This window comes from Chiloscyllium plagiosum, unplaced genomic scaffold (genome assembly GCF_037043375.1).
Source record: "Chiloscyllium plagiosum isolate Xiang-an unplaced genomic scaffold, Cpla_swu_hap1 HiC_scaffold_8, whole genome shotgun sequence".
Taxonomy (NCBI): Eukaryota; Metazoa; Chordata; class Chondrichthyes; order Orectolobiformes; family Hemiscylliidae; genus Chiloscyllium; species Chiloscyllium plagiosum.
In genome coordinates, this window is record NW_028270146.1 from 59,027,170 (window position 1) to 59,135,480 (window position 108,311).

A 108,311-nucleotide genomic window follows, 5' to 3' on the forward strand; every position below is an offset into this window, starting at 1 on the left:
TGTGAATAATTCGATACCTCCAGCTATGAGAATACCATCAGTTGAATTGGGCATCAGTAATATATAGTTGTAGTCATTATCCTTCCGAAAGCAGTGTTTGAAATTCTCCAAAATATTCTATACTATTATGGGCTCTCTACTGTGGTCATGGCTATACTTTTATGCAACATGTCCACTTATCAATACAGTTGCTTTTGGATTATAAGGGAATAATCATTGTTTCTTTTGATTTGTTCACAGGATGTGGTTATCGCTGTCTAGGCCAGCCTTTATTGCCTATCTCAAATTGTTAAAAATTGGCCACATTCTAGGTCTGGAGACACATATAGGCCAAATCAAGCAAAAATGGCTGATTTCCTTCCCTAAAGGGCATTTGTGAACAAATGGGTTTTTATGACCAGATTAGAGTGGTGCTGGAAAAAGGCAGCATCCAAGGAGCAGTAAAATCGACGTTTTGGGCCAAAACCCTTCATCAGGAAGGGCTGCAGTGATGAAGAGCTGATTGCTGATGAAGGGTTTTTGCCTCAAACATCAATTTTCCTGGTCCTCTGATGCTCCTGACCTACTGTGCTTTTCCAGCACCACTCTAAACTTAACTCTAATCTCCAGTGTCTGCAGTGCCACAATTGACTGTGATTGCATGCTCATTAGATCAGCTCTTTATTCCAGATTTTTGCTGAAATCAAACTTCATTCTCTTTTCTGATGTGATTCAAACTCATGTTCCCAATAGCATTGGCTCTGCATTGCCACCCAACTGCTTCCCATTCCCTATCATCTCCAACTCTTTCACAGTCCTCTGTTTAGAGTTTGAGAGTATAATTTGGCAGTTGGTTTATGTAGTTTAAATGAAATGGAGAAATTCTTTGCACATATTTTCTTTTGCAATTTTCACCCTGCCTAACTGCACAGTTTGGTTTCTTTTTGGTTGAACATTTGGTGGCACAGTGGCTCAGTGGTTAGCATGGCTGCCTCACAGCGCCAGGGACCTAGGTTCGATTCCAGCCTCAGGTGACTGTCTGTGTGGAGTTTGCACATTCTCCCCGCGTCTGCGTGGGTTTCCTCCAGGTGCTCTGGTTTCCTCTCACCATCCAAAGATGTGCAGGTCCCGTGAATTGACCATACTAAATTGCCGGTAGTGTTACGTGCATTAGTCAGGGGTAAATATAGCGGAATGGGTCTGGGTGGGTTACTCTTCGGAGGGTCGGTGTGGACTTGTTGGGCCAAAGGGCCTGTTTTTGTACTGTAGGGAATCTAATCTAATTTTCCCTTCAGTTTTGTGGTACTGAGGCAAAACAGGGGGTGGGGACAAAATGCTAAACCAAAGTGGATATGAAGAGGAGTGATCAAAAAGTTGATCAGTGGTGGGTTTTATGAAGTGTTTGTGGGACATGATTGTCCAGTGGTTATTATCACTAAACTATTAATCCTGAGTCCCAGGTAATATTCTGGGTACCCAGGTTTGAATTACATCATGGCAGATAGTGAAATTTCAGTTCAATAGAACACTGGAATTAGAAGTCTAATAATGCCCACGAATCCATTGTCAATTTGTCAGGAAAAACCTATCTGGTTCAATAATGTCCTTTTAGGGAAAGAAACTGACACTTTACCTGGTGGCACATGTGACTCCAGAACCATAACAATGTGATTGACTCTGACTCTAAGCTACCCTCTGGGCAATGAATGCTGGCCTCGCCAGTGAGGCACACATCCCATGAATGATTTTTTTTAAAGGAGTAAAAGCATGACTTTGAGGAATAAATTCCAATGTGAGTGTTCTGAGCAACTGAAAGAATAGCCACAGATGATAGGTTGTATGAAGTTATTTTCAATGTTGGCAGCTAGTATATAAAGATTTGGCATTGGTTGGCAAAGGATACAGATGTGAGGAGTGGTATGCCCATAAAGGCATTTAAATGCAAAATAAGAATTTTTAACCTGGAACTGGGAACAAATGTCAGCAAGAACGGATGAGAAATGCACAGCAGTGTTTTGGATAGGCTGGAGTTTAAAAGATGAAAGGCTACCCATGAATACATAAGAATAGTGGAGTTTGGAGTTGATCAGAGCATGAATGATGAGCTATATTATGGCAGTGGAAGTAGTTTTTATGATAGAGTTCACTGAATAATGAGCATTATTTTCCACTCCCAAATTATAACCACAATCTCCAATTCAATGGCTATCTTGAGCATCACTCTGGAGATCAAATTCTTAATTAATGTGCCTCAGGATTGAATTCTGACCATTTTAGTGATTGCCACCTTACTGCCATATTAGCAAGAAATAGCAATGGTGAGTGAGAAGCAACCTTTTGCCTTCTTGCTCTCAGCATATCTGGAACAATGCTTTGTAACCAAGCTTCAGGGGAATATTAGCATAAGTTACAGGCACCTTGGAGGTGTTGGGGGTCTCAAGATTTTATTTAGTAATGAGGTTCAGACCGCTGAAAACAGATTGTAAACGTTTTCATATCTGTGACAAATAGTCTGTTGTTTGGAGGGTACTATATTAAATTCTTTATTACAGCTAAGGATGAGTACTTCTATCTGATACATTGGAAGTTGTTGTTTCAAGCCAACCTGAGTTGCGGAAAAAAATAATAGGCTATTTTTGTACCAGCCTTTAAAGATAAACTTTATACATTCTACAGAAGCATATATGTGAGTCCATGCATAACAAATAGATGAAGCTTTACATGGTTTCCTACTTTTATGTAAAATTCATCACTGTTTTATTGCACTGGCTTTTCTATATCTAAAGTGTATTAATACCAGTTATGCTGATAAAGCCCTCAGCCTCTATGGTCCTAAATATTCTATATATCCTACATAAAAGTTTGAATTTTTAAGCGTTTCCCAGTAGATTAGGATGACAATACTGCACAAAAATGTTGCTGATAACAAAATCCACAAATGAAGCAAGAATATTCACTGCTGACATTGAAGAATGCTCTTGTGCTATGATGTGCATACCTTAAACTGCTTTCAATCATCATCTACCTCAACCAGATATGATCTATTAGTCCCAGGATTGAAGACAATCTGAAGCAGCAGTAATAGAAATAAGATGTGTTATCTTTGGCTCATATACAATTCAGTGAACATTATCTGTATGTAGTCTTACCTTTAAAATAAAAAAACTTGCATTATTGTGTCATCCAACTTTGTGTAATTGGTATATTTACACCTAAGAAATGAGTGTAACATCATTGCAGCTTGTGATTTCTGAACATTTTTGATATTTAAGTACACAACCTAGCATTCTGGGAGTATGTTATTGAAGATTTGTCTGCAGAATGTACAAGTCTCGATCCTTCCACATATAGATGAAAAGAACTTAACATTTTCTGGGGGAATCGCACCTTGCTCCAGTCAGCAAGCATAATTGCTAGTAAAACTGTTCAAATTTGGGAGAATTTGTTAATAAAAAATCTTAATGACATCAACGACAAAGATTAAGCATTCCAGTCTCAGTCATTAGACTGACAACAAAATCTATTCCTTTTGGGAGATCAGGAAAATTAGAATACTGCAGTCTGACTGATGAAGAAGAATTTATGAAGTAACAGCCAGAAAAAGTCTGTAAAAGGTTAACACTCACTATTTGCTTAACTTTGGCAATTCTTAATGATTTTTTCTACTGTTGAGATACTTACATTGTGGACAGAATTTACAATTAAATCAAGAAAGAGCACAACTACTCTACCGGTACAGTCACCCAGTAACCAACATCAACTAAGGCAGGTCTTGCAACTCAGCTAATTTAATCCTAAAAAAGAGCTGGAAGAAACTTGTCTATGTCAAAAGCTCCAGATGAAATTAAAAAGCTGCAAAATGACCATAAAATGCCCACCCATCGGCTTTACTTTATTTTAACATCACACTGCACAGTTTTCTAATATTGTATACTTGCAACTAGATAAAGAAGCTATTAATATTACTAGAGGTAATGAGACCTCCCAAACTGAATGCATCAAGTCATCTTAAAAAGCCAGATGAAATATAGTCAACACTCATTGAGCTTCACTCATAATTGATCATGTTCAGAATTCATGTATTTAAGAAAAGCAATCATTGCTCAATCCATTACTAGTTGGAGAGACAAGATATGTGATTGCAGTTTCATGGTGGCAGAGCTGGCAGTCAGAACAACTGGGCTTGTGATTGAATCCAATGGAAGACTTGCATCAAGATACCTTGGACCAGTCCAAAAGGTAGCATCATGGGGGAGTACTCTTACAAAGCAAATGCATGTAAACAGTAATGCTAAGCCCTTGGAATTTGTCTACCTCTATCTGTAATTTCGCCACCATTGTTACAATGGAAAAAGGAGACAAATCTCGAAAGCATATAAACTTTTAATGTTATATGCAAGACTTGTGATGCCAGAAAATGTTAGAAGCACCTATAAAGAATGTAAAGACCAGAATGAAGGGTCAGACAGTACAAACAGCCACTTTCAAAAGCCAAATGGATACAGTGATCTAACCTGCCATAAGTGTACAAAACACAGTCACGATAACCCCTAAAAATTATTTAGGCAAGCGGTATAATCGTGATGAGAATGGTCAGGCCATTGACACAAAAAGTGAACCAACATTCAGTGCAGTAAGCATCAAAGTATGGTACTAATAAAAGTGTTTACACTTGTTATGATCAGTCCCTGGGCAAAGTTATTATGGTTCCAGATGGGATACCTAAAATTATCAAGCTTTTTTTCCTTTCTTTTTCTTTCACCTCACACTCTTTAATAGCTGCTCAGCCCCCTTGGTTGGTTACGAAAAGGTTAATGGAAAAGAATAACCATCCCCCCACACACCGCCACCATCAATGCTACCCATGCGCATGCGCACACACACCATGGGAGCTTCCTCCCTGACAAAAATTAATTCATGTTTTAAAAGGGAGCCAATTCAACCAGACATTCTTGAGATAACAAAACAGTGAGTTTATTAATTACAAAACGCATACATACAAATTAAAAATAAGAATTCGGTCAAAAAAAGTTAAAAGATACACAGGTCAGTCTCTGGGTCGTTTGAAGAAGCTTGGATAGTTGAGCAGTCAATTTGAGATTCTTGGCTTTGAATTAACTTTCAGGGTTGCTGACCTTCTTCTGTTTTCTTTTAAACAGTGAGACAATGCTTTACTTACAATGCAGGGTGACAGAATCTACTGGATGGTTCTTTGACTGTGATTGTCACAGCACACTAGGTCAATCATAGGTTATTACATGAGACTGTTACCACATACGACCAGCATTGAAACTCATTTTTAACCATGGTCCCTGTCTATTCTTGAAAAGGGAAAAATAAGCAAGTTGTTCACCTAGTCTATTAGATTCCCTACAGTATAGAAACAGGCCCTTCAGCCCAACCAGTCCACACTGACTCTCCAAAGAGTAACCCACTTCCCTCTGACTAATGCACCTAACACTATGGGTAATTTAGCATAGCCAATTCACCTGGCCTGCACATCTTTGGACTGTGGGAGGAAACCAACGCAGACACAGGCAGAATATGCAAACTGCACACAGACAGTTGCCCGAAGCTGGAATCGAACCTGGGTCCGTGGTGCTGTGAGGCTGCAGTGCTAACTGCTGAGCCATCATGCCACCCCACAGTGTTTTGTCCTATCATATGCACAGCTTAAGATTCTCACAGTGGTTTGCAGTTCGGTTTTTTTAAAAATTAGATTTATCCTTTGGAATTTTCCTTAATACCTTCAGCTGTGACATTCCAGAGTTCTTCCTCAGACAGCCACTGAGCTTAACGCCCATAGTCACCTTTTGGCTGTATCTCCACTTGTACATAAAAAACAAAGTTGGAATGAAAACGTAGATATGTCTGAGCTGATCTGGATTTATGATCCATGATCATGACACACTGCTCAGATTCTATGCCAACAGATAGAGGGACAGCACAATTTGTATGAACAAAAAACAAAGGTTCTTCTACTTTGCATACTGAAATATACGTACCATAGAATTACCAATGATAATTTGACCAGCCAGTACTTAACTCTCCTACAGTGGATCTGAGATTCCACATCTGGGATTCATTACACTCAAGGTCAGCACAAAAATGTATCCTAGTTACCCTGAATAGTTGCATTCTGGATACCAGAAGTCCAGCGTCTGACATTCTACTGACATGCAAGGATCTGTCTTTGGTCGGAATCCATGGTATTGTCAAGACCATGATGAGCACCAGAGTCCAGAAGGCCCACAATTGGAGAACCAATGCTTACAATGGAAAAGATCCACTGATGCTGCAAAGCAGATCAACAGCCAACAGGTGACACAATACTGTTCAAACTAAAAAATGTATATCAATTCTGGACTTTAAGTTTTATTGCAAGCAACACATAATTGCTATTTGGCAGATAAGTGCAGACGAATTATAACTTACTGATACTGTTATGGGTATGTCACTGCTTGATCAAAAAAAGGGAAAGGTGAATGATGCCCATGGCCGGCACACAGATTGCAAATTAGCCAAGCTGAAAATTGGACAGAAAGTTGAGTATAATATCAAAATGTCAACACCTTGAACCCAGCAGAAATTGTCAGCATATGTTCAGAACCAAGACCATATCAGGTATGAACACAAAAATGACATAACAATGCAGAAACTCAGATACTAAATAACAGTACTGCCACAACGAGAAACACTGACCCATCCTCTTATGTATCCCTATTCATCAGTCTTCAGACATGCAGCAGTCTTCAGCAAAAATTACCAGAAGTAAGGTTGTACAAAAAAAACAAACCATGATACATTTCGGAAACATATAAATTTATTGCTCTAATTATTTTATTTTATTGTCATGTAAATAGTTTGAATTTGTACTGGTAAACATTTGTTTTGGGAAGAAAATGGATGTTGTGTTAGGCCATGCAGGTAGCTTGAGGGATTGCCATTATCGTTATAAAATGTAGAACTATCAATTTTTTACGTCCTGATTTTAATACCCGGGACTTTTACCAACTGAAATAGCTTCAGAAAGAATAAAGCACTTACTTAACAATAGCTGCAGTGCTCACCTGGCAACAGATTAGGCAGAAGTCCCATATCCTTCCAAAAGTAAAGCTATCTAAAATCAAAACCTGATTTCTCACAATTGCAGCAAATCACTTCTATACCACTTTTGACAACAGTAATTTGTCTATGTTAGATAATAATGCTGCCGCTATGATAGTTGAGAGTGTGGTGCTGGGAAAGCACAGCAGGTCAGGCAGCAACCGAGGAGCAGGGAATCGACGTTTCCGGCATAAGCCCTTCATCAGGAATGAGGCTTGTGGGCTGGGCGGTGGGGAGAGAACTGAGAGATAAATGGGAGGTGTGGTGTGTTTGGGGGAAAGGTAGCTGAGAATTCGATAGGGAGAAGGTGATGGGTTGGAGAGGAGGGTGGAGTGGATAGATGGGAAGGTGATGGACAGGTCAGGAGAGTGGTGCCGAGTTGGAGGTTTGATATTGGGATAATGTGGAGGGAGGGGAACTGAGGAAACTGGTGAAATCCACATTGATCCTGTGTGGTTGCAGGGTCCCAAGGTGGAAGATGAGGCGTTCTTCCTCCAGGCGTCGGGTGGTAAGGGTTTGGCGGTGGAGGAGGCCCAGGACCTGCATGTCCTTGGCAGAGTGGGAGAGGGAGTTGAAATGTTCAGCCATGTGGAGATGGGGTTGGTTGGTGCTGGTGTCTCAGAGATGTTTTCTGAAACGATCTGCAAGTAGGCATCCTGTCTCCCCAATTTAGAGGAGACCACATCAGGTTTTACGGATACAGTTAGGTGACATTGGTAGAGGGCGCAGGTTTTGCACTTGCACCTGATTTTTCCCTCCCTCCCCTTCCTGGACCTCTCCATCTCCATCTCCGTCGACCGACTAACCACGGACATCTACTACAAGCCCATCGACTCTCACAGCTACCTAGACTACACCTCCTCCCACCCTACCTCCTGTAAAAACACCATCCCTTATTTCCAATTCCTCTGCCTCCACCTCATCTGTTCCCAGATTGACCAATTCCACCTTAGAAAATCCCAGATGGCCTCCTTCTTCCAAAATCGCAATTTCCCTTCCCACATGGTTGACAATGCCTTCTAACACATCTCTTCCATTTCCCGCACCACTGCCCTTGAGCTCCATCCCTCCCAATGCAACAAGGACAGAACCCCCTTCCACCCCACCAACTTCTGCATATATCGCATCATCCTCTGTCACTTCCGCCACCTACAAACAGACCCCACCACCAGATATATTTTTTGCTCCCCACCTCTATCAGCGTTCCAGAGAGACCATTCCCTCCTCAACTCCCTTGTCAGATCCAGGCTTCCCCACAACTAGCGCCCCCCAACTACCCCACCAGCTCACACCCCACTCCCGGCATCTTTCCCCGCCACTGCAGGATGTGCAAAACCTGCGCCCATACCATCCAAGGTGCCAAAGGATCCTCCCACATCTGACAGAAATTTACCGGTACCTCTACCAATGTCATCTCTGTATCCATTGCACCTGATGTGATCTCCTCTACTTCAGGGAAACAGAATGCCTTCTTGCAAATCATTTCAGCGAACATCTCTGAGACACCTGCACGAACTAACCCCACCGCCCCGTGGCTGAACACTTCAACTCCCCCGTCCCACTCCGCCAAGGACATGCAGGTCTTGGGCCTCCTCCATCGCCAAACCATTACCACCCGATGCCTGGAGGAAGAACGCCTCATCTTCCAACTTGGGACCCTGCAACCAAGCTGGATCAATGTGGATTTCAACAGTTTCCTCATTTCCCTTCCCCCAAAATTATATCAGTCCCAAACCTCCAACCTGGTACCGCCCTCCTGACCTGTCCATCACCTTTCCCATCTATCTGCTCCACCCTCCTCTCCAACCTATCACCTTCTCCCTCACCTTCAACTATCTATTGCATCCTCAGCTATCTTCCTCACAATACCTACACCCTCCCCCACCCCCACCCAACTTATCTCTCAGACCCCCACACATTCCTGATGCAGGGCTTATGCCCGAAATATCGATTCTCCTGCTCCTCGGATGCTGCCTGACCTGCTGTGCTTTTTCAGTTCCACACTCTCGACTCTGATCTCCAGCATCTGCAGTCCTCACGTCCTCCTCTGCCTCTATGATAGGATCACTTAGGTAGTTATTTATACCTTTCAGAGTAGAGCCCTTTGCTGGCTTACAAAACATTAACAGGGAAAATGCAGGAGATTGACAATAGTGTAAGTCAAAGTGCTAGAACCGGTGCAGATACAATGAGTTGCAAATCCTCATTCTGTGTAAAAATGATTCTATGTGTGGAAAACTAATGAGCCAGTGATTGGTACCTAAGACAAGTTGAATTTTCAAATGGGTCTCTAGTGAGAGAGATTGGGCTTGAATTTTAAAAATTGAGAAGCTCCATGAAATGACAACTTTGAAAAGTGTCATGAAAGGACAGTAACTCAGATGGGCTTTCAAGAGCAAGCAACACTTAAAAAGGCGTCTGCTTTTCATACAGTTCTTCATTTACAATAAACTTGTAGTTTCAAAGAGAGCAGCCATAAATGCAAGTTACTTGTTTGCACTGTAGTACATCTAATGCAGATATACAGCCTGATTCCTGATGCTGTGCAGGAACCAATATCTGGTCCTAAACCAGGGACAGCATCCAACATTCAAAAATGCCGAGTAATCGTCTGGAATTCTTTGGTGAGCCCCCTTGTGGTAATTTAACATGACCAATTTTAGGATCATATAACCTGGATTTTGATAGCAGCAATGATGGCAAAAACTGTTAGCTTTCACTTGTTGTTACCCCATTGAAACTGACAGCAACTTCTGTTGTCCGCACATGCTGTTGGTGAGTTAATACCTGCCCAGTGAAAGTGGTGAAGCAAGTGGACAATACTTGAGCCGATCTGCCACATCAGTAGATGACTTAGAAGCAATAACACTACCAGTCCACAAAACAGGGACAGCTATATGAATTATTTCCTCCCCATTCATCCTCTCTTTTTGGCAGATACGATCCTACTACAGCCGAACCTCGATTATCCGAACGTGATGGGCGGGCACTATTTTGTTCGGATAATCGATTATTCGGTTAATTGATTAAATGCCTTTTCTCTGGGGCTTGGAGTTTTCTATTAAGTCTGTTCCCTGTTCAGATCAGGCAGCAGCAACTGCGCGTGAGTCTCCCCGTGCCCCCCAACCCCATCCAACACTGCTCCCTGCCCGACCATCAACTCCATCCATTACCACCCCCGCCTGCCCCCAACCACATCCAATACTGCACCCGCCTGCCCCCAACCCCATCCAACACCGTCCCCTGACTGCCCCCAACCCCATCCAATACTGCCCCCCGCCTGCCCCCAACCCCATCCAACACCGTCCCCTGACTGCCCCCAACCCCATCCAATACTGCCCCCACCTGCCACCAACCCCATCCAACACCATCACCCGCCTGCCCCCCAACCCCATCCAACACTGCCCCCTGCCCGATCCCCCAACCCCATCCATTACCACCCCCGCCTGCCCCCAACCACATCCAATACTGCTCCCACCTGCCCCCAACCCCATCCAACACCGTCCCCTGACTGCCCCCAACCCCATCCAATACTGCCCCCCGCCTGCCTCCAACTCCATCCAACATCGCCCCCGTCTGCGCTCAACTCCATCCAATACTCCCCCCGCCCGCCCCCCCAACCCCATCCATTACCATCCCCGCCTGCTCCCCCAGACCCATCCAACACTGCCCCCGCCTGCCCCAACCCAGTCTAAAACTGACCCCGCTTGCCCCCAACCCAATCCAACACCGCCCCCACCTGCCCCCAACCCCATCCAACACCGCCCCCGCCTGCCACCCAACCCCATCCAACACCACCCCCCGCCTGCCCCCCAACCCCATCCAACACCACCCCCCACCTGCCCCCAACCCCATCCAACACCGCCCCCCGCCTGCCCCCCAACCCCATCGAACACCACCCCGCCTGCCCCAACCCCATCCAATACCGCCCCAGCCTGCCCCCAAACCCATTGAACATGTCGCCCTGCCTGCCCCCAACCCCATCCAACACTGCCTCCCGCCTGCCCCCAACCCCATCCATTACCACCCCCGCCTGCTCCCCAACCCATCCAACACCACCCCCCGCCTGCCCCAAATCCCATCCAACTCCGCCCCCCGCCTGCCCCCAAACCCATCCACATGTCCTCCGCCCTCTTTAACCCCATCCGATACGTCCCCCGCCCTTCCCAACCCCATCCATTACCATCCATGCCCTCCCCAACCCCATCCAACACCGCGCCCCCGCCTGCTCCCAAAACCTCGCCCCTGCCTGCCCCAACCCCATCCAACACCGTCCCCCCGCCCACACTCCCTAGCCTAGCCCCGCCCACTCCCATCCCCCCATCCATCCCCACCTCCACCCCAGCACGCCCCCACCCTCTCTCCGGGGCAGCCGGACTGGACAACGACAACAAGCCTGCTGCTGTTGCTACTGCCTTTTGGGGGGTGAGTCTCCAAATAGTGTGCGTGCACGGGCACACACACTTTTTATTGCAACTTTTTGACAGGTTCCACCTTTGCCCTGTATAGGACAATGTTGGAAAGATTATCTGGGGAAGGAGGGTTTAGGGTGTCAAACGCTTATGTCGAACTCCAGGGAAAGTGTGGGGAGGGGGAGAGAAGGGTGGGAGGTGAGTCTTTTAGAGACGATGCCAGGACTTCTCAGCAGCACTTTTATCTCTGTAAACAAAAGACACGATCAGTGTTGGACACACGTCTTTGATGTAATGTTTCTATAGGGACCTCGAGATCTCTTCAGATAATCTGATTTTTGGATAATTGGTATTCGAATAATCGAGGTTCCTCTGTAATATGCCATCTTTGACGAAGTGTTTCCTTTAGTTCTATTAGTATGGTATGTAATGCAATGTAAAATGTTTTATTGCAGCGTCCTATTACATTAGCATTAGTTTGAAGCTCACCACTCCTGGAGCTTTTTAGTAGCTGCAAAATCAGCAGTAGCTGACCAATTAGAACAAAGAATAAAGAATAATACAGCATAGGGTCAGGCCCATCAGCCCTCCAAGCCTGCATCAATATATTCTGCCCTTCCAGACTAAAACTATCTTTACTCACAGGATCTGTATCCTTCCATTCCCTTCCTATTCATATAATCGTCCAGGTGTTTCTTGAATGCTGCAGTTGTGTCTGCTTCCATCACCTCCACTGGCAACACATTCCAGACACTCATCACCCTTTATGTGGAAAATCCTGCCTCACACATCTCTTTTAAACTTCCCCCCTCACACCTTGAACCTGCTCCCCCCTGTAATTGATCTCTCCACATTGGGAAAAATCCTCATACTTTCCATTCTATCCATGCCTTTCACAATCTTCTTAACTCCTATTCTTAACTCCCTTCAACCTCCTGCGTTCCAGTGAAAACAAACCCAGTCCATCCAAGCTTCCTTCAGAGTTACAATCCCCCATACCAGGCAACATCCTGGTAAACTTTTCTGTACCCTTTCCAAAGCATCCACATCCTTCTCTTAGTGTGTTGACTAGAATTGTACATAATATTCCAACTGTGGCCTAATTTAAGTTCTATAAAACTGCAGCATAACCTGTTTATCGTTCTATTCAATGCCCCTTCCAATGAAGGCAAGCATGCCACAAGCCCTTTTTAATACCTTGTCTACTATTGGCATATATAATGGCACTGTACTGCTGTTTCAATGTTCAAGTGCAAATTCAGAACTGAGAGCTGACTGTTTTGAAGCTGTTCTTGATGATAAAGTAAGGACAAATTGACTATATTAAAAAGAAATTATATTTGTGCAATGTACAGTGGACTGAGATACAAGCATCAGGGTGGTAATGCTCACAGTGTTACTGTGATTAAGGCAAAAAATTCTAGAAGTACTCACCAGATTGGGCAACATCTGTGGAGAGAGAAACAGTGAACAGCTTGCATTGCACTGGCCAACTGCCCTGAGAATCTAGCTACCTTAACAGCATGGATTTCCCCTTTCCTGACAACAGCTATTACCAGATCAGGGGTCCTCTTAATGTCCAACAAAGTACTTCCAAAATTATGGCATACACATGGCATTAATATCAAATCTGGAATTTATGAATTTAAAAATACATCCAGTATTTTAAAAAAGTTATAATAGTTGTTTGAGAAAGACAACGGAACGAGGACATGCCACAACCCAAAGGACTAGCCACACTACCATACATCAGGAGCATTTCAGAACTGACAGCCAGATTACTGCAACCACTAGGACTTATAACAGCACACAAACCAACAGCCATCCTCAGACAACAACTCACCAGAACGAAGGACCCGATACCCAGCATGAGCAAAACTAATGTAGTGTACAAAATCCCATGCAAGGACTGCACAAAACACTATATAGGACAAACAGGAAGACAGCTAACGATCCACATCCATGAACATCAACTAGCCACGAAACGCCACGACCAGCTATCCTTAGTAGCCACACATGCAGATGACAAGCAACATGAATTCGACTGGGACAACACTACCATTATAGGACAAGCCAAACAAAGAACAGCCAGGGAATTCCTAGAAGCATGGCACTCATCCACAAACTCCATCAACAAACACATCGACCTGGACCCAATATACCGGCCACTACAGCGGACAGCTGAAACTGACAATCGGAAGCGGCAGGGACAGGCCACTATAAATGCCGGAGGAAACACCACAGAAGCGCTTCACAGGAGGCTCCCAAGCACTGAGGATGTCACCTAGACAGGGGACGAAACGTTTGCAACAAAAATTCCCAGCTCGGCGAACAGAACCACAACAACGAGCACCCGAGCTACAAATCTTCTCACAGACTTTGAGTTGTTTGACAACACAGAAGTTGAATATTATTGAAAAAGACACATTTTGATTCAGTTTTTTTGTTTTGTACTCATCATGGCATTTAACAACATTTAATACTACTTGAGTGTTGCCATGGACAATGCATCAGTTAACATGATGACTGATAGTTAACTGCCAAACTTTAAAGTTAGACCATTTCTGATTTTCCAAGGCATTGCCCTGAGGAATGAGCCACGGAATACCTGTTGCCGATTTTGTTAAGTTGAAATGGAGCAATGTGTGTTCATGTTCTTTCTGTCTGTAAAGAACAGGGCCTTGTATGTTAATATATGTAGTTTCCAGTGCACAGTGTGCCAAACTGCAGGACCGACTGCCAATCTTAAATTGGTTGTCAGCCTAATTCAGTGTTCTGATGAATGTCAGATGAAAAGCTTCAACAAAATGTGGCTTCTAGCAATACTCAAAACTCACAATGAGGAATTTGATTTTTTTAGGATTAGTGACACTATTTACCAGTAATTATGAACTTAGCATGCTATTAAAAATCCAATTATACCTCATTCAACTTTTCTAGGGGCTTTTACAGCATAACTAGTTGTATAAAATGACATGATTTCGACTTGCTTACAGCTTGAGGGTCATCAGGGTGTCTCATGATGAAATGTGTTACTAAGTTATGGCAAATGCTTACAATTCCACCATCATTTCTCCCTGAGCTACTGTTTCAAGTTAATGATTATCAAAACTACAAAACTTTGGGCGTATGACAGATTTTAAGTAATTACAGAGGCAGAAGGGAAAAGAGAGGAAAGAACAAAAGGGAAAAGAATAGAGCAGTCAGAGTGGGAACTTAAATGACATGCTCACGATTACAGACTGAACAGAAGTGCTGTGCTTTGCTGTGCAGCCATGTAATTTGCATTTTGTCTCCCCAAATTAGAAGAAAATGAATCCGGGAGCAGAGATTGATATACTCAATTGAAATGTATTTGTAAATTTTACCTAAAAGGGATGTTTAGACCTGAACAGTCAGGATAAGGAGGTAAAGGGGTAGCTTGTATGTGAAGATGCTGTGGTAAAGAGTGTGACTGTTAAGGAAGATTGAGTAGATCAGTGCTTTTGTACATCATTCCATTTGGCTTAAAACAGAAATCGTAAAAGATCAGCTGAAGTGTACATGTTAAGGTGTAATTAAAATTGTGATGAATTAACAGATGACTATCTATTGGAAGAACAGTGATAACGTTGCTGGACTGGAAATCCAGAACTCTGGACGAATGCTCTGAAGACATGAGTTCACATGTCAACATGTCAGCTGGGGAAATGTAAATGCAATAAATCTGGAATAAGTAATTAATCTCATTAATGATGATCATGCAAGAACTAAACAGTTCCAAAAACTAAACGAATAGCACATTAGTTGAAACTCTAGGGCTTTCAATAAAAGTGAATCAATACCATATCAGATTTTAAATTAGCTCAGGTCTGGAGGTTCATTAGAGATTCCATGATACTATATATAGAAAAGTGGAAAATTCACCCAGTGCCTTGGTCAGCAGTCCTCCCTCAGCCAGAAGTATTTTGAGTTGTCACTGAAGGGAGATGATGTATCACTCTCATTTCTCAAGTAGACAGTGGCGAATCCGGTTCCACTCCAGAGGCTTGAGCCTACAATTCTAAGCTGACGCTACAGCACAACATTAAAGGAGTACTGAACAGTCAATGTTACAATCATTTGAATGGGGTGTTAAACCAATATCCTGTATGTGCTGTCAGATGAATGTAAAAATTCCTAGATGGCAATATTTTGAAGAAGAAAGGTAAATTGTCTCTGCCATCTTCACTAATATATGACTTTTGTTCAGTTTTGGGCACTGGGAATAACAGAATCTGGAGACAATGATGGGAAAATAAAGATTTTGTAGGAGAGCAGGCATGATCTTATTAAGTGCTGGAAGAGGCTGAATGGATCACTTGGTCTATTCCTGCTTCATTTATTTATAATCTTAACCAATATCACTGCAATAGATTATCTGGTCATTCTGAGATGTTTTTAGGAGCCTGCTGTACACAAAAAGAGTGCCATATTTCATACATTATGTTGCAGGAATTTCCAGGTATGTCGCCAGTCAACTATCCTCTGGCCCTAATCCATAGAGAGTAACCAAATGGAAATTAGATTACATTACATTACAGTGTGGAAACAGGCCCTTCGGCCCAACAAGTCCACACCGCCCCGCCAAAGCGCAACCCACCCATACCCCTACATTAACCGCTTACCTAACACTACAGGCAATTTAGCATGGCCAATTCACCTGACCTGCACATCTTTGGACTGTGGGAGGAAACCGGAGCACCCGGAGGAAACCCACGCAGACACAGGGAGAACGTGCAAACTCCACACAGTCAGTTGTGGAGTCTCTGGCGCTGTGAGGCAGCAGTGCTAACCACTGTGCCACCGTGCCGCCCACAAATCTTTAGAGTATTTGAACTGGCCTTTATTGCGTGCTACAGCAAGAGTCCCTGAATGTCAGACCGTGACATGCTGGAGACCTCAAGCAAAGGATTAGAGTCTGTTATACTCTCAGGTTCACTTACAAGAAATTAGCATATCCCAATTAAAAGGCATAAAACTATCTGAATGCAACTAATACTATCAATTAGGGTTACATTGTGTATACAACTAATCCATCACAACATGGGTATACCTATTTAGTTGTAATATAAGACTGGTGTGAAGGCACATACATACTATCAAATCTAATCTTACTACTAGTTACAAGTTGTTCTTCATGTGACGATTTATGTCTAGCTTGTGTATATCATTTATCTTGTCCTGTATGATGTCCCTGGTGTTTTAATGACCTCTTTCAAGGTTATCACTTCTTTCCTATCTCTTAGGCAACTTGACATCAGAGTTAATAGTAGGATACAATCAATCCCTTATTATTTCAATTGGCAACTTGTAGTTTTGTGTCCTTGTGTGTTTATTCACAGCTAGCAACTCGCAGCTCGCTACTGTGTGCCCTTTACTATAACACTGCAAGATTTTTTTATTATTTTACAACAAATACAAAACAATGCAATTCAAAACAGTACAAAAATAGTACAAAACTAAACCCAAATAATAAAAAAAATCCTCAAATCACCCTCCTATACGAATGTATAAACATATATAGGGAAGTATAAAATTAAAATAAAAACCTAAACTCGCTATTTAACTAACTAAATAAATACCTAACAACAAACAAATAAATAGTAATAACTCAATCCTGCCAAACAAAACACTCATACATTCACAGTTCCTCCTCCCTGGATATTGGACTCATGAAACACAATTGTTGCGGCTTTTTAAAAGCCCTTGTTAGTGTGGCAGATAAATCTGTGTCCAGGTATTTCAAAAAGGGTTGCCATGTCTTGTAAAAATTCTGTTTTGTGGTGTACCATATTTGTGAGAAAATCCAGGGGAATATGCTCCATAACAATCTTCCGCCAACCCGACAGGCCTGGGGGGTTTTCTGATATTCAACCTAACAAGATATTCTTCCTTGCACAGAATGTAAGAATATTGAAAAGTTTTTCCTTATGCGAGTCTGCAGGAAATGCAATGGGTAGGCCCAAAAGGAGCTAATAGGGTCTTTCTCCACCCCTACACCTAAAGTCCTCTCCATTGCACCCACCACAGCGCTCCAATATGTTTGAAGCCTGTCACAAGACCAAAGACAATGGGTAAGAGTACCCGGACAGACCTTGCACTTGGAACATGCTGAAGATACCCCTGGTTTAAATTTTGACAAACGGTCTGGGGCTAAGTGGACCCTGTGGAGAATCTTCAACTGTAAAGCATGGGTCCTATTGCAAATTGATATCTTCCTTGCATTCTCCCAAATATCCACAATGCCTCTGAAGAAACTTTAATACCCAGCTCTCTTTCCCACATCTTGCAGAGTCGATCAGATTCATCTGAGGTGGCACCCCCCAATTAGTGATATAGAGTACTGACAGAGAGTGTAGTCTTAGCCCTTAGTACCCCTCTTTCGATGTCAGATTTGTAGGGATCAGTCAAAAGTGTGGTCTTTTTTTGAATAAAATCCCTAACTTGAAAAAAACGAAAGAGGTCTCTATTAGGTAACTCGTACTTCCATACTAACTGATCGAAGGACATCATTACATCTCCCTCAAATAAATCACCCATGCAAGATATACCCCTAGCTGCCCAACGTTTAAATCCTGAATCTATCATACCTGTTTGAAAATTCGGCATAACCACTAAAGGTGTAAACAAAGATGTTTTGCCAATATTCCCTTCCCTCTGACAAATTGCCCTCCATGCTTTAACAGTATTGATGACTGTTGCGATATGGCAATATTCCCTAACTGTCCTCACTTTGTCCAAAAACAGCAAACTGGTAAGGGGGCAGCTTGCCTGGGAGACTTCGATATCTAGCCATATTGAAAGAGGGTCCCCACAAACCCAATCACTTACGTAGGTCAAAAGCGAGCTTAATTGGTAATTTTTAATGTCCGGAAGGTCTACTCCCCCCAATCTTGAGGCAACTGCAGTTTGGCTAATTTAATGAGGGGCCGTTTACAGTGCCAGATAAAGGAGCTGAACCTACTGTTCAGTCTCCTGAGTGTTTGTTTATTGAATATCATGGGGAGTATCCGTATAGGGTATAGCAAACAAGGGAGAATATTCATCTTAATAAGCGCTATCCGACTCAACCATGAGACTGGAAGTGCCTCTCATCTTTGGAGATCTTGTTTAATTTTTTTGAAATAATTGAGTAAAATTGGCTTTGAACAGCCAATCCAGAACTGGAGTAATGAATATGCCCAAATACACAAAACCCCCCTGTGACCATCTAAATGGGAATCTATAGTCACTCTCAAGAGCCAACTCTTTCGTAAGACCACCCATAGGCATAGCCTCTGATTTAGCAAAATTAATCTTATACCCTGAAAAAGCGCCAAACGCGTGAATGCATTGTATCAGGCAAGGCACTGAGACTGCTGGATTTGTTAAGAAAATTAGAACATCATCTGCATACAGCGCGATCTTATGTAATTTTGACCCCACTTCTGGAGCTGATATATTGAGATCCCCACGAATGGCCTCTGCCAACGGTTCAATCACCAACGTAAAAAGTAATGGTGAAAGGGGACAGCCCTGCCGGCTGCCCCTAGAAATATTAAAATTGCTTGACCGTACCCCGTTGGTAATGACTGCAGCGAGAGGTACACTGTAGAGAATCTTTATCCATCTTATGAAAACTCCACCCAGACCAAACCGGTCTAGAGTATAGAAAAGGTACGGCCACTCAACTCGGTCAAATGCCTTCTCTGCATCTAAAGAAATCACCAATCCCTGTATTGACTGCTGTTGGCATGCTTACGTTAAGCAGCCTCCTAACGTTATTGGAGGATCTGCGACCCTTTATGAAGCCCGTCTGATCCTCTTTAATACTAGAGGGTAACACAGTCTCCAGCCTTAACGCAAGAGCCTTAGAGAGGATCTTAAAGTCCACATTTAAGAGCGAGATGGGCCTGTATGAAGCACAGTCTTCTGGATCCTTCATTTTTTAAGGATAAGTGAAATATTGGCCTCTCTCAGAGATGGTGGGAGACAAACATGACTGTATGAATCATTAAACATATTCAGCATCGGGCCTGACAGTATACTTATAAATTCCTTATAGAATTCACTGGGAAGTCCATCAGGACCGGGCGTCTTTCCACTCTGAAGCTGCCTCACAGCTTCCTGCACTTCTTGCTCTGATACTGGGGCATTGAGAAAGGACTGCTGTTCAGGAGTCACACCCGGGAGCTTCAGATCTCTAAAAAAGGATTCCATTTTGGCCTGCCCCTCCTCACAATTCTCAGACTGATATAATTTAGAGTAGAATCTCTGGAACGCCACATTAACCTTTTTAGAATCACATGTTAGGTTCCCAGGCCCTTCCCTAATCACTGTAATGGTTTGTGGGGCACTTCCCTTTCTGGCAAGGTATGCTAAGTATTTGCCTGGCTTGTCACCATGCTCGTATAACCTTTGCTTTGCAAAAGCCAGCTCCTTCTTTGCCGTCTGCGTGAGCACGGAATTTAGTGCAGACCGCAGTGCCGTAATCCTGTGTAGTTTGACCAACGAGGGTCTGTCAAAATAGGCCTTCTCGGCTGCCTTCAACCGTGCTTCAAGGAGACGTTGCTGCTCACCCTTCTGCCGCTTCCTGCTGGTGGAATATGAAATAACGAACCCTCTGGCATAAGCTTTGGCAGTTTCCCAGAGAACAGATGAGCTATCAACCGAGCCTATGTTGATGTCTAAGAATGCCCGAAATTCCCTAGAGAAATACTCCACAAACTTGCTGTCCATGAGAATAAAGGGGTCCATTCGCCAGTACCTTGAATCCACTGTAACGTCCTTAATTTTAACCATGAGGTACACTGGAACATGATCAGAGATGGCAATATTCTCAATCGTACAGGATGCCACCAGATCCAGGGTTACCGCAGGGGTAAGAAAAAAATCAATCCTCGTGTGACATCTGTGCGGATTGGAGAAAAATGTGAAATCCCTACCTGTAGGGTGGAGACACCTCCAGACATCCATCAACCCTAATTCCCCACACAGACCCAATAGCTGTTTAGTTTGTGCAGAGGGTATCGAGGGACCTTTAGGCAACCTATCTACTGCGGGGTCCATGAGGCAGTTAAAATCTCCCCCTATAATGATGTGTCGAGACTTGAGACTTATCAGTTTAGAAAAAGCATCTACCAAGAATTTAAGAGGATGAGCTGGGGGACAATAAACATTTAAAATGCCATATTCTTCCACATTTATCAAGGCTTTAAGAATTACAAACCTCCCGTATGTGTCTTTAACACATTCCAACAATTTAAATGAGAGATTTTTCCTTACCAATATAGTCACTCCCCTACTTCTGGTATTAAATGATGAAAAATAAACTCGGTCAAAGCCATTCTGCTGTAATTTCAGATGCTCCTTGTCATCCAAATGTGTCTCCTGTAACAAAATTATATCCACCCTCTCCTTTCTAAGACTCAAGAGTACCTTCTTCCTCTTAATTGTTGAGTGACTTCCCTTGATATTCCAGGTACACCATTTAATCAAATCATTAGCCATATTGTTCTGCAATTACATTTAAATTCCAGAGAGGAGGAACCCGAACCACAAATTGCTGAGCCTTAGTGTCGCATGGTCCACCAAATATAGATTAGATTAGATTAGATTACAGTGTGGAAACAGGCCCTTCGGCCCAACAAGTCCACACCGACCCACCGAAGCGCAACCCACCCATACCCCTACATTTACCCCTTACCTAACACTACGGGCAATTTAGGATGGCCAATTCACCTGACCCTGCACATCTTTGGATGGTGGGAGGAAACCAGAGCACCCGGAGGAAACCCACGCAGACACGGGGAGAACATGCAAACTCCACACAGTCAGTCGCCTGAGGCGGGAATTGAACCCGGGTCTCTGGCGCTGTGAGGCAGCAGTGCTAACCACTGTGCCACCGTGCCGCCAAAAACTACATAAACTAAAACCACTACATTTAACAAACATACGAAATTATTAAAAATAAAAAACAACAAAAACCAGAAAACAAACCAACATATAAAGCGGCAATAGCGCTGAGTAGGGGAACTCACCCCCTGCCCGGAGGGGGCAACTACCCGTCCTGAACTGCCCATAAATAGTCATCTAACCATCTCAACCACCTTCACTTCTCCCAGCTAGAGCTGTATCGCAAGCACAATCTAAAAAGAATAAACACCCCATAGAATATCAATATGAATTTAAAAAATTCTTTCATTAAAAAAAGGGGAATAAATACCCCACCCATCCTTTGGTATGTCCTAACTTAGAAATTTAAAATGTACATCTTAACCACTGCCAGACATAGTTTGAACCAAATTATTATCAATAGAGGAAAAAAAAGGGGAAAAACAAAGCTCAAACCGGATTTCCTCCATTTCTTTTACAGAATGATAAACGCATACCCAAGCAACAATATTTATACATACTACAATTGTTTAAATTAGGTTAGTTTGTCCACAAAGTCTCTTGCCTTCTCTGATGTGTCGAAGAGATGCATGGATCCATCTAAGGTGATCCGAAGCACAGCCGGATATTTCAGGGAGTACTGAATCCCAAGTTCCTTCAATCTTCTCTTGACACCATCATACAATTTTCGTTTCTGGATCACCGCTGCTGAAAAGTCCTGAAAAAACTTGATCTTAGACCCCTCATAAATTAGGGCCTTTTGGATCCTTCCCCTGGAGTCTGGAAGCCTCCATGACTCTCTCCTTATCCCGGTAATGATGGAACCGCACCAGGAAAGGATGAGGGCGTTGACCCAGACACGACCTCCGTGCTGCGACCCAGTGAGCCCTCTCTATCTTCAATCATCTCATGCCAGTCTCCAAGTCAAGGAATTTCGGAAGCCAATCTTCAACAAATTCCGCAGGCTGCTCACCTTCCTTACCCTCAGGCAGACCGATAATCCGAATGTTTTTTCTCCTGCCCCTGTTTTCAAGATCATCCACTTGGTCATGCAAATTACAAACCTGTGTCCTCAGGGCTTGGATCTCTTCCTTGAATGAACTGGCAAGAGCTTCCACCACTATGGCCCTGTGCTCCACCTCATCCGTCCTCTTCTCTAGGTCTCCCAGCTGCTGCTCATGCTTTTACAGCATGAGAGAGACTGGCGCCAGCTTCTCTTCAATCTGTTTCCCCAACATTTCACAGGATTTCAAGAGCTGGTTCACCAGGTCCTGGAGAGTAATCGGCTCCGAGGCTGCTGCAGGCTGAGCTGCAGGCCCGGCCTCAGATGCTCCTCCTCCCTTTTTAGGCATTTCTGGACAGCTGAAAATACAGGTAAGTCAATTTTTAAATGTTTCTTGGGGCTCCACAATCTTTCCAACACCCCAAGAAATCCTGATGACCTGGGTTGGGTGGGTTAAAGGACCGTCCTGCTCCTGCTGCGATGCGAAGCTCTGCAGTGTGATCTTCTCAGATCGCCGCCATCTTAGATCCCATCTTAGATGCCATCTTAGATGCAAGATTCTTTTTAACCCTTTAACATTACAACAGTGATTATACTTACTCCATTGGTTGGGTAGCATTTTGGTTATCTGAGAATATAAATGCAGTTTTGACTTTATTTTTTCCCATTTGCAATTTGCTTTATAGTGTTTGAAAAGGAAGTAAGCATTTGCCATAGAAACACGACAATAAGAATGGATTAGAGGTTTTTGTATGCATTGTAGTCAAATGGAACCCAAACAGGAAAATTATTAACAAGAGATTGGTTTATGGTTACTTGGAACTCTGCCAAGACCTACAGGAGTTGTGAGCTTACATATAGAACAGAACCCTTCGAGCCAGGCTTTGTTAGTGAACGTGAGTTATTTGATGAACCCCGAATCAAGAGTTTATGACTAGATACAGCATTTATATGTTAATAATTATAGAGTACTTCTATTTATTACCAGTGAAATAACCCATTCTTAGAACCTGGCAATTAGAATTAAGTCAATTTTTACTTTTATGGGTATAAAATAGGAATTCAGTTCTATTGATTCCCAGTTGAAGCAATTATTCAATTGTGTAAATCAAATTTTACTTTCTAAGACCATTTCCTCTGACTATTATGAGTGTGTTTGCAATCAACAGTGTTTAAGCCATACAGATCAGATTAGAAGTGCTGTTCTTTAACGGTAGGAAAGAATTTAATAGCTCACTTAATCTATTAGTTGCACAGTAAGTAAGTGTTAATGTTCAAATGAGCTGTGGTATAAGATTGGCTGAGTATTTGATGCACACAGCACTTCTATATCTCAAATGGACAATGACAGCCATCACCATGAGAAGTGACATTCAGCAAATTATCACAAACTTGCAACATGCTGTGATTTGCAGCAAAGTTTAACTGAGGTTAAGAGAGCTATGGGAAACTTTAATGCTTCTTGGATCAATTTTTCTCCCTTTTACCCTTGAGATGTTGGTGAATTCCTTTATTCTAGGTTTGATAAATAGAGGCATAGAGTACAAAGGCAAGGAAGTGAAGATGAACATTTATGAAACTCTGTCTCAATCATTACTTGATAATTATGCCCCATTTTGAGCACTGTACTTACAGAAGGATGTGAAAACTGTAGAAAGGGTTGTTAAGATGGTTCCACATTTTGTAATGTTTATGGACTAAAGTTTGAAAGATTATGGATGGCAGAATTGTCTTTCTTTGTAAGATAAGAGATCATTGAAATTGTTTTTAACAAAGCATTTCTTGGAAGGAAGCCATGTGGTTCCAGGTATTGCTAAACTTGTCTGCCTGAATTTACCACTGATTTGATGGCTGTTCTATTTGAGCATATTTTGCAGGCCTGGAGGTGGTTTTGGATGTTTCGTTGGGGAAGCTTGCTGAAAGAAAATAGTTGCTCAGCTCATGTCTCCTATTTATGAATGACTTGTGACACAAATCAACGTGAAACCCAATTGGGCTTTTGAAGAAAAACAGAAAGATTACTTGATTCCCTATTTCCTGAGCAACCTGTGACTGCCAAATTCCCAGAGACAACTGCCTATATTTGGTAATACACATCTAGCAATACCAGAACATCAGTCTGACAGCAGTCTGAACACTACAAACACTATCCTTTGTTTCCATCAAGAACTAAGACTTATTGGCTAAATATTTTTCAGCTTAATGTAAATCTCTGCAGGGAGAATCTATTTTCTTCTTCTATCATATTGCCAATGGGCTTGTGTTGCAGCGTTGGGGTTATTTTGAGAAATAAGTATTTATATTGTGATATTATAAACTATATTTGGCACCTTTTGGAATAAGTTTTATTTTACAATAAATTAAGGATTTTGTATGTATTAAAGAAACCCAATTGATCTTTTTATTCTAAGTCGATAGAGGAAATATATGTTTGGTTACATAGTGAACTGAGTAGAACAATTAAATTTATGTTGTGGCCCAAGAAGTAGTGGGAGAAAGACAGTGCTCTGTTCCCATCACAGTTTTAACAAGGTAGAAAAAAGATTCACAAGTTCTAGGATGAGGGACTTTAATTGTGTGAAAAGTTTGGAGAATCTGGGGATGTTGAATGGATTATTGAGTGGAGATTTGATAGACATGTTCAAATTAATGCAATTAATTGACAAAGTAGAGAGAGAAAAACATTCCCATCTGCAGATGGGTCAAGAGCCAAAGGATACCGATTTGGAAAAGAATCAACAATGACGTGAAGACATTTTGTTTAATGCAGAAGGTGGTTACCATTGAAATGCAAAGCCAGAGAGTGCAGTGGGCAGAGATTCAGTCCTGGCTTTCAAAAGGGAACTGGATAAGCACCAGAAAAAAAGTAATTTCCAGGGCTACAAGGAGAGGGCGGGCAAGTAAGCCAATTAACTTATTCTTCCAGTTAGCTAGCCCAAGGTGTCTAGTATTTTGTCCTACCATCTGATCTTCAGGAGCTTTTGAATATAGCAAAAATTAAAGTGGTTGAGCTTTTTGACATGCCTCTGTTTCAAAGTACGGGTCTTGCATGTATAGAGCAGAGTACAACCATTACTCTTTAGGATTTCAGGTTCATAAATAGACTTTTCTTCATTCCCAAACTGATATTTTAAGTATGTTGAAAGCTGTCCTTGCTTTAACAGTTCTTCTATTCATCTTATTATTAATATAGGCAGCTTGAGAGAGCATGCTTCTGAGCTCACTGAATTTTGTCCACTGCTGACAAGTTTTGATTATGCACTGAAACCTTCAGCTTGTGATATACTTTCCCGGAGCAGGCTCGTACATTTCTTCATTTGTCTTCATGCTGGTCATAATATTGTACATTAGGAAACAAATCAATGCAACATTGAAAGTGTAGCTCTGAACCAAAGCTGTGCACAGTCATCAGCTAAACAGCAAATTGCAACATACCTCCTTGAAGACTTTGGTCATTGCCTAGAGTCATTTCAGTTTGAGCAGCTTTCAGTCCATCAGCTGATTCTGATGCCATGATCAGTATTGTTGAATGCATCAAAGTGCATGGCAAAGAAAAACATGCTAAAAAGGGTTGGCACTGGCAGGCCAATATACTGGGGTAATATAAAGAAGATGGTCATTATTCCAGGGGTCAGTGTCGTCCATGGCTTTTGTTACACAAACATCCTGCTTATCTCTCTACCTAGTGATGACATAATTGATTAGATACCAATATATAATGGGGAGTGCATCCAAAATATTACGTTGTGATTATGGAGGTGGAAAACTATGTTGGTGATAAAGGGCACACATTCAGCATACATTTCAGCAACTGGAGACCATTATTGTTACAAGTGCCAACTCCTTTCTTTTTTTCCATAGATCATTCATCTTTGAGTTCATCAGAGTTGGATCTTGTTGGAATGTGCACCGTGAGGAGAGTTGTTTTTCTATTGCTGTAAGGGATGTTTAAACACCATCAGACCCTTGGAAAGCAAGTTAAATCACTGACAAAATAGTGGACAACAACAAAGCTTACACAGTGTTGCAGGCAAGAGGGAAAGCTAAGTTATTTTTATGGTCCTCCTCTTCTGTTATAAGCAGGCGTGCATTTTAACACATGCACGTACACATACACTCACTCAAACATACACTCATACATACATAGAAAACACAAAAGAAATGAAGGGTAATAAATTTCAATTTAAAAATAACAATAAAATATTACTTCATGTGAATCAGGGTTTAGTAAGCCAATATTCAGTGAAGATTCTTGCAGTGGGCTGTTCTCATTAAACCTTGAATGTAAGTGGACACTGCTGTAAGCATAGCAATATAATTCCTGTAGTCAGAAAATTAGTTCACTTGTCAGGCAACACAAGATTCTTCCTAGAAATCAGTTTTCAAGAGCAAGCTTATGACTAGAAGCAGCCTTTAGCTGAGGCTTGAAGCTGTTGGTTGTTTCCTGTTCCAATGGTTCAGAGCACTATAATTAAAGCTATTTGAAAGCTAGAAGTTTCAATCATGTGACAGATGCCTGGATCAGGCAGTTCAACCTAACAAAGCAGTTTTGAGGTCACTGGTTGTTTGTTTAAAAGAGATTGCTGTGGGTTTGGTTTTTGCACAACTTCACACATAACAAGGTTTGAAGACTGTCCCTTTATTAATTATTAGTTCAAGTGCAGAGATGGAAAGTCTGTGCCTTCACTGTCTCACTGCATTTGCAGTGGCCCTGCAGGTGAAGAACAGGAACTGCTAGAAGAGTGATGGATTTGTCTGCTGGAAGTTTCTGAAAATGTCTATACTTCAGCTCGCATGTACATTCTATGGTTAGTAGCAGCCATTATAAGTCTAGGATGACAATTTTAAAGATAAATAAAAGAGTATGGTTTTTTAAATAAACAACTTGAGTTCTCTTTCATGTTTTGCAGGTGTGAGACCAGCTTTGTAATGTTCTTCATTTTCATAGCCACTCCAAAGTGATTTTTAACCTGGTCCAATTTCTTTGTGCTGTCCCTCCTCAACTAGACAAGTCCAGCTGATGTTAACAATTTGGCATTGTAGCTAGCCTACTCTTTACTAACATGAGTAGCTCTTCTCAGTTCGGTCAGCTGTGATAGTATCCATAAAGGTGTTTACGTCCCATTTGCCAATATTGACCTGTGTCTTGTTGACTTTCTTTTCTGAGATTGACTTATGACCATATTGCAATCCACGTCAGCTGTGGCCTACTGGCTGGGGAAGTGAAGGAAATAATGTTAGCAGACCTTTTCTAGCTGCTTCATCATTCAAGGGAGATTAGCAATATAGTCCTGAAAAGGGCTGCTTGATCATTAAGGAGTGGTCAATTTCCACTTCTGCTTCTCTCCAGTGAATACTGATCCCATGCTCTGAGCCACTTGTGTGCAGTTTTACAACTCCAGCTTCTAGTGAATCCATATCTGCTGCTACACCACACTCCCATCACAACAGGACTTGTGACTGATAGATGATAGATAGTGGATGAATGAGTCTTGTATGTGAAATGGATTATGGTGATGGAGTGTTGCATCATCATAAGCCAAACTCTCTTGTCCTTACATACTTTATCTGATAGCAGGATGAATCTAGATAGCTGAAGGACAGAGTGGGTGACCAGGATGTCATCTATGTCTCGTCGAGCTCTAGGTGTTCCATGGCTCACCTTCAAGACCATGGGTCCTTAGATTGGTCCCACCCATGAAATCCACTGAAACTAGTCTTCACATGCCAGGGTTGCATATCCTTAAAGTTGCCATGGATGGGAGATGTGACAGTTACCTTCACCTAGTTTGCCCTGCCCATCAAAGTAGTTTATCAGGGAATTGTGCATTCTAACAACTATTGGAGCCACAGAGAGGAGTTGAGGGAAAGTGAGGGCCAATGCAGGGTCAGCCCACCTGAAAGAGTGTAGCAAGTCCACCTGTGAGAGGTACTACTGCTCCCTTTTACAGCTCACAAGCAGATAGTCATCATTTAGCACTTACATGGAGCAAATGTTACATGCAACAATTAGCCCAACTCTGAATATTTTTCATATGGACACAACATGATCAGTCCGAAAAGGAGTTGTGAATGGAAGTGTCCACTGTTGAATCATCAGCGAGCAGCCCCACATCTGAAGTAATGATGGAGGGAAGATCATTAATAAGGCAGCCAGTGATGATTGAGCTTTGGTCACCTCCCTGGGGAAATCCTGGAGTGATATCTGGAACTAAAATATTTGGCTTTTAACAACCACAATCATATTTTCTTTGTGCTACAGCTTTGACTCCAACCAATACATAATTTTCCCTGATCCCCACTGACTTCAATTTTGCGGGTGCCACACTTGGTCTAAAGCTGCCTTGATATTAAGAGCAGTCACTCTCGTACCTTCACTTTGAGTTCAGCTGTTTTTAAGGAAAACAGCTGACATTGCAGATGTGCATTGCAAATAGTAACATATGGTTTGAAGAAACCAAACATCCTGCATCACGTCCACCAGGTGGAGGTATTTTAATGTTTTTAGTGTTTAATTTGGAGCAGAGGTACTTTGAGATTCATTGTGGTGGAATTATTAAAGACTTATATCTGTTGCTAGAGCAAGGTAAAGTTAGTACTGCAGTAAAGTGATCAAATTAGACATGATCATAATTGGTCTGTAGTTTTTTGCCACCATAGCATAGACTGTTATAACTTACTTCCAGTTTACAATATTTCAAGACAGAAATTTTAATGTATTGAGCAACCTGCATTGCAAACATAAGATTGGTATCATGAAGTATTACTTTTAATGTTATAATAATTATTTACAGAATAATTTTAAATTGAATCAATCTAGTTAAATCAATATTGTTTATAGTAATTGATGATTGACAATGTCAGTTTTCTTCACATGCTTAAACTTTTTTTAAATTCACTAGTGGGATGTGGATATCACTGACTGGTCAGCATTTATTGCCCATCCCTAGTTGTCCTTGAGATGGTGTTGGTGAGCATCTTTTTGACTACTGCAATCTATGTGCTGTAGATTGACCCACAACGCCCTTAGGAAGAGAATTCTACAAATCTGACCCATTGAAAATGAAGAAAAGACAATATATTTCCAAGTCAGGATAGTCAGGGACTTGGTGGGGAATTTTCAGGTGGTGATGTTCCCAGTATCTGCTGCCCTTGCCCTTCTAGATGGAAGTGATCATGGGTTTAGAAGACGCTGTCTAAGGATTTTTGATCAATTTCTGCAGGGCATCTTGTAGAGGGGGTGGATGCTTGTGGAAGTAGTATCAATTAAGGGCTGCTTTGTCCTGGATGATGTCGAGCTTCTTGACTGGTGTTGGAGCTGCACCCACACAGGGAAGTAGAGAGTATACTTGACTTGTGCTTTCTGAATAAACTTTGTAAAGTTTAAAGATGAGTTATTTACTGTTGGATTCCTAACCTCTGACCTGCTGCTGTGGCCAAAGTATTAATATGACTAAAACAAATCAAAGAATTGCAGAGACTGAAGATCTGGAACACACAAAAACAGAAATTACTGGAAAAGCTCAGCAGACCTGGCAGTGTCTGCGAAGAGAAAAACAATGTCAATGTTTCAAGTCCAGTGATCCTTCTCCAGAATAGTACAATTCTAATATTTCTGTTAGAGAAATAAACCAATCAGCCCAATGAGATACTTTATGCTTCACACCACCTAATATTCTTTGTCTAACTCTTGCCATGTGAGTAAATATCTTAGCATTTATCAAAGTAAAATCTGCAGAATGTAAGTCAAGTCCATGCTTATCAGTTGCATACAAGAAGGGATAATATTTAACACTATAAAATATTTAAACATTTTCCCAAATACATTTCTTTCATTTATTCCTTTGAAGTGAATAACTGTGAATGCTGACAGCAGTAAACTGGGAAATGGTTCGAGACTAAAGATCTAAAGCTCCTAACTTAAGACTTGCAGGTTATGTAGATACTGAATGATTAAATTCATGTTTCCTGCATTTCCAATTATAGTTGCAAGTTAATTTTCTCTCCTTCGTTAACATCCATTCCATCTGAATAGTAGTAAAACCAGTGCAAACTACCACACTCAAACAGAAGCCACCACTATTCTTAACAAATAAAACATTATTTTAGGCAGTAGCGTGAAATGACAAACCCACTTTACTCTGCTCAGTTTTTCAAACTCAGGTGATATGTTAAATGGGCTGTTTATTTTTAATTGTTCAATTATGGGTAATCCAAGATGGAAGACAGGAAAAAATTGTGGCTGCTCCTCTTTTGAGGTATTTCAGCGTGGGAGCTGATTTCCTTGAATTCAGGAGCAGTAATTGCTGTTTTATAAGCTGTTGCATTGTTTTGGAACTTTTGGAAAAAAGATCAAAATAACGGCACTTTAAAAAATGAGGAAGAGAGACAAAGGCAGAGACCACATGGTCAGTGTGACAGAGAGAGAAGGAAACCTACATTGGTCTGGCACAGCAGTGAATCTGCACAACTACTGCCTAAAGAGGGAAAGTATACTTAAGAGGGAAAGTTTAGTTAAGAAGGAAATCAGGAGGGCAAAACGGGGACATGAGATAGCTTTGGCAAATAGAATTAAGAAGAATCCAAAGGGTTTTTACAAATATATTAAGGACAAAAGGGTAACGAGGGAGAGAATAGGGGCCCTCAAAGATCAGCAAGGCGGCCTTTGTGTGGAGCCTCAGAAAATGGGGGAGATACTAAATGAATATTTTGCATCAGTATTTACTGTGGAAGATATGGACTGTAGGGAAATAGATGGTGACATCTTGCAAAATGTCCAGATTACAGAGGAGGAAGTGCTGGATGTCTTGAAACGGTTAAAAGTGGATAAATCCCCAGGACCTGATCAGGTGTACCCGGGAAGCTAGAGAAGTGATTGCTGGGCCTCTTGCTGAGATACTTATATCATCGATAGTCATAGGTGAGGTGCCGGAAGACTGGAGGTTGGCAAACATGGTGCCACTGTTTAAGAAGGGCGGTTAAGACAAGCCAGGGAACTATAAACCGGTGAGTCTGACCTCGGTGGTGGGCAAGTTGTTGGAGGGAATCCTGAGGGACAGGATGTACATGTATTTGGAAAGGCAAGGACTGATTCGGGATAGTCAACATGGCTTTGTGCGTGGGAAATTGTGTCTCACAAACTTGATTGAGTTTTTTGAAGAAGTAACAAAGAAGATTGATGAGGGCAGAGCAGTAGATGTGATCTATATGGACTTCAGTAAGGCGTTCGACAAGGTTCCCCATAGAGACTGATTAGCAAGGTTAGATCTCATGGAATACAGGGAGAACTAGCCATTTGGATACAGAACTGGCTCAAAGGTAGAAGACAGAGGGTGGTGGTGGAGGGTTGTTTTTTCAGACTGGAGGCCTGTGACCAGTGGAGTGCCACAAGGATCGGTGCTGGGCCCTCTACTTTTTGTCATTTACATAAATGATTTGGATGCGAGCATAAGAGGCAAGTTGCAGATGACACCAAAATTGGAGGTGTAGTGGACAGCGAAGAAGGTTACCTCAGATTACAACAGGATCTGGACCAGATCGGCCAATGGGCTGAGAAGTGGCAGATGGAGTTTAATTCAGATAAATGCGAGGTGCTGCATTTTGGGAAAGCAAATCTTAGCAGGACTTATACGCTTAATGGTAAGGTCCTAGGGAGTGTTGCTGAACAAAGAGATCTTGGAGTGCAGGTTCATAGCTCCTTGAAAGTGGAGTCGCAGGTAGATAGGATAGTGAAGAAGGCATTTGGTATGCTTTCCTTTATTGGTCAGAGTATTGAGTACAGGAGTTGGGGGGTCATGTTGCAGCTGTACAGGACATTGATTAGGCCACTGTTGGAATATTGTGTGCAGTTCTGGACTCCTTCCTATCGGAAAGATGTTGTGAAACTTGAAAGGGTTCAGAAAAGATTTACAAGGATGTTGCCAGGGTTGGCGGATCTGAGCTACAGGGAGAGGCTGAACAGGCTGGGGCTGTTTTCCCTGGACCATCGGAGACTGAGGGGTGACCTTATAGAGATTTACAAAATTATGAGGGGCATGGATAGGATAAATAGGCAAAGTCTTTTCCCTGGGGGCGGGGAGTCCAGAACTAGAGGGCATAGGTTTAGGGTGAAAGGGGAAAGATATAAAAGAGACCTAAGGGGAAACATTTTCACGCAGAGGGTGGTACGTGTATGGAATGAGCTGCCAGAGGATGTGGTGGAGGCTGGTACAAGTGCAGCATTTAAGAGGCATTTGGATGGGGATATGAATAGGAAGGGTTTGGAGGGATATGGGCCGGGTGCTGGCAGGTGGGACTAGATTGGGTTGGGATATCTGGTCGACATGGACTGGTTGGACCGAAGGTCTGTTTCCATGCTGTACATCTCTATGACTCTATGACTCTATTTCAAGTATTTATGGACTCTTGAGTGCATACAAACTCATAGTCAATCTATTTAGCCAGGATAAAGTGAGGTCTGCAGATGCTGGAGATCAGAGCTGGAAATGTGTTGCTGGAAAAGCGCAGCAGGTCAGGCAGCATCCAGGGAACAGGAGAATCGACGTTTCGGGCATAAGCCCTTCTTCAGGAATGAGGAAAGTTTATCCACCAGGCTAAGATAAAAGGTAGGGAGGAGGGACTTGGGGGAGGGGCGTCGGAAATGTGATAGGTGGAAAGAGGTCAAGGTGTAGGTGATAGGTCAGACTGGAGTGGGGGCGGAGAGGTCGGGAAGAAGATTGCAGGTTAGGAAGGCGGTGCTGAATCCGATGGATTTGACTGAGACAGGGTGGGGGGAGGGGAAATGAGGAAACTGGTGAAATCCGAGTTCATCCCTTGTGGTTGGAGGGTTCCTAGGCGGAAGATGAGGCGTTCTTCCTCCAACCGTCGTTTTGTTGTGGTCTGACGATGGAGGAGTCCAAAGACCTGCATATCCTTGGTGGAGTGGGAGGGGGAATTGAAATGTTGAGCCACAGGGTGGTTGGGTTGGTTGGTCCGGGTGTCCCAGAGGTGTTCTCTGAAACGCTCCGCAAGTAGCCGGCCTGTCTCCCCAATATAGAGGAGGCCACATCGGGTGCAGAGGATGCAATAGATGATGTGTGTGGAAGTGCAGGTGAATTTGTGGCAGATATGGAAGTTTCCTTTGGGGCCTTGGAGGGAGGTTAGGGGGGGAGGTGTGGGCGCAAGTCTTGCACCTCCTGCGGTTGCAGGGGAAGGTGCCGGGAGTGGAGGTTGGGTTGGTGGGGGGTGTGGATCTGACGAGGGAGTCACGGAGGGAGTGGTCTTTACGGAATGCTGATAGGGGAGGGGAGGGAAATATATCCCTGGTGGTGTGGTCCGTTTGGAGGTGGCGGAAATGACGGCGGATGATACGATGTATCTGGAGGTTGGTGGGGTGGTAGGTGAGGACCAGTGGGGTTCTGCCTGGTGGCGGTTGGAGGGGCGGGGCTCAAGGGCAGAGGAGCGGGAAGTGGAAGAGATGCGGTGGAGGGCATCGTCGACCACATCGGGGGGGAAATTGCGGTCCTTGAAGAAGGAGGCCATCTGGGTTGTGCGTTTTTGGAATTGGTCCTCCTGGGAGCAGATGCGACAGAGTCGAAGGAATTGGGAGAATGGGATGGCATTTTTACAGGGGACAGGATGGGAGGAGGTGTAGTCCAGGTAGCTGTGGGAGTCGGTCGGTTTGTAGTAGATGTCCGTGTTGATTCGGTCGCCTGAGATAGAAATAGAAAGGTCGAGGAAGGGGAGGGAGGAATCTGAGACTGTCCAGGTGAATTTGAGGTCGGGGTGGAAGGTGTTGGTGAAGTGGATGAACTGTTCAACCTTCTCATGGGAGCACGAGGCGGCGCCGATACAGTCATCGATGTAGCGGAGGAAAAGGCGGGGGGTGGGGCCAGTGTAGTTGCGGAAGATGGATTGTTCCACATATCCTAGGAAGAGGCAGGCACAGCTGGGGCCCATGCGGGTGCCCATGGCTACTCCTTTCGTTTGGAGGAAGTGGGAGGATTGGAAAGAGAAGTTGTTCAGGGTGAGGACCAGTTCAGTCAGTCGAAGGAGGGTGTCAGTGGAAGGGTACTGGTCGGTACGGCGGGAAAGAAAGAAGCGGAGGGCTTTGAGTCCTTTGTGAAGGGGGATGGAGGTATACAGGGACTGGATGTCCATGGTGAAAATAAGGCGTTGGGGACCTGGGAAGTGAAAATCATGGAGCAGGTGGAGGGCATGGGTGGTGTCCCGAACATAGGTGGGGAGTTCTTGGACTAAGGGGGACAGGACGGTGTCAAGGTATGCGGAGATGAGTTCGGTGGGGCAGGAGCAGGCGGAGACAATGGGTCGGCCGGGGCAGTCAGGTTTGTGGATTTTGGCCAGGAGGTAGAAGCGGGCGGTGCGGGGTTGTGGGACTATGAGGTTGGAGGCGGTGGATGGGAGATCCCCTGAGGTGATGAAGTTATGGATGGTCTGGGAGATGATGGTTTGGTGGTGGGGGGTGGGGTCATGGTCAAGGGGGCAGTAGGAGGAGGTATCTGCGAGCTGGCGTTTGGCCTCAGCGGTGTAGAGGTCGGTGCGCCAAACTACTACCGCGCCTCCCTTGTCTGCTGGTTTGATAGTGAGGTTGGGGTTGCAACGGAGTGAGTGGAGGGCTGCGCGTTCCGAGGGTGAGAGGTTGGAGTGGGTGAGAGGGGTGGGGGAGTTCAGGTGGCGGTTAATATCGCGGCGGCAGTTGGCTATGAAGAGGTCGAGGGCAGGTAGGAGGCCAGCACGGGGTGTCCAGGTGGATGGGGTGTGTTGGAGGCGGGAGAAGGGGTCGTCAGAGGGTGGGCCAGGATACCCTGCATCTGCTGTGGCCAGCAAGTGAGACTTAAACTGAGTTTCCAGTCCCGATGTAAGGACTCTACCACAGTGCCACAAGTCTCTGTCTTCACAAGTTTTGTCAAAATACATTCTAAAAAAGGATTACACTGAGGTAACTTATTGGAAACACTCAGCAAGTTCGCTTATTTCTAGCATTTTCGGCTTTGATTTCAGGCTTCCAGAATCCGCTGTATTTTGCTTTTTATAGTTAGATAAATTTGGCTTTAGGTAGGGAAAATAATTCGAAATTATTCAACCATGATGTGTAAGAGGGATTAAGACACTGTTGCTTATGTCAGAATCCTATGCATCTCATACCCAAAAGAATGGAATATTGGCTAGAATTATAGAATTATTATGAATTACAAGCTTATAAAGAGATTACTGTATTGAGAAAACAAGTTAATTCAATGGTGACACAAATGTTTGCAATCGGAAATCTAAGAAAATGTTTAACTCTCCACCCAGCCCAACCTCCCAAAAAAATGAAACAAATTGAACTTGAAAATGGTCATCGTTGGAACCAAGTAAATCAAATTGCATGCAAATATTGACGCTAGACCTTTCTCTGACTCGATTAAACAAATGAAAAAGTTGGAGGTGAAGTGTTGCGTGACAGAGCAGTTATAGTATGGAATCATAATGCTGCTGCTCTTTCCCACGGGCTGTAGGTTTTATACTCCACTTGGCTGTCAATGCTAATTGCCTGATTTACAGAATACAGTAACATTGCTGCTCAGCGGCAGCCAAGGGAATAGCGCTGACGCTTATCATGCGAAGTTAAAAATCACACAACACCAGGTTATAGTCCAACAGGTTTAATTGAAAGCGCTAGCTTTCGAAGCGCTGCTCCTTCACCGGTTACCTGCCAAACTGCGATCTTTCATAATGTCATTCAGATAACCTCAAATTCAAACCACCCTCTAATAAAATTCCGAAAAAAAACGTTCAATTACAAAACTTCGCCATCTTGCAGTTGTTCGGTTAAAAAAAAGTTTCATTGACAACAATCACATTTCGAGTCAGAATTAAAACAGATATATGTGGCTCAGTAAATGAATCTAACCCTCCCTGGGTCAAGTGGGGGGTGGTGGAGGACGTGTCAACAGAAAACGGTTGGGTCGAGACCGTGACCAGGCGATTAAACCTGTATTAAGAATTAACCAATTGGTTGCAAAACAAAATCTTTCCAGCAAGTTTCAGCAGCTCGCCGGCCATGAAAAGGTGAGTGTAAACAGGCAGCTAGAAATCAGTAGCGTTTCAACACTCAAGAGGGTCAGCGCTAGGCAGTCAGGAGGAAGCCCCGGAGGCACACACGTTGCAGGTACATGATGGGAAGGGGGCTATCTGAGCTGAGAGTCAGGGTCTGGAGGTTGTACGTCTGACCGCAGCGAGGAGCAATAGGTCGGCACAGCCATCGAGCGGCGCTACTACCCACAGAGCAGCAGCAGCAGGTTCCGGAAGGGAGCAGGGGACACCGGGGAGAAGCACAGAGACTGAGAGTTGCAGTCATTGGAGGCTATTAACCTGATGAAGAGGCTCCCCATTGTAGACTAATGGAGAAAGTGAAGTCACATGGTGTGCAGGGTGTTCTAGCTAGGTGGATAAAGAACTGGTTGAGCAACAGGAGACAGAGAGTAGTAGTTGCAGGGAGTTTCTCGAAATGGAGAAAGGTTACCAGTGGTGTTCCACAGGGGTCAGTGTTGGGGCCACTGTTGTTTGTAATATACATAAATGATCTAGAAGAGGGCACTGTTGGTATGATCAGCAAGTTTGCAGATGACACGAAGATTGGTGGAGTAGCAGAAAGCATAAGGGACTGTCAGAGAATACAGGAGGATATAGATAGACTGGAGAGTTGGGCGGAAAAGTGGCAGATGGATTTCAATTCAGACAAATGTGAGGTGATGCATTTAGGCAAGAGTGAATTATACAATGAACGGAAGAGCCAAGGGAAAAGTTGATGGGCAGAGAGATCTGGGAGTGCAGGTCCATTGTACCCTGAAGGTTGCTGCACAGGTGGATAGAGTGGTCAAGAAGGCATATAGTATGCTTGCCTTCATTAGAAGGGGTATTGAGTATAAGAGCTGGCAAGTCATATTAAAATTGTACAAACATTGGTTCGCCCGCATTTAGAATACTATGTACTGTTCTGATCGCCATATTACCAAAAGGATGTGGACACTTTGGAGAGGGTGCAGAGAAGGTTTATGAGGATGTTGCCTGGTATGGAAGGTGCTAGCTATGAAGAGAGGTTGAGTAGGTTAGGATTATTTTCACTAGAAAAAAGGAGATTGAGGGGGGACCCGATTGAGGTTTACAAAATAATGAAGGGTATAGACAGGGTGGATAGAGACAAGCTTTTTTCCAGGGTGAAGGATTCAAAAACGAGTGGTCACGCTTTCAAGGTGAGAGGTGGAAAGTTTAAGGGGGATACATGTGGCAAGTACTTCACACAGAGGATGATAGGTGTTTGGAACACGTTGCCAGCAGAGGTGGTAGAGACAGGCAAGGTAGATTCATTTAAGATGTGTCTGGACAGATGCATGAGTAGGTGGGGAGCAGAGGGATACAGATGCTTAGGAATTGACCGACTGGTTTAGATAGTACATTTGGATTGGCTCAGGCTTGGAGGGCCGAACGGCCTGTTCCTGGGCTGTAAATTTTCTTTGTTCTTTGTTCTTGTTCTAATCTAGTCCCACCTGCCAGCACCCCGCCCATATCCCTCCAAACCCTTCCTATTCATATACCCATCCAAATGCCTCTTAAATGTTGCAATTGTACCAGCCTCCACCACTTCCTCTGGCAGCTCATTCCATACATGTACCACCCTCTGTGTGAAAAAGTTGCCCCGTAGGTTTCTTTTATATCTTTCCCCTCTCAGGATGCCGCCTAATGTTCTGGGGACTTGGGTTTGAATCCCATGTGAAGTAAAAGCTGGAATCTTTTTGACAGGGAGATTTTCCATCCTTACCTGGACTGGCCTACTCCTAACTGCAGAATCACATCATTATGACTGACTCATAGCTGCTCTCTGAAATGGCCTAGCAAGTCACTCAATTGGAACAAACTGCTACAAAGTCTAAAGAAATGAATTAAACCAGACAGACCACTTGCATTGACCTAAATGTCAGAAATGATAGCAGCAAAGCCAGTCATATGATCTCTACAATATACTCCAAATGGACATCTAGGGGTTTGTGCCAAAATTGGGAGAGCTGTTTAGTTATAGAACATAGAAAAGCACAGCACATAACAGGCCCTTTGGCCTATGATGTTGTGTCGAGGTTTAATCCTAATGTAAAATATAGTACCTACGCACCCCTCAACTCAGTGCTAACCATGTGCATGTCCAGTAGTCGCTTAAATGTTCCCAATGATTCTGCTTCCACCACCACAGCTGGCAACGCATTCCATGTGTTCACAACTCTCTGCATAAAGAACCTACCTCTGACATCTCCTTTATACCTTCCTCCTAATATCTTCAGACTATGATTCCTCGAACGAATCAATCCTGCCCTGGGGAAAAGTCTCTGGCTATTGACTCTATCTATGCCACTCATTATTTTGTATACCTGTTATGAAACAGCCTAATATTCTGCAAGGGATGATTGCATGAGTAAAAGTATGTCTCAGATACCATCATCATCCCACTGGCAGTACAGATCCACCAGAGGTAACAGCATAGTGGTACAGTCAGAAGGGAGTCGCCCTGGTAGTCCTCAACATTGACACTGATTTGGTGGGGTGGGTAACACCAGCAGTTAGAACAAGTGTCAGAATAGTCTTGGGGAATGGACCCTCATGAGCAGTCCCAGTATTGATAGCCAATGTACCAGAAAATATTATTGGCATGGACTTATTAAAAGGTACCACCTTGCAAACCCCACTAGGCAAATTCTCTTTTAGTATACGCGCTGTGACCATTACCGTTGGCAAGGCAAAATGGAAACTCCTCATTATCCCTCCACCCACACGGGTGGTTTCAATGGAACAGAATCGTATTCCGAGAGGAAATTGGGGATACTACATCGGGCTGTTAGCTGCAGGCATTGTGACACATACAGTATCTGTGTGCAATAGACCAATATGGCCTGTGAAGAAGTCTGATGCAAGTTGGCGAATGACAGTTGATTATCACCAACTCAACAAATACTCTCCTTCACTGTCAGTGGTTGTGCCTGATGTGGTCACTATTATAGAAAGTTTGGCATGGGGCCAGATGCCTGGTTTGCCATTATTAATCTAGCACATGCCTTCTTTTTGATACTGATAGCCCCAGAATCACAAGCGCAGTTTGCTTTTGCATGGGAGGGTCACCAATTACCTCCTGTTGGCTACCACAAGGATACAAACAAAGCCCAACCTTATGCCATGGGCTAGGAGCAAAGGACTTTGATATGTGTCCACTGCAACCAGACATTCATATAGCACATTATATTGATGACATCTTAATCCAGAGACCATGGTGGCAGAAGCTCTAGTCACACTGGTGCAAAGGCTGAGAAGTGAACCCAAAGAAGTTACAGGGACCAGCACAATCAGTGCAGTTTTTGGGCATTCAGTGGACAAAAGGGAATAGAGTTATCCATGAAAAGAAATGGCTGTCCCAAGTAGCAAGACTAAGGCACACAAATTTATAGGTCTGCTCAGATATTGGTGCAGATATATACCTCACTTGACCATGTTACTAAGACCTCTGTATAACATCACTCAAAAGAAAGCACCGTTTGAATGGGGCAATGAAAAGCATGAAGCATTTATGGCTGCTAAAGAGGCTGTAGCATTAGCACTGCCCCTGGCTCCCCAAATACCTGGCATCCCCTTTGAATTACAAGTATTAGTAGTGCAAGATGTAGCCACATGGAGCTTAAGGCAGAGACAGAAGGGGAAAGCAATACCTTTGGGTTTCTGGTCCAGAAAGCTGACTGAGGCAGCTACACGTGGAGCAGGAGAGTCAATGTTTCGAGCATATGCTCTTCATCAGGACATGTGGTGCTGGAAAAGCACAACAGGCCAGGATGTTGCCTGATCTGTTGTGCCTGATCTGCTGTGTTTTTCCAGCATCAAAGTCTTCGACTCTGATCTCCAGCATCTACAGTCCTCAGCTTCTCCTGAGGCAGCTACATGTTACACACCATTTGAAAAGCAAATTCTGGCCTACTACTGGTCTTTAGCAGAGACTGAAGGGCAGTTGGGCAAGGACAAAGTGTTCCTCATACCTGAATTACCCATTCTGACATGGGCGTTATATGACATAGTGACCTACAAGGTCAGTACAGCCTAACAAAGCTCCATTGTAAAATGGAAATGGTACATAACTGATCAAGCCAAGAAGGGAAAGGAAGGGGTTGCCAAACTCCATGTGCAAATAGCTGAATACCCATCTGGTGAACAAACTCAAAGTTCTGACCTGGCCATGCCTGCATCTCCAATTCAATTGGGCCTTCCATTCAAACACTGCCTGTGGATACTCGTTACTGTGCTTGGTTCACTGATGGATCAGCCATCTGGAAGACTGGTTCAAGGTGGTGGTGAGCAGCTATACATAATCTCTCCACACAGGTGATTATCCATAGTGAAGGAGATGGAAGAATGAGCCAGTATGCGGAATTGGCAGTTGTGGTCCTAGCGCAGGAAGAAGAGAGTCAGTGTCTGCACATTTGTACTGACTCATGGGTGATGGCCAATGAGATGGCTGTATGGATGCAAACCTGGTAGTCACATGACTGGAAGTTTTCTGGAAAGCCCCTGTGGGGAACCGAACTGTGGAAACAAATATGGGTAAAGGAACAGCACATAAAAATTGCTGTAAACCAGTGGATGCCCATATGAAGGATGGTTCTGAATCTGCTGATCACAACAATACTGTAGACAGAATAGTAAAAGTCCGAACAGTTGAAGATGCATCCCAAGAGTATCACATTGGAAAATGGGCTCCTGGAAAGTGAGGATGTTTAAGGTATCATGGCATTCACATCACTCGTCACATCTTGCCAATCAAAGACCCATTTCTGCATGGTCTCTGGTTTCTGCCAGTCAGCCAATCTTTGCCCATGAAAAATATTACCCCAGAGACATCAACTTTTATCTTCAGCAATAACCTTTCATTAGTAGTAATTTTCTCAAGTGGCACCTTATCAAATGCCTTCTGGAAATCCAAATATAATATGCCTACAAACTCCCCTTCATCAATGATGCTTGGTTGCCTTCAAACAAAATTCCAATAAATTGGATCAACATGATTTCTTTTTGTCAAAACAACACTGACTCTTCTGGATAACTTTGAAGCGCTAGCTATAGTCTCTTTATTTATTGATTTTAATAACTTCTCCAGAACAGACCTCAAGATAATTGTTCTATAGTTTCTTTTTTATACTTTTCTCATTTTTTGAATAGAATGGTTATACTTGCTACTCTCCAGTCTGATGGAATCTTTCTTGGATCTAGGTATTTTGGAAAATTAACACTGTTGCATCGAATATCCCATTAACAACCTCTTTCAAGTCCTTTAAATAAAGTCCACCTAAACTGGGAATCTTGATAGCTTGCAGCTCCATCAGTTTACCTAGTACCACTTCCCTCATGATTGTAATTTTGCTAAGTTCCTCTCTACTTTCGTCCTCCTGATTTCCAGCTGCTACTGGAATATCTCTTGTATCCTCTAAACAAAGCAAAATATATGTTTATTTCATCTGCCATTTCCATTTTCTATTCATTTATGGGATGTGGGCTTCACTAGCTGAGCCAGCAATTATTGCCCAACTCTAGTTGTATCTCATTGAGATGAACTGATTTATTGAACTGCAGTAGTCTATTTGGCATAGCTCCATTCACTCAGGAACACTGAAAGAAAGGCAGTATATTTCCAAATCAGAATGTGTGGCTTGGAGCAGAACTTTCACGTGGTAGTTTTCCCATGTATCTGCTGCATTTGTACTTCTTGATGGTGGCTTTTTTTTGCTCAAAGGAAATGTTGCTGTGTTAGGATTATTGCAATTATGTAGAATTTACATTATGTAATAACACAATGCAAAAAATGACTGAAGACAAATGTCAACCAGATAAGAATAAGGCCTCTTGTAAGCTCTTTTATAATGTCACTGATCTTCAAACAACACTTCATTTATAGGTTGCAATTGAATCAATACTTAATAAACTCCCTTTCAAATAATAGATGTTGAGTCATTACTTTTGTTTTGTCTTACTTATTCCTGGCTACATGGTGATTCAGTGGTTAGCACTGCTGAATCACAGCGCCAGGGATCCAGGTTTGATTACATCCTTGGGCAACTGTCTCCCTGTGTCTGCGTGGGTTTCTTCTGAGGGCTCTGGTTTCCTCCCACAGTCCAAAGATGTGCAGGTTAGGTCGATTGACTATGTTAAATTGCCCATAGTGTCCAGGGACATGTAAGTTAGGTGGATTAGCCATGGGTAATGCAGATCTACAAGGATAGGATAAGGGGGAGGTTTGGAAGAGATGCTATTCGGAGGGTTGGTGTGTACTCAATGGGCCAAATGGCCTGCTTGCACACTGTAGGGATTCTAAGAACTGAAATTACCAGCATGGTCAAGCCTCAGAACAGTACTGACTTGCAGATCTGTTTTTACCTGGTCAGCTTATTTTTATATTTTGGAATATTAGAATCCACTCAACAGGGAACTTGCAAACTAGCTCCTAATGATAGTTGACAGTCTACAACATCAAATGCTCTGGTGAAAATGAATTGTTTAACCAGCAGCATAAAGTTCAGTTCTTCTCCTGTTTCATTCCCCATCACTGCCACAAAATATATTCAATCTGTCAGAATTTTACCCACTCACTTAACCTATTTGTATCTCTGCATTTTCCTTACCTGTTCTTCACAACATACGTTTCTCCCTTTCCCTAGTGTCATCTGTGAATTCCTTCTCCTGTTATGTTCCCCACCACTGCGTTAAAATTCATGAAGAATTTAGTAGCAGTTTAGTAACGACATAAACATAAGAGTAGACTTTGTAAGAATTTAATGTTTTCCCAAAATTCAACTCTCTTGTACTATCATTCTGTATCAAAAAGATGTTTAATTCTCTTGATAATGTAGTGAGTACATGCAGCAGCTTGGGTGTCTGTGAGCTTTACAAATCAACACTATTTGTGCTACTTTAACTGAGCTGGACCATGGTAGTACATGTGTTAGTGGTATAGTGAGTGGACAAAAATAGACCAAGTTTGGACTTCTGATGATATCCAATTATATGTGTTTGGATTTTAATTGCGAAAAAGAAGCACATTGTTAAAAGTAGTGTCTTCTGTCACTCTCAACAGTCTAGATTTTGCAGTAAAATAAATATTGAGGCTGGAATCAAGCCCAGGTCCCTGGCACTGTGAGCCAGCAGTGCTAACCACTGAGCCACCCGTGCTGCCTCAGTAAATGCACCAGAGTGTTCTTGTGATACAGTAGTGGTGTTCCGACCTCTGGCCTAAAAGACCTGGGTTTAAGTCCCACTGTTCAAAAGGTTTGTCATAACACATCTGAACAGGTTGATTACAAATATCGATATGGACCACATAGTTAGTAACTTGTCAAGAATTGAGAGGACATGCCTAGCAGGGGATGATTGAGTGAGACTGCAGATATTTTTTCTTTAAGACGGGGAAGAGACAATGAACAGCTCATTGTTATCTACAGACTTATGATGAAGGTTGAGTTGTCATTCAAGTGCAAAAAGAGGGTCATTGATGTTGTGCTCAATTGTGATTATGATCGTTTCTCCATCTAAGGGACCTGCGGTTGTGGCTGTGTTTGAGATGACACCACCTACTCTGAAATGACTGGAGCAGCCCAAGGAACAATATGTGTAGCAATACAGATCGCTGCAACCGAAAATGGGGGATAGGATGGGCCCAAAGGGGCCATCTCTGAACTGGTATTACAGAGGATCAGCTTCCTGAATATATCAGATCAGCAGTGGCTCTAACAGTTACGCCTGTCACGACAGATAAGAGTTCTGACTGAGTTGTATGCATTCCTTGACGATTATCTTAGGTCACAAGGTATAAGGGGACATCTTATGTCTGTAGCTGTCAAGATGACAGTGACCTTAGCCTTTCTGATATCTGCTGCATTTTTGGAGTCAGCAGCACTTCCCACTTGGCAGCTGGTACACATTTTAAGAGGGCATCAGATTTTGTTGCCTTCAATGCAGGTACAACCAGTCAGGTACAAGGAAGTTTTTGGGTTTGTCTGAAATGCTTATTCCCTCAGATGCAGGATATGATCAACTTCACCCATCAGGAACTTCTTGTCACAGCTTAAGGTAAGGAGGTAGGACATTATGATGAAATGCCAGTTTCTCAAAACAAGTGTCATGACACATACTTGGTAATAAACATGGCCCTTTTCATTCTTTTCAAGTGGAAAGTGCATTTTAACCAAGCTTGATAATCTGCAGCCAGGTGAATCCCACAGTGATGCTGCCACTGCCTCTCTGTCCTCAGGTGAGAACTCCTCAGTGATTCCTCCTGTGGCTGGAGCAGATATGGAAGAGGCAGGCTGCTCAAATGAGTACCCCAGTGCCCAATGTACCCCTTTTCAAGTATGTAATGTGCATCAGTGTGCTGTGCAGCTTTATTTGTGCAGGGACAGTCTTAGTCACAGGGGCATGAGGTAAATATGTGCCTCAGTCGGAGAAGGGAAGGCAATGTCTTCAGAAGATTGAGCCCCTTGAGTAATAGCCCCGTAAACCTGGACCATATTTGGTTCTGAGAATCCTGCCAAATAACTGGGCTTACAAAATTATTCTCCCAAATGTACGTTGCTTTGATTGAGCCCTTTGCTTGAATGAGAGCTGTCACTGGGCACATATCTTCTCCTAAATATTGCATACTTTCAAGGTATCCATCTCAGAGGATGCAGTGCCTTAAGATCCTTATAGTTTGCAGCCTAAATTGGTATATTACTAACTGTAGTATAAGGGTTTATAAAGGTTAATGTGTGAGGGTGTGCACCTCTCATAATGATAATATCACAGGTCACATGACTGACAGATTGGAAGGGAGAATGATCATAGTTTCTGCAAAGTAAGACTTCGTCATGTATGTATTTAGTATATAATAAACTTGTTTTTTGAATATGTTAATGTCTCACTAACCATTCTGAAAATAGGCAGAAGTGGGTACTGCAGATGCTAGAGTAGAGTCAAGATTAGAGTGGTGCTGGAAAAGCACAGCAGGTCAGGCAGCATCCAAGGAGCAGGAAAATTGATGTTTCGGGCGAAAGCCCTTCATCAGGAAGGGCTTTTGAAAATAGACTAACCAACATGCAATGTGATGGCAGCAGCAATAAATCCAAAGCACTGGAAATTCAACTTTAAGCATGAGTAACAGTCAGACCTGAAAAAGTGGCGCCCAAAGTATCAAACTCAATAGCAGACAATTGGGGAACTCCAAAGCTGCTCCGTAGCCAAAGTGGAGGTAATGAGGTTTGGAAAATTAGCTTTCAAAGTCATTCAAGGCTGTGCCATAGCAGTAAGAGTGATCTGTGAAGAAAATCCTGATCCAGCAATCACAGACTTGAAATCAGAGAACCAAGCAAAGTCTGTAGATCTGGTGAGAAGCTCTTAAAAAGAGTTTTAAAAGGGTGGATTCTAATGGCATAATAGGCAGACATCACTTGAAAAACCCAGAATGCAGGCAAGGGCAGCTTAAACTAAAATCCCTGCAGTCAAGATCCTAACTCAAAGCAACAATGGCAAAGAAGCAAAGAAAAATCAAATGAAAAGCTATTCCAAATATGTGATATTCCAGGAAAGGGAGGGAAGGAATAGAGTCATACAGCATGGAACAGACCCTTTGGTCCAACTCAAACCAGACATCCCAGTCTGACATGATCCCATTTGCCAGCATTTGGCTCATATCCCTGTAAACCATTCCTAGTCATATACCCATCCAGATGCCTTTTTAATGGTGTAATTGTACAAACCTCTACCACTTCCTCAGGCAGCTTGTTCCATACATCCGCCACCCTCTGTGTGATAAAGCTACCCCTCGGGTCCTTTTTAAATCTTTCCCCTCTCACCTTAAACCTATGTCCTCTAGTTCTGGACTCCCCCACCCTAGGAAAAAATACCTTGGCTAATCATCCTATCCAAGACCCTCTTCGTTTTATAAACCTCTATGAGGTCACCCCTTCAGTCACCGATTCTCCAGGGAAAAGTGCCGTAGCCTATGCAGCCTTCCCCATAGCTCAAACCCTTCAGACCTGGCAACATCCGTATTATTGAAATAAATTAAAACAAAGCAATCTTCAAGAGTTTTTCTTGATTTAAAAAATAAATACCAAGTCCAGATGGTAGTTACCCCAGGGAGATAAAGTGATCGCAGCAGGATGAGCAGTTTGGGAAAGTTTCAAATACTGGAAGGAACGTTTAAAACTTCAGGCAGAGCAATGAAAAGTTTAGAAAAATGAAAGCTAAACTTATATTACATGAGAAGTCTGGACACTCGGAAGGACCAAGTCAAATTCAAAACTGGTGGAAACAAACTTTGAGGTACCAGGTTACTTCAGATTCAACAATAATTCTGAAGCTGAACAGGGTAACACAGCACTTTATTCCACTGGAACAGTAGTGATAATGTTATTGCAAGTCAGAGCATTAATGAGACCTCGGATAAACTTGAAGAGGTTTTAAATGCATTTGATAACTATTTCAGCCTGACGAACATAGGATTCTGGAAAGGGCCAAAGTCAATGACAGTTTCCAGAAACAAATGGATGCTTTTAATAAATTATCTTTACATACAGATTGAAGCATGCAAGAAGGGAGAACTAACAGTGGAATAAATATAAAACAGCACTGTGTTGCTGATGAATCTTTGTCAGATGTGTCTTTACTAGACAAATGTGAGGTGATGCATTTAGGCAAGTCTAATTCTAGAGCGAATTATACAATGAATGGAAGAGCCTTGAGAAAACTTGATGGGCAGAGAGATCTGAGAGTTCAGGTCCATTGTACCCTGAAGGTTGCTGCACAGGTGGATAGAGTGGTCAAGAAGGCATATAGTATGCTTGCCTTCATTGGATGGGGTATTGAGTACAAGAGCTGGCAAATCATGTTAATATTGTACAAGACATTGGTTCGGCCGCATTTAGAATACTGTGTACTGTTCTGGGCGCCACATTACCAAAAGGACGTGGATGCTTTGGAGAGGGTGCTTATGGGCGGCACGGTGGCACAGTGGTTAGCACTGCTGCCTTGCAGCGCCAGAGACCCGGGTTCAATTCCCGCCTCAGGCGACTGACTGTGTGGAGTTTGCACGTTCTCCCTGTGTCTGCGTGGGTTTCCTCCGGGTGCTCCGGTTTCCTCCCACAATCCAAAGATGTGCAGGTCAGGTAAATTGGCCTTGCTAAATTGCCCGTAGTGTTAGGTAAGGGGCAAATGTAGGGGTATGGGTGGGTTGCGCTTCGGCGGGTCGGTGTGGACTTGTTGGGCCGAAGGGCATGTTTCCACACTGTAATGTAATGTAATGTAAAGTAATGTAAATAAGGTTTGCAAGGATGTTGCCTGGTATGGAAGGTGCTAGCTATGAAGAGAGGTTGAGTAGGTTAGGTTTTTTTCACTAGAAAAAAAGGAGATTGAGGGGGGACCTGATTGAGGTTTGCAAAATCATGAAGGGTATAGACAGGGTGGATAGAGACAAGCTTTTTCCCAGGGTGAGGAATTCAATAACGAGAGGTGGAAAGTTTAAGGGGGATGCACGCGGCAAGTACTTCACACAGAGGGTGGTGCATGTTTGGAACGTGTTGCCAGCAGAGGTGGTAGAGGCAGGCACGGTAGATTCATTGAAGATGCGTCTGGACAGATGCATGAGTAGGTGGGGAGCAGAGGGATACAAATGCTTAGGAATTGACCGACAGGTTTAGACAGTACATTTGGATCGGCTCAGGCTTGAAGGGCCTGCTAGTGTCTTAAAGGGATAATGGCCCAGTTAAAGAGTATTTAACAGGTACTTAATCTGTTCAAGTCCAGGAGATGGTTAGTAAGGGCTGATTAATATTATAATGTTTCATGGAGACTTGATGGATATGGTATTGTTCTGTATGCTACCCTTATTCAGAGGTAAACACTGCTTGTAGCAAGGGCTGATAAGGTGTGAAAATGCAGTAAAATATAGCGAGCTGGTGATTGAGTTAATAAAGATAACCTTTAATACAATATCTCATAACACAATATCTCACAAGGGGAATACTGAAAGGTAAGTAAAACCTTGGTGCAGGAAGCTTCCGGTGGCCATAAAGTCCATTAAATGCAGGAATGTAAAAAAAACAGAAAACTAAGTACAAAGGAACAGGAAAGCGAAAGGTGCTACAAACCCAACAACTCCATGGAAACAAACCAAACCATAGGCATGAACAGTGTCCAGTAAACATTATAGAAAGCTTTCTGTGCAGAAAAAAAATGGTCATTCTGTCAAGGTGTACTGAAGTAAAACCTCTATCCCCTCATGGTCAATATAATGCTGTTCTTGCCCTGCTCTGAGGGTGCAGCTGTCACTGCAAAATGGCAGATTTCACTGAAGACAATGTTACTGAAGTGAAGACATCTCAAACATTTGTTTTCATTAGGATTGCCTTCCAGCTACTTGATCTGCCTATGTGATCTGTGTTCGTTCTCCATGCTGTATTCCAAGCAGATTGTCAACTATTTCCACCAACTTATCATGTTACTGTGAAATGTTTTGGCTTGGTTCAGTTCAACAGAAAAACTATAATTCCTGATCAAAGAAGTCATCAAACACTAAGATTCGTTCGGTCTTAGTTCTCATCAAACTGCGCCGTGACTGTCTGGTATTATCCATCCAATATGCCAAGGAATCATTGCTGGAACTATTGCTGGAATTGTTCCATGTTGTTGGATTCTTCATAAATTGTTTACTTATCCTGAAGTGTTTATTATTATCCGCATTATCATTTATGAAGAGCATTGGTGAAATAAAGTCATTCCATGGATTATCTAAATTAAAAAAGGAGAATTAAACAAAACATAAATAGTTCATAATTCTATTTAAATGGAACAAGATGTGCTTTTGAACCTTTGAATAATGGGCTGTAGATTTTCTGCTCCATTGTCCATATCTAGTGTTTAATTCCTGGTATAATAAAATTAAAATTGGGGCACAGATACACTAGGCCAGATTTACAATGTAGGTTTGGGAGACTGACAAATGGCCTATTTGAGCAGGAGGGAAGCTCAGTGTCGCTGGAGACCTACCTGCTTGGTGCCAACAACAAAGGCAGACAGAAGCCATGTTGGCAGTTGCCTAAACCTTGCCAATTAGTGTGGGCAGTTCCTCAAAGTAGAACATGCTGGAAAGCAGCCATGGACAAGAGGGTAAGAACAGCCCTAATGTTAGCTTCATTGGACGCACAGAATAAATTTAAAAATGAATGTCAAGCAGTCTACGGAAGGGCACAGCTGAGCATATGCAAACCACAGCCAAGTTTGTGTCTTTTTTACCACCATGCTCCCTCTGGAATTACGAGTGAATTATAACTCTGCCAAAAAGGTCAAGCATTTTTGATCCCTTTGTAATCTATGATAAAGGATAGAATTGATGAATGACTCTAAAGGCCTGGATTAGTGGAGAACAAACAGCCCAGATTTGTCAAGAGTATATCATACTTGACTAAGTTCCTTGCACATTTTTGAGGACATTACAGGGGTGTGAAAGGAATATAGTGGATGTGTTGCATGAATTCTCAGAAGGCATTTGATAAGCTGCCTCATAAGAAACTTGATCCAAATAGCATAGGGCATGCTGTTAAAGAAAGTGTTGGCACTTAAATAGAGAAGTAGACATGCAGTGAAAAGCCAAGAGCATAAGGAAATTTTTTTTAATTTTCAAGATGCAAATGCTGGCATGTCCCAAAATCCCTTTCTTGGAATCACCCATTTACTAGTCATATAAATGATCTGGGCACAAGGGAGACGTTTGCTGATATCTTGACAACAGGGCACAGAGAGACAACAGAATAGCGTGAATAAGTAGTTCAGGAGGAGTAAATTGGGAAAGCAAATCTTCCCTACATGTTAAAATTTTCAACCAGGATTTTGCAAACAGGACTAACTCCATACACTTCAAAAATGGCAGAAATACCCAGGTGTAGAAGCACATTTCTGAGAGCTCCAATTTTTGCCAGGGGGGAAATGGAGGTGGGATATAAACTGTTACATGAAGGATACTCAGCAGAGTCTTTTGAAAATAGTGCTGAGTTTAGATAGACCCTATGTTGGCTGTTGCAGGGCCTTAACCAACAGTGCGAGAGTTTCAAATTATAGGGTAATTATAAACATTCTTGAAGGGCAGATAAAATTGATTAATTGTTGAGATCTGAAGTTAATTAAATCCACAGACCTTTGCAAATGAAAGATAAACAGGCTGTAGTGAAAGTGAAAATAAAAGTCTGCTGTATTGCTTTGATTGGCAGGTCAGGTGGTGTACTAGCAGTTTCAGTCGTTGTTAGTTGACATCACCTTAAGGACACTTTATGAATTCTTGGTTGATTTCCAAAAGGTACAACTACCTCAGCAGGGGATTCCAATTTGCTTACGGCATTAGATCATTTAGGATTAGGAGTCTTTGCAGAGTTATGAACATAAGGTTTTGTTTTGCTTTTATAAAATAACCTTCTTCGGGCAGTAATTTTCTTTCCTTTATTGGTCAGAGTATTGAGTACAGGAGTTGAGAGGTCATGTTGCGGCTGTACAGGACATTGGTTAGGCCACTGTTGGAATATTGTGTACAATTCTGGTCTCCTTCCTATCGGAAAGATGTTGTGAAACTTGAAAGGGTTCAGAAAAGATCTACAAGTATGTTGCCAGGGTTGGAGGATCTGAGCTACAGGGAGAGGCTGAACAGGCTGGGGCTGTTTTCCCTGGAGCATCGGAGGCTGAGGGGTGACATAATAGAGATTTACAAAATTATGAGGGGCATGGATAGGGTAAATAGGCAAAGTCTTTTCCCTGGGGTCGGGGAGTCCAGAACTAGAGGGCATAGGTTTAGGATGAGATGGGAAAATTATAAAAGAGACCTAAGGGGCAACTTTTTCACGCAGAGGGTGGTATGTGTATGGAATGAGCTGCCAGAGGATGTGGTGGAGGCTGGTACAATTGCAACATTTAAGAGGCATTTGGATGGGCATATGAATAGGAAGGGTTTGGAGGGATATGGGCCAGGTGCTGTCAGGTGGGACTAGATTGGGTTGGGATATCTGATCAGCATGGACGGGTTGGACTGAAGGGTCTGTTTCCATGCTGTACATCTCTATGACTCTATTAGTTGAGATTTTCTTTTTTTTAAAGATTTGAATTGCATTTCGCAAATGAGATATTTTTGCTATCAAGTCTGTATAATGATAGCTATATTATATTTTTAAAACTGAATTTAATTTCACCTCGGCATAGCTCATGAAGGCTGACCAAGGTGGATACTGGGTGTGTTTGCATGATGACATAAAGGGCAATGGGGTAGGGGGAGGGTGAATGGCATGAGTTGGCATAAAGAGGAGGGTCCATGCTGGTATATGGGGATTTGAGTTTGAATGAGTTAGCATGGAGGACCAGGAGGGGTTGATGAGGATGTAAGTAGTGTGGTCTTCAGGGCCTAGAATCTTATAACTTAACAAAGAAATGAGTTTGCACATTCTCCCCGTGTCTGCGTGGGTTTCCTCCAGGTACTCTGGTTTCCTCCCACAGTCCAAAGATGTGCAGGTCAGGTGAATTGGTCATGCGAAATTGCCCATAGTGTTAGGTGCATTAGTCAGAGGGAAGTGGGTCTGGGTGGCTTACTCTTCGTAAGGTTGGTGTGGACTGGTTGGGCCGAAGGGCCTGTTTCCACACTGTAGGGAATCTAATCTGATCTAATCTAATTTCATGAAACAGGCCTTCTAACCAGATCATCTTGACATTCAACCATTCCTACGCTCTACTTCAGGGCTTGAAGTCTGCTTCTATCTTGCACTTGCAACTTTAGAACCGAAGTTGAAAAAAAATGAATAAAGGCAAATGGGATTCCATATGTTTTACTTTGAAGCAATGAATATACTTTAAAATCAAATTGATGCCAAATTTAGAAAAGTAAGTGGTTAGGTAGCATTTAGGTGCTGATGTTACTGCACTAGTGATCCAGATATCTGAACTAAAGCTCTTTTGAGAGGAGTTCAAATCCCACCTTGTCAGGTGACTTTAAATTCAATTCATAATTAATACGTCTGGAATTCAAAAGCGTAGTCTTAGTAATGATGACCTTGAACTTACTGGATGATTGTGGAACAAAACATCTAGTTTAATAATGCCTGATTTACCCTGTCTGGTTGACATGTGATTCCAGATGCATCTTATTATGGTTCACTGTCAAATGCCAAGCAAGCCATTCAGTTGTATCAAATCACCATAGAAAAATCAAAAAGGAATAAAATGGAACACACCAAGGATGTAGGTGCCAGAAATGACGAAGACATAACAAGTTCAGTCAACCCTTTCAACAAAGAAATATCTGTTGACCTGTATCAAAATAGGGGCAGATGTCCTACGGGCTAGTCAAGCAACATATTCACACTCACTAATTCATACCTTAGATTAGATTAGATTACTTACAGTGTGGAAATAGGCCCTTCGGCCCAACAAGTCCACACCAATCCGCCGAAGCGCAACGCACCCATACCCCTACATTTAACCCTTCACCTAACACTACGGGCAATTTAGAATGGCCAATTTGCCTGACCTGCCCATCTTTGGATTGTGGGAGGAAACCAGAGCACCTGGAGGAAACCCACGCAGACACGGGGAGAATGTGCAAACTCCACACAGTCTGTCGCCTGAGGCGGGAATTGAATCCGGGTCTCTGGCGCTGTGAGACAGCAGTTGCATCATTCCTGGTTATGTCCTGTCCCACTGGCAAGATGGGTCCAGAACAGGTTGGGAGTGAGTAGCACTGCCTGTACTCAAAATTGACTGGATCAGGTTAAATATCAGCAAGTTTACTGCACCCTCTCAGCTAATGAATCATTAGTCCTCCATGTTGAACACCACTTGGAGGAAGCAACTAGAGTAGCAAAGACGTTGAATGTACTTTTGATGAAGAGTCACCAGACTTGAAATATTAACTCTGCTTTCTCTCCACAGATGCTATCAGATCTGCTGAGTTTCACCAGCAATTTCTGTTTTAGTTTTAGATCTCCAACATCTGCAGTTCTTTGTTTTAGTTCAATGAATGTAATTAGTGGGTGATTTTATGTTCAAGAGTGAGTCCATAGCTCCAATGCTGATCAAGCTGTTGATTCCTCTGGTGATGCATCCTCATCCATCTACCTGCTAGCTGCATCTATCCATGCTAATATTGGTAGGAATAACTGTCACACACTCCTTGTTGAGACCAAATCCCATCCTCATACTGAGCATTTTCTCTATCATGTTCGAAGGCATTCAACTGGGAATTTATGAGGCTCTGTGAACTACCATCAGCAAATGAATTGTATTCAGCCACAATCTATAATCTCACAGTCCAGTATATCCCTCACTCTACCATTGCTGTCAAAGCAGGAGATCAACTCTGGATCTTTGAAGATTGTAGGAGAACACATCAGGAGCAGTACTGAAAACCAAAAATGGTGGAAATCACAGCAGGTCAGACAGCATCTGATGAAGAGTCATCTGGGCTCGAACGTTAGCTTGCTTTCTCTCCATGGATGCTGCCTGACCTGTTGTGATCTCCAGCATCTTTTGTTTTCAGTAATGATTCCAGTATCTGCAGTAATTTGTTCCGACATCAGGAGCAGTACTGGGCTTAGCTAAAAGTGAAGTGGCAACCTGATGAAGCTACAATTATTACTCATTTAGCATTATTATTAAAACAACAGATGGAACATAGAACAGACAGAGCAAGACAACCCACAACCAAAGGATCTTTATATCTGTGTGTGATACACACATACACAGATATGCTAATATATATATGTATAAAAGATCAAACCCCTCAGGTGTCCTGCCATGATGGTGAGCAATTAAATGAGGTGGACAAGGACCCACAAATCCCCCTTATCTCAATGATAGGGGAGTCAGCATGGCAGTAGGAAAAACACGGCGGAAACATCTGCAACCATTTTCAATCAGAAAGGTCAGGTGGATAATCTATCTAAACCTTCACCTGAGGTGCCCAGCGTCACAGTCCATCACCACATGCAGTTAAACTGAACAACGTTCAGAACTATGGAAAGTGAACAGAAAAGTAAACTGATTCCATGAATGAGAGGTCATCCTCAAAGGTAGTGGATCTTCTGATTAGAATAGAAAATATTCAGGGGCAAACCAATTAAAAATTTTAAACCCTTATCATTGTTAATATGTTAAAGAGAAAAATATTAATTTCATGGTTGCACAAACCATCACAATGAAATACATTCAGGATTATCCTTTGTAAAATGTTGAAAGACTATACTCCACGGAGGGGAACATTGAACATGGAATGGTTTATTATTAGTTGTAACTGAGCAGCATTTATAAGTAGATTGGATCAGTATTTGAAAATGAAAAGTATAAAATGATACAAAGAACAAGCCAAACTAGGATTAGAATAGATAATTTAATTGAAGAATTAGCCCACAAACACACACAATGGGGTTAATGGCTAAGTTCTAGCCAGTAACTTCTATGGGCAGAATCTGAAAGGGGTCTGAGTGCCTGGAATATGAGAAGATTTGTGGCAAAATCAAATGAGTAATCAGTAAGGCCAATTTTGAAGTTAGGAGTATTTGGCTTCCATCTGTTATATATTTAGATTTATTACTACATACCTCTAGACCAGATGGGACTTGATCCCAGACTCCTAATCTAGAGATAGGGACACTACCACTACACCATAAGGGCCCTCACCTCATCTTTTATGCTCTTGGTATTCCAAGTCCCTCACTAGATAGTGACGAATTGCTAATTAAGGAGGATTATTGTTTGTTAAGCACCTTGTTAGTGGACCAATCTGGGAGTTGTGATGCCTATAGGGTTCACAGGAAGAACAATCAGGAAGGGGATTTAAAGGTTTGGGAGATCACCAACACATTGAGATGGAAGCAGAAAGCCATAGGGGCAGTGTAGGTATTCAATGAGGTTAGTTACAGTGAGAAAACTCTCTAGGCCTTACAGCAGGAGGTCCTCCAAAATCCTTGGTGCAACTTAGACTTTGCAAAAAAAGAATTTAAGGTTCAGCCCTATCAGTCTAATTCTTCAACACATGATATGAAGCAAAGAACACTTGCTTGAATGATTTTCATTCTGTGTCAATTCTTTCTCTGTAATACGACTACATATTTCTACTTTGATCTAATGGTCTCAGCCCAGCATTTACCACTGCCATCCTGCATAATAATTAGGTTGATTACCCAGCAACTTTCAAAGGAAATAATCCTATTTAAAGAGTTAATCCAGGTAGTTACAGGCCAGTGAGCCTGATGTCTGTAGTGGGAAAGCTATTGCAGGAGATACCGAGAGACAGGATTTATTCACATTTGGAAGTGAATGGACTTGTTCGTGATAGGGGTCATGGTCATGTCTCACCAACTTGATTGAGTTTTTCGAGGAGATGATTAGATTACATTACAGTGTGGAAACAGGCCCTTCGGCCCAACAAGTCCACACCGACCCGCTGAAGCGCAACCCACCCATACCCCTACATTTACCCCTTACCTAACACTACGGGCAATTTAGCATGGCCAATTCACCTGACCTGCACATCTTTGGACTATGGGAGGAAACCGGAGCACCTGGAGGAAACCCACGCAGACACGGGGAGAATGTGCAAACTCCACACAGTCAGTCGCCTGAGGCGGGAATTGAACCCGGGTCTCAGGCGCTGTGAGGCAGCAGTGCTAACCACTGTGCCACCGTGCTGCCCACAATGAGAATGACTGATGAGGGAAGGGCATTGGATGTCGTCTACATGGACTTTAAATAAGATAATGGATAAGGTACCTCATGGCAGGCTGGTACAAAAGATAGTCTCATGAGATCCAGGATGAGCTGGCTAGATGGATATAAAATATTAATGGTGATAGAAGACAGAGAATAGCAGTGGAAGGGAACTTTCTGGAATGGAGATAAGTAATTAGTGGTATCCGGACGGATCAGTGCTGGGGCCTTTGTTGTTGTAATGTATATAAATGGTCTGGAGGAAAACGTAGGTGGTCTGATTAGTGAGTTTGTCGATGACATCAAAATTGGCAGAGTTGCAGGTAGTGAGGAGGATCGTCAAAGGATACAGTGGGATTTAGATAGATTACAGATTTGGGCAGAGAAATGACAGCAGGAGTTTAATCCTGACAAATGCAAGGTGATAAACTTTGGAAAATCAAATTCAGGTATGAATTATACAATAAATGGCAAAACCCTTAGGAGTATTGGGATACAGAGGGATCTGTTGTACAGATCCACAGATCCCTGAAAGTGGCAACGCAAGTAGATTAGGTGGTCAAGAAGGCCTACAGCATACTTACCTTCGTGGGCCAGGGCACCGAATATAAAAGTTAGCAAGTTATGATACAGCTGTATAAAACATTAGTTAGGCCATATTTAGAATATTGCATGCAGTTGTGGTCACCACACTACCAGAAGGATGTGGATGCTTTGGAGAAGGTGCAGAGAAAGTTGCCTGCTCTCGAGGGTTTTGGTAATGAGGAGAGCTTGGATAGACTCAAATTGTTTTTAATGGAAAGATGGTGGCTCGGCGGGACCGGATAGACATCCACAAAATTAAGGCACAGATATGGTGGATAGTCTGAGGCTTCTTACCATGGTGGAAAGGTCAACTTCAAGAGGGCACAGGTTCAAGGTGAAAGGGGAAAGGTTTAGCGGAGAAGTGCAAGGAACATTTTTCACACAGAGGTTCAAGGGTGTCTGGGGTGCACTGCCAATGGAGATAGTGGAAGCAATGTTCGCAACTTTTAAGGCATATCTTGATGCACACATGAACGGGAGGTAAACAGAGGAATAAAAACTGTGAATGGGCAATAGATAGTGGATCTAAATAAGGAGTAGGAATCGGCGCAGGCTTAGTGGGCCAATGGGCCTGTTTCTGTCCTGTAGTGCATTGTATTGGTATTAAGACAGGCCACAAAGTAATTTTGAGGAATGAAAAATGAAAACTAAACAATAATGGCCTAATTTCTCACCAATGTGAACCAAAGAATTACAGAAGGACAGCAGGATTAGAGGCCATGCAGCTACAGATTTTGAAATCTCGGATCTAGGATGATGACCTGCTCACACCAAAGACAACAACATTTCCTCGAAGTGAACCTGAACTTGAAAAATTGTTCAAATTTGATCACATTTTAAATTATGTGGTTTTCAAAAGTCTTGTGCTTCTGTAGGAAGAATTAAATTTACTTCAATATTTGTTTTGACTGCTATATTTGTCAAAAGATTATATGTGTGAGGAGATGTGCTTTGTATTCATGGACATGCAAACCCTTTTTATGTACAGATAAATTAGCCCCCCCAAAAATGACCCACAGTTTGGAAGTAGGAAAATGGTCTAATATTAATAGAAAATATTATTCAAAATACATTTCTGTAAACACAAATTATTTGGAATCATGACTTGAAAAATGTCAAGCTCTTCAAAATGGAAAGTTAGGCCTGATGACAGTTAGGCCCAGAATTCTTCTTTTTAATAATTCATCAGCATCTTTGCAGTTAATCCAAAGAATAACTTAATTACCATCATCTTTACTGAATGTATCATCATATGCTATTGCAATATAGCATTGATCTTGATGACTGTTATTTTGTGCTGCTTCCCTTGCTTTTTTAGCTCCGACATCCTTTATTTTCTTGTTACTATTGCCAGTCTCCAGGGCAAGATTCCTCTTCAGTTCTGTCTGTTCCTGCAGGTGAATTGCCTGTAAAGAAACAAGTAAAACCATGATCAGTAATTTCATTCGATTGTGAAAAAAATATACAATAAAACTTTATGTTGGAAGCTGAATACAAATCTTAGGCAAAAAAATAAGATTACAAAGTGAATCAAAACTTAAAGGTTATGTTACATAGGAATCTCTTCTGGTGTAGAAGTGACTTGTACAAGAAGGATGGATTGCACCTGAATTGGAAGAGGACTAATATGCAGGCAGGGAGATTTGCTAGAGATGCTCGGGAGATTTAAGCTATTAAGGTGGCCCGGGGGAGGGGATTACCCAGGGAGATAGTGAGGATAGAGATCAATCTGAGACTGGTACATTTGGAAAAAGGAGCAGGTCAAGCAGTCAGGACAGGCAGGAACAAAGCAGAGAACAAGGTCAGACTGATACATTAAAATGCATTTACTTCAATGCAAGAGGCCTGACAGGTAAGGCAGATGAATGCAGGGCATGGTTAGGAACATGGACTGGGATATCATAGCAATTATAGAAACGTGGCTCAGGGATGGACAGGACTGGCAGCTTAATGTTCCAGGATACAAAACTATAGGAAGGATTGGGGGGAGGGACGTTTTTGATAAGGTTTAGCATTCCTGCTGTACTTAAGAAGGATATTCCTGGGAACACATCCAGGGAAGTTATTTGGGTAGAACTGAGAAATAAGAAAGGGATGATCATCTTATTGGGATTGTATTATAAACCCCCTAATAGTCAGTGGGAAATTGAGAAACAAATTTGTAAGGAGATCTCAGCTATCTGTAAGAATAATAGGGTAGTTATTGTAGAGGATTTTAACTTTCCAAACAGACTGGGGCTGCCATAGTGTTAAGGATTTAGATGGAGAGGAATTTGTTAAGTGTGTACAAGAAAAGTTTCTGATTCAATATGTGGATGTACCTACTAGAGAAGGTACAAAACTTGACCTACTCTTGGGAAATAAGGCAGGGCAGGTGACTGAGGTGTCGAGGGGAGCATTTTGGGGCCAGCGACCATAATTCTATTAGTTTTAAAATAGTGATGGAAAAGGATAGTCCAGATCTAAAAGTTGAAGTTCTATATTGGAGTAAGGCTAACTTTGACGGTATTAGGCAATAACTTTCAAAAGCTGACTGGGGGGCATGGGAAATCTTCAAAACTGAGATAATGTGAGTCCAAACACAGTATATTCCTGTTAGGGTGAAAGGAAAGGCTGGTAGGTATAGGGACGCTGGATGACTAAAGAAATTGAGGTTTTGGTGAAGAAAAAGAAGGAAGCATATGCCAAGTATAGACAGGATAGATCGAGTGAATCCTCAGAAGAGTATAAGGGCTGTAGAAGTATATTTAAGAGTGAACACAGGAAGGCACAAAGGGGACAGGAGATAGCTTTGGCAAATAGGGTTAAGGGAATCCAAATGGACTTTATGAAGACATTAAGAACATTAAGGACAAAAGGGTAACTAGGGAGAGAATAGGGACCCTTAAAGATCAGCGAGGTAGCCTATGTGTGGAACTGCAGGAGATGGGGGAGATACTAAACAAGTATTTTGCATCAGTGTTTACTGGGGAGAAGGACATGGAAGATATAGAATGTGGATAAATAGATGGTAGGGTCTTGAAAAATGTCCATATTACAGAATAGGATGTGCTGGATGTCTTGAAACACATAAAAATGGATAAATCTCCAGGATCTGATCAGGTGTACCCTAGACCTCTGTAAGAAGCTAGGGAAGTGATTACTGGGCTCCTTGCTGAGATATTTGGATCATTGTTAGTCACAGCTGAGGTGCTGGAAGATTGGAGGTTGACTAACGTAGTGCCACTATTTAAGAAAGGTGGTAAGGAAAAGCCAGGAAACTACAGACCAGTGAGCCTGACATTAGTGGTGGGCAAGTTGTTGGAGGCAGTCCTGAGGGACAGGATTTAAATGTATTTGGAAAGCCAAGGACTGATTAGGGATCATCAGCATGGCTTTGTGCATGGGAAATCATGTCTCATGAACTTGATTACAGAACGAGAGGGCATAGGTTTAGGGTGAGAGGGGAAAGATATAAAAGAGACCTAATGGGCAACTTTTTCATGTAGAGGGTGGTACGTGCATGGAATGAGCTGCCAGAGGAAGTGGTGGAGGCTGGTACAATTGCAACATTTAAAAGGCATTTAGACGGGTATATGAATAGAAAGGGTTTAGAGGTATATGGGCCGGGTGCTGGCAGGTGGGACTAGATTGGGTTGGGCTATCTGGTCAGCATGGACGGGTTGGACCGAAGGGTCTGTTTCCATGCTGTACAACTCTATGACTCTAAGTAACAAAGAAGATTAATGAGGGCTGAGTGGTAGATGTGATTTATATGGACTTCAATAAGGCGTTTGACAAGGTTCCCCATGGTAGACTGGTGAGCAAGGTTAGATCTCATGGAATACAGGGAGAACCAGCCATGTGAATACAAAACTGGCTCAAAGGTAGAGGACAGAGGGTGAAAGCCTGTGACCAGTGGTGTGCCACAAGGACCAAGGATCAGTGCTGGGTCCACTACTTTTCATCATTTATATAAATGATTAGGATGTGAACTTGGAGGTATAGTTAGTAAGTTTGTAGATTACACCAAAATTAGAAGTGTAGTGGACAGCGAAGAAGGTTACCTCAGAATACAACAGGACCTTGATCAGATGGACCAATGGGCTGAGAAGTGGCAAATGGAGTTTAACTCAGATAAATGTGGGAGGTGCTGCATTTTGGGAAAGCAAATCTTCGTAGGATTTATACACTTAATGGTAAGGTCCTAAGGAGTGTTGCTGAACAAAGAGACTTTGGAATGCAGGTTCATAGTTCCTTTTCAATGGAGTTTAGTTTAGATAAATGTGAGCAATGGAAAATCAAATCTTAGCAGGATTTATACACTTAATGGTAAGGTCCTAGGGAGTGTTGGTGAACAAAGAGACCTTGGAGTGCAGGTTCATAGTTCCCTGAAAGTAGAGTCGCAGGTAGATAGGATAGTGAAGAAGGCATTTGGTATGCTTTCCTTTATTGGTCATAGCATTAAGTATAGGAGTTGGGAGGTCATGTTGCGGCTGTACAGGACATTGGTTAGGTCACTGTTAGAATATTGCTTGCAATTCTGGTCTCCATCCTATCGGAAGGATGTTGTGAAACTTGAAATGGTTCAGAAAAGATTTACAAGGATATCACCAGGGTTGGAGGATTTGAGCTATAGGGAGAGACTGAACAGGCTGGGGCTGTTTTCCCCAGATCGTTGGAGGTTGAGGGGTGACCTTACAGAGGTTTATAAAATCATGAGGGTAATGGATAGGATAAATAGACAAAGTCTTTTCCCTGGGGTGGTGTAGTCCAGAACTAGAGGGCATAGGTTTAGGGTGAGAGGAAAGATATAAAAGGGACCTAAGGGCCTTTTTCATGCAGAGGGTGGTGCATGTATAGAATGAGCTGCCAGAGGAAGTGGTGGAGGCTGGTGCAATTACAGCATTTAAAAGGCATATGATTAGGAAGTGTTTAGAGGGATATGGGCCTAGTGCTAGCAAATGGGACTAAATTAGGTTAGGACATCTGGTCGGCAGGGACGAGTTGGATTAAATAGGTTCTCTCAGCTTTACTGCAGGGTTATAACATGTTTGCATCTCAGACACTGAGGGTAAAGATAGGAAATTATTGTACTTTTGCCAATGTTATAGATTTGAATTCTGTGTATCCCATGTATTGCTAATAAGTTCTGCATAAAACATTGTTGAAGAATATGGTTCCAATACTGAAAAAGGACAAGATCCTAGATCTAGATAGTATGCACGCAGGAAAAATATATAGTTGAGGCACTATTTAAAAATACAAAAAATTATAGAACATAATTACAGAGACCAGTGGATAGCTAAATATTGATCCATAAAATAGGAAAAGGAAGAAAGAACAAATCCTGGGATCTACAGACCAGACGCATGAAACACATTAACTCTTTCCAAAAGTAGTGAGAAAACATCATCTAATGGCAGCAAATATAATAAAATATCAATGTGGATTTCAAAGGCTAACTGGGCGAAAGTGAGGACTGCAGATACTGGAAATCAGAGTCAAGATTAGAGTAGTGCTGGAAAAGGGCTCCTGCCTGAAACGTCGATTTTCTTGCTCCTCGGATGCTGCCTGATCTCATGTATATCTGACCTAATTTGTTAAAGAGCTAACTGCATCAAGCATTAAAAGTCATTTATTTGCACTTTTAAAATGCCCTTGATAGCATCACATATGGTAGCATAGTATGGTTCTGATAAAAAATAGAATATATGGAGCAAGAAGACAAATAACTGAACAGACAGTAAAACTCTCTTTAAAATAAAGTTAGAAAGTAGTGAGTAGGATTAAAGAGTAATTATTCACAGGGATGTAGAATCCATGAGTTGACTTCCATCCATCTGTGCTAGAATCATGGTCATTCAAGATTTATGTCAATGACATGGGCTTGGGCTTCAGTAACTCAACATGAGCACAGCTAAAATTTGCAAATGACACCAAAACTAGTGAAGAGGGGACATGTACAGAGTAGTGTAACTAATACTGAGGGAGAATACAACAGAGTAAAAGAAGACAGTAGATAAATTGCAGTCTAAAGAGCAAATAAACATGAACATTGATAAAGGTGAGGCAATGAACTTTAGGAGAAAAAATACAGAAAAAATGGCTACATTTTTAAAGTAAGAGACTGAATGGTGTTCAAGAGCTAAGAGATCTAAGGATGCATGTAAACAATTCATTAAAATAGCGCCATAGACCAGCAAATCGACGAAAACTGTAAACAAAGCACTGGAATTTATTTCTACAGAATTAAAATCGAAAGACCTCAAGTTATGTTCATGTCAAAACTATTAAAAAGGCCACTGAAGAAAGTGCAAAAGCAATTTACGAAGAAGGTACTTAAGGTTAAAGAGTTTTTTTTTTCCTTTTGAAAAGCTGAGAGAAGACCAAATAAATTATATAAATTATAAATGGGTTGGGCAGATGGATGTGAAGAGAATATTTCCACTTCTGGGAAAATACAAACTGAGGTCATATATACAAGATGTTTGCTAATAAATCCAGTAGGGAAATAGGAGAAAGTGGAATTTGCTGCTACCAGAAATGGTTGCACCAAATAGCTCAGAGAAAAGTAATAAACAGATATGTCAAAGGGATAAAATGAAATAGATGAAATGGGAGAACATTCATGGAAAGCACAAATGCTAGCTTAGACTAGCTGGGCTAATGACCTGCTGCTGAATGGTATATTCTATGCAAAGTTTATTTTAGACTAATTCCTAAATCATAAGAAAATCTGCTTTAGTCTGTTGCTAAGCTGAGGAATGGAACTGTTAATTATTGGCTTCTTTTTATTCCAGAACAGTTTAATGTAGAAACAATTGTGCAATTCACCCTACAGGCAGTCCCTGGATTATGAACAGGTTCCATTCTTGAGATGTTTAGATTAGATTACTTACAGTGTGGAAACAGGCCCTTTGGCCCAACAAGTCCACACCGCCCTACCGAAGCGCAACCCACCCATACCCCTACCTTTACCCCTTACCTAACACTACGGGCAATTTACCATGGCCAATTCACCTGACCTGCACATCTTTTGGATTGTGGGAGGAAACCGGAGCACCCAGAGGAAACCCATGCAGACAAGGGGAGAACGTGCAAACTCCACACAGTCAGTCGCCTGAGGCAGGAATTGAACCCGGGTCTCTGGCGCTGTGAGGCAGAAGTGCTAACCACTGTGCCACCGTGCCACCCACAAAAGTTGTTTGCAAGTCAAATTGTACAGAAGTCAAAACACAATTCAAGACAATATAAAGTAGCCACCTTTAAGGACAGGCCTTATATATTAGAATTATATCCCTGTCTGGGATCACATTCATATAGAACATAGAACATATAACAATGCAGCACAGAACAGTCCCTTCAGCCCACGATGTGCCAAACATTTGTCCTAGCTTAAGCACCTATCCATGTACCTATCCAATTGCTGCTTAAAGGTCACCAATGATTCTGACTCTGCCACTCCCACAGGCAGCGCATTCCATGCCCCCACCACTCTCTTTGTAAAGAACCTACCCCTGACATCCCCCCATACCTTCCACCCTTCACCTTAAATTTATGTCCCCTTGTAACACTCTGTTGTACCCGGGGAAAAAGACTCTGACTGTCTACTCTTTCTATTCCCCTGATCATCTTATAAACCTCTATCAAGTCACCCCTCATCATTCGCCGTTCCAATGAGAAAAGGCCTAGCACTCTCAACCTATCCTCGTGCAACCTATTCTCCATTCCAGGCAACATCCTGGTAAATCTCCTCTGCACCCTCTCCAAAGCTTCCACATCTTTCCTAAAATGAAGCGACCAGAACTGCACACAGTACTCCAAATGTGGCCTTATCAAGGTCCTATACAGCTGCTACTTCACCTCACGACTCTTGAATTCAATCACTCTGCTAATGAACGCTAATACACCATAGGCCTTCTTACAAGCTCTATCCACCTGAGTGGCAACTTTCAAAGATCTATGAACATAGACCCCAAGATCCCTCTGCTCCTCCACCTTACTGAGAACCCTACTGTTAACCCTGTATTCCGCATTCTTATTTGTCCTTCCAAAATGGACAACCTCACACTTGACAGGGTTGAACTCCATCTGCCACTCCTCAGCCCAGCTCTGCATCATATCTAAGTCCCTTTGCAGCCGACAACAGCCCTCCTCACTATCCACAACTCCACTAATCTTCGTATCGTCTGCAAATTTACTGATCCACCCTTCGACTCCCTCTTCCAAGTTATTAATAAAAATTACAAACAGCAGAGGACCCAGAACTGATCCCTGCGGAACTCCACTTGTAATTGGGCTCCAGGCTGAATATTTACCATCTACCACCACTCTCTGACTTCAACCAGTTAGCCAGTTCTCTATCCAACTGGCCAAACTTCCCACTATCTCATGCCTCCTGACTTTCTGCATAATCCTACCATGGGGAACCTTATCAAATGCCTTACTAAAATCCATGTACACTACATCCACTGCTCTACCCTCATCCACATGCTTGGTCACCTCCTCAAAGAATTCAATAAGACTTCTAAGGCAAGACCTACCCCTCACAAATCTGTGCTGGCTGTCACTAATCAAGCAGTGTGTTTCCAGATACTCATAAATCCTATATGTACAAGCATTCAATAATCTGACAATTTTTAAACTAGGGACCACCTATATTTACCTTTCTGAATTTTAGCACAAGTTCTGGATAACTTGTGCAAAAGTAGCTTATTTCCTGGTCATCCAGGTTTTACAGCACAGAAAGAGGGCCTTCCTGAAGAAGGGCTTATGCCCGAAACGTCGATTCTCCTGTTCCTTGGATGCTGCCTGATCTGCTGCGCTTTTCCAGCAACACATTTTCACCTCTGCCCTTCCACCCATTTCGCAGTTATATGGCTCAATTGCACCAGATTTTTATTGCAGTTTTTTTTTACTACTGAATTCACATTAGGATTGGAACATGACCCCAGGGCTTTAGCCTGGTTTCTACATTACTACTGTTTTCTCAACATGGTCCATGGTCAATTTTCAATAATTCAGCTTTGACTTGAACTTGTTCTAGATAGGTCTGCCCACCACCTGCTTTCAGCTGCTCAGACCTTTTGCTCCATCTGAAATCCTTCTGCCATTATCATCAGACCTACTACCCAATCTGGTCTACCTCCTTCATACCAGTGCTCAATACTGCAGCTTATCCACCTCCAGTCTCATAGATATTCCTGGCCATCCTTCTTCTGTTTCCTAAAATCCATTACATATCTTTATATAGTCAAAAAAATTACTCTTTAACTTGCTACTGTGACTAACATTATTATGTATAGACTTTCTATCACTTAAATTGGGGCTAGCTGACAAGGAAGATTAATCTTGTACTTGTATGGTATTCCTAAGATGATGACAATGCATCTGAGAGAACTGAGCAACCACCCTGATTTCTATCTATTGCATTGCAGACATTTAGCTGTAAAACCAGACACACAGACACTTGATAGTTAAAACAATAACTGACCTCCTGCTGCCTTCTTTGCTTTTCATATTGTATTTTTTGGATTTGTTGTCGTCTCCTGGAAAATTGATTTGCAATTTCTGCTTGTACTTCTTGTGCCTTTGAGAAGAAATACAGGTTATGAAAATGCTATCAAAATATATTCTAGAGAACATTATTAAGAAAAATATTCCTCTTTTTTCAATTTGTGAAGGTAATGTTAATCTCAGTATGTAATATTATAAAACATAGTAGAGTCAGAGGCATACAGCTGGACAGCATAGAAACAGACCCTTCAGTCCAACTTGTCCATGCCAATCAGAGATGCCAAAGTAACCTAGTCCCATTTGCCAGCATTTGGCCCACAACCCTCGAAACTTTTCCAATTCATGTACCCATCCAGATGACTTTTAAATGTTGTAATTGTACCAATCTTCACCACTTCCTCTGACAGCTCATTCTATACACGCACCACATTCTGTGTGAAAACATTGCATCTTAAGTCCCTTTTAAGTCTTTCCCCTCTCCCTCTAAACCTACAGTCTCTAGTTTTGGACACCCCGACGCCGGAGAAAAGAGCTTGGCTATTCATCATACCCTTGCCCTCATGATTTTATAAACTTCTGTAATGTCACCGCTCAGCCTCCGATGCTCCAGGGAAAATAACCCCAGCCTGTTCAGCCTCTCCCTATAGCGCAAGCCCTCCAATCCTGGCAACATCCTTGTAAACCTTTTCTGAACTCTTTCAAGTTTCACAGCATCCTTCAAATAGCAGGGAGACCAAAAGTGGCCTAACCAACGTCCTGTATAGTTGTAACATGACCTTCAAATTCTTATGCACTGACCAATAAAGGAAAGCATACCAAACTCCTTCTTCACTATCCTGTTTACCTGCGACTCCACTTTCAAGGAACTATGAACCTGCACTTCAAGGTCTCTTTGTTCAGCAACACTCTACAAGACATTACCATTAAGTGTACAAGTGCTGCCCTGATTTGCATTTCCAAAATGAAGCACCTCCCATTTAGCTAAATTAAACTCTATCTGTCACTTCTCAGCCTATCGGCCCATCTGATCCAGAACCCGTTGTACTCTAAGTAACCATTTTCGCTGTCCACTACACCTCCAATTTTGGTGTCATCTGTAAACTTACTAATCATATCTCCTATGTGCACATCCAAATCGTTTATATGAATGATGAAAAGTAGTGGAGCCAGCACTAATCTTTGTGACACTCCATTGGTCACAGGCCTCCAGCCTGAAAAACAACCCTCTACCATCATCTGTCTTTTACCTTCAATCCAGTTCTGTATCCAAATGGCTAATTCATAGAGTCATAGAAATGTACAGCATGGAAACAAACCCTTCGGTCCAACCAGTCCACGCCGACCAGACATCCCAACCCAATCTAGCTCACATCCCAACCCAATCTAGTCCCACCTGCCAGCACCCGGCCCATATCCCTCCAAACCCTTCCTATTCATATACCCATCCAAATGCCTCTTAAATTTTGCAATTGTACCAGACTCCACCACATCCTCTGGCAGCTCATTCCATACACATACCACCCTCTGCGTGAAGAAGTTGCCCCGTAGGTCTCTTTTATATCTTTCCCCTCTCACCCTAAACCTATGCCCTCTAGTTCTGGACTCCCGACCCCAGGGAAAAGACTTTGTCTATTTATCCTATCCATGCCCCTCATAATTTTGTAAACTCTATAAGGTCACCCCTCAGCCTCCGATGCTCCAGGGAAAACAGCCCCAGCCTGTTCAGCCTCTCCCTGTAGCTCAGATCCTCCAACCCTAGCAACATGCTTGTAAATCTTTTCTGAACCTCTCCCTATGTTCCATGAGATCTAACATTGTTAACCAGTTTACCATGTGGAACCTTGTCAAACGCCTTACTGAAGTCCATATAGATCACGTCCACTACTCTGCTTTCATCAATCTACTTCATTATGTCTTCAAAATACTCAATCAAGTTAGTGAGACATGGTTTCCCATTCACAAAGCCATGTTGACTATCCCCAATCAGACCTTGTCTTTCCCAAATATATGTAAATCCTGTCTCAGGATCCTCTCGAACAACTTGCCCACCACCGATGTCAGGTTCACTAGTCTATAGTTCCTCATTCTTTCCTTATCAACTTTTAAAAATAGTGGCACCATGTTAGCCAACCTCCAGTCTTTCAGCACTTCACCTGTAGCAATTTATGATACAGATATCTCAGCAAGGGACCAAGCAATCACTTCCCTAGCTTTCTGCAGAGTTTGAGATTACTCCTGATTAGGTCCCAGGGACTTATTCACCTTTATGTGTTTTAAGATGTCCAGCACCTCCTCCTCTGCAATATAGACATTTTTCAAGACTTCGCTATTTAGTTCCTCAAGTTCTCTAGCTTCTATAAACACTGATGCAAAATACTTGTTTAGTATCTTGTTTAGTAGATGATCTTTACTTGTTTAGTAGATGGGAATCGTGAGAATACTAAAAGAAAAGCTGAGAGAATGAAAAAAAATTGGGGTTTCAATTTCAAGTAACTATTTCCTGAATTCCCCATAAGCTTAAATGATAACTTCAAATTCTCACTATTAAGTGGGTTCTGTCCTAATTGCATGCATTCCTATCCCATTATTAGTATTATAATCCCAGATGATGTTACTGATGTCAGATCCCAGTCTGAAATCTGGCTTGATAGAATATATGTTTTTTTAAATAACTGAGGTGGCCTTTCACTGAAACACAATCACGCAATGCTGCATATCTGAATTTAGCAATAAAACTGAAGTTCATTACACAAAAGAAATAAAGGTAAAATAGAATAAACCAAACTGTTTACACAAAACACAATTTCAAGGCTTTTCAAACACTTAGTAAAGTATAATCTCAATTATCCTTACACTATCACTTTACAGTAGTCAAACAGCAGACAGAGTTCTCTACTCTGTCACAACTATAGATTTGACTTGACTATTTTTTGCAGTTCCTAATCTTTAGAGTTTGCTAGTTTTTTTAATTGACAACCAAGCTTAAAAATTCTTACATTCAAATAATCCCTTCAGGGTTTTACCCAAACATTTCTGGCCTAGCACTTTCAAACTGAGCCCTTATACTCAAATAACCTACATCTTATAGTTCTACACTAACTCCTTTCTCCAGGAGAAACTGTTTCTTACATTTAACTTAAACCAGGATTTCAATCAATTTTTCTTTTTTTTGAACCAATAGCAAATTAATACTTTTCACTATTCATTCTGTCCAAACTCTTACAAGGTAAACAAATTCCCACTATTACTCCAGAAATTCTCACTCTTGCAGGTTTAAAAGAAAAGATGGGTTCAGAAATGCTGACAAGTTAAACTTTAAGCTCCCTTATATACACAGACTCTCCTACATGGCTTCAAAACTTGGACTACATGTAGATGATATCTCAAGACCTTTGAGAAGTATCATCAATGTTGTTTGAGATGGATTCTTAGCATCAGCTGGGAGGACTGGCATACTAACATAAGCATCCTTAAAGCAGCTAAAAGTATCAGGATCAAGGACATGATCATCTGAAACCAACTCCGGTGAGCTGGGCACATGTTTAGGATGCCTGATTTTTGACTGCCAAAGTAAATCAGTTTTGCCCAGCTCAAAGGAGGCCCTTGAAACAGAAGAGGACAAAGAAAGCATTTCAAAGATTCATGAAGGCTTTCCTCAGACAATACGACACTGATATCAATGCATGGGAGACCCTTATTCAAAAGAAATTGATTAGGAGGAAGCTCTTGTATAAATTCTTTCAGGACATCCATTGGCAAGACGATGTGCGAAAAGAAGCTGGAGAAACCAAGGATCAATTCTACCTCCAAGGAACACCTACCAGCTGTGTGGTCAGACAATCAATGCTTTGCTATCCATCTGATTATACCCTTGATATCTTTGGGTGATTCCCACTTTCTAATGCCTATACATTTCAGGTTGAGTTAACAATTAGGGAAAATGCAGCAGTAAGCCAGTGCACTAAAAAAAGCAAATTAGACAGAGTTTTACCAGACCATATGGCTGGTTTCCCATTAGAGAGAGATAACTTGTGGTGATTTAACCTAAGGGTTACCATGTCTCAGGCAAGGTGAGACATTGAGAAGGACAGTCCTTCCTGATAATGTCAACTAGTGCAGGAATTGGACCCATGCTGTTAGCATCACTCTGCATTGGAAACCAGCCCTCCAAGCTATCCGAACCCTTAGACAATAAGATTGAATGGCATTAAGGTTAAATAGCTCTTAAGGTTTCAGTTGGCAAAGGATATCTGATTGTCCAATGAAGTCTTTCATTATAGGTAGCAGTTTGAGAGCAATCCGAAGCTATCTTCTTTTGACTCTTCTATCAACAGTTAGCCTCAATGTTTCAGACTGCTAAGCTAACCTGAAATGTTTGTGCATCCCGCATGACAGTGTTGAGCTTGAGAGAGGCACTGCTTTGTGCAGCTTTTCTACATCAACCAATTAGCAATGAGGGAGAGTGGACATACTGTACATTTCACAACCTTGAACAGCTGTGTAATCCTTATACATTGCATTTAGCCTCAGTGTTGTTCATATTAAAGTGTAATGAGTAGAGTGTAAAGTGTTATGAGGAAGGGTCACTCAACCCGAAATGTTAAGGCTGATTTCTCTCCAAAATGCTGCCAGACCTACTGAGCTTTACCAGCAATGTCTGTGTTTCTGATTTACAGCATCCACACATCTCTTCCAGGCATGCCCACCTTGAAGAAGTTCTGTTCCTCTCTCTGATTTTCCATTCCAATCTTCTTTCTTGTCCACCACTAATTTCACAGTCATTAATTTCACTGTCACTCCTGGTGTTTGACAAGGTATTTGCTAAAACCCACTTCCAAAGCCACATCACATTTCTCAGTGACCGCCTCCAGCAGATCTGAGGAAAGGTCACTTGACCCAAAACGTTAACTCTGATTTATCTGCTCAGATGCTGCCAGGCCTGCTGAGCTTTTCCAGCAATTTCTGCTCTTGTAAAGTGTAATGCCTTGGTTAAAATCTACAATGTCATGGTTCAAGATTCCCTGATGTCTGATGCTATCTGTAATCAAGGAGTCAGTTGCTTATGAGAGATTAGCAATGCTTGGCAATTGCAACTTCTAACATCCAGGGGATGTCTGAAGGGGCTGCTCATCTCTCACATTTGCATGACTGCACTAGGTCCTTTGATCCAGCTTACTGAATGCATGTGGAAAAGTCGCCTGCTCCTCCTGTGCCTGTCTCTGCAGGTTGATCTACCCATTAATGGCTGAAACCATGGGATCACCTTCTGTCTTGGCCTGAGCAGCTTCCTGTTCTCCTGCAGACTCTATGTGCTCGGAACTTGCAAATTTTCTTCCCCTGTGTCAGTGATGTGCTCGCCAGGTTGTGCTCCTGAGGGTAACCTAAAGAACCAACTGAGGTGAAGTCGCTGAGGGTGTAGGTGAAAGCCTTGCCACTACCTCCTCTGAGGATTGAATGTCTTTCTCCCCAGTGCTGGAGATGGATCTGAGATGTCTAGCATTAGCCTCTTCAGGACAGATTTTTGTTTGATGATGCTAGTAACTGCATTAGAGAAGAGAGGCAATTAGTTGTTTTACAGGGGTAAATGCTGAGTTAGCATTGATGGCAATGAGAGAGCACTGCAGCATAGCAGAATGAAAATTACTGTTTAATTGCCCACTAAGGTCTCTAGATGAGAGGTCATGCTGTTCTCCAGCCAGCTCAAATATATTCACCTCATACAGTGTGAGGAATCCAAGTCTGCCACTGTCTGTACTCCCCATCCCAATCCCACCTTTCGACCTGTTTGTGGGACAGTCTTTCCTGCAAAGAGACAAAGAAAGGGATCGTTTTTGATGGGAGTGGATGGAAGAGCAGTTCATGGTGATGCATAAGCAGGAAAGACAGTGAAATGTCTCCAGTGAGTAAGCACAGAGGGCAGTGAGTGGTGGTTGTTTTGGGAGGATGAGGTGGGTGGAAGCCATTAAGTGAACATGATATGCAATGAGAGCTGTAATCCATAATGTTTGGCGAGAGCCATGTGCAGTACCAGAGTGAGAGTGGTGACTCTCTGACTGTGAGGGTGCAGAGAAAAGATGGTGGCACTTGTGGAGTGCAGAGGATCATTCATCTTCACCCTGCACTTCTGCGCATTACATTTCACTGAGGCCGCAGCATTTATACAGGGCTCTATCCCACTCTAGGCTGGCTTTGTCTGGTAGCATTGCCTCTTTTGATGGATAAAGCACTGCTGTCCTCTCCACAATTCTATCCACTAGCATCTCCAGATCTCCGTGAGTCAAACAAAATACCAGCTTTCCTTTCTGGGCCATGTCCATTGTGATGATGGCTAAGAAACATGAAGCACGTTCCTGGCTTATAACATCTGAAGTGATGTGCAACTGGGCTTTAGCTGTGTCTGCAGCATGAATCTGGAAATTTTCCAGCAGTGGTGAACACTTCCACCTCTTCAGCTGTGCAATTCTCCGAGAAAGTCAACCAAGAGCCTGGATGCTTAATTAATGAGGTGAAAAGTGGAAAAAAAAATTTGAGTCAAGTTGCTGTGAATCATGGTTAACAAAACACAAACTCAAATTGGAAAATCCAGCCCCAAATATCTATTCATAGGATTTGCCGATTTCCTTTTAGATCTCAAATTCCCCCAGAACCCAGGACTGGGGACTAGCAAGTGCCAACCAACAGGAAACCAACAGAGGACAGAGGGAGCCCACAGAACCCATGGTGACACCTCCATGACAGGCAGCAACCCACTGCTGGTACTAGCTCAGGCCAAAGCCAAGACCCACTTCTTCAGAGCTGATCTTCAGCTGCCCACTGAGTGCTACCACTGGCTACTGCACCTTGCAATGTTTGCCACGTCAAGCCAGTTGAGGCCAGAACCGCACCACAGTCGACACTCTGCAGCTGACCATCACTGACCGAGACCTCTTCCCCCCAGCTCCATTTGTCTAAAGCAATGACAGCAGCTCAACAATCTGTTGGGAGGATTCAGGACTCACCAGATCCCCGTGCAAAGCTATATATCCAATATCCAGACTGTGCTGCTGGACAACTGAGCCAGGTAAAGATCAGGAAAAGAAAAGCAGGAGAAAAGGGAGCTGTGATTGGAGGAACTGGAGCAGGGATGTGGGAGACACTGAATCTGTGGGTGGAATCGTGCCAGTATCTTATCAGTGTATATCAGCCAGTATCTTAGAGACGCCTTACCTGGCGGCAGCCTGTTAAATCTGGATGGCAAAGAAACACCATGTGAAGGACAGTTCCTGGCTTATAACATCTGAAGTGGTGTGCAACTGGGCTTTAGCTGTAGTGCTTGCATTGGTAAACGTTTCTATCCCTTCTGCTGTGCAATTCACAGAGAAAGTCAACCAAGAGCCTGGATGCTTAATTAATACGGTGAAAAGTGGAGTCCCCTGGAATCCAGACTCCATAGCCACCAGTTCTGTGCTTCCTTGGCTGCTGGTGGAACATCACTCTGGAGTCCCAAGAGAACACAGTGATGCGTTCAGGTGTTCCTTGGGTTGGAGGTTGTGAGAAAAGAGAAACAGAGACGTAAATTGCAAAAGTCAGGGTCTCGTTCCCAGCAGGCAACCTCCTGCCTGACGTCCACTTCTCTAATCAGGCACTTTGATACCTGATTCCTGTGCATGAGGACTACTCCAGGGTTTCAAACTGTCCACGGATGAGCACTACTGTGAATGTCACATGGTGCCAGGCTTGCCTGCAGCTACAAGTTAATCCCAAAGATGGTGGGTTAAGTCTTTAAGTGGTCACTTAAAGGTCTTAACTGGTCACGGAGCAGGAAGGTCGAAATGCATCTTCCCATACAGAATGTGACGCTAATGGAGGCAGGAAATGTTTGGGTAAGTTCCCGCTCTACCTACTCAGCTCCACGCTCCTTGGGGGGATGGAAGATTCAACCTTGTGATTGGAAGAACAGCTCATCACAGATTCTGTCTCCTGCATTCGTGGCTCTTTCAATCAAAATGCAGATGGGTGATCTTCCTTCAACAGTTTGCCTCTGTCATTGAGTTTTTGGTAGCGGTGTACAAATTTTCCAATGGCAATTTGCCAAACACTTCCATGGATTTTGAATCCTGCTCCATGGCCCAACTTGCCCAACCTAGTGAGTATTAGCAGCATTTTGCCTTTATGCTCCAATACTCTTACGGTTACTCCTTTCTGCATTGTGTTACCAATAACAAATTCTTTCTGGAACCTACATCTTGGCAATTTACAGTAATCGGATTCTTTGTTTTTAAAACTGCACCCAGAGATTTTATCACCTCTCAACAGGACATACTTTGGAGAACACAACATTCAGCACAACAAAGAACTCCACTCCAAATGTGGGCAGCACGGTGGCCCAGTGTTTAGCACTGCTGCCTCACAGCGCCAGAGACCCGGGTTCAATTCCCGCCTCAGGCAACTGACTGTGTGGAGTTTGCACATTCTCCCCGTGTCTGTGTGGGTTTCCTCCGGGTGCTCCGGTTTCCTCCCACAGTCCAAAGATGTGCAGGTCAGGTGAATTGGCCATGCTAAATTGCCCGTAGTGTTAGGTAAGGGGTAAATGTAGGGGTATGGGTGGGTTGCGCTTCGGCGGGTCGGTGTGGACTTGTTGGGTCGAAGGGCCTGTTTCCACACTGTAATGTAATCTAATCTAATTTAAGTTATTCTTCTTTCATGAAGTTTTACCTAGAAAGTGACACTGTCACATACATGTATATCTGACAAATGCCACATGAAAATAGTCATAGCTTTGTGATTCATTGGTATTCTCTATAACCTTATACAATACAGTTGTAAATCTCTTTGTGCACAATATGAAATGTATTCCTAAATCACCAACTTCTGATGGAAGGTGAAATGATAAGTGCTAAACAAGTTGCATTGTATTAAAAAACTGAAAGATTTGCCAAAATTACTGAAAATCAGTGCAAAGAAAGACAAACTGAACAAGCTCTCCACAAGATTCAAAACTTTATGTAACAAGTATTCTCCATTAGATCTCACAGAATACAGGGAGAACTAGCCATTTGGATACAGAACTAGCTCAAAGGTAGGAGACAGAGAGTGGGGGTGGAGTGTTGTTTTTTAGGCTGGAGGCCTGTGACCAGTGGAGTGCCACAAGGATCGGTGCTGCGTCCTCAACTTTTTGTCATTTACATAAATGATTTGGATGTGAGCATAAGGGGTACAGTTAGTAAGTTTGCAGATGACACCAAAGTTGGAGGTGTAGTGGACAGCGAAGAAGGTTACCTCAGATTACAACAGGATCTTGACCAGATGGGCCAATGGGCTGAGAAGTGGCAGATGGAGTTTAATTCAGATAAACGCGAGGTGCTGCATTTTGGGAAAGCAAATCTTCTACACTTAATGGTAAGGTCCTAGGGAGTGTTGCTGAACAAAGAGACCTTGGAGTGCTGGTTCATAGCTCCTTGAAAGTGGAGTTGCAGGTAGATAGGATAGTGAAGGTAGCGTTTGGTATCCTTTCTTTTATTGGTCAAAGTATTGAGTACAGGAGTTGGGAGGTCATATTGCGGCTGTACAGGACATTGGTTAGGCCACTATTGAAATATTGCGTGCGATTCTGGTCTCCTTCCTATCAGAAAGATGTTGTGAAACTTGAAAGGGTTCAGAAAAGATTTACAAAGATGTTGCCGGGGTGGAGGACTTGAGCTATAGGGAGAGGCTGTACAGGCTGGGGCTGTTTTCCCTGGAGCGTTGGATGCTGAGGGGTGACCTTATAGAGGTTTACAAAATTATGAGGGGCATAGATAGGGTAAATAAGCAAATTCTTTTCCCTGTGGTCGGGGAGTCCAGAACTAGAGGAGATAGGGTTAGGGTGAGAGGGGAAAGATATAAAAGAGACCTACGGGGTAACTTTTCCATGCAGAGGGTGGTACGTGTATGGAATGAGCTGCCAGAGGAAGTGGTGGAGGCTGGTACAATTGCAAAATTTAAGAGGCATTTGGATGGGTATATAAATAGGAAGGGTTTGGAGGGATATGGGCTGGGTGCTGGCAGGTGGGACTAGATTGGGTTGGGATATTTGGTCGACATGGACGGGTTGGACCAAAGGGTCTGTTTCCGTGCTGTACATCTCTATGACTCTATGACTCTATGAGATGGTTAGTAAGCAGCACAGTTTAACACCTTTCATCTTTTTCTGACATTGGTTACTTTGTAAAAACTGAGTAATTTCAGACTGTATCTTCGATTGAAATATCTTTTCAGGACCTGTGTCCGAGTTAATTTATTAAGCATTGTTATCATATACAGTGGTGTCAATGTTATATGATCTTCTCAAATACTCAAAAAAATTTTAAACATTAAAATCCCATTCAGATAATAAAAGGTGAGGGTTGGAGCTGAGGGGAGCAGTATAAAAGGTTTGGATGTGTCTTCATTATTGTAACATAATAAATGGGACAGTGAGTGGAACAGAGCAGTGTTGGAGGCAAGTTGGGAGTGGAATGAAATAGTGTGAATGGCAAGGATAAATATGGAACAGAGTGATGCAAAGGTGTCATGCTGGTTATACTGCTCTGCTCCACTCACATCCACTCCTGTGGTACTGCTCCTTTCCTGTTCTGGACTGGAATTGTGCGGGCAGACTGCTTTCTGGCTCAGGCTAAAGTGTTGAGCAGTGGAGCTTCCACCTCTTGGTGGGAAGAATTCCCACCACAAAGCTGCCAGCCCATCAGTCCTGGTAATGCCAAGAGCTCAGAAGGCCCACTGGATCTCACAGTGAGATAAGTCAGGTGTTTGGGGCCACAAGGGTTGAGCCACCTTAGGGAAGGCAAGAAGATAGGAAGTAAGATATTGTACTAAGTTCAGAGAGACACACCGCCAGGTCCCAAAATCCCTGAATATAGCACCCCATTTCCTTCACACACTTATAAAATCTTTTTTCTAAAAATAGCCTTTCCTTTCCCAGCCAAGTGTCCATGCAAACTATATAATGGCATGGGCAGCATATTATTTTGGTCAAGTCTAACTGATCTTTGCTTACTCATTTAAAATCGTACTCATTTAAACCTAGTATATTACAGAAATGGTTAGGAAGGCTTTGGGCTAACTATCTGATTTGTGTTACATGCGACCCTCCAAACACCCATCAGGGGCACGTCAAATCCAGTCTCTCGCTTCAACTTTTATCCATTTTGGGCTGAATTGACTGCCTCCTTCACCCAGCATTAAAATCAGGGGTGAGCCCGTGTGAGTTTGGCCAGTTTACCTTGTAATCATTTAACGACTTTCATTGACTGAAGCTATGACGTGTGCTCCAAATGAGAGGAGCCCCTAACTCCGAGAACTGGAAGCCAGTAAAATGATCAGCAGCTCTCTTGTTCCGGTATCACCTGAAAGGAGTGGCCACGGCTGAAACCATATTGATTTCCCCAAACAAGAGAAATCAGGAGGCCAGAACATGCTGACTCTGTGTCTTTCTGTGGAGTTATTCTCGCAGGGCTTGGAAAGAGGGCTGGGGTTCCTGGATTGGACAGAGCAGGCAGCAGGGGAAACACAGGTTAGAGTCACTCTTGTCAAGGGGCTTCCAAAAAGTCTTCAAGAACGATAGGGTGGAGCGATGAGATGTCGTCAAATTCAGCTTTACCTTTGTACTATCTAGTCACTGTCTAGGCTGAGGTCTGCCTTATGATGTGTCCCATGAAGGAAGTGTTGATGCAAATTATATAATGTTGGAACATCAAAATTTCTGTTCTTTTCTAGTTGTAAAACCTGTCCACATTATCACCATTGTTTCAACTCTAATATAATATAGTGGATGCATTCAATTAATGTGGAATAATTCACCTGAGTTTTGCATGCTCGTTGCCTTCCTTCAGCTTTCTCAGAGGTGATCACTGTACCGCAATTAATGGGTTCAAGTTTCTAAAATACATAGAACGAAACAAATATAAAATATTCCAGTTTTATATATGCTGACATTTAACTTAATGACAGGCAAGTAATTGGTCAGACCTGTACTAAACAACATGACCCATATAAATGTTGGCAGATAATGAATATAACTCTGATGTCAGCAAAACTAAAATTTCAGCTGAAGAAGGTTACTTTTCACCAATTGCTTTTTTGAATTGATAGATACATTTTTTCAATAATGTGGCCTGACTATAACATAATGGTTGTTTTTAGTTGTGAACTAACATAAAGGGAATTATAATAATTGTAAAGAAATGCTATAGTTAAACTACTGTATAGTGATAGTATCCCACCTTTGTAAAATTGTATTTGGTCTTAGTTTGGTTTGATTGGGGAAGAAGCTAATATTAAACTAGTTAATGCTAATTAACCGATGTTAATTCATGAGAAATAGTCTGACAGATTTTCTTGTGATGTGGATGAAATTGTATATTTGTATCCCTGAGTTTTTTTGTATCTAATTCGGTCATTTCTTCGACAACGTAATGGTTGTGTTCTTGTGCGATCCTGCACAATATAGAAATAGCGCAATAGAAATAGCACTTAAAGTGATGGCGACATAATTGCATTATAGCCAACACACGTTTTAAAAGTTCACACTTTAGAAACAGTGTCACTATTCATCAAGCGCTTTAAAGCCAATTCACATTGGCAAAACACGCATTATAGCAGAACGACCTGTACAATAAGTAGGATCAATAACAAGGTCACATCCTCTTCTCTTCAGCTACAGTGTGCTGCAAATATATTGAACTATGGCCTCTGCCTCAAATGCTGCATTAAGTTGCAAATAGTGGGACGCTCACTGGGCCACTCAAATATTCTCATAATAAATGAGGCCTCAGCCTAGATGCTCCTTTCTTTATGAAATTGAAGGGTCTGTTGCTGAAATTTTAATCTAAGCAGATGTTTGTATTTGCTTTAAGATATACAAAATGACATTGAAAAAGATAGCAAAGGGATTACTGTTGACTATTTGGGAACTGATTTTCCGAATACACACTTTCACATGCAACCTCACCTGTTAGAAGTAATCACTTGAACAATTACTTTTCTGAGCATAAAGGTGCGCGTACTATTGCTGGAGAAATTAACGTGAACTTCGAAAATAGTGTTGTGAAATACCACTACCATTATGACAGTGATTGCACTTTAATGTACTTCAATGGCTGTTAAATGCTTTGAGATCATTGATAATTATGAAAGGTGCCATATTTCACTTTGTAAAACAGTAATATGGCTAATGAAATAACAGAGCTGAAAATGTGTTGCTGAAAAAGCGCAGCAGGTCAGGCAGCATCCAAGGAGCAGGAGAATCGACGTTTTGGGCATGAGCCCTTCTTCAGGAATGAAGGGGTCATGCCCGAAACGTCGATTCTCCTGCTCCTTGGATGCTGCCTGACCTGCTGCGCTTTTCCAGCAACACATTTTCAGCTCTGACCTCCAGCATCTGCAGTCCTCACTTTCTTCTAATGAAATAACAGAACCTATTAAAGGAGCATAGAGTCATTGAGTCATAGAGATGTACGGAAAACCACGTTAGGGAACTGGAGCTGGAACTGGATAAACTTTGGATCATTTGGGAGGTGGAGGGGTTATTGTGAGGAGTTACAGGGAGATAGTCACACCTCAGGTGCAAGGAAAAGGCAGATGGGTTACAGTGAGAGGATGGAAAGGAAACCGGCAGGCAGTGCAGGAAATACCCGTGGCTGTTCCCCTCAATAACAAGTGTACCGTTTTGGATACTGTTGAGGGGGACAACTTACCAGGGGTAAGCCATGGGGAACAGGTATCTGGCACAGAGTCTGTCCCTGTTGCTCAGAAGGGAAGTGGGGAGATGAGCAGAGCAGTAGTCATTGGGGACTCCATAGCGGTGGGGACAGACAGGAGGTTCTGTGGAACTGAGAGACTCACAGTTGGTGTGCTGCCTCCCAGGTGCCAGAGTTCATGATGTGTCAGATAGTGTTCTCAGGATCTTTGAGGGGGAGGGGAAGCAGCCACAAGTCGTGGTCCACATTAGCACCAATGACATAGGTAAGAGGAGAGATGGGGATTTAAGTCAGAAATTCAGGGATCTAGTGTGGAAGCTTAGTGGGAGAACAAACAGAGTTGTTATCTCTGGTTTGTTGCCTGTGCCATGTGCCAGGGAGGCAAGGAATAGGGAGAGAGAAGTGTCAAACACGTGGCTACAAGGATCATACAGGAGGGAGGGTTGGGGCTGAATAATTGGGGCTCAATCAGGGTGGGTGGGACCTCTACAAATGGGATGGTCTATATCTGAATCAGAGGGGTACCAATATCCTGGGGGGAGGGGGGGGGGTGGTGGCGAAATTTGCTAATGCTATTCGGGAGGGTTTAAACTAATTCAGCAGGGGAATGGGAACCTGAATTGCAGTTCCAGTATACAGGAGCTTGAGAGTAGTGAGGTCAGAAATGAGGTTTCAAGGTCGCAAGAGCTCACCAGCAAGCAGGATAGTGATTTGAAGTGAGTCTACTTCAACTCGTCAACTCCAGGATGATCTGGAATAAGATGGGTGAACTTGCAGCATGGGTTGGTACCTGCAACTCCAATGTTGTGGCCATTTCAGAGACATGGATAGAGCAGAAACAGGAATGGTTGTTGCAAGTTCTGGGATTTAGATGTCTCAATAAGAACAGAGGACATGGCAAAAGAGGGGAGGTGTGTCATTGTTAGTCAAGGACAGTATTATGGTGGGAGAAAGGACATTTGAGGACTCATCTACTGAGATGGTATGAGCTGAGGTTAGAAACAGAAAAGGAGAGGTCACCCTGTTGGGAGTTTTCTATAGGCCTCCAAATAATTCCAGAGATGTAGAGGAAAGATAGCAAAGATAATTCTGGATAGAAGCGAGAGTAACAGGTTAGTTGTTATGGGTGCCTTTAACTTTCCAAATATTGGCGGGAAATACTGTAGTTCGAGTACCTTAGATGGGTCAGTTTTTGTGCAATGTGTGCAGGATTGTTTTCTGACACAGTATTTAGACAAGCCAACAAGGTGCTTTGGATTTGGTTCTGGGTCATGATCCTGGCCAGGTGTTAGATTTGGAGGTAGGTGAGCACTTTGGTGAGCACAATAGTGACACAATTCAGTTAGGTTTACTTTAGCGATGGAAGGGATAGTTATATACCGCAAGGCAAGAGCTATTGCTTGAGGAAAAGGTGATTATTTTGCAATTTGGCAAGATTTAGGATGCATAGGGTGGGGAAGGAAACTGCAGGGGATGGGCACAATTGAAATGTGGAGCTTATTCAAGGAACAGCTATTGCAGGTCCTTGATAAGTATGTATCGTCAGGCAGGGATGAAGTTGTCGAGCATTGGAGCCATGGTTTACTAAAGAAGTTGAATCTCTTGTCAAGAGGAAGAAGAAGGCTTATGTTAGGATAAAACATGAAGGCTCAGTTAGGGCACTTGAGAGTTACAAGTTAGCCAGCAAAGACCTAAAGAGAGAACTAAAGAGCCAGGAGGGGACATGAGAAGTCATTGACAGGATCAAGGAAAACTCTAAAGCTTTCTATAGGTATATCAGGAATAAAAGAATGACTACAGAAAGATTAGGGCCAGTCAAGGATAGTAGTGGGAAATTGTGCATGGAGTCCAAGGAGATAGGGGGAAGTGCTAAATGAACATTTTTCATCAGTATTCACACTGGAAAAAGACAATGTTGTCGAGGAGAATACTGAGATACAGGCTACTAGACGAGGCGTGATTGAGGTTCACAAGGAGAAGGTATTAGCAATTCTGGAAAGTGTAAAAATACATAAGTCCCCTCAACTGGATGGAATTTATCCTCAGATTCTCTGGGAAGCTAGGGAGGAGATTGCAGAGTGTTTGGTTTTGATCTTTATGTCATCACAATGACAGGAATAGTGCCAGAAGACTGGAGGATAGCAGATGTTGTCCCCTTGTTCAAGACCCTGGTAATTATAGACCAGTGAGCCATATTTCAGTTGTGGGTGAAGTGTTGGAAAAGGTTATAAGAGGTAAGGCTTATAATCATCTAGAGAGGAATGAATTGATCAGGGATAGTCAACGCAGTTTTGTGAAGGCCAGGTCGTGCCTCACAAACCTTAGTAGGTTCTTTGAGATGGTGACCAAACAGGTGGATGAGGGTAAAGCAGTTGGTGTAGTGTATATGGATTTCAGTAAAGCAATTGATAAGGTTCCCACAGTAGGCTATTGCACAAAATACGGTGTTATGATGGCTAATTTTTTCTTAAGGGGGGTGGAGTTATGAAGATGTGGGTATACCTTTAAGAGTGTTAAAAGCAGCAGAACTACCATACCCAGCACCAAGTGGACTCAAAAATGGTAACAATGTAACACTGGGTCGAACCACTCGATTGTTTTGTTGCTTGGAGACAAAAGCAAATTTGAATCTGGCCAATATCAAACTCCAATTAAGATTGAATTGAGTATGTTGACAATCTTAAAAGCCAATGACACAATCCGATGCTCTGGAGTGTAAGACTGGGGAAAATTAAACAGTTGAGAGGAGAACTGCTACAGCCCAGCATGTAAACAGACTGTTTGAAAATAGCTCTCTCTTAAAAGTACCTTTTCAATCAGTAACCTGTAACACAGAAATTCCTAACAAGATGAAAAGAAGACACAGAAAGATCTGAAGAATCCACAGCTGCCTGGTTTTGAGATATGAAGTGTTGTTTTTGTAAAATTTAATTGGGAGTTTTATTGGACTCGTATCATAGAAGGGAAAGTAAAAGATAGGTTAGAGAAAGAAACTGTAAATAGTGGTTAGTTAATTATTCTCTGTTATACTTTAAGAAATAAAGTTGTTAATTTTTACTTTGCATAGTTCTTGGCCACTCAGATTTTACAGATTACTGCATGGGATAAATCTTTCTGTGTTGCTGGTTTTTAAATTAAGCAGGAGAGTGTACCCTGTGTCGTAACAATGGAGGCACGGGATTGAGGGTGATTTAGCAGTTTGGATCAGAAATTAGCTAGCTGAAAGAAGACAGAGGGTGGTGGTTGATGGGAAATACTCATCCTGGAGTTCAATTACTAATGGTGTACTGCAAGCAATATTTCTGGGGCCACTGCTGTTTACCATTTTTATAAATGACCAAGCTGAGGGCATAGAAGAATGGGTTAGTAAATTTGCTGATGTCACTAAGGTCAGTGGAATTGTGGATAGTGCTGAAGGATGTTGCAGGTTACAGAGGAACATCGTAAGCTGCAGAGCTGGGCTGACAGGTGGCAAATGAAATTAATGTGGAAAGGTGAGAGGTGATTCACTTTGGAATGAACAACAGGAATAAAGAGTACTGGGCTAATGGTAAGATTCTTGGTAGCGTAGATGAGCAGAGAGATCTTGGTGTCCATGTACATAGATCCCTGAAAGTTGCCACCTAGGTTGATAGGGTTGTTAAGAAGGTATTAGGTGTGTTAACTGTTTTTTGGTAGAGGGATTGAGTTTTGGAACCATGAGGTCATGCTGCAACTGAACAAAACTCTGGTGCAGCCACATTTGGAGTATTGTCTGGTCACCACATTATAGGAAGGATGTGGAAGCTTTGGAAAGGGTTCAGAGGAGATTTAGTAGGTTGTTGCCTGATGTGGAGGGGAGGACTTATGAGGAAAGGCTGAGGGACTTGAGGCTGTTTTCGTTAGAGAGAAGGCTGAGAGGTGACTTAATTGAGACATATAAGGTATCAGAAGGTTAGATAGGGTGGACAGTGAGAGCCTTTTTACTCGGACGGTGATGGCTAGCATGAGGGGACAAAGCTTTAAATTGAGGGGTGATACATATAGGACAGATATCAGAGGTAGTTTCTTTACTCAGAGTAGTAGGGGCATGGAACGCACTGCCTGCAACAGTAGTAGACTCACCATCTTTAAGGGCATTTAAATGGTCATTAGATAAACAGCTAGATGAAAATGGAATAGTGTAGGATAGATAGGCTTCAGATTGATTCCACAGGTCAGTGCGACATCGAGGGCTGAAGGGCCTATACTGCACTGTCATGTTAGATGTTCTACATCATGGAAACAGACCCTTCGGTCCAACCCGTCCATGCTGACCAGATATCCTAACTTAATCCAGCCCCATTTGGCAGCATTTGGCCCATATTCTTCTAAACCCTTCCTATTTATATACCCATCCAGACACTGTTTAAATGCTATAATTGTATCAGCCTCCACCACTTCCTCTGGTAGCTCATCCCATACTCACACTACCCTCTGCATGAAAGAGTTGCTTCTTAGATCCCTTTTAACTTTTCCCCCTCTTACCCTAAACCTATTCCCTCTAGTTCTGGACTTCCCCACCCCTGGGAAGAGGTCTTGTCTGTTTACCCTATCCATGCCCCTCATGATTTTATAAACATCTGTAAGGTCACCCTCAGCCTCCGACAAGGAAACAACCTCAGCCTAATCAGCCTCTCCCTATAGCTCAAACCCTCTACCCCTGACAACATGCTTGTGAATCTTTTTGGAACCCTTTCAAGTTTCACAACATCCTTCCTATAGGAAGGAGACCAAAATTGCGAACAGTATTCTAATAGTGGCCTAACCAATGTCCTGTACAGCCGCAACATGACCTCCCAACTCCTATACTCAATGCTCTGACCAATAAAGGAAAGCATACCAAATGCCTTCTTCACTATTCTATTTACCTGTAACTCCACCTTCAAGGAACTATGAACCTGAACTCCAAGGTCTCTTTGTTCAGCAACACTCCCCAGGACATTACCATTAAAAACATCCTGCTCTGATTTGCTTTTCCAAAATGCACCACTTGACATCTATCTAAATTAAACTCTATCTGCCACTCTTCAGTCCATTGGCCCATCTGATCAAGATCCTGTTGTACTCTGCGGTAACTTTCTTCAGTGCTTATATTCATATAATCAGTCGTAACAAGTTACATTGTGTTCAGCTATATTTCTTCTTTCATAGCTTGGATACAATTTAATGTGAAAATATCAGATAAATCTAAGAAGGTTGTGTAAAGGATTGAAGAGCTGAAAATTAAAGAAATCCAAACAATGGACTGCGAGTCCACTTTGAGTCTGGACTGTTTTCAATTCAGCCAAAAAACACAGGGTACCCAGTTCTCTTTGAAGTTACACTTAATCCTTATCCAGTTTAGAAATTGTGGACCTGCAAGTTTTAGAAGTTTGAAGAAGTTAAAATCCAAAATTAGTACCCCTGCTAATTTTAGCTACTTCAAGAAAGTGAGTATTTTTAGGAAAGAGGATTCAAAAATTATGTACAGCCCATAAATGTAAGTAAAAGGTGCCACTACATGCATAATGACTATGTGGTATAACAAATCTTTTCCAGCAGCCTACTTGGTGACATGACAGCAGTTATTAACACTGACCATTCACAGCTCAAGGTGAGGTCCCTTGTTCAAGTACTGTGTGGATTGAAAGTCATAGTCTGAAAAATTAACTTCTATTTGTCTCTCCTCAAGAATGTTACCAAATCTGACTATTTTTCATATTTTCTGTTTTTCAGGAGATTCCAACATCTGCAGTATTTTGTTTAAGCCATATGGATTGTTATTTACTCATCTACTTGGAGAAAGGCAGTGGAATGGTAGTAATGTCACTAGACTTGTAATCCAGAGACACAAACTAGTATTCTAAGAACATGGGTTCAAATCCCACTACAACGCATGGTGCAATTTGACTTCAAATTAATAAATCTGGAACTAAAAGCTAGTTAAATGGTAACAATTTGTTGTTACAAATACATCTGCTTCAATAGTAATGTTCTTTAGAGCAGGAAATCTACCACCCTTACCTGGTCTGGCCTACATTTGCTGCCAGAACCTTTGCAATAAGATACTAAAAAATAGAAACCAGATGGACCATTGGCATTGACTCTGGCATCTGAAATGGCAACAGCAGACTTTTCAAACTGCCCCTTGTTAATAACTGATAGCTTGTGCTAAAATTAGGAGAGCCCATCTACACACTATTCAAGCAACAGCCAGACATTCTCATCCTCACTGTCTCGTGCCTTGCCGTAAATGTGTCAGACATTACCATTCCCATTCCTGGGCGTATCCTGTCCCACAGCCAAAGGTGATGCCACAATGGTACACAACTGTGAGTCTAGACCCCCATAAAGTTTCATAACATCAGGTCAAACATGGACAAGGAAACTTCATACTGATGAATCAGTAGTTCCCCCTACCCTCTTGCCATGTTGAACATCAACTGCAAGAAGCAGTGAGGGCACAGAATGAATTCTGTTTGGGGTAACTTCAAGTGGCACAGGAATGTCTCAACTGATCGACCTGACAGCATATGCCCTGAAGGAGACTGATGCTCGGCTGGGGTTGCAACTGGTGATAAGAGATGCAACAACTTGAACTCAACCTCCCTAAAGGTAAAATCACCACAGTCTTATCAGACCATAAGGCTGCTCTTCCATTTCAGAGAGACAACTGGTGGTGGTTTATTGAGGGTCATCATGCCTCAGGTGAGGTGAGAGGTTGAGAAAGAGAGTCCTTCATGGTAATCTTGGCCACTGCAGGAATTGAACCCACAATATTGGCTGCCCGCCAAGCCAACCAACTCCCTTCATCCTCACTACTTTACTTGTCACAGATGCATCTGTCCATGACAGTACTAGTAAGAGTGACGACTGTACAGTTCTTGTGAAGACAAAGTCTCATTATAACATTGCAGATAAACTCCATTGTGTTATGTGGCACTACCACCAAGTTAAAATGGATACATTTCAAAGAGCCCTAGAAACATAAACTCGACTGTCCATGGGGGACTGTGGGCCATCTGCCATGGAAAGATTGTTTTCAACCACAACCTCATAGGCTGGCTATCCCTAAAATTACCTGAATTAAGTTAGCTAGGTTGACTACTAGATTTTAAAACGGACAAAAATTTATTCACAAAATTACACACTGAAACATAAATAACAGAATAAAGAACTCCTATAGAACTCACTCTATCCAAACTAGACTTAATTATGCTGTTCTGAATATACATATCAGTCCCAATAAGCAAACTCCCTTTATAACCCAGTATAAATGGAACATGTGCCTATAGATTGAAGTTGAAGGACAGAAAGAGAGAGAGAGAGTTTCCACTCAGCTCACTGTTGAACACCTCACCAGTTCAGGACTGAACTAAACTGCTCAGCTAGAGAGCTGACCACTCCCCTTTCTTTATACAGGTCACTTCTGAAACATGACCACTTTGGCCTAAAGTCTCATCTGTTTACATATAAACAAAAGGCCTCTCAAAATCCTTTTCATCTCTGTACCAAACCAGACTGATCGGAGTCTGGCACGGTTTATGACCCTTCTGAAAAAAATCAAGGACAGAGTCTCCTTGAGCCAAGGAACAGCTTTTAGAAAGAAAAAGGGACTAGCTTTGCCACAATCAGCCCTGGTTGAATGAAAAATGCAAAGGACATGCCAGGATCACTATCAGGACCCAGGGCCTTTGCCGTTTCCAGTAATTTCAGCCATTCTTTGCTATTATGTGAAGTGAATTGAATTGGTTCAATCGTCAATGACCTCTGGAGGAGACCAAGATGGATCAAATACTTGGCACTTCTTGGTAAAGATGCATACAAATCCTTAAGCCTTGTTTTTTTACTGTAATGGGTTAGACTCTACCATTATTGAGAATGGGGATATTTGTGAAGCCTCCTCCTCCTATTAGTTGTTTAATTGTGTACCACCATTCATAACTGGATATGGCAGAACTGGAAAGTCTCGATCTTATCTGTTGGATATGGAATCACATAGCCCTGTCCATTGCATACTGCTGCAGCTGTTTGGCATCCAAATAGCTTCACCGAGTTGACACCACAATTTTAGGTATGCCAGGTACTGTTCCTAACAGGCCCTCCTGCAAAAAAATCAGGATTGGCTCTCCAGTTTTGTCATAAAGCTTCTAGAATCATACAGCACAGAAACAGACCTTTTGGTCCAATCAGTCCATGCCGACCATAATCCCAAACTAAACTAGTCCTTCTACCTCTGCCTGGCCCTTATTCCTCCAAATCTTCCTTATTCATGCACTTATCCAAATGCCTTTTAAATGTTGAAGTTGTACCCACATTTACCACTTCCTCTGATAAACTGCACATTTATCCAAATTAAACTCCATCTGTCAAGATCTCTTTGTAATCTTAAGACAACCTTCTTCATTGTCCATTATGCTGCCAATTTTGGTATCATCTGCAAACTTACTAACCATGCTTTCTATATTCTCATCTAAATCATTTATATAAATGTCAAACAAAATCAGACCCAACATCGATCCCTGAGGAACAGGCCTTCTGTCCAAAAAAACCACTCTCTATCTCCTGCTGTTAAGCCAATTTTGTATCCCATTGGCAAGCTCACCCTGAATCCCATGTAATCTAACTTTTTGAATTAGGCCACCATGTGGAACCTTGTTAAAGGCTTTACTAACGTCCAAGTAAATGGTGTCTACCGCTCTGCCCTCAACAATGTTTTTGGTTACTTCCTCAAAAAACTCAATCAAATTTGTGAGATATGGTTTCCCTTGCACACAAGCATGCTGACTATCCCTATTCATTCTTTGCTTCTCAAAATGCATAAAACTCCCACATTTTGGAATCACTTCCAACAACATGCCCACCACTGAAGTCAGAATCACAGGTCTATAGTTTCCAAGATTCCTATATTCCTTTTTAAACAAAGGCACAACGTTAGCCACACTCCAATTACCTGTCACCCTTTTGGTAGTTGTATATATATTTCTGAAAGGGGCCCTGCAATTTCCTCTGTAACTTCCCACAATATCCTGGGATACACTAGATCAGGTCCTGGAGATTGACCCATTTTTGTATTTTCTAAGACCTCCAGCACTTCCTCTTCTGTAATGTGAATGGTTTCCAAAACATCCATATTTATTTCTCTGCACTCTCCATTGCCCATTTCTTTCTCCACAGTAAAGACTGATGTGAAATATTCATTTAATATCTCTCCCATCTCATGAAGTTCAACATAAAGAAAACCTCTTTGATCATTAAAGGCACTTTTCTCTCTCTCTAGTTGTTCTCTTAATGTACTTGTAGAATCTCCCTGGATTATCCTTAACCTTATCTGTCAAGGCTATCTCACATCCCCTCTTTGCCTTCCTGATTTCCCTTTTAAGGATGCCCCTGCACTCTTTGTACTGTAATCTAGAAAAATAGGTTAATAAAAAATACAAGATCAGTATCAGAAACCTTAGTTACGACCCTGCTTGGACTAAGGAGTATACATGTACAATTGGAGGAGTCTTCCTGTGAACTTCAGGGCCAGGAGCATTCTCCATTGAAGCAGTTGAGTTCAGGCTGTAAATCTACACAGCTAGCAGTGAAAAGGATTGACATTGAAACTGCATTGCACTTTTCAACACCAGCTGCAGCATTCCAAGATTTAAAAAGTCATTGGGAGAGAGTGGCACATGTCTGAGATTGGGGTGATGTTGGGGTGTCAAGTGGGTTTCTGGCAATGTCAGTTTAAGTGATTGAGAAGGTCACTTCTACCATGAGCCAGGAGTTACACAATGTTTAGTTCTATTTGGATAGAAATGGAATACTGTGCTCATGTGCTTTCTGTAGCCATGTGGCCTATGCCATAATCCACATTCACTGCAGGCAGCTACCTCACAGGCAGATCTAATGAAGACAGAGGGCAAGAAACATTGTCCTAGATACTCCAAATACTATTGGAACAGATTCAACTTACGATAATCCTGTTAAAAAGTACCCATTTACTTGTTGCAGATTTCTCCAGGCAATATTCTGAGTCTGGTCTGGCGTGAATGCATCCATTGAAGATAACGAGAGAGAAGTCCAACCAATGTCAGAGTAGCATTACAGATCAGGACATGCCGCTTTTTTATGACAATGATGCTGTATTTCTGGTTTGGAGGTGTCGGTGTTGAACTGGGATGTACAAAGTTAAAAATCACACACAAGGTTATAGTCCAACAGGTTTATTTGGAAGTCGAGCTTTCAGAGCGCTGTTCCTTCATCAGGTGGTTGTGGAGTATAAGATCATAAGACACAAAATTTATTGTGTGTGTGTGTGTGTGTAGTGGGGTCACCTGTAGTGTGACATGAACCCAAGGTCCCGGTTGAGGTCATCCCCATGGGTACTGAACTTGCCTATCAGCCTCTGCTCGGCCACTCTGCGTTGTTGCCTGTCCCGAAGTCCGCCTTGGAGGATGGTCACCCAAAGGTCCAAGGTCGAATGTTCCAGGCAGCTGAAGTGTTCCCTAAATGGGAGGGAATACTCTTGGCTGGCGATAGTGCGGTCTCCATTCATCCATTGCCGTAGCCTCTGCTCGGTCTCACCAATGTACCATGCCTCAGGGCATCCTTGCCTGCAGCATATGAGATAGACAACGTTGACCAAGTCACATGATTACCTGGCACGTACATGGTGGGTAGTATCCCCACGTATAATGGTGGTAACCATATCGACACTCTGACACGTCTTGCAGCGGTTGCTATGACAGGGTTTCATGGTGTTGTCCTGAAGGAAGGGCAATTTGCTGTGAACAATGATCTGTGGTGGTTTAAAGGTGAGTAGTGGAGGCGTGGTGAGGTGCTCAACCTCATCGATAACGTGTTGCAGGCTGCGAAGAATATGGCATACTCATTCATTCCCGGGAAGTACTGAACAACGAAGGGTACCCTGTCGGTTGCAGCTCATGTCTGTCTCCTGAGGAGGTCATTACGGTTTCTCGCTGTTGTACATCGGAACTGACGATCGACGGGTTGAGCATTGTACCCCATTCTTATGAGGGCATCCTTGAATACTTCCAAGTGCACATCACATTCCCCCTCATCTGAGCAGATCCTGTGTATGCGTAGGGCTTGTCTGTAGGGGATGGCTGTTTTAGTATGTTTAGGGTGGAAGTTGGAGAAGTGTAGCATCGTGAGGTTATCTGTGGGTTTGCGGTACAGTGAGGGGCTGAAGTGCCCATCCTTGATAGAGATGCATGTGTCTACGAATGAGACAGATAGTAGAGAGTAATCCATGGTGAGTTTGATGGTGGGATGAAACTCGTTCATATCACTGTGTAGTTTTATCAGTGACTCCTCGCCATGGGTCCAGAGGAAGAAAATGTCAACAAGGTACCTGGTGTGTAGTGTTGGGTTGGAGATCCTGCATAGAGAAGAAGTCTCGTTCAAACTTGTGCATGAAGATATTGGCATAGTGGGGTGCAAATTTGATCCCCATAGCTATTCTGTGTATCTGGATGAAGAACTGGTTATCAAAGGTGAAAACATTATGGTCGAGGATAAAGCAGATGAGTTGTAGGATGGTGTTTGGAGATTGGCAGTTGTTGGTGTTGAGTACTGAGGCTGCTGCCGCAATGCCGTCATTGTGGGGGATGCTGGTGTAGAGTGCGGAAACATCCATTGTGACAAAGAGAGTTACCGGTTCGACTGCTCCGTGGGTGTTGAGCTTCTGTTAGAAATCTGTAGTGTCGCCACAGAAGCTGTGGGTCCCTGTACTAAGCATTTCAAGATGCCTTTGGCATAGCCACAGAGGTTCTCACACAGGGTTCCATTGCCTGATACAATGGGATGTTCTGGTGTGTTGGCTTTGCGTATATTTGGAAGGCAGTGAAGTCACCTACACAAGGAGTTAGTGGGATGAGTGCGCGTAGGGAACTCTGAAGAACTGGATCCAAAGTCCTGATCAATGTGTTTAAGTTCAACAGTATAGTTCTTTGGTCGGATTGGCCTGTAGTTGCCTGTAGTGGTCCTGGTTGTTCAGTTGTCAGTACACTTCCTGGTAGAAATCTATTCTATTCTGAATGAAGAATGCTCCTCCTTTATCTGCTGGTTTGATGGCAATGTTGTGATTGGTTTTAAGAGCATGGATGGCATTGCGTTGTAATCGGGTGAATGTTTTACTCTACCTTGTGGGTGTAGCTGATGAATCTGGCATTTATATATTTCCTGACGGTTTGAGCATACATGTCAAGCCCAGGGCAGCGGCCCTCCGGTAGGGTCCAAGTTGACTCCTTCTTTGGTCACCCCTCTATGAATTCCTGTAATAACTGTTCTGGTTCCTCGGTGGGCTCATTGGGATCACTGCTGGCATCTTGAAAGAATTCCCTGAGTTTCATTCGGAGTTCTGTACCTATGGGTATGGCCTCAACCAGGATCTTGGGTTCATGTCACACCACAAGTGACCCCACTGCACTACACATTCTCTCACACATACGCACACAAGGGCATGCACGCATGCGCACCCATACACATACACACACACACACGCGTGCACTAGCACAAGCACACAAACTCCTATAGACCCATACACTCACACAAACACTCTCTCATACACAAGCTCTCTCTCATATACTCACACATACACACCCCCTACACTCACACCCACACCTGCACCCTCTCACAGACTTATACCCCTTTACACTCATATGCATACACACACACACACTCTCTCACAGACACTCATACACCACACACACACACACACATATATAAGATTGTGGAGCGAAGTTGTACTTGCAGAATTACATTTTATTTTGCTCAAAAACTGCTTGAATCTATGTTAGATTCTGTAAATCCCTTTTTTGGAAATAGAATCTGTCTGAACATCGGGGCACAAATAGATAGACTATAACCTCACACTTTCAATCCATTATCTGAGCTGACATGGCATTTATTGTTAAACTTCACTTGAGAATGTAACTTTAACTTTCATTTACATATGAAAGAACTGAAACCAACATTGTCATTCTAAAAGGTGAGAGACTTAACTAACAATACAAGTCATTTTCGATATATCATTTCAGTTGCATCACACTGTAAACTTTTACTATAAATCTTGTGTCTTAAGATCTTATACACCACAACCACCTGATGAAGGAGCAGCACTTCGAAAGCTAGTGCTTCCAAATAAACATGTTGGACTATAACCTAATGCTGTATTTCAGGAGTTAAAGGCCCCAAAACCACTGACAATGACTGAGGAGAAAATAAATCTATAAGGTCAGAGAGGTAATGTGCCAGGTGGGGAACAGAAGTAAGATGCCAAGTGGGTAAGAGATTATAGGGTGTCAGGTGGGTGTAGGAGATAGGCTGCCAGGCATATGTGGGAGGTAGGATGCTAGATGGGTACTTATGGTAGGTTGGGAGGAGGGTCAGTTATTGTCAAGAGTGGTATTTGAATGCAGCAGGGCCAGACTGGGTGGGAAGATAGTACCTACTCAAGCAGGCTGGGGCTTTAGGCAGCATTGGTGGAAGATTATTGGGTTCAACAGCTATCATAGAGTCAATGATGATTTTGGGAGAAAGTTGATAGTTACCAAGGGCTTCGAATAGGTTTTTATCTCACCTTTCCAGGGTAACTATTGAGCTTAAATGAATTTGAACCCTCTAAATTCTCTGAGATTAATTTATTCTTTTGGAGGGATCCAGACACAGGGAAATTCCTCACTGGAAAATTTAACTTCATGGGCAATTCTCAAGGGTTCTGTTGCATTGGGGATTCTGTACGGTCCTGACACACAACAACTGTCCATGTTGCTCCAGCAACTCTCTGACCATCAAATATTTAGGCCACTGTAGTGCTGTAACAAATCTATCTGCTTCTCCTGACTTACTTTTCAGGTACTTCAGGGCAGCATGGTGGCTCAGTGGTTAACACTGCTGCCTGGGTTCAATTCCAGTCTTGGGCAATTGTCTGTGTTGAGTTTGTGCATTCTCCCTGTGTCTGTGTAGGTTTCCTCCAACAGTACAGGAATATGTAGGTTTGGCAAATTAGCCAGGGGAATGCAGGGTTATAGGGTGGGGGTGGGGGGGGGGTATTGGATGCTCTTCAGAGGGTCAGTTTGGACTCGATGGGCCAAATGGCCTGCTTTCACATTGTAGGGATTCTATGAAGTCAGTTAGGACCCTCTAAAGCCTGCAGTTGTAATTCAATTGGGGACTTTTTCAAAGAGTTCCAGACGAGGTAATTGCCCATCAAGAGTTTCCATTTTCTGTACAATTCCCATATATTCAATTCTACATGCTCCAGGGGAATATCTTTCAGTGTACATCCAGCCTCCAACTGTCCTCACTCCTGAACATTAGGGCAGTCATTTCTCAGGACCTGACATCAGCTTGAATTTCTATCGGTTCTTACTTAATTAATTTAGAACTGACTCAGCATGTTGGCAGCTGCAAAGCAGTTTAGTTTAAATATTTCTCACCTCCAATTTGCGAGGAGGATGTTTTTTGATGATGCTCCTTTCCCCATCATCCAAAGGGCTTTCAAATGAGAAGGCGTGAGGTACTTGAAAAATGAAAACATAAAGAAAAACAGAGAGTCATACAGTTTTAACAGCATGTCCACGTGGTCATCAAGCATTATGTTGCATGTTCTAATCCCACTTTCCAGCATTTAGCCTATTGTTTTGCACTTGCATTTCAAGTGGAAATCTAAATACGTCTTAAATATCTTAATGGTTCTTACATGAACCATCCTTTCAGTAGTGAGCTCCACATATACACAATCCGCTAGGTGATTTATTTTTCTTTCAAATCTCCTTTAAACCTGCATACCTTAAATCTGTGCCCCCGGTTGCTGGCCCCCCTACTAAGGGGAAAGATTTCTCCCTATCAATGCCCTTCATAACTTTGTACACTTCAATCAGGTCCCGCCTCAGCCATCTCTGCTCTAAAAAATACAACTCCAGCCTATCCAGTCTCTATTCATAGATGAATCACTCTATTCAGCAACATCCTGGCGATCTCCTTCACACAGTCTCTCGTGCAATCACATCCTTCCTACAGAATGGCGACCAGACCTACACACAGTACTTCAGCTGCAGCCTAACTCATGACCTCCCTGCTCTTATCGTCAATGCCTTTATAATAAAGGCAAGTATCCTATATACCTACTGAACCAGCTGTCTTGGGGTGGCTCAGTGGTTAGCATTGCTGCCTCACAGTGCCAGGGACCTGGGTTCAAGTTCAGCCTTAGGCGACTACCTGTGTGGAGTTTGTACGTTCTCTATTTGTCTATGTAGGTCCCCAGTGGGTGCTTTGGTTTCCTCCCACAGTTCAAAGATGTGCAGGTTAAGTGGATTGTCCAGTGTCCAGGGATGTGTAAATTAGGTGGATTAGCCATGGGAATTACAGGGTAGGAGGCTGAGTCTGGGTGGGCCACTTTCTTTTTATTTCAAAAATATACTTTATTCATAAAAATATTTTGATGATCTGTACAATTGGTCATGCCATACATACATAAACATTCAATTTCTTTGCATACAGAGATCGAGTAATCATTCATATATGCATCCATATATCCATATGTTTAGCTGAGGCGTCATCAGAGCCCACTTACTGCGTGGGCCCCCTGTTCTTTGGCAGGCAGACATTACACGGTGGTCTTTCACCACCGCACCTTGGCAGCAGCTGCCCCAAGCTTCAGTGCGTCCCTCAACACGTAGTCCTGGACCTTGGAATGTGCCGGTCCGCAACACTTAGTCGGGGTCAGCTCCTTCAGCTGGAAGATCAACAGGTTTTGGACAGACCAAAGAGTGTCTTTCACCGAGCTAATGATCCTCCAGGCACAGTTGATGTTCGCCTCAGTGTGCATCCCGGGGAACAGACCGTAGAGCATGGAATCCCGCGTCACGGAACTGCTCGGGACGAACCTCGACAAATACCACTGCATTCCTCTCCAGACTTCCTTTGCATAGGCACATTCCAGAAGGAGGTGTGTGACAGTCTCGTCCTCCCCGCAGCCGCTTTGAGGACAGCGTGCGGTGCGGCTGAGAGTCCGGGCGTGCATAAAGGATCTCACAGGCAGAGCCCTTCTCACCACATGTCAGGGTGCTTGTTGGAAGGTTCTGGCGGTGAGACAGTCTGCCAAATGGCTTTGACAGTCTGCTCAGGGAGCCGCAAGATAGGATCCGCCCTCTCCTTTTCCCGAAGGGTCTCAAGGACACTACATGCTGACCGTTTCCTGATGGACTTGTGGTCAAAGGTGCTTTTCTTCATAAATTTCTCTACGAAGGACAGGTGATACGGAACGGTCCAAATACTTGGAGCGTTCCGCAGCAGCGGGGCCAGGCCCATCCTTCGCAACTCCGGGGACAGGTAGAACCTCAGTACGTAGGATCCACACACAGCTTGATGCAGCCACACACAAAGGTGGCCATCAGGGTGAGGGTGGCAATGGGTGTGTTTTTTCCCCCGTTCCTCAGAGCTTTGTACATCAAGTCCCTTCGGACCCTGGCCATCTTTGATCTTCATATGAAATGGAAGATAGCCTGGGTGACTGCGACTGCACAGGTCCTGGGAATAGGCCAGACCTGTGCCACATATAAAACAGTGACAGTGCCTCACACCTGATGACCAGGTTTTACCCGCGATGGAGAGCAACCGTAGCTTCCATCTGCCCAGTTCTGCCTCACTTTCTTGAATGCTCCTCCCAAGACTTGGCACACGCCCCAGCCTCTCCGAACCAAATACCCAGCACCTTCAGGTGGTAAGTCCTGACGGTGAAGGGGATGAAGGATTGGTCGGCCCAGTTCCCGAAGAGCACGGCCTCACTCTTGCTTCGGTTTACCTTGGCCCCCGAGGCCCATTCGAACTGGTCACATATACACATCAGTTTGTGCACGGACAGCGGATCCAAGCAGAAACGGCGACATCATCCATGTACAGGGAGGCCTTAACCTGCAGGCCCTCGCTGCCAGGAATAGTCACCCCTCTCAGGCTCACATCCTTCCTGATGTACTCAGCAAATGGCTCTGTGCCGCACACAAACAAGGCAGGAGAGAGAGGGCAGCCCTGCCTGACTCCAGATCTGACTGGGAAGCTGTCTGTTTCCCACCCATTGATTGAGACTGCACTGACAATGTTGGTGTAGAGCAGTCTGATCCAATTGCAGATTCCCTCCCCAAAGCCCATTTTGGAGAGAACTTCTCTCATATACCTGTGTGATATCCTGTCGAAGGCTTTCTCCTGGTCCAGGCTGATCAGGCAGGTGTCCAGCCCCTTGTCCTGTACGTAGACGATCGTATCCTTGAGGAGTGTGAGACTCTCAGCGATCTTCCTGCCCGGTACAGCACAGGTTTGGTCAGGGTGAATCACCGACCCCAGAGCAGACCTGACGCGGTTGGCTATGACCTTTGCCAAGATTTTGTAATCTGCATTTAATAATGAGATTGGTCTCCAGTTTCTGATTTCCTCCCTCTCCCCCTTCCGCTTGTAGATGAGGGTGATGATGCCTTTCCTCGTGGATTCACTCATGGTACCTGCCCGAAGCATACTGACATACACCTCCAGTAGGTCCTGGCCAATCAAGTCCCACAGAGCAGAATAGAGCTCGACTGGTAAGCCCTCGCTCCCGGGAGTTTTATTCTTTTCGAAGGACTCGAGGGCCTTGGTCAGCTCGTTTAGAGATAGCGGCTGGTCCAGTCTCTCCCGTGTTCTGTCATCTAAGACCTCTGTGATTGAGGACAGGAATGACTGTCGGTCGGCTTCGAGTCATACAGACTGGCATAGAAGGATTTGCCGATCCTCATAACGTCAGTCCGAGTCTGGGTGGGCCAGAGTGGTGAATCTGGATCAGTGGTGCTGGAAGAGCACAGCAATTCAGGCAGCATCCGAGGACAGGCAAAATCGATGTTTCGGGCAAAAGCCCTTCATCAGGAATAAAGGCAGAGAGCCTGAAGCCTGGAGAGATAAGCTAGAGGAGGGTGGGGTGGGGATAGAGTAGCATAGAGTACAATAGGTCAGTGGGGGAGGAGATGAAGGTGATAGGTCAGGGAGGAGAGGGTGGAGTGGATAGGTGGAAAAAGAGCTGGGCAGGTCGGACAAGTCCGGACAAGTCAAGGGGATTGTGTTGCTGGAGGTTAGAAACTAGGATGAGGTGGGGGAAGGGGAAATGAGGAAGCTGTTGAAATCCACATTGATGCCCTGGGGTTATTTCCGCCACCTCCAAACAGACCCCACCACCAGGGATATATTTCCCTCCCCACCCCTCTCCGCCTTCCGCAAAGACCATTCCCTTCGTGACTACCTGGTCAGGTCCACGCCCCCCCTACGACCCACCCTCCCATCCTGGCACTTTCCCCTGCCACCGCAGGAACTGTAAAACCTGTGCCCACATCTCCTCCCTCACCTCCATCCAAGGCCCTAAAGGAGCCTTCCACATTCATCAAAGTTTTACCTGCAAATCCACTAATATCACTTATTGTATCCATTGCTCCCGATGCGGTCTTCTCTACATTGGGGAGACTGGGCGCCTCCTAGCAGAGCGCTTTAGGGAACATCTCCGAGACACCCGCATCAATCAACCAAACCGCCCTGTGGCCCAACATTTCAACTCCCCCTCCCACTCTGCCGAGGATATGGAGGTGCTGGACCTCCTCCACCGCCGCACCCTCACCACCAGACGCATGGAAGAAGAACGCCTCATCTTCCGCCTCAGAACACTTCAACCCCAGGGCATCAATGTGGATTTCAACAGCTTCCTCATTTCCCCTTCCCCCACCTCATCCTAGTTTCTAACCTCCAGCAACACTGTCCCCTTGACTTGTCCGGACTTGTCTGACCTGCCCAGCTCCTGTTCCACCTATCCACTCCACCCTCTCCTCCCTGACCTATCACCTTCATCTCCTCCCCCACTGACCTATTGTACTCTATGCTACTCTATCCCCACCCCCACCCTCCTCTAGCTTATCTCTCAACCCTTCAGGCTCTCTGCCTTTATTCCTGATGAAGGGCTTTTGCCCGAAACGTCGATTTTGCCTGTCCTCGGATGCTGCCTGAATTGCTGTGCTCTTCCAGCACCACTAATCCAGAATCTGGTTTCCAGCATCTGCAGTCATTGTTTTTACTTCAGTGTGGTGAATGGCCTGTTTCCACATTGTGTGGATTCTATCCTACCTTCAAGGGTCTCTGTACCTGCCACATCAAAGTCTCTCTGTCTGCACTTCCTTGGGTACTCGCATGTCGCTATATCGAACATTAACAGCACGGAAATCAATTACCCTTTTGACCACGAAAAAAAACGCTAAAGTAATATGTAAATCTGGATAATAATGAGAAAAAAAAATGAAATACACAAGGAAACTGACAAATTGTTGGGCTCCCTGATCCAATGGAAATTATATTCAACTGTGGAGACAAGTTCATGGAACTTGAAAAGCTTTCTCTTGTAAAGGGCTGCTCTTCTGTCCAACAAAATAATGGAACTAAATAATCTGAGGATTGTGCGAAGCAGTTTTACGAACCTTTCGCTAATCTTGCACTGTGAAAGTGAAACATTTCAGAGAGCGGGGAATACGGCAAATCCTGACTGAAGTTTTACATCGCTGAAAGCCCCCTCTCCCCCAGCCCGCATTGCACCTACTTTGCCTGAGGCTGGGGAGGGGACGAGAGCCATTTCGCACCGCCTTCAGGGGAGGAAGTTCGCTTCTTCCGAGCAAAGAGGCTGCTTTCAGGTGGCCGTGTGTCAGCCAGTCCCCGGCGGCCACAAGCGAGCTGCTTGTCCGGCGACTGCCATGCACTCCGGGGCAAATACCCGCCTGGGATGCAGGTACCGGCCTCACCCGGATCAGCTTGTGCTGGCCTCTTGACCATCCTGAACCCATCTTCGCCGTTGCACTCTCTAAAGCCTCAGAGCACCTCTATGTGTGTGTGTGTGTGTGTGTTAGTCGCCAGTCTTAGATTGTCTTGGAGATTTCCAATGCAATGATCAACTGCAATGGAAACTTCCCCGGGGGTGGGTTTCTGTTACCGAGGTAACGCCCCTGTTACACACTCACCAGCCCGGGTTAAAGAGTGATCGTGCCCAGTCAAGTCATTGAGCAACACAGCACGCCCCGAGCCTTCTACCAACTGGAAAATGTTGGAATTCAGTCATGCCTGGCCTGCAGACACTGACAGGGATTAATCAGCTCTGGATAACATGTTGCACCATGCCCCGGACCTGGTTACTTTGCTCATTACTGTCTTTATTTTGCCAACGAAAGATGCATTGAAAGAGCTAAAGGGCGGGTCGTATTGTGACAATGAAACAAAGTACTGCAGATGTTGGAGATCTGAAACAAACAAAAATAGAAATTGTTGCAGAAACTCAGCAGTTCTGGCAGCATCTGTGGAGAGAAAGCAGAGTCATGTAGTCATAGTTAACATTTCGAGTCCAATAACCCTTCTCAGTCCCTTCCCAATGTTGCTCAGCAGATTTCACTCCCCATCTTCACCTTGGCTCACTATGCTCACCTCTGAGAACATGACATAAACTATCAGTAAGAGAAGGCTATTCAGCCCTCAGAGTCTACTCTGTCATTTAATGAGATCATGGTTGGTCTTCTAGCTCAACACCATTTCTCCACATTATCCCCATATCGATGTTTTTAAGATGTGAAAATCTATCAATCTCAGTTATGAACATAATTAACCAGCAATTCCCCCATAGCCCAAAGGGAGAGAGAATTTCAAAGATTCACCACTCTCTAACTGAAGAAATTCCCATCTCGGTCCTAAATGGTGTGCCCCTGACTCCAAGATTGTGCCCCCCGGTTCTTGCTTGCATTTACATTGTCAAGCTCTGTAAGAACCTTGCATGTTTGAATGGAATCACCTTTTCTTCTTCTAAACTTAAGGGAATATAGGCCTAGTTGATCTTGTCTTTTCTTACAGGACTAAACCATCATCCCAGGAATTAGGTCCGGGATCCTTTGTTATACTCCCTCGATGACAAGTATATCTTTCCTTAGCTAAAGAGACCAATACCATGTACAATATGCCAAGTGTGAACTCGCTAATGCTCTGTATAATTGTGTGATGATGCTACTCCATTAACAAGGTTATTTTTCCTTAATTTTCTTTCAGGTAGGTTGTAAAAGACACAGACTCCAAAACATCTAAGTTGAAGGGTTTTAGGGCTAATTTGATTAAAGCTAACAGATACTGCCTCAAGCAAAAGGCTTTCAAGTTAAAAGAAACACATGTACAATGAAAGGGGAGTGGCCAGTTCTCCCAGCTCAGCTTTTCTCTGGTTTGGTTTGGTTTTAGCACAGTAGTGTTCTGAAGCTGCTGGACCCAAAGAAGCAGATTCAGGCTGGTCCTCTCTCTCTGACTTCTCTCCCATAAGACCCTGTGTTTGATTTTTCCTTTAGTGCCAAGGGGTGTTTATGGGGATTGTTGCAAGTATTGGGAACAGCATCATTCAGTTGGGATGATGTGTTGGGTTTTCGGATAGGTTAAGTTATTCGGTATTCTCTTTTGTTTGTGTTTCATTCAGTAATCTTGTAAATAAATTCTGTTTAAAACTACATGGCTTGGCCAATTGCATCCCTCCTGGAATATTTGTGTTACACCTGCTTAAAACAACTAGCAAAGTTAGCGTCTGGGCTACTCTCTTGAAATGTTTTGAGGGGTTCGGCGTGGTCCATAACAATTGCAGCAAGACATCTTCACTCCAACACTCAAATCCTCTTGTAGTAAAGATGAATATGCCATTTGTTTTCTTAATTGCTTGTTAACTTCTAACAAAGATTACCTGAGATTTTTGTGCTCATCATCAAATTATAGAATAGATAAAGCACTGCACTTGGCTTGTTGAGACAATGCTGTCTGTCTGAAAGAGTAATGTAATTAATTCCACTCTTTTCCCTGTAGCCATTCAAATTATTTTCCTGCAAATAGTAAATAACTTTCATTTTGAAAGCTGTGATTGAACCTGCCAATCCGTTCCAAATCATAACCCTCTACTGCATAAAAAGGTTTCCCTTAAATTCCCTTTGATTATTTTACCAGTTATCTTAAATCAGTGTCCCTTCAACCAATCGGAGCAATTTGTCCCTATCTATCAAGACTGTTCATGCATTTGAACATTTTCATCCAAACAACTCTCAGCCTTCTTTAAGAAGAATAAGCCCAGCTTTTGTATCATGTAACTGAAATCCCTCATCCATGAAACCATTTGCATAAATCATTCGGGTTCCCTCTTTAAGGTTCAGTTGAGATCAATCCCGTATATATAAAGGTGCATAACAATTTCCTTGTTTACTTCATGCCTCTATTTTCATGATCAGGATCTTTTATTCCTTTTTACCATTATTCTTAAACTTGTTCTGAATTCCCCAATCAGAGGAAATAGATTTATTATACCTGTCGGCACTGAATTGCTTTGACATTTTAAAGAGCTTGATTGGACCATTGTTTAAGCTTCTGAAGTCAAAGAAATGCAAACCACATTTATGTTTCTTGTCTTAATAATGTAACCCTACTATTTTTGATATCATTTGAGTGGCTGTTCACTGTATCCCCTCCAACGTCTCTTTTTAATCCTCAATGCCAAAAATTGAATATAGTATTCCTACTGGAGTCTGTCTAATGTTCTAGAGACTGACCCTACGTTTCTCCATCTTTGAATTCTTACTCAGTTTGAAATAAAAGCCAACATTCTATTTGCCTTATTAATCACTTTTTGTAAGTGCCTAGCAGCTTATATTCATTTTTGTTCATGGATACCTAAGTCTCTTTGCTCTTAAGTTTTAGTTATTATGGTATATTATTTTTAATTTTCCAGCCATTTTTAAAAATCAGTTTTATTGTTTCTCCTGTTACTTCTGCTTCCATGTGTTATGGTAAGATAAAGGATGGGCAATAAATGCTGGCCCAGCCAATGACACCACACTGCATGAACGAATGACCAAAAAGTCCAAACAGATCTTCTTCCACCTTTAACAAAATGATACAACAGTTGCCTTGTTGAGAGTAGCTTAGTACTCCTTTGTTATTCAATACTTTTTTCAGAATGGTATCAGGCTTGCTCCCATGTTGTTTGGTAATTCCAACATGCACTGCACATTCAACAATGGGTCTCATATAACTATTTAACTCATAAAATACATTATGACGCTTAAGAAGACATTGTTTGTTATGTCTACTCTTTATATGAATTTATTTTCCACTTATCTTAAAACAGTGTCCTCTGATTACCAGACAGTCATTAAAGTAAAAATAAAGCGTAAAACAACAACAAAAATTGTAAATTATCACAGAATCCCTCCAGTGTGGAAACAGGCCTTTTGGCCCAACAAGTCCACACCAACCCTCTGAAGAGTATTCCACCCAGACCCATTCCCCTGCCCCATTACTCTACATTTACACCTGACTAATGTACCAAACCTAGACACTCTTGAACACTATGAGCAATTTTGCTTGGCCAGTTCACCTAACCTGCACATCTTTGGATTGTGGGAGGAAAGCTACCCAGACATGGGGAGAATATGCAAACTCCACACAGACAGCCACCCGAGGCTGTAATTGAACCCAGGTCCCTGGCATTGTGAGGCAGCAATGTTACCACCGAGCCACCGAGCCACCATTATGCTCCCCTGAATGAAAACAGTTATTCTACACCTACTCCAGCAAACTATGGTGGAGCAGAAATTCAGGACCTTAGTGACCTCAATTGTCACAGAAAGGGTTGTCCATGCTGTTGTTGGGGGCTCCAGCTTTGGCTGCAGCTGGAGAAGAGAAGGTTGACTTTGATGGAGGTATTCAAATTCCTGAGGGGTTTTAATGGAGTAAATAGGGAACATCTTTCCTTAGCAGAAGGATCAAGAACTGGAGAGCCCAGAATTGAGGTAAATGGCAAAAGAAGCAATGGTGACATGAAGGAAGACCTTTCATGTGGTGAATGATTAGGATCTGTAATGTGTTGCCTGTCAGTATGGCGAAAACAAATTTAAGTGAGTTTCTCAAAAGGAATTTCGAATATTATCTGAAAAGGAAAAATGCTCAGGTTTACAGGGAAAAGGTAGAGGAGTGACATCAAATGAATTGGTCCTTCAGAGAGCAAGCACGGACACAATGGACCAAATAACCCCCTTCCATAGAAAAACCATCATGATTCTTTATCCTGATATCCAGTTATCCTTTGGCTGGGACAATAGGGGGCATTAGGAAATTGAAGGCTGATTTCAACTATGTAGAATAATCAATTATCTTTCTAAAATTGACAGAAGAAATCTATGTATTCATAGCACCATTCTGCATAGAACTGGGTATCTGAACTCAGCTTGCCTGCAACAGCGCTTTGAAAAGGCAATCTAATTAATCCCATTTCCCACTGTTCTTTCCTTGTAGATCAATTAATCTTTCATTTGGCATGTATGCACTGGCCTTTCAAAGATTTCGTTTGAATCTACTTCCAACACCCTTTCAGGAAACATATCTGTGATCACCACAACTTTCAGAGTAATAGAAATTGTCCTCATCTCCTCCCATTACTGAGGATTGTTTTGCCAAATATCTTAAGTCAGTACTATGTGATTATTGATCCTTCCATCTATGAGAACAGTTTCTCCTGATCTATCAATACCAATGTGGAACAGACATTCAGGACTCTAGAGGGTTTGACAGTTACAGAAAGGTTATCCATGTCTTGATTTGGGTTTCACATTTACCAGCAGCACGTGAGAGAGCTTGATTACTGTTTCCTGGCAGAAGTAGAAAAAGACAGGGCTATAGGTAATCGAATTATAGATAGAGTCATAGAGTCTTGGAATGTATAGCACGAAAACAGACCCTTCGGTCCAACTCATCCATGCTGACCAGATATCCCAACCCAATCTAGTCCCACCTGCCAGTACCCGGCCCATATCCCTCCAAACCCTTCCTATTCATATACCCATCCAGATGCCTTTTAAATGTTGCAATTGTACCAGCCTCCATCACTTCCTCTGGCAGCTCATTCCATACACGTACCATCCTCTGCGTGAAGAAGTTGCCTCTTAGGTCTCTCTTATGTCTTTCCCCTCTCACCCTAAACCTATGCCCTCTAGTTCTGGACTCTCACATCCTAGGGAAATGACTTTGTCTATTTATCTTATCCACACCCCTCATGATTTTGTAAATCTTTATAAGGTCACCCCTCAACCTCCGATGCTCCAGAGAAAACAGCCCTAGCCTATTCAACCTCTCCCTATAGCTCAAATCCTCCTATCCTGGCAACATCCTTGTAAATCTTTTCTGAGCCCTTTCGAGTTTCACAACAACTTTCCGATAGGAAGGAGACCAGAACTGCAGGTAATATTCCAAAAGTGGCCTAATCAATGTCCTGTACAGCCACAACATGATCTCCCAACTCCTGTACTCAATACTCTGACAAATAAAAGAAGGCATACCAAACGCCTTCTTCACTATCCTATCTACCTGTGAATTCACTTTCAAGCTATGAATCTGCACTCCAAGGTCTTTTTGTACTGCAACACTCCCTAGGACCTTATCATTAAGTGTATGTCCTGCTCAGATTTGTGTTCCCAAAATGCAGCATCTCGCATTTATCTAAACTAAACTCCATCTGCCACTTCTCAGCCCACTGGCCCATCTGATCAAGATCCCATTGTAATCTGAAATAACCTTCTTCGCTGTCCACTGCACCTCCAATTTTGGTGTCATCTGCAAAATTACTAACTATTCCGCTATGCTCACATCCAAATCTTTTATATAAATGATGAAAAGTGGTGGACCCAGCACCGATCCTTGTGGCACTCCACTGGCCACAGGCCTCCAATCCTAAAATCAACCTCCACTACCACCCTCTGTCTTCTACCTTTGAGCCAGTTCTATATCCAAATGGTTAGTTCTCCCTATATTCCATGAGATCTAACCTTGCTAACTAGTCTCCATGGGGAACCTTGTCGAATGCCTTACTGTAGTCCATATAGATCACGTCCACCATTCTGCCCTATCAATCCTCTTTGTTACTTCTTCAAAAAATTCAATCAAGTTTGTGAGACATGATTTCCCACGCACAAAGCCATGTTGACTATTCCTAATCAGACCATGACTTTCCAAATACATGAACATCCGTCCCTCAGGATTCCCTCCAACAACTTGCCCACCACCGATGTCAGGCTCACTGGTCTATAGTTTCCTGGCTTGTCCCCTTTTTGCCCTCCTGATTTCCCTCTTAAGTATACTCCTACTGCCTTTATACTCATCTAAGGATTCACTCGATCTATCCTGTCTATACCTGACATATGCTTCCTTCATTTTCTTAACCAAAACCTCAATTTCTTTAGTCATCCAGCATTCCCTATACCTACCAGCCTTCCCTTTCACCCCGAAAGGAAAATACTTTCTCTGGATTCTCGTTATCTCATTTCTGAAGGCTTCCCATTTTCCAGCCATCCCTTTACCTGCAAACCTCTGCGTCTAATCAGCTTTTGAAAGTTCTTTCTGGATTAGTGGTGCTGGAAGAGCACAGCAATTCAGGCAGCATCCGAGGACAGGCAAAATCGACGTTTCGGGCAAAAGCCCTTCATCAGGAATAAAGGCAGAGAGCCTGAAGCATGGAGAGATAAGCTAGAGGAGGGTGGGGGTGGGGAGAGAGTAGCATAGAGTACAATAGGTAGGTGGGGAAGGAGATGAAGGTGATAGGTCAGGGAAGAGAGGGTGGAGTGGATAGGTGGAAAAGGAGCTGGGCAGGTCGGACAAGTCCGGACAGGGCGAGTTACTGGAGGTTAGAAACTAGGATGAGGTGGGGGAAGGGGAAATGAGGAAACTGTTGAAATCCACATTGATGCCCTGGGGTTGAAGTGTTCCGAGGCGGAAGATGAGGCGTTCTTCCTCCAGGCGTCTGGTGGTGAGGGAGCGGCGGTGGAGGAGGCCCAGCACCTCCATATCCTCAGCAGAGTGGGAGGGGGAGTTGAAATGTTGAACCACTGGGCGATTTGGTTGATTGATGCGGGTGTCTCTGAGATGTTCCCTAAAGCGCTCTGCTAGGAGGCGTCCAGTCTCCCCAATGTAGAGGAGACCGCATCGGGAGCAACGGATACAATAGATGATATTAGTGGATGTGCAGGTAAAACTTTGATGGATGTGGAAGGCTCCTTTAGGGCCTTGGATGGAGGTGAGGGAGGAGGTGTGGGCACAGGTTTTACAGTTCCTGCGGTGGCAGGGGAAAGTGCCAGGATGGGAGGGTGGGTCGTAGGGGGGCGTGGACCTGACCAGGTAGTCACGGAGGGAATGGTCTTTGCGGAAGGCGGAGAGGGGTGGGGAGGGAAATATATCCCTGGTGGTGGGGTCTGTTTGGAGGTGGCGGAAATGTCGGCGGATGATTTGGTTTATGCGAAGGTTGGTAGGGTGGAAGGTGAGCACTAGGGGCGTTCTGTCCTTGTTGCGGTTGGAGGGGTTGGGTCTGAGGGCGGAGGTGCGGGATATGGATGAGATGCGTTGGAGGGCATCTTTAACCACGTGGGAAGGGAAATTGCGGTCTCTAAAGAAGGAGGCCATCTGGTATGTTCTATGGTGGAACCGCTCCTCCTGGGAGCAGATACGGTGGAGGCGGAGGAATTGGGAATACGGGATGGCATTTTTGCAAGAGGTAGGGTGGCACAGCTTCCAACCTCATAGTCCGGGAACCCCGCACTGCCCGGTTCTACCTCCTTCCCAAGATCCACAAGCCTGACCACCCTGGCCGACCCATTGTCTCAACATGCTCCTGCCCCACTGAACTCATCTCTACCTACCTCGACACTGTCCTATCCCCCCTAGTCCAGGAACTCCCCACATACGTTCGAGACACCACCCACGCCCTCCACCTCCTCCAAGACTTCCGTTTCCCCGGCCCCCAACGCCTCATCTTCACCATGGATATCCAATCCCTCTACACCTCCATCTGCCATGACCAGGGCCTCCAAGCCCTCCGTTTTTTCCTCTCCAGACGTTCCCAACAGTACCCCTCCACCGACACTCTCATTCGTTTGGCCGAACTGGTCCTCACCCTTAACAATTTCTCCTTTGAATCCTCCCACTTCCTCCAGACCAAAGGGGTAGCCATGGGCACACGTATGGGCCCCAGCTATGCCTGTCTCTTTGTTGGCTACGTAGAGCAGTTGATCTTCCGTAATTACACCGGCACCACTCCCCACCTCTTCCTCCGCTACATTGATGACTGCATTGGCGCCACCTCGTGCTCCCACGAGGAGGTTGAGCAATTCATCAACTTCACCAACACATTCTACCCTGACCTTAAATTTACCTGGACCATCTCTGACACCTCCCTCCCCTTCCTGGACCTCTCCATCTCCATCAGTGACGACCGACTTGACACTGACATTTTCTACAAACCCA

General features: G+C 43.1%; 1 protein-coding gene across 2 annotated transcripts; it reads right to left on the minus strand.

The window, feature by feature from the left end:
* Nucleotides 1-48,182: 48,182 nt before the first annotated feature.
* LOC122553634 (factor associated with metabolism and energy-like) lies at nucleotides 48,183-100,059 on the minus strand. 2 transcript variants are annotated; one of them, XM_043697741.2, is made up of 6 exons: nucleotides 99,568-100,056; nucleotides 94,409-94,491; nucleotides 78,061-78,138; nucleotides 66,221-66,316; nucleotides 57,971-58,151; nucleotides 48,183-49,215 (listed from the first exon to the last, which is right to left on the minus strand). In XM_043697741.2, the coding sequence occupies exons 1-6, from the start codon at nucleotides 99,806-99,808 to the stop codon at nucleotides 48,968-48,970; spliced, it is 927 nt and encodes a 308-aa protein (XP_043553676.2). In that variant the 5' UTR covers nucleotides 99,809-100,056; the 3' UTR covers nucleotides 48,183-48,967. The 2 variants fall into 2 exon arrangements, with proteins under 2 accessions (XP_043553676.2, XP_043553677.2); XM_043697742.2 differs by lacking the exon at nucleotides 78,061-78,138 and having other exon boundaries at nucleotides 99,568-100,059.
* Between the last annotated feature and the right edge of the window lie 8,252 nt (nucleotides 100,060-108,311).

Excerpts from the sequence above, each read along its gene's own strand:
- LOC122553634 (XM_043697741.2), bottom strand. The coding sequence starts at position 99,808 with ATGGGTTCAGGATGGTCAAGAGGCCAGCACAAGCTGATCCGGGTGAGG. Across the intron at positions 94,492-99,567 it reads CCTCCCCAGCCTCAGGCAAA|TACCTCACGCCTTCTCATTT; the intron begins GTAGGTGCAATG and ends TCATTTTTCAAG. Across the intron at positions 66,317-78,060 it reads AACGAGCATGCAAAACTCAG|GCACAAGAAGTACAAGCAGA; the intron begins GTGAATTATTCC and ends TTCTTCTCAAAG.